Below are 122,002 nucleotides of genomic sequence, written 5' to 3' on the forward strand. Positions count from 1 at the left end.
TAAAAATTAATTGTTTTAAATTTCTTGTACTGAGTAAGGAGTTGACCCCTGAAGTGTTTCACAGTTCAAAACATCTAGATGGACGGTCACTCCAGAATCAACTCAATCAATAAATAAATAAAACATTCAAAGAAAACCAAACTGGAAAATTAAATAAAAAGTGGTCAAGAAACACAAAGCATTAAAACAAGTCACTGGTGCATGCTTCCAAATTCCAAACAGCACATATTAGCTGTACTGCACCGACTCGTTGGCTGCAGGAGGTTTGAGTCCATGAAATAAGGGGCAGATGTGAAAAGTAATACAGTGGTGCCTTAAAATACAAGTTTGATTATTTCCATGACCACTCGTATCTATAATTATCTCTCCCCATTGAAATGGATGGCCTCCCGAACCCCCGAAAATGTTTTCTCATCAGAAAAATAGCACTCTATAATATCATAAAACAAAAGAGCAGTAGCATAATTACAAGGAATATAAATAGGTAAACAGTTCAGCGCGTCATAACTTAATGCTTCAATTCAATACGCTCTACTGCTTTCGCTGAAGTGACCACCTTGGCCGCCAGGAGGCAGTACAATACAGACAAATGAAGAGTCAAAGCTAACGCTTGGTGTGATATATAATAAGCCGCTTTAATATTACTAGAATTTGCCAAAGAAGAAAAAAAATCACCCAAATTACAACTTGCCTCTTGAAATAAGTAAGATAACTTGTCTCAAGGCACCACTGTATAGCTATAATGCTGGAAAACCAGTTTGGCTATTTGTCTGTGGATTTCAATAACTTCTTTTATTGATAATATACTCTTATTTTATTGATTCTAGGATATCCAGTAACATAAGGCAAAGAGACTGCAGACAAAAACTAGCCTTTCAGCTAACGAGTGACTTCACATTTATTACAGTGTTAATTATTGTACACTGTCCCTTTTAAAAATTGAAGAATATGAATTAAATCAGATTAAAACCTGCACGATCATTTTGACACCGATTTTCACAGCCCCCTTCTTACCCTGTGGAGTCAGAACGTTCAAGAACACAAAGTCAAACGTGTTACGCATCAAGACAGAACAGGTTGCGGGAACCATGAGTGCACATTCACACCTCAGTGACAAAGAAACGAGTGCCACGAAATCACACTGTGCCAAAGTTTGGCCCTCCTGGCGCGTCTCTCGCCATACGTGAATGTGGCATGCTGCAACCTTCACCGAGCAGCTGTCGGGTGAGGAACCGTGCCCGTTGCTTGTTGCTTTTCTCCTGTGTTCGGCACATCGGTCATAGCCAACGCCTGCACTGGCTCATCTCCCGGAGGGACTGTGATTGATGGGAATGCTTTGGAACAGGAGAAAAACACAATCGTAAGCCAAAAGTTGCACACACACACAAAAAAAAACAGTCTAATGGAATGACGATCCAACCTGAAGATGGAAATCCGCAATGCGAGCAGGTGGGACGAGCTAACAGTTCTGCACAAAAAATAATTAAAGCACAATGAGAGCAAGACTCGACTGACAGCGGTGCCTTGAGATACAAGTGACTTTTTTCAATTTGTTTTTGCTGTGGCTTGCGAGCACAAACCTGAGATACGAGCGCTGTACGATGGCAGTGAACTCAACTCAACAAAAAAAAAAAAAGAGAAAATTACATGTTGCATATTTAAAACAAGCATACAGCTTTGTCTTTAAGTCCTCTAGCTTAATGCTGCCACACAATGGAAAACGTCATTGACTGGCCAAAATTTAGCATGGACAGTCAGCACGCAATACCCCTTAAGGCAATGGATATTTGAACATCAACAGTGTAACAACACATGTAGACAGAAAATATGTCAATACCCAAAAGCATAGATTATTTATCTTCTGAAAGGAATAACTACTACTGCAGCAGCTTACAAAGTCACATTAGTTGTGATACTATTCTTAAATGTTTGCATCTGAACGACATCTTATACTGCCCCTGGTGCCCGAGGCAGGCACATCAAATGAAGCAGTACATAAAAAAATGAATAAACGCATGTAATTATGATGCATAGATTGTTTCCATTCTTTTTTATTATGTTATTACTTTTTTTTTTTTTTAAATGAGGAAGAGTATAATGGAGTGTGACTTTCCTAATTAAAAATAACACTCCAAGTATTTTAGTCAACAGACTAATGTCATTTCCATTCATTTCAATAAGATAAGAGGATCTGAGATATGGTTGCTTTGAATTACAAATATAGCGACGAAACAGATTCAATTCATATCTCAAGGTACCACTGCGTACTGTGAACATTTTCATCATGACGTTGCATATGCAGCATTTCCGGGTGGCAAAAGCTCAAGATTCTTCCTTGTAAACAAATCTGTGACATGTCATTTCAACAAGGCAGTACCATTGATGAAACATACAAAATGGATTGGAAGATGATTTTGGTCTTTTTGTAGTTTGAATGCGCAAAGTGTCAATTGGAAAGACCATTTGACAAAAACTAAATTGTTTCCATGGGAGACGGAACGAAATTTACATTTCAACAACTTGAGTTGTTAAAGCAAAAAAAAAATCTGATAGAATTAACGTAATAAATTAGGGACGGATTAATTAACTGAGATTTCTGTTGGTGGAATTCAAATCGGGATTCCCCTCACATCTTTTGCCGGATTAATTTGAATATTGGCAAAGAATAAGACCGAGTAGACTCACCGATGACGACTGATGTTCGTGAGGTCGCTCGAGTTTGATGCGGATGTCTGTTCCTTTCCCCCGCTCACTTTTGGCAGGACCTGAGCAATTGATTAGCACACACATAGCATTATTTCTCCTCCTGCTCTCCCATACAGTACAGTGTGCCCGGAAAGTAATCACAGCACTAGATCTTTTGCACGTTTTGTGATGGTGCAAACCAATTGGGACAAACTATTGAGAAAACATTCTGAAAATTGATACGTTTTTATATACATTTGCAAAAAATTTTTTTTCAAATGACTGTCAAGATGAAGTGTTGCATGTAAAATGAATGAAAAAAAAAACCCAAACAAATTTGCCCTTGAAAATGCCAATAATAAAATGCCAATACATTTAATATTCACACCTGGCGAGCTGCCGCGACTGTTGGTGCTGGCGCTGCTCGCACTGTCGTCCAGCCACGTGCTGTATGTGAGAGAATCCCGCTTGTGTGGTGTCCCGGCAGATGACAAACTCTCCTAACCGATGGGTCACAGGTCACAAGCAACACGCACATCAGGTGAAATGCACTGAACAATTCTTCAAAAAGAGGCTTCAAGCTTTTAAATGCTGTTCCAAGTTGAAATTTACGATCAAACTAAACATTAAGACACCTTGTGTATTCAAAACAGCCACATGGCTTGGCCCTCAGAAAGGCTGAATGACCTAATTCTTACAAACAATCCAAAACACAAGAGACGGGGCTAGTAAATAGCATCTGGGTCGAGCTGTTGAAACCTTTCAAGCAATGGCTATTTGAGCACAAATGGTGCGTCAACACATGTCGACAGACAATATTACAATACTCGCAGGCACATTTTCTCTATCCTCTGCAATTAACATCACTGCCGCTCACCAAGTAATTTTGATTGTGTCAACGTTTATTCATACATCTGTATTATTCAGCCCCAGGTGGCCAAGACGCCAAATTACAATCAATGATGCAAAACCAATTTAGTTGTGTACATTGTATTATTTATTTTATGTTTACAGCATATAAAGGATATTATTATCATCGAGAGCTATTTTTCCTATTAGAAAGCACATACCAGCTAAAATGTTTTTTTTTTTAGGGAGGTAAGGTGAAACGGATTTATTATTGTTCATGGATGTCTAATTATGAGTATGAACCAAATGCTTGTTTGAATGGCGTACCTTTCTAAAATGTAGTTTCTTAAAACTTTTTTTTCCATCCTTTTGCTGCATAAGGAACCCAGAACTCACCATGCCAGTGTCATAATCCTCCACCGCCTCATTTTCCTCCACCACGCTGGCAAAGCTGCTAGCGTTTGACGAGGAGCGTGAAAGGTCATTGGCCTCGGGGATGGATGGGGCCCTGCCGCACAAAAAAAACAACATGTTCCGTTCAACCACAAGATTGCCTCATCATCATTTGCTTTTTCCATTTTATGGTGGAAATCCAAAATCGAAAAATCCAAATGATGCTTATGTGAGATTTCTTTGCGTTTTTGTTTTTTTAGTTGAACATAAAATCAAATGACTATGTTAAGACTTGACAAATGAATCAATTTTCATTAGCAATCCTATTTCCAAAGCAAGTCTTTTTCACTACATGGCCCAAAAAAAAACTACTTCGACTATAAGGAAATCGAGTAGAAAATCGAAATGTTTGAGTAACATGTAGTGTAACGGACAAGGCCATTGTACTGACACTGATTAAGGTAGCCTATAATAGGTAGCGATTTAATACCAATTTTAATTTTGGTGGCCCAAAAAAAAAAGATACCTGACTCCACCAAGATCAGAGGTCATACCTGTTTTTGGTGGTGGTGAGCGCCTCAGGTGAGCTCTGATTAGATGAGTTGTCCGATTTCTGATCCTGAGAGACGTGGCCGCTGTCGGGGGTCTTTTGGGTGTTAGGGGAATTCTCTCTGCTACTCCGTCAGACACAAGAAATATGAATACTTCTGTGATTCTGCTTGAGCCAAAATTATGTATTCAAATTGCACCTTTTCTCCTGCACTTCCTGAATATTTTCAATCCCGATGGCACTACTTCGCCTGGAGCTGAAGGGACCAGACTTTTTCCTGGTGGGGCTTTTCCCCGGAATAATCAAAGACTACCAGGGAAGACAGAAACAGAAATCACAAACTTAGAGTACTCATTATTTTACAATATGATTATAAATATCTGCTTCTTCATAAAACGACTCTCTCTCATGCAGCTAATTAAGACAACCAAAATATTAGACAGCATCAATCAACACTTAAAACTATTTTCTTTTTGGAACAGTTCATCTTGAATATTATTAAATGTTGTAGGTGTACCAAATGTGAGTGTTTTGTATTGTATTGCTGCAATTACATTTGCAATGTGAATAAAAAATAAAAAAAAGATGAAATAAGCTGTGTTTCCCAAAGGTGCCCATACAGCACCCTCAGCTTTTAAGCATCAAAATAAACTACTGTATTCATATTTAAAATTTGGGACTTAACTTATAAGTCAAGCACAGAACAAAAATAGAATCATTTATACAGAAGTGTACATAAAAATACCTAAACTGTAGAAATAAATCATTTTGCAGTGGTGTCTTAAAGTCATATTTATCCTTAACTTACATAAGATCTCTTTCAAGTTATTTAAAAAGATGGCATGAACAAGGACTTGGCCATGGTGCAGTAGTGCCGAGCAGACAGACAACAAAGAGAACAAGCGTTGCTTGGAAAAATAGTGAGAATTAAACATGAACCTCTTCTACTGATCCTATTCCTATGGCACTGCCTCGACGTCCATATTTACTGGGACTTTTGCCTGGGACAAGCAATGACTGAGCCAGGCAGGAGGAGAGAGATGGAGAGAGACAAAGGGGGGGGGGGGGGGGGGGGGGGGGATGGTGACAGTGGACAAGAAGGGTCAAAATGAGATCATATACAAATACATGAGATTCCATGCAAGTCGTGTCGTTCAAACAAAATATAAAGCGGGCATCATTTTTCTTCCGCGTGGTTTGACACAAGAGACTGGATGAGAGAAAGAAAAGGTGAGCCGGATAAGTGAGCCTGTGAGGACAAGAAGATACAAAAACAAAATAAAGCTGCAGATGACACAAAGTAGCAGTTATACATTGGGGCTCACACCAAAACAGTATTATTGTTAGTTTGGCAACCTGGAAGTGAAACACAGCGATGCACCCGTTTGGAAATACCAAATAAATTTTTGCCACCTTTTTAAAATAAATTACTTGTGGCCCAAAAAAAAAAAAAAAAAATTCAGCTAAAATCGGCTAAATCCTGAGTTACTAAACAGGATCACTCAATTCTAACCCTTAAATGAAATTGTGACAAAATATATTTGGTTCAGCTATGCATGAATTCCTAAAACAACTTATTCAAAATGCTCAGGTGCACCTTTAAGGAGGTGCACGACATCACCTCATGCTGATGCAAGTCTGCCGCTGCTGTGAGTTGAATGGCACGGACAAACGTGCAAGCCTTGTGAAGTGAGAACCGAGCCCCACGAGGCACATGGCTTCAATCAAGCGAGCGTGCCGCGCTTCTCTGTGAGACGTTAGTGCAGCAGGCAAGTGAGAAGAAGGGAAGGCACAAGCTCTCATAGTTCTACGGGACAAAGGGTGGGGGGGGTCCGAGGTGCAGCTCTCCAAAGACCAGGAGGAGCAGGGCTGTACTTACTATCCCTGGGAATTTGGGGCTCTCAGCGGGTGTGCAGTGGTTAAAGCTTCCGCTGAGGCTAGCGGGCACCGCGTGCGCCTTCTTGAAAGTAAAACCCATGGCGTCCATAGACTGGCTCCTGCTGCGTATCACCCGCTAGGGAGAGAGACGAGGAGGGGGGGGACATGCATTGAAATGGCGACAACCCCTCGGCATTGCTCCTAGATGAAAGCGTGACCCTCAACACTAGAAAGTCTGATGCACCATAAAGGCCCAAATAATATAATCACTGGTATTTTGACCAATTTTGTAATCACGAATATTCACCATTATGTTATGGGGAGAAAAAATTATTTTCAACAAATGGTATGTATACGTTTTTTAGTGCGACATGAAAATTACAAATATAATGAACAGATTTTCACTATTCACTGGCTGGTCCGTTCCCTATTATATAGGTGATTATCATAATTGATGCACATTAGAAATGCATTGAAAAAGTACTAAAAACGGACCCAATTCACTGCTATTGCGCTCAGGCCAAAGCCATGTCTAATAAAAAGCATTGCTGTTGCTCCATCTGGGTGCCAGGGAAGGACAAAGTATGTTGAAGTGACATCGTAGATGTCGTACGTATATCGTGACTTTAAGTTGAAATGAAAAACTTGCTTCTCAGCTCTTGAAATAAGGAGCAAATTGTGTTTTATTCATTCGTTCATCTTCCAAACCGCTTCTCCTCACGAGGGTCTCGGGCATGCTGGAGCCTATCTTAGCAGACCAGTAAGCGAGGGACACCCTGAACTGGTCGCCAGGGCACACAAACGTAGACAAACAACTGTTCACGCTTACAATCACACCTAGGGACAATTTGAAGTGGTCAATCCACCCCTATCATGCATATTTTTGGAATGTGGGGGAAAGAAACCCACGCAAGCACGGGGAGAACATGCAGACGCCACAAAGGGAGGCCGGAGCTTTTTCACTTAAAATCCTGTAATGCCAGCTGTCGGCAGTATTCATGACAACAGATTGATTTTAACAAGACATTTGTAAACTTCCACCTCTACTTCGGAAAACAATAACCGCACCAGTAACTGAATCAGTTTCCAAATTGTTGATATTGTTTCATCCTTGCCTGGTTGTTAATATACCCTGACAAAAAAAAAGAAGCAACTGTTACGTCTCGGTGCTCGCAGGTGGCTCACAAGATGTTTAGTGAGCTCGAAAAGGAAGCGAGGGGAAAGTGGCACTTTGCGGGAAAAAGCCAAGTGTGTTGATGTGCAGGCGTAGCATGGAGAAGCAGACACATCTGGAGGTGAAAAGCACGTAGAAAGCAAGGAAGCATGGGAAGGCGAGAGTGGCGTGACGCAGCGGAACAGAGCGTCTTCCTGCTAAAGTCGTCATAGTCATTAAAGAACAGTTTAACAGCCACAGAGAAGGCGAACAGAAGACAAATGCAAGTTTCCTATCAGTCAAACAAGTGGGATCCCTCTGATTACATTCAACAACAACATTTTGTGTCATGTTCAGTTGTCGTTTTAAACGTTTTTTTTTTTTCCATGCCAGTTTGTCAAAGTACAGTGGTGCCTTGAGATACAAGTGGGCTGTCATTCAGCTGAAGAAAGATGGGATTCAAAATAACCACATAGATTTAGATGATGCCATAATTAATTCTAACAAAGAGAAAATGCCATAAATAGGTTAACGAATGTCATGTATATGTCGGGCTGAGAAATGTGACTTCTTTTTCATGACTGTTTTATATTTCCCTCAAGTGATATACAGAAGGAACAGCACGATGTCAATGTTGTAATTTTCATTTAAAAAAAAATCATGATTTAATATTATCAATAACAATTGTTGATAATATCATCAATGATAAATTATCTAGTTATTATTGAAAACAAATTATTATTATTATTATTATAAGAACATTGTTTACTGTCTATACTTAATTGAAGCAAAAAATCTGGCAAAAATGATTTTCCATTGAATTATCTCATTACTGTATCATTGTATAAAGTACAATACTGTGTGGCGAAATTTTTTCTATGAAAAAACGAAATATTTTTTAAATTTTGAGGTTCGAGAGGATTAATTCCTATTTCCATTCATTTAGGTAACAATAGCTAAAGCTCACAGCTTAGTTGTCACATAATTGTTGCAATGGGAAAGCTCACGACATTAACTAATTCTGATTAATAAACAGAACATGGGTACAGAGAGAGCCAAAATACAGCAAACAAAATAATCAACTAAGCTTTTATATTTCACAGCTTCAACTCATATCTCAAGGCACAACTGCAGGAAAAGCAGTTTCCACATACTGAGAAAAGCATTTAGTCAATTTCAACACATTTCCAAGAATACCAAACTATTCCTGTCCTTGGTGTACATTTTTTTCAGAGGCAGCATCATTTGAAAAGGAAGCCAGATTATTTGTTGGAAACATCTGCTCCCGCCTCGACAGTTACCTTGAATGACTCAAAGAAGCCGCCTCCGCCGCCGCCGCCGCCATTCTCCAACTTGTCTTCATCTCCCCCGACACCCATCATGGCCTGGCTGTTCACGTGTAGCTCCTCGTAAAGCGTTTCCAACAAGGCTGACCTCGTTCGCTCCTAACTCAGGCGTGCGCACGCACGCGCAAAGCACACGCTTGTCATTTTTAGCACAAAAGAACATCAAACAATGAGAAAGTGAGACCCACCTCTAACTTTGCAAACTTTTCAGCTTTATAGCAGGCGTATTCAGCATTGATGAGTTTTGTGAAAAGGAATTCATGGAATTCAGGGCCCTGTAAGAAAATGCTAGATCTGACAAAACGTATATGCTAACATGACAGTCCTCATATACAAGTTGTTACTTTCTTACTTTTTTGAAGACGGCAGGGTTTGGGAGGGCAGGACCGAAGAAAGGTACGTCATCCCGTGCTGTCACGGACACCTAAGTTTTAACGTGAAAAATCACGCAAATTTTTTCATTGACGGCACTCATGCATTGTTGTGACAGAGACTCTCCATGCTTCGCTTTTAAAGCCATAAGTACCATCATTATCGTTGAGTATAAGGTAAAGAAGGTTATTTACCTTGTAAAGAACATTGTCTGAACACGGATTGACCACTTGGACCACAACGTAGCCATGAAGGAAGTTGGAGGCGATCATATCTGGCACAAAGGGAGTATTTTCTTCTTGGAATACAATTGCCACAATGTCGTTGCCTATATGCCGTTTTCGCTGTAACTGTAACAAGAGAGAGACAGCAAATGGATCGCCCATGTGCTTCTCTAGCTGACAACATCCAAAAAATGACTGCACCAAGAACTCACAGGGTGACCACACAAAGGTGTGTCAGTATCGTATTACAGTACCTGCTGCGTGTCCCCCTCGGTGTAAGGCAGCTTTGTAGACACGTGGAACATGACCTCTTTATTGCCATAGTTGCAGTAGATGGATTCAGTGCCAGTCTGGCCGTGAGTCACGTCCAAGCCTCCACGGAATCTAACACACACAGTTTGAACATGAATACTGCATTTAAATAGAGAAAAAAAAAGACTTCAATAATGATTCAATTCAAATGTATCGCATATAAGTGTTTTGTTTTTAATGCTAAAAGATATGATTCAAGCTCGAACCATTATTGCAGACAAATAATGGCCGACAAATCAATATATGTCATTAAATGCTTTCAAGTCATGATTACCCTTTAAAGTGGTGAAGCTCAATTTTCTCCCCAAGAAACTCCAGGAATTCCACAAAGGCAGGACTCTCTTGGTTATTGCCAAATAACTCCTCCTCTGAAGTCTGCGTCAAAAAAATGGGAACTTTAAGGGAATGTTCAGTGTAAACATGTATGAAACTAGAATGTAGTTTTCATCTTAGAAGTCTTCAAAACATTGAGTGCAATATGATACAATTTGTATTGAGAACTAAAAATGTGTGTCGGTTACCAATGCTTTTCATCCATTCCAATGGAATGTGTCCAATTGTAATTTGAGTTTTTGTCAAAGGTTAGTCCAATTTATTTGACTAATCGTAAACTTAAGAAGACACTATGAACCTTCAAAAATGATTTGTCATGTGAAGTTACGAGTAATCTTCCGCACCCAACAGAGTAGACGAAAGGGCGTAAAGGATTACTGAAAGCAGTTGTGCTGAACGCCATCATTAAGATGGAAGCACTGAGCGTTGCTTGAGGAAATGGAATTTGAATTTACAACACGAGCTTCATTATTCTTACTTTGCATGGGAAGTGGTTTGTTCGTGTTTTAATACAGAGTACCACCGAAAAAAAGGACACAGCTCTTTCATGTACCAACATTAAAATATTATGGAGTGGTTGGCCTAGGGGGTGATTTTCTTGACAAGGTTTTTTTTTTTTCCTAAAGAATATATTAAATATATTTGTAAAACTGCCGAACAGCAACGACAACTTCGATTTAAGATGAATCTCTTACCTGTCCAAACTTTTGATAAATGACCCCAAACTTGAAGTTGTTGCTTATGACGTGCTCATCAAATGTCACAATAAGTCGCGAGGCCTGTTAAAAGAGCACCAAGAGACTTGTGGGACCGAAAAAGAGAATAAACAGTTTTGTTTCTAAATTCTACATTACACATGCTTTCTGAAACTGTGCAAAGACGGACAACTCAAGGACTCAATTGTGGAGCTACCGTGAACTCTTTTTCATGATTTTTGTTTTACTGTTGTTTTTGAGCAGGTTTAAAGCAGCACCCAGTGAATCACTTGGGCATCTAGTAGTACCGACCCCAATCGGTCTGTACCGATAAAAGTACAGAATTCGGGATCCATTCCTAGCTGTGATTGAGCAAACGTCATGCAGAGGAAGATGGAAGAGCGAGGAGATGGTGATTTTTATTTTTCAAGTCTGACTTGACAGCGGTAGGTCTGTAAAGGCATCATAAAGATGCCTGATGAAGTTGTATCGTTTTTTTCAGGTCATAGAAATGATATTTGATAGATAGTTGGCAGCGGCCACACTGAGAGGTTTGCGGACTCATTTTACATCATAATTTATTTGATCTTTACAGGAATTTCACTTACTTTTGGATAAAGCACTGGGAAGAAGCGGTCCACGTTGACTTCCTCACAGACGAGCTGGGGAAAAATAACCAGAAAATGTCACATTTGCCGTACTGTTGCATTCTTAAATGAACGGTGCGTAGAATGTTTTGATTTTTCAATGTTCATTAAAAAAATATATACATCAACATACATTTAAAAAATATATATATAATCATATGTCTAGTGTTTGCTACATTTTGGTCGTTACACTTTATTATTTCACCACTAGATGGCAAAATACAAATTCCACACGCTGTCCCTTTAACTCAAAGACTCACCTTGGCCATTTGGACCACATTGGGAAACTCAGTCAGGCAAGATATGGGGATGACATCGTGGTATGTTTTTTGCTTGGTCCTGGTCAAGTCATAAAATAAACCTCACATAAATAACAAGTCATATAACATTTCTCAAATGTAATGGAGGATCCGGGACAGGCCATTATCAAACTTCCCCACCCTTCCCCTCTTGCTCATCCCCACCCACTCACTGGCCTAAATAGTCCATCTGTTGCCCTACTGTGGAAATGACACTTCTGTTGACACTCTCTCATGCTTTATGACTTTTGTGATAACATTGCTAGGGGGGGGGATGCGTTGATGGACTCAATACTGAACATTTTAAGGCTGATGATTGGACTTCTTCTGACCAATTGAACTCTGCAGTGCAGCGTGTATGTGTTACCTAAGCATTAGTCGGAGATGCTCCTGGTCACCGATCACGTCGTATTTTAAAGAGAACACCAGATGTCCTAGGGCGCTGTCCACTGAATAGTAATTAAAGTGTTCCTGAGGGCACAGTGCAAGGTTACGGTCATTAGTAAATATCATTCCCTGAAACACAAGCACACACCCACGCACAAGCACACACAAGCACACACAAGCACACACAAGCACACACAAGCACACACAAGCACACACAAGCACACACACACACACACACAAGCACACACAAGCACACACAAGCACACACACACACACACACACACACACACACACACACACACACACACACACACACACACACACACACACACACACACACACACACACACACACACACACACACACACACTTTGCACAGCATCCAAACCCTGATCAAATTTGTTCATATTGAAGAGCAGGTGGTGAGGCTTAATGTGAATCCACTTCTCCAAGTACAGAAAAATGCACATTGAGACTGTTTGATGCCAGACAGTTGCTTAGTCATTAGCCTATTGTAATGAGCACAAAGTGAAATTGATTGCGGAGTCCTCCATGAGGATGATTTTGCTCATTTGTGCAGGAAGTGCAATTGTAAGGTGTATATTGAGCAGTTTTTGAGTAGTGGTGACTGAAATCATCTTTCTCCATTGAAATGAATCGAAATACCATTAATCAGTCCCTCCTAAAAATATTTGTAATGTGTTTAATTAGTTGGAAAACAGTACATGAGGCATATATATTATACTGTATACAACATATGCTTATATTATAAATCTTATATAATCGAGTAAAATAATTGCATAAAATATTAAATATTGGATAATATTGTATGTTATGAAAACATATAGCAACTAAATAATTAAATAGTGTGTACATCATGATTAATTCATGATGGCTCTTTGTGGTGTGCTCAACTTGGCCACCAAGCAATAATACAATAGAAACAAAGAAAAGCTTGGCTCAACTACAGTAATTGGTGCAGTAATCCACAGTAATGTTAAATAATTTTTGCAGACAAGCTGTCTAGAGCTCAAGTGCGATTCTTTATGTCGCAACTCCTCACTCAGCTCATCAGTACGCAACAAAACCGTCATTCTAATCAGGGTGAAAATATACCTGAGTATTGTTAGATTGTCTGTTGACATGTGTTGCTGCACCGTTTCTTTTCAAATATCTCTCATTTAATAGCACCGCAACGTCGATGCTATTCCTTAGCCTCAGATTGAATTTCCAAACATTTGCAATACTATTGACAAACCTTTGCCAGAAAGTGTTTGCGGTAGAATGTGGCCGTTGTGTTACATTCCAGCTTTGTGCGGGTGTCCGGGGACAAAGTTTGCAGCGGCTCCGATGGGTCCGGATTATTATCCAGCTCGTGATTTGTTCCCTCAATCCAGTAACCACCAAACTGTGGCAAAAGGATGAGAGGAAAGGGACTCTTCCTTCCCAAAACCTGTCACAACATGTCAACAAAGTTAAAAAGCCAATAAAGGGGACAGAAATGAGACTTGCTAACAAGTCAGCTGTTTTTAATAAACAGTTAACTTTATCATGTGTTTGTCATGCAGGGATCCACAAACACGACCCAACACAAAATACAGTAACGTGCCCATGTACATATTTTATGACACGCCACGGTTATTGATTAGATGAAAAATAGTTTCATGCTTTTATCTAAACACTTTAAACCTTTGAAAAGTATTTAAAAAAACTAAATCACCAACATTATTTCTAATCCTACACTAGCACCAGGGATGGACGTGTTGCACCGTACCTCATGGACACTTGGATAGGGAATGTAGTCCTCCTCGGTCTGGTGTGTCATCAAAAATTCATCGTGAAGACAAACAAGAATAAATAGCAAATTAACAGTATTCATTGACACATTGCATTTTTTCCCCCTCATTTGTTTTGGACTGGGAAACTTGTAAACTTGTGGTTCTAATAATGTTTGCACCGGACCAGAGAATCATGAATTAGAACAACTGACTGAAAAATGACTTTAAAGGATGAACTATGTTCTCTGTTTATGATTTATAGAGTGCCGTCTGCATGAAAAATCATACCTTGAGTGTGGGTGGAAAGGTGCATCTCTGCTCATCCATCCTGTTCCCCTGCGAGATGAAGAAACAAAAACAGACGAGCGACAAGTCATTTATCAAAGTCAATTCAAACACAAAAGCGACACAGGGAACAAAATGACAAGGCGGTGTACTCGAAGGATGCACAGCGGGCGACTTAGCAAAAATAAAAATAAAAGTCAGGGAGAGACAGATGGAAGCATCCTGACAGCCAGGGAGCAGTTAAGGACGCAAAAGAGTCTGTTAGAGCGCCGTAGAGCAAAGTGCAAAGAGTGAGGCCGGGGAGAGGATTATAAAGATGCTGCGATAAGTGACGCCTCCACGCTGGAGCATCTGTTGGAAGTGACAAAGAGAAAAAAAAAAAGGGCAGGAATGCTGCAGACAAATAAGGAAGGTCACATAACCAACGGCAACATTGGGAATGACAACATTACAACAAGTGTAATGATCATAATCATCATAATTCTTGACGCAAACAGTGGCCTACAGAAACAGTTGACTACGATGCAGTTGTTATAGAAAAAAACAAAAAAGGCAGATGGAAGAGGTGCTTGTGTATTGGCAGCCTGTTACAAAAGCCTTGCTAATTTTCTCCTTAATTTGTACTTTTCCACTCTTTTTGTCATTTAATGTTTGTTGCGCATTGACCTATACTGGTTTAGACTGGTTTCAGCATTTTTGGACATCACATTCACTGGTAGCCTGTTTGCAACTTGCGCTCCTTTCTCCCTTATTAGGCACGTTCCAGCCTTTTTTGTTTTTTTGCATTGTGCTTGGCCATTTTGAAAAAAAATGGCAGCTCTTTTGCTGCAGAAGTTTAGTGACTGAAAAATACAGGGTCTGTTGAACTTGAGCTCTTTGTCTAATATGCTTCGTTATTGGAAATGGAGCGGGACGAGAGCTGGCGGTGAAACGAAGTAGAGTGAAGTGAGAGTGACAAATAACCGTGACGGGAGATTTGAATGTTTGTTTACCTTGAAACTTCAGTTTGTGACATAACGCATTTCAAACATCCCGGTGCCTTCATACTGGCCATTGGAGATTTCAATCTCTTCTAAATTTTAATTAGACAAGGATATTTTATTTCCTTCTCTGGAAATAAAGTTGTGTTGGGAAAGCTAATCAAAGTAGGAGAGAAGTGGGGTAGAAAACAAAATATTGCTTGGATAGACTTTTACTAAAGCGAAGCTGATTATCTTTCTTTATTTAGAATCTCATTACATTAAATGGTCTAAGTACCCTTTATAAAGAACCCCATTCTCTTATGCCAGACATCAAAGACCACCACACAAATATTTTGTTTAATTATTTGATGATTAAACTGATTGCCAACATATGAATTGATGACCGGCAGAGAAAAATGAGGTCTATTTTCAACTTGTTCGTTTGTCAAGAGCCAGATTGTCTGATTAAAACAAATGTCGCCTCGAAAGCCTTCGGAGACCAGTCTGAGGGATTTTGAGGTGAGATAAAAAGCTTACTGTGCAGGGACAAACAATGTTAATAAAGCAACGTCATATAGCTCAGACAATTAGCTAGACAATTAGCAAAATGCAGCGACGGCCGTGTCGCCTTACCTGCATCTTTTCAATCATTTCAAATAACTCAGCAGTCTGGAGAGAGGAGAGAAAATATTTTAGGTTGTCTGCTTCTTAATTTACTTCTCTCTCTTCCAACGTGTCAACTCTTTTAGTGTGAGCATCCATTGAGCACCATTCAGGAGACAAAGTGAAAAATGTTGTACGATTAACATGTTGTAGAACAATAAATTATTGGGTATTGAGATTGAATTTTTGATTGAGATTTAAAGTCTAAATGAACTCTTCCTTTCCACCAGGACAGCCTGTGTTAGACTAACTATGAAAATCTGCCTCGTGACTTAAATAGTACTGAAGTGCATTTCCTTTTTCTGTCACTATGGAAATGTTCATTCATGTACACCATCCCCTGTTGAACAAATACAACCACTAATCTAATCTGGTTTCCTACTGCCTGTCGTTTGACAAAGCCATCGGGCTGGAGCTGCACCATGTGCTCTACCATTTGGTCCATCTCAGATAGTTCAAGTGGTGAAATAAAAACAACAAAAAATGACAGCATTTCATAGCACCTCAATCTCAAATGATCTTTCCCCATTAAAAACCAATACAAATGCAATTAAAGGGACAGTGTGTACAATTGTTTTGATGTTTCAATGCCATCTAGTGGTGAACTACTAGAATGCAAAGACTGCATTTTGAAGCAGGCGCATTAAAGTGCTTCAGAGAGACCACACTTTGCAACCCTACCACCAATTTCTTCAGCAGAGGTGCAAGCAAAATGTCATCACAAAAGACTTCTAATCATCCCTCAAGTAACAAAGTAGTCATTGATGCACCGAATACACGGAATAATTAGTGATCAGTTGATTTGTCTCCTATGAGTATCCGTAGCAGAAAAATGGCAGCGAAACATGCCAGCCATCTAATACAATCAGCGATGGATGATGTTGTACTATGTTAACTCTTTGTGAGACAGACTTCTAACAAAAGCTCGGATTTAGATCTTAAAAACAAGTCAGAACCAGCAAGGCTGTCTGTCCCAATTGTCTACTCCATGTGGAGTGAAGGCAGGTGAATTCAGCCAATAAAAATCTTTGTGTACAGAGTGATTGTGTGCTAGCTTTCAGTGTGAGTACACCTAAAGTCCTCCACCATGTGCAAATAATAGTGTGCTACAAACCCTGAAGGTAAATAGAAGCTGACTTGAATCAGAGATTAAAGTTACAGCGGATGCACCTCATCTGTGGATTGAAGCATGAGCGCTAAAGTGTGTGTCATTACAATTTGCCTTGAAAAATAGACACCTGATTTCAACACTAACACAGCTTCAGCCTGAGATCAAATCAGCTTTCATCTAAATGAGTTTGCAGTTTGATTCTGTCTCTAAATTCCAACTTCCGCTATCTCTGTAGTCAAATAAAAAGACTTACGTGTCTGGGTTTCTTCCAATGAGCCCGAGTCACCATTGGGGAAGAGATACTGGGATTTTTTGCCATACTGTCTTCAAACAAGCTATGATGCTTCAACGATGCCGCAATGCAACCACACTTTTTTTAAGACTGCGACCATTTCCGGCTCCCTACTTGTTAGATTTGTAGCTCCACACTCGAATCAGTTAAAAGATGATATCAAGACGCCATCCAAAGTGCTTTTGGCACGGCCGGCCACTCCCCTGAACTGAAGTCAGCACTCACACCTACGTCTACTCCACAGGTGGAGCTTCTCTCCTTGTAAAACCTTGAAACGATCACCTGCTCAGTTCCAATTCCATCAGTTCCTGTTTAAACATCAGTGAAGTAAATACAACGGTTGGGACCTAAGTTTTGAATATTTACAGAACAAATAAGGCATTGCATCACACTTTTTTCTGTTTCTGTACCCCAAGCGAGCAAACGTCTTTCTCTTTGTACTGGTACTGCTACAACTGAAGGAATGAACGTATATTTCAAATCAATTAAAGGTTTTATAGACTGCGTTCTTGTTCCGGGTTGGCCGATTAGGGAAGCAGGAATGCAACAAGTGCAGCACAGTGTCCACCCAAATCCAGAGTTTCAGATCTTGACAGGAAATCACTTTTGTTTCTATGCTTACAGTATGACCATTTAAATACATCAATTTGCGATTATACTTTGGAGGCCCAATACTTAAAAAAAATATTTATTTATTTATTTTACAATGACTCAGTGCATTTATGTTGTGAACGATAAAATCATTTCTACAGCTTTATGGTCATTACTTTTTCTATGTAATGACTATTCATGCGTTCCCCCCCCCACCAATTGAGGGATTTGTGTTTAAGGTTTTGAGGAAACCACAAGATGGTTCACGAATTTAAAGTTCTACAAATTTCAATGAAATAAGCCCAATTGGTGTGTTGATGAAGTTGTTTGTGTGCTCTATTTTAAATTGCCGCAATATTTTGGGGTCTATGTTTTGTGTACCCGTTCATAAGAGGGGAAACTGCTTTTCACTTTTCCGATTTGTTTCTTTCAAGTGGAGCTAAAACAGTGCTGCATGACGTAGTTTGTAAAAAGACACTTCACGTCGTTCAGCTGTGCATTGAATGTGAGCCGCTATTTTAGGTTCAGCTGTTTGTGCCATGTGATTCCAGCAGGCTTATTTTTGATAACTCATTCCGAGCAGAACTGTAGCCAGGCTCATCTTTGTCATCACGCTAATTGCGTGTTTCTCATCTGCATGGAGATGATGGCAATCATCTTGTCTTGACATGCCACACACATTGCTTTCAATGAGTTTATTACTAGGAATTGTGCATAATGAAGACCTCGCTGTAGTTTCTCTTGAATGAAGCGGCAACCATAAGACCTACTGGGGGTTAATTGCAGATTGACCTTGTTTGCCAAAGGCTCTGATTAAAGTGGTTACAATCAATGTACTGATTATTACACTGTCCTTCTGTATCCTCATCAAATACGAATATGTGTACAATATGTATCCGTGTGGTCAAATCTTAAAATGTAACAATTCAATAGCAAATGGTTTATTTGTAGCCTCGATTGAATGAAACTTAACCTGGAAGGTTGCAAGAAGTATTATCCATTTTGAAGTGGCAAACTCCCAAGACATTTTGGACATAATAATTTTGTGATATGTTTGTGACGGAGGAACAGTCTTACACAATATGCAAATAAATACTTTTAAATGGGTTATGCAGGCCAGGCATGTTTTTCAGTGTTGTACCATGTCGTATGCTCTGTTTATGTTGCTGCTCTGTGTTAAGTATCAGCGATTGTTTAAAAACCTTGTAAAGCGAAGTCAGAGATTTGTTTCTAAAAACATACGCTAATTGCTAAAAACGTGTACAGTGGCGCTATCTCTGATCATCTGATACATTTCTAAGTTAGGCAAAGCATCAATTAAAGGGATCATCCAGCCATAAAGGTCCATTTTTCACTAAGAAACTCAGTTTAGGTATTTTTGATCAGGAAAATGAAAGCAGCTGTTGTTTTGTTTACAACTCTCAGTGCAGTCCTCTGACAGTTGCAGACCAACTTGAGGGGGCAATGACAGTTGAGGTGAAAACTTGTTTTCTACTTCCTATTAATGTAGTGAGGAGGAGGACAATGAGACTGTCATGGGCAAGGGCACGAATTCTGCTGTAACTAGCAAATACAACGACAGATTCAAAATTGGATATATGAGTAGAACATATAGTAAAAAAAAAAAGGGTTAATGGAGGCCTACCAACTGTATGTAATGTTTCATTTTATTTTATTTCCACATTCTCGAGCGGCACAATTTAGTACAATAGAAATGAATCTTAACTCTCACAAGTGACCGCTTTAGAAAATGTGAACCAAATGATAAATACAGAGAGATAAAAGTTGCCCAATTCTCTCACCCACAAATCAGATTAACTGTCCGATGAGCCTACAGTTGGTACCAAGTCCATCCACATCATAAGGAATGTGGAACAACTGGATCCAAAGTCTCTTTTAATCTGTCCCTCTCTCTCTCTCTCTCTTCCCGGCACTTTCCTTAGATCAAGTAAAGTCGCGTAAGCCCCTTTCCAAACTCGGAAGGACCTTCCAAAACCAATCCAACGTAAATGAGATCGTATCCTCTTTTAATCACCACGGAGCTCAGCTCTTTCATTCGCTGCGTTCCCAAAATATCCCTGGCACTTTTCCCACGCCAGTCTCTGGTTATTAATGATAAGACATATGATCTGGCAGCACAACGATGAGGAAATGGATCTGACATGAAGTGTGACGCTTGAAATAATAAACATACTGACGAGCCAAAATTATATTCATATTCATTAATAATAGCTTCAATATAATCTCATCCTAATTAAAAAATGTGACAAATGATTAACAACCTCATGCTGAGACAAAAATTAACAAGCTTACTGTTCACAACCGTATATAAATAATTTATAACACCATTATAGAGAGTTTTAAGTTTGGCGACATAGTGGTGCCTTGAGACACGAGTTATTTTTTTTACGTGGTTATACTCATAAAACACTTCTACCTCAAATAAACCTTTTTGAGAATGGAACCCATTTCAACACCCCGCAAAAAAATAAAAATAAAATTTAAATCTGAGTAATAATTGAATAGAGTGTGAGGAAATAAACAGTTTGGTTTAGTGATGCGTTGTCATGTGCCTCTTTGGCCACCAGGATGTCATATAATACAATCATGCCCTCTATGCAAATACAAATGAAGAAGAAGCAGTACTTATTCCGCTCAAGTGACTTTTTAAGATGCTGTAATGTTAGTCATTCTTTGTAGTGGATAAAGAATATATGCTTATGAGTATTATGATATCTATCTTGCACCTCCATAATTATAGGTGCTAACTGTTAGCATGTCAATGCTGTTTTGAATGGATTGTTAATTTTAAACTAGAGAGACTTTCCAAAATACTGCTATCGTGAAATGAGTTGAGTTTATTGCTTTACGGCATCCGTATCTTAAGCTCAAACTTACAAGTCAAAGCAAAAAAATATGCAAAATGATCGCAAGGTTCTCCCGAAACGTCTCGAAATGTCGACTATCTCAAGGCACCAGTGTACAAAGTTTGCTTGTCATGGTCACCTACCTTCTGGGTTGTCACGGTGCCGTGTGTGAGTTTTGGTTGGAACAACAGAGGCTCTAGTGCGCCACAAATTCTGGGCTCACCCCCATCATGTTTCCTGTAACGAGAATCAGACACAAAGGATCAGTCAGCAAAGGGGCCCTCACAATCGGGTCAATTTGGAGGAGATTGCTCTCGTTTAGCAACAGATTCCAGTCAACAACAAAGGTATTTGTTTTGATTGAAGAGATTGAAATGAATCTTGAAATAGTGATCATCTTGAAATGGTTAATAGAAAATAGCTGTTTATAAAATAGACTAAAATATTAAGAAGAGATAAAAAAGGGAAAACTAAATGCAAAATGTTCTTGTATAAAGGGGACAAAAACATAAGATTTCTTCCTCTCTGGGTCTTTTCATTCAAATTTTGTATTCTCTGATGAATTTTGGATCTTGTGGAATAAAAAAACGGTATTGTCCCTTTACGTATGCATACAATTTATGAAAATCAACCAACATCCACTGATTTATTCATCCAAAAATACAATCATAAAAAAAATTTATGATGACAAACACGAATGAGCAAAGAGGTGAGACAACCCATTCATGAATAAAATCCATAATGCATGTTTTCAGTTGAGCCTGATGTGTTGCAATCTCATCATGTATGTCTTATTCATTGCTTGCTCTAAAAAACACGAGTCGCAATAATACAATAGATACGGATACAGCGATGTTTTTAAACACCTCGTGAAAACATCTCTCATCTTGAAGCCGAGAGGTTCACATGCACATTTCCCCATCTGTCCCCACTGAACCCCCGATCGATAATTCAGTCCGTCTCAAACACGCAACACGTCCAATCAGCACGGACCCGGACTCATCCTGTTGAGGTCACGCAAAGTGAGAAGTCGAATTGTTTCTCTTCCCAGTAGTCACTAATAAACGCAAATGCTTGTAACCTCTACAGACAAACAAAAGTGGAGTGACGCTCCATGGATTAAAGAACACTCCTTTGCACGATCAACCAGTCAATGAGCCATACTTGATATCCTTTGCAACACACCATTGTCAGCAGGCTGAAAGAATTAGTCCCATTAGAGAGTCTCTGCGGGGCTCCGGAGAATGTCAATAGAAAAAGCTGCTCCTCTGAATTAAGGTGATGAAGGTGAATGAATGTTTAATTGCAGCAGGGTTTTACATGTGGAGGTTCTTCTTCATTCATATAAACTCTTTGAACTGATACGAGAAGGAGTCATCGGTTGTCATGAAGATAACACACCCAAGAACAATAACATTATGATTTGAGTTGATAATCCTGAAACTGTTTGTCAAAAATACATCTGCAAAGAATCACAACATTAATGGAAGTGAAAACGTAAAAACTTGGAGAAACACTAAATACACTGCAACCTCTGGTTTTGTATTTGATTCGGTTGCGGAAATTGTGTTTTCTGTTTCAGTGCTCTGCTAAATAAACACACATCAATGTTTGCTAATTGTCCCAAAATCTGAGCAAAAACATTGAGCACTTTGTAATTGGAACGAGCTGCCCTCTAGGCTTAGTTATTTAATTCCATTCATGAGTAATTTATATTTAGAATTGAATTTGATTTGGAACTATTTGCAAGCTGAACTCTTCACAGCATTGTTGAACTTCTCAGAATCCAAGAACCTAATGGCATATTGATTTGTCAATATTTTTAAACCAATTTGCATGGTCCATCCATCCATCCATCCATCCATCCATCCATCCATCCATCCATCCATTTTCTGAACCGCTTTGTCCCCACGGGGGTCGCTGGCATGTTGGAGCCTATCCCAGCCGTCCTTTTTTTAATATCTCTTTTATTCATCAAAAATGGTGTTCCTTTGGTGGAAGCTGGAACGGATTCCTGAAATTTCCATTCATTTGAATGGGGTACGATGATTTGAGTCACTGAACAAATCAGCCGTATCTCAAGGCACACTCCGAGGCATACCCCCACAATGCTGAATGTACTCTTCAATGAAGGATCTGTGCATATCATGCAAAGAAAACCAAACACATTTGATGATTAAAAAAAAAAAAAATACTCACAGGACACCAAGTCTGCTTCTGTCAGTCTGTAAAGACACCCATCACAAAAAGTCAGGGACGAAATGTCCACTGTTGCGCAGCACACACACTCACACACCTGCGTAGATAGCACGTACTGTCCAACGTCCTACAGCTCAGCAGCACTAAGCCACAGCTTCATCCCGACAGCACAACAAATTACATAACACAGCCCAGCTGGTAAGCAACCCCGCTAGGAAGTCCCAGCATGGCGTCTGGATACGTTCATGTCCTCTGCGCGTGTGTGTGCGAGTCAAGTGGGGCAGCCAAACTTACTGGCTAGCGTGGAAGTGTGCGCAGTGAGCAGATGACTCACAGTCTACGTCTCCCTCCCTGCGGTGAAGCTCTTGACAGGAGCTCTCGTCCCCTCACGTTGTGGCACTTGTCTCTCTTCCCTGAAGGTGTCGCATCCGTGCTCCATCCGCACCTTCAGCTCACTTCCGACGTCCACCTGCCGGCTTGTTTCACCCAGCTTGTCACACCGATGCTGGCTGCCAGTGGTGCGAGGCATCAACTGACTCTTCCCTGTTCCTCCCACTCTGTCTCTCACATGCACAATATGCACTCTATGCTTGTCACTTCCTCCCTCTTTGTCTGCTCCCTTAATCACGTGGTCCGCCTGAGCAACCAGCACATGTCTGATCCTCCTTGAAAAGCAAGAAAACCCTCCCCAACTAGGCTTTTAAGTGTTGACGGAACTCTGCCGCTCATAATGGGAAAAGCGAGAAGGGCTCGCCGCTGCCAGTCAGCTCGGGCAGTTACCGTGGCAACCGCATCAGCCAAATGATGATGAGTGAAAAACGCCCACGTGTCTAATGCTGTGACTTGTTCAATACGTTCATAAGGGAAAACATGTTTAAGCGGTTTCATCGCTCGAAAGAAAATGGTGTCAAAGACGAGGCCCGGGGGCCAGTTCCGGCCCATCACATCATTTTATGTGGCCTGTGAAAGCTAATGATGTGCAGTTAGGAAGCAATTGGAGTCAGAGTCTAGAGCATAGACCATGGGCCTCTTCGGAAAGTCCAATCTCATAATTTTGTGTCACCTTTCTAAACAGTTTTTTTGAATCAGTCATCAAGTCAAGTAGAAATGAAAAGGTCCATTATTTCCATCAAAGGAAAGGACAGCACTATCTATGATGACTTAGTCACTTATAAATGATGCAAAGGTGTTTAATAATCAGGTTTTTATTTTATTTTTTGTGTGTGAAGGTATTCCTTTTGCTTTGAACGTATATTCCTCCATTACATCAACAGGCCCAGGACACAAATGCCAAATGTACTTGCATATGTGTGAATATTTGAAGAGTCCTAACTGGGGATTACAACAACACTTGCTCCAGTGAAAACAACACAATAATCTGCTCACTCACCAAAGCTTTGAAGCAAATGGTATTATATCACTAGACAAAGTCCAACAGCCACATTAGCTGTAATGTGTTTTGGGGATTGTATTTTGGATTAAACCAGGGAAGTCTTTGGATGCTAATCCCTCATTCACAAACATTCACAGAGTGACTTTGGGCTCGTAATGCTCACGGCAAATGCTTACACTGCTTTTACACCTGTGTTTTATATGTGAAAAGCACGTCAAATGACAGATTTTGAGATGACCTGTTTGAATTCTGATTGGCATTCAAATATGGATCATTGCCACTGGCTCTATCAAATCAATGTCACTCACGTGCATTTAAAATGAGGGCTCTGTGGGCTCAGACATGATGGCAAGTAAGAATCAGAAAGAGCAACAGAAAGCTCTTGTTGAATTTCTTGTGGTCGGGGAGATACTAGGACAGGAATTAAGAGCATCCGCTCTCAATAAATCCCCTCCAGCTGGCCCCTCTGGCAAAAATTCCACACCACATTAGCCTACTCAAGTTGGGCTGTGGTCACTCCCCTGGCCTGACCAACACCCTTCATCCTTTGAAGCCAAGCTGCCTCACTTTCTCTTTCACTATTGTGTCACGCCATTAGGAAAAGCCTGTCAAATCAGATGCGAGGAAATCGATCACCCAGTGACAAAGTCACATGATACAACTGCAACCAGGAATCATGTGTGCTAAAATCCGGCACAGATTTTACCCAACAGCGATAAATTCACTAGACAAAGACAAACTGATTAACGCTGCTGCGACCTCCCTATTCTTTTTGCACTATTTGCCTTCCATTTCCCATTGTGGACAAAATGTTTTTTAATTGAATGTTGTTGTTTTTTTAACATTAGAAAAAGTACATAACGTAGAAGAGTGACTGATGAATTGCTTTCATACATATATTTATTTCCAGTGAGAAATGACATCAGCCTGTTCAGATTTTGGTCTTACATGGCAGACAAGCCAGCTAATTGAATTAATACAGCCCTGAAAGAGAGTTTCCTCCACACATGACATTCAGCTTTCAACAATCACTACTTTCTTTCACTTCAAGTGATTTGTAATTTGTCTCACAGTGGATTGTGTCCTGCTCAAGTCACAACACCTGCTGTCTCCCACAGATAGAATCAAACAGCACACAAATAGACAGCCAGAAATTGACCTTTTCTCAGACCGCCCCAATGCATCAACTCTAAGCCCTGAAGCATGCGAACAAAGGCAAACATAATTGCCTGTGGTGTGACAGTTACGCTCTATGATAAAGGCGCTGATAAGGTCTCATTTGACACAGCACAGATATTGTACCTATGAAGTCTCCTCGTAAGTGAAAAGAAAAAGGGTGAAAAGTGTTGTTAACAGATTTCAAGGATAAAAAAAAAAAAAAATCCATAGTGTCTCAAACACTGAATACAACATGAAAGTTCTCTTCAAACATATCTATTGTATTTTAAAACAAATCTGAATTCACGACTCCGGGTCTTTAACGATTAGCTCAACTGCAACTGTTTGTAATGCTTCTGTTAAGCAGATGGCGCAAGAAAAAAAAAAAAAGTCAGTGTGATTTTACAAAAGAATGAATAATTTAACATGGGGGGCCTCTGAAGTGCGAAGAGACAATCAAATCTATGCTCCATCGAAAGGACAGCAAAAACAGGGATTTATTTGTTATTCTTGTTCATTTGGATTTTTTTCAGATGACCTATAATATCAGTCGACTCATCTCGAACAATATACTATGTTTTCCTTGGAAACAAATCCTCCGCCACCCTCATCATCACTCTGGGGAAATCATAGCCACGCACATGCGCCTCAACGGACACAAGGACAAGAATAAAGTTGAATTGAATCCTCTCAATTTAGGTGTTTCCTGCCAACAATGAATATATCAGTATTCAAGGAAAAGGAAAAGAAAAGGCTTTCCTGTGAAATTCAGCTTTGTAAAGCACTAATAACTTGCCTGTAGATGGCAGCCTTGCATCACTGGAATGGAAATCAGCACAGCTTTTAAGGAGAAGATTAAAATTAGGCTCTGAATCTTTAATATTTTTAAAAAATCACAAGGCTATTTAAATTAATAAATGGCACTGTCAGCACAACCAATATTCGGTATGTCACTATCTTGATTCCCACTCCTTTCTGAAAAGGTAGAAAGATAAACAAATTTAACACGGAAGGATAACTTTTTTTTTCTAATTGTAGCATTATATTCTTTCTTAGCACTTGATTGTATCCTTCAATTGACAGTTGACGACCAATGACAGGGGGAAAAAAAAATAAAAAGTCCAACTGTCTGACAAAAATAACCTGAAAATGTTTCCTAGCTGCGTCATCCTCCCAACAAGCTGTTGTCGTGTGGGATTTCGGATTGTTTAAGACATCTTGCACTCTATAGCTGGATGGCAGGTGGATTGGGAGCACGCTTGTCATTTTGCTTCTATATTTGGTCAGTCGGCAGGAGACGCACACAGCAGACGTTTTGCTCCGAGCGACACTCGGCTCTCCCCCTTTGACACACATACACGCAAGGTGACACCTAGTATGCTGAGTGACATCTCACTGGATTTTAGTGAGCAGGAGAGTCTGCAGTGTTGCTTAAGTCGCCAGAGGGTGACTCGTTAACAACCACCCGCCCAACCGCAGCAATGTGGAGAAGCACCAGGTGACGTGCACGTTGTACTGGGTCAATCCAAGGAAAGTTGCAAGCTGGCTTGGGTCTTCACCAATGCCTTTAAATCAGTCACCGACTAAGGCCATTGTCACCTCCTACTTGAAGTTAACCATCATCCCACTCCCCAAGCAGAGCAATCACTGTCATCGGCCATATTTTTCCTTTGGAATAACAAGTCAAGTTTATTTGTATAGCCCTAAATCACAAGCAGTCTCAAAGGGCTTCACATAGACAATCAATTGACAATTATTCTCAAAGCATCCCCTGATCTTGGGCTCCCAAAACATACTCCATCTATATCTGGATCAATGTTTTCCAAATAAAATTCCTACAAAAGTTGTGAGTAGATTCCAATGTGTCCGAAGCTACTTACAGCTTATATTGTTAGGTGATGGCAGATAGTTTAGGACCAGAAGCAACAGACTAAGAAATTGACCTGCAAATTTTGTCACCTCACAAGAATTCACCTTTCATTATGTTGTACGTATAACAGTGATTTAAAAAAAAAAAAAAAAGACATTCCATTCATATTCCTCCTGATGGACAGAAAGTGGACAGAACACAAAGTAAAGTGAAGGATCCAAATAGCCCCCTATACATAGAACCATGTCACGCTTTTCAGAAAAATATAGCAACAGTCTTAAAATAGTCTGCTTTTGGAATGCCCTGGCCAAGCTACAACAAGCCGATGGAAATCTAAACATTTGCCCCGGTCAACTGTCAACATGGTGTGACAGGTTCTTGGAAGAGAACGACAGCTTGTGCTACCTTATGAGTTGCTAATGGGCATGATTTGGTAATATTTACATTGTTCAATAATTGATTGTTAAGGGAAAAAAAACTGATGATTTGATTCTCAAAAAGGTTGAGATCAAGAGAAAAATCAACATGACATCATCTGTTCCAGAGATACATTCATGCCATGAGACACTTCCAATGACACAGGCCTCAAAACAAGAGTTCAACACGTTTTTCTCTCTCAATATCCTTAAAAGTGAAATGAAATGAAACCCTAACCCTCTCGGTGATAGGGATAAATAGAGTTGTTGGGACTTTTGGCCTGGCCCATTAGGGTTTGCCACAGAAAATCAGGCACATGATTTGTTTTGACAGCATTTTTCCACCTGATGAAACCCAGCCATTTCTTTTTTTCATCTGGCCTAGGGACCAGCTGTTACTGAATATTTGGGCACTGACTAGAAATCGATCAGACTAGGAGGGAAACATCCATCTATTCTGTGGAAGATATTTTCTCGCAGGTATGTAGCAAATGCTTTGGGAAAGTTAATGATAGGCTGCTAGTAGACAACTAGTCATTCAGAAGCAAAGGAGCGCAACTATGCCATTAATCCGAGAAAAACAAAAGTTAAAATAATTTGCTCATCACTCTATGATCATGGTAGCAATTGCACCGCTATCAACACGGTAGAGTAGATTGATAAATCATTGTTCAATCACTTCAATCGTTCAAATAACATGTTATCATTTATTTACTATGAGAATGCTTCAACTTTTCCCACTCAGAAGTAAATGTGACATCATGGTCAAAAGGTCTGACTTCTTCCTTGCTAACAAAGCAACTCCCCCCCCCCCCCTGTGGATGCGTGTGCCTGCCCAACATGAAGGTCACTTGGAAATAATATGATGACACCATAGGCCATCTTGTTTGAAAAAATAAGTAGGGAGTTACACAATGGACAGCCGGCCACAATAATCCATCATGCTCCAGGGACAGCTAGGCAGAGTACTCTGTGTATGTGTGTTTGGGGTGGAGAGTGGGGGGGGTCTCTTATAAAACATGTCATCCACACAAACCATTTTCTACTCTATCCTCCCATCCGGGAAACATAACTAAACAGGATTACAACTAATTAGGAGCCTCCCACGGAGAACGGAGAATGGTGTTGGTCCGCAACGACCATTTAACATTTTAATCAAGTGCATATTGTTGAAAGCCGAGTCGCTTCTGACATTAAATACAGATTAGAGTCCCTGAGCTTATGAAAACGTATTAGCGCTGCACAATGACGGGAAACTAGACAAGGCAATGTATACTCAGAGGACACAACATTAATTACATCTAGAGTCTGATGAGAAATTGTCCCAAAGTGATGACTGACAGTAAAAAGGTGTGAACCATCCATCCATTTCATTTCGTGCTTCTCCTCACAAAGTTAAGGGCCTATATCACTGGAGACCAAAATATTGCTTGCACTCTCACAGTCTCACAAGGCGATGTATCATGGAAGCTCGGGGCAACGTGATTGGACTTCTTCAATGTATATATGGAGAACTAGTAAGGTCATTGTCAACAGCTTTTACCATGGACAACCACAATAAAGTTCTTGTCTTCTAAAATGTTGCCAGGAAGCTGCTGAAGCCTACCAAAAGGAATTTACTGTGACTCAGTGCAACCCAGCTAATCCCCAGGGGATCTCGCTGAGATTTGTGTCGCCATCAAGTTATCAGGAAAGTGAGACAGGCCCATTAAATTGGCGCCTTTCCCATTTGACTCTAGGCGAGAGCCGGCCAGGGTATACCCTGGAGTGGTCACCGGCCGAATTCAGGATAATTACAAACAACAGTTCTCATAAACTATTGTGACATTCATAGCTTTATGATGGGGTCAATCAGAAGTAAAGTCTTTGACTTGTAACCCTTCTATTGGATTCGATTGTGCAGGTATACAGTACTTTAAAGGTGTTGTTTTGCGTAGTTTTGAGTTGTTTTGCTTCCAATACTTGCACTATTGCCCACAGTGCTGGCAAGCGTTCAAAACAACACACAGGTCGATAAATTTTAGAATGTTGGCACAACATAGGCTTTTTGGATGCGGCGAGGCATGACATTACATTGTGGAACAACAACATCAATTCTGTAACCTTACTCAACAAATAGAAGGTCCTGATATTAGTTTGATAAATAAAACCTCAAAAAGCCCAAAATCTTGAACATTAACCTTGGCTACTTTGAAAGCCTAATGCTGATTTAAAACCCTGAATTCTTTCCAACTCATCAAGTTTATGATGGCAGGATCTGCTCCTCACTCTGCCAAGCTTTAAAAAAAAAGTCACACCAAGCTTGAAATGAACAATAGAAGCTATTTTGAGTCAATGCATGAAGAGCCACAAGTATGAGCAGTCTGTCGGCCTGATTTGTAAAAGTAAATTTAGCAAGGATTTAACTTACACTGACCTTCATTTTATTGGCACCCCTGGTGCCAATAAAATGGATTAAAAGCTTTAAAATAAATTTTATATTATCATATTGCTGGAGCAGACAGTAATCTTTTGGGATGTGGAGATAAGCCATTGAAGTGCTTTTGAATCATATAATGAAAGACAGAGCTGAGTGCAGAGGAGAGAACCCAGGTTGTGGGATGATAGAGAGATTCTGCATAGAGGAATGGTTGAAGTTCCCCCATCATGTGAAATTTGAAACCCTCACCCTTTGACACTGTGGCCTTTCTTCCCTTATGAGCATTTCTGTGACCTGATTTTGTTTTGCATGACCCAACCAGAAAACTAATTTAACTTGATTATTTTTTAGGAGCCACAAAAAACTTTTTTTTTCAATATTGACATATTATTGACATTTTTATATGGTGTTGAGCACTTTTCAATGAGATTTCCAAATGTAAAACATGCCTTGGGCTCAAGAAACATTTGGTAAACACTCACCCGCTCCTTGCCTTGCAGAAGGTCCTGTCCACCCTGGAAATGAAACAAGCATACAACAAGCATAACTGCCAGCTCATACTTGATGAAAAGTAAGCACAAGGACAGAAAATGTCATCGCCTCAAATTCATACATTTTCCTGCATTGCCTGCTGTACTGTAAGTGTGGAAGAAAATATTTCAGCTCTGTCCTTTGCACGTAACGTAACACTAGCCCTAACCCTAACCCTGAAATAAATGCGGCCATCTGTTAAAGTCGTGTTCCCGCCACCAAATACGACAAGACTGCTGCTTGTGTGAGTTTTGATCCACGCTGTTAATCACTGACACTGTCCACAATGCGTCCTGATTAAAACATTCACTCACAGAACTGACAGCAGAAATAGCTTCTCTCAGACAGTAGAGGGCGCTGTGCACACAGCTGAATTGGTAACTGAGCAATTTTGTTATCCTAGGATTCAAGGGCAACTTTGGCATTCTTTAAATTTAATTGATCCAACACAGTAAAATCAATCCAACAGTAAATATTAGTCATAAGGTTTAGAATGCCCCTTTTTATACCCATTAAAAAAAAATTCAAGTCAAGCTGTTCAAGCACAACAACCAATCAATCATTCCACAGACAGAAACTCTCAGTTGTCAGTGAATCTGTTGAACTAGGAACAAGAGGAAAATATGAATCCATAAGATATGAATAAAAAAAAGTACCAAAGCCCAAAGCAACTATTTAAAACTGGCTTTCATCAGTCTGATAACTAAAGGGATAGAGTTTAGGCGTTTTGTTTTTTCCCAGAAGTACACAATAGCTCCACCCTGTTGGACCTAATGATAATCCACCACATGACATGGTCTGCTTGTTTCATGTGGCTCTGGACAACACGTTTCTTCCAGATCATACACAAGTCTCCTGGCTGGAATCCATTCATCTTGGAACAGACCTTGACTGTCACGCTGTTCTTGTCCTTTACACACTGATCATTAAACCATTAAATCAAAGACAATGTGAAAAGACTCGCTAAAACAATGCAAAAAGAAACAAAAGATTTGTACTTTCTCCATCTCCTACGGCATTTGTCCAACTTAAAATGAGAAGATTTGATTTGAACACAGAATGTTTCGTATGTCTCATACGCAATTGTGCAAATATTCCGTATGTACAATTGAATTAACATTGTTTTGCTGCCCAACCTGCTGCTGAAAATGCATGACTGCTTTCCACCATGCCGGTCATCTGGAGTTCAAACTCGCTCATTCTACCTTTACCAATGATGTGGCCAGAAAAAAAATATAACAATGGATAATAGGTTGCTTTGGTTTTGAGTTCAATTGGCATTTAACTTTCACGGCTATGTCCAAAGATACAAAGCCACAGATACATAGAGGATTTTTTTTTTTTTTTATTGTCGAGGATTTTAAAATGAAATAAAATAACTCTGTAAGAAATATATATTGAAAAAAAATCGATATAAGTTAAAAAATAAAAATAAGTAACACACACACACACATATACAGACACAACTTGATGCTTCCTGGTTATTAAGAAATACCCAAGAGTGTGAAAACAAGTTCTGTCCGGCTTTTTGTACAGAATAACATCAAAATCTCATTTGCTGCTCAAGTTCTCTGCATTCCTGCCATTTGAGTCAGCCAGGAGGCGTCGACTTTACAACATGACCAAATCTAGGACATTTTCATTACAGCGAGCCCCATGGTCAAATACTCAAAGCACATAAGACCTCCTGTCCAAACAGTAAAATGTACTAGGCTCCAACGTGACACAAGGTCATAAAGAATCTGATTGTTTCTTCCTCTTACATCATGGAATGTGTGACATGTGCTTAATAAGCCGTTTCATCACATTTTGCTCTTTATGCACTCCAAGCAAAACTTTTATCAGTAACCTAAGTCTGATGGTGCCTGACTTGTGTGCGGGCAGCGTGGGATTGATGGCCGCTCGCTCAGTGGTGGTGTACATATGGGTGTGGTTGTTCGTCTCTATATGTGCCCTGCCTGTGACCAGTTCAGGGTGTAGTCTGCCTTTCGCCCGATGTCAGGTAGGATAGGCCTGAAAGCTGAATTGCAAAACATTGCTAAATGTGTCAAATATTTTCAATGAAAACGAGAAATTTTCAATTGAATTCCACTGCTATTAATGAAGAAGGCAAAGTATAGGAAACACAACGCCAAAAATGCAATGAAGCAAGGACAGTGCCATCGCACTACTCTGAACTATAAAGTACGATTTAATGAAATCTCGGAGCGACAACCTCTGTCACCACGGTCTGACTAGAGCTCATCAAGCGTTTGGCAAAAAACTAAAAAGTGTTTCCATCTGTATGTCTACACAGTATGACATAAATCTCATAAAAACTAAGCTAAATTGAAGCACTTTTGAAAAAATAAAAAGTAAGTAAACTTGCTCTAAAAACTAATTAAAACTGAATTATAAATAAATAAAAATACCTAAAAAAAAAAAAAGCGGTAATTTAAAAACCCCAAACTATGATATAACCTCGATTCAGAAAAAGCAATAATGGAATATTACAAAGTACTTTTAAATGTGGGGAACTTGAAATTCATTGTGGAAGTAAGTTGGCGGCATTATTCTTGTTTCCTTACTCTGTCTGTTGTACACAAACAAAGACGAGTCTGTCCCAGTCCGTTACGTTGGACAAAAGTAGGTTATAACAAATGTGCTTGTGGTTCATGTGTTATATTTGCACAGTGTAAACAGTGTGCATTGCTTGCAAAAAAAGTAGAGCAACTTGATCAACTGGTTCATTTGTGTCAAAGGTTGGAAGAAATATTGCTTCTCATTCTCTCTGACCTCTCGTCTAGTGATCAAACATAAGACAGTTACCATGGACACAGATTAGAAAACTCAGAAAAGTCCAGTGCTTCTCAAACTGGGGTATCAACGCAAATTGGGCTCTCTAATAGCATGAGCGTTGTGCAGTTTTAACAATGTCAAATAATGTAAAACTTGGTCAATTGACTTGATGATAAAAGTTGACTTTTGCATCATAATATTTTGACTATCTTGGGAAAATATGATTTTATTCTTGTAAGATTACAACTTCTTGACAAAATGTGTCTTTGTCTTGTAGTGATTGTTGCATTTATACGTCTTTATTCTCATAACTTCATCTTAAAAAAATAATAAATACAAATAATCTTTTTTTTAAATGGGCAACTTTTGAATTCTTGTAGTCATAGGTATACTGTATGTTTCACTGATATTGGGATTAAAAGGGGCCATTTCTTGACTTTTGGACCCTAGAAGTTGGACAAACCCAGTTTGCTTCAACATAAGAGCAACACTCAAGTCTTTCTTTGCAGCTGTACATCTTCAATGAGCTGTGTTATGTTATCAAGTCAGCAAGATGGATTCTTACAAGTAGGTCAGCAGGCTCTTGAATAAATCCATCTTAAAGCAAACAAGTTTGTTGTTCATCTCGCAATCAGTTGCACTGGAGCAACATTCTATAAGTGAAATTCAAGAAGTAGTCCAGTCAACACATCCTTTAGTAAATCATTTTCAAAAGCAACCCAATACACTGCTTCACATTTCTCACAACTGTGAGAACATCCAAAAATCTAAAACATCCAAGTCAACAAGGTAGACTTTTTTTTTCCGACTATTTTAATTGCCAAATCTTATCAGAACAAAATGACGATGCAAAACCTGTTCGCTGAGTTAATGTGGTTACCAAGCTGCCATGAACTGAGGTTGTGAAATTTAGATGACTCGCACTCCCAGAAGCAATTTTGAAATCTTTGCAACTAAAAATGCATGAGAATCCAACATACAGCAGATACCATCGGCACACAGACGAAAAACAAGCCCGGGCTGTACAAGAGACTGAATGAGCCTTTTGACAAACGTGTGGCAAATAGCTGAGTGTTCTCATCTAGCTCCACTAAATGTTCTACTACAGTATATGAATGTGCACACACACACACAAAGAGCCATCCATCAGAAAACTCCCAAGAAACAAACTCATTATGGGCAATGGCTCCACCATTCAGGCAGCAAGTATCAGATATGATGTTCAATATTGATACGGTGCGTTCATTCATTTTCCAATGCCTCAGAAAGCCTTTAAACAGCAGCTGTCATTATTAAAAAAATTTATAATAATAACATTAAAGAAATTAATACAATTCCTTTTATGGATATTTTACCCACGCAATTATATTTTAATAGTTAAACATGAAAGTAAGTCATGGTAAGTAACTCAGTACACTTGTTATTGTACTTTCTTTTATTTATTTGTTGTATCTGTACAGTATTTTTCAGATTTAGTTTAAACAGGCATCTCCATACATTGTCAAATAGCCTGATAATTTTTTTTTCAAACTTCTTGGATGATGACATGTCAAAAGGACATCATTTCAGAGTCTGTACTGTTTTCTTTACTGTGACTAAAGCAACTCAAGACGTTTTTGTCTCGTGCTATACTGGCATATTACACAAAGGATTACTATTGAATCAAACGCCACCTAATTAGCAGCATGAAAAAGATCAGCATCTGGCTCAGTGTCTGTTCATCGGTAGATGGTTTGAAAAGCATCGAAGAATGTATAATGCAAGGTGAACTCCCTGAGTGGGCAATGAAGAGCCCTCTGCTCGGCCTCCGTCTCCTGTTTGTTTTGCCTCTGCCCTTGGAAGGGCACGTGAATGGCCTCCTGTCCTCCAGTAGTCTAATCATCTTTTGTCATGCAAACCAAAAAATCCAGTTTCAGTACAATAAGTATCAGGCAGGAAAACAATAAATCGCTCTGAATGACAGAAGCCTGTCTTTGCTTTCATACAGAAGGCGCATAGAAACTTTGTGGCTCTTGAATGTGAATCGAGGTTTACTCCAGAGCAACTGCCTTTGAGTTGAATCGTAACACAGAGGAATCCAAAAGCAAACACACTGAAAGGGAACAAACCAGGCTTCATTTGCTACAATGGTTCTGATGTCACCTGCTCTCATAGACCACAACCATATTTGTTTGAAATCTACTGATTTTTCAGGAGATTAAATTCAGCGTCCTGCTATGCAGTTTAAATTTAGCTATAAAATCTTGGCTATCTAAGAATGAAAAAAAAAGTTGTTTATTATGAAGTGGAAACTTGTTTTTAGAATTTTCAGTGGGATATTTGAATACTAAAATATTTGATAGCTTCGGCAGTTGGTATTACTTTGGCTAAATGCTCTCTTGGTTTACAGTTACAATCGCTGTAAAGATTGTAATCTATCTCCATTATCACTGTTGTATTGTCGTCACTCACACTCATCGTTTGGAATGTTAGGAGGAATGGACGTTGCTCACAAAGAATAAATTAGAGGAAGACAACCAATTTGATTGCAAAAGAAATCTGTTCAGACCCATTTCTTTCGTCCGAAAACTAAGTGGCTTTGGCTTGCCTGGATATCACGTTCCATCGAACGGCAGCATTAGGAAATAGTAGGACTGCAAAGACACAGAAGCAGGAAATAGTTCAAGTTCAGGTATGACGAAAACATGGACGCCAGCTTGTGGTGAGATGTGGATGGGAATACAAATTTAACGAATCAAAGACATGATGAAAAGCCAACATCCAATCAGATATAAGGCCCTGTCGATTTTTGAACAAATTCATGCATTTTTAGTGCGTCATCCTTAAAAGTACCTGAAATGTTTAGGGTACATTTAAGGATATCTTTGACAGGTACAATCAAATTTGTCCAAAACACTGTAAGGGTAAAAAAAAAATGTTCATTTTGTTCGGGGCATCTCAATGAGACAGAATTCTTCCTGTGTGTCGTCATGACGCCAAGCATCACACTGTTGTCACCTGACATTGTTCCCCTCCCCGAGGCTACAGATTGAGCATTAAGCTCTACTGAAAGACAGCGCTAGAAAACACTCTACGCTATTATGTGACTGAACCGGCACGATTTTACATTGCATTAAAATTTGCCTGAAATTATCCCAAACAGGGACTTGAATCAAACATTGTTGTTGCAGGTGGCAATCTGTGAGCAACAGCATGAAGAAAATAGAATTTTGTTGAAAGAGAAGCGTACACATGGTTTCAGAATAAGTGTATTATTCGTGCTTTCCATAATAATAAAAAGTGGAGGACTAATACTATTTTGTTGTTTGTTTTATTTACCAATTTCACAAATGAAAACAACAGACTCATCATGTGCCAATTTTAGGCTTAGATCAAAAAAGCAACATGTAAAAACCAGCCATAACTGAATTGGATTTCAATACAGTGGTGCCGTGGACCACACTGGAGTTTTTCCAACATGATGTTAAATTATTCATAAAAGAGGTTTTAATGCAGCTCCCAGTTGAAGTTTAAACTAAACAAACGTGTATTTAATAACAACACACCTTTTAGTATGTTAACTTAATGCTAATGCTGAAAAGCATCTACGTTGTTGTGCTTTAAGCAAGCAATGAACACAACACATGTAGAAAGACAACAGTCCTTCGTGTCATATTCTTTATCCTCTGTGTAGAACAAATTAGTGCCGCACTGAAAAAAATGCATGCCTTTACAAATGCATTAGGGTTGTGTTCTTAGGAAGACTTTATATACAATCATACACTGGACATATTGACATTTTCATGTGCAGCAAATAAAAACACAAGTATTTGTGCATCTGTTCACTTTCTGTAGAAATTGAACCACGAGTGGCCAGTAGTAGTAGAAACCTGTTTGTTTCTGAGCTAACCCTAACACAATACAAGCAGATAAGCAGGAAAAATGGTCAAACCAAAACTTGCAAGACATGTCTCCAAATCAAATGTTGCCCATTAATTCATCTGGGCTGAAGCATCTTAAAAGTCAAATCACAAAGTTGCAGTGATAAAACACGATGGCAGTCCAAACACACGGCACACGAGAATGTGCAAAGTCATCAAAGCCAGGGTCAGTCCAAGCCACAAACCCAAACACGTTCTTTCTATCTATCTATCTACCACACGTACACATCAGCATCATCATCATCATGTGCTCCGGAGATTGAACAGCTCTTACCCTCCATAGGCTCCAAAAGTGAAACTCCTTTTTCTCTGCGGCATACCTGCTGACACACAGCACCGACTGAGTCCACTGAGAGCTGGACTCACTCTGCCTGACGGAGTGTTTGTTTGTGTGTATGTGTGTGTGTGTGTGTGTTTTTGTGTGTGTGTGTGTGTGTGTGTGTGTGTCTGTCTGTTTGTCCACTCCCCCAAATAGGCTTAACATGCACTGCCTCTTCCTTGCTTACACGCCTTCATCACAAACTGGGAGGGAGGATGAGGGGCATGGGATGGGAGGTGCTGACAACGCCAGTCTCCTGGGAAGCAAAAAGTGTAGAGGCTGGCTATTTCCCACATGGGAACTCAGTGGTGGGCGTTCCCTATGAAAAGGAATGCATTTTTTCACTGCAGTAAATCAGGTTTATTTCATCATTTTTTGGGGTTAAAAAAAATTGGCATTTTGTTTCTGAATGAAAGAAAAGCGCTCTACAAACTGGACCATATTTACATACACTAGACTGAGGTCACATTTAATATGTGATGTGAAGACACAAATCAAATTTCACACCAAAAATAAATGAGCATTGATCTGCTGACTAAACCGGACCTTAGTTGAGTTCTTATATCGCTCTGTACTACAACATGAGCATTCTTAAAAGAATTTGCAGATTTAGAATGACATGCAGGACAAACATGAATATCATTAGAAATTTCAGTCATTTTTGGGTAAATTTTGAGTTGATTTTTGTGGCACTTAATGCTGGTTTGATATTTGTGCCATCCTTTTAATGGTCAATCACAAAATGTGTGTGGAGGGGGGGGGGTCAAACCTTTTGTTGTTGAAGGCTAGAGCCTTTATATATGCTTGATTATAAATACTTGATCATGAAATATGTTAAGATTGTAGAAATGCCCATTTTGTCCGTACTCAACATGGCACATCTGGGTTCGGAAATGCCTGGAACGATGTGCTAATCTCTTCAATCATCTGCCTCACATTGTTTTCTTTTGTAAGACCAATGGAATGCATTCAAAAAAAACAATTTGTGACTGATTGAGTTACCTGTGTCACTGTCACACCTTAAAGTACAAGAAGTCCATAAGCTCTTCTGTTTTCCTGCTCCTGGGCGCCCCCTACAGTTCTAAAGTGTGATTTATTTTTAAGAACAGGCAATACAACAGAAGTTTGTTATGGCCATGCGCAGTGGCATTTCTAAAGTGAATTACTCCAGGCGCAAGACTACTTCCGAGCCCCCCCCCCCTATGAAAAACACATTTTATTTCATACAGACGTTTTTATGAGAACATCTACGTATGCTTCACAATAACTTAAAAGAGCCCTTGTAATTGCAATTGAGCTTGATATACCACAATATAACTCTTTTACAAAAGATCCCTCCATGAATTATGAATTTAAATAAATATACCTGAAGACTGTGACGTTAGGGAATGGATAAAATTAAATGGATTAAAAAAGAGACCCCCCAAACGGATTATAAAAGTATCTCTGCAGCTCCTGAAGGGATTAGATTAAATTTTTCTATAATCCTGGAGACTCCAAGTGCACAATAAAATGTATATATAAGCGAGAAAAAAAAGGGGGGGGGGATTTTGCATGCTACGTCTCCTTTAAGCGACTCCAAACAAAAGTTTTTTTTTGGTTTTTTTTTCAATTAATCCAACAGTGTATGTTAGCGTGTAAAATAGTACTCCCTACCTATTTTTGTGACAATTTTGTGCTTTTTCGGCACTGGCCATGAACCGTGGAGCTGAACTATAAAAACGTGAAAAGCACACAAAGAGCCAATTAAGAAAGGAGGGTCTTTTCTCCCTCAATATTTATCCTGTATGGCAATGAACACACTGCCTATTGCCGCTGTATACTTTCTAAATATTTTCCAGATACCTGCATGAACAAGAGCCCACATAGAAGCGGATATTGGGAGAGTTTGCAGAGGGAAAGCTGCTGTCCAAATATGCATGAATTCAAAGGGCAATTGTGCTTTGAAGTTGGTGGAAAAAAAAAAAAAAAAGCCTTATCTCACCTTTTGCTTTCATTCTGAGTCACTATTTTTTAAGAATGATACCGTAAGGCTTAGAATAATTGAATAATACTTGCTCAAATAGTGCTGTTTACAAATTTGAGTGTGGAAATGACCCCACTTTCACATCTTGTGGACCATCTCGATATTTTGACTCCTCTGGCCCAGCGCCGAAAATAAGGTTGTTGAAGAGATGGCTTGTTGCTGAAGGAAATGCACCCAGTGGCACACACACACACTACTTCCTTTCACGGAGTTTCATTCCAAGGTCTGCATACGATGGACCACTTCAGATTTTTCAGGTACACTCGAGGTCACTTCCAAAACATTGGAGGAGGCACAATATTAGGAAGAAAAAAATAAAAATAAACACAAAATCAAACACAGACAAGAATCCTAACATTCCGCCATACAAAAAAAAAATAATTATCTGCAACTTTACTTGAGAGTGATGCCTTTAGAAAAAATTTCAATTCATTCTGTGACTATGCTTGTGAAGCACATCACTTGTAATGCAAATCATTATTTTCTGATGAAATGATTGCATATGTCATTCATCTGTTCCAGCCTCTCAAAAGAATGAAAGATTTTTGCAGTCTGTCTGAATAAGGAAAAAAGCACTCGAAGATGTGTTATATAAAAACCTAGCGCATATACTGCATGATTAAATAGAACTAACTCCCTAATAGAATATAAAGCTTGATTTTTGCCATATTATTTGTTCATTTCAAAGGACATTGCACTGTTATATGGCACAGATTGATGCGGTGTAATAGCGCCCTCCTCTGGATACAGACAGTAGCTGAAGAGTGCGCAGATAAGAAGACATGCAATAAACTCTTGTTTGCATGATCGTCCATCATTTGAAAGGTACTGCATGACGCTGATACTCTAAACTTTACATAATCTAGATTATTTTTCTGTTATGAGGCCCTATCATATCAGTATCAGTCTTACAAACAGAATGTTAACAGTTTCCAGTTTTGGACATCACGATTTACTGCCTCAGTTCAAATCAATGTACTGCTCCTTCTGCTGTGCCCTCCAAAGGCCACTGGGGGCAGTATAATGCACTAGACCCAAATGTCATTCTTCACAGAGGATAAAGAACATTTTCCTGAGAGTTTTGTGCTATTTTTGCCTACATGTGTTGCTCCACTGTGTAAACATCTGTCGCTTAAAGGGTTAGAATACCAAGAGTGGTTGTTTTTATCTCCAACCTGTCAATGGTGTTTTGTAATATGCGTTGGAATTAAGACGGTAAAGTACGTATGTCTTTTAAATAGTCCTGTAAGCAAGTATTAATATTTACGTCCTTCATCAACTGTGTAATGATTGCATTGGGTTTGCCGTGTGACGACACAAGACACACTAACACGCATGTTAATAAGCGTCACATCAAACAAGTACGTACGGGCAATAAGCAGAACTACTCAATGGGTGGCAGTACAAAGGTGGTTAATGAGAAAGAATACATTTCGAAGCAGGGTGACTCATTCGAAAAGAATCAAAGAGAAGCTACACTTTGGCTCTAATAATCTGTTTGCAGCAGTCCGCCTGACGTCCTCCTTTTCGGAGGAAAATATGAATAATTCAACAGAGAGGGAGACTATGAATAACAGTTAAGCCTATACAAGAGGAGGAAAAGTTTCTCTGTGAGATATTATCACTGTAACAAGCCAAGAGAACAAACAGTAAAGACAATTTTGTTTGGTGTGGTTTAGCAAATCCGCCTCACAGTATAATTCTTGTTGAAGCCATGAAAGTACAGAATGAGTCGAAAAAACAAACATTGTAATCTTTACAAAATCAAATCTCTGTTGTCGGGATAGAAAGTTGATGTGAGAATAAAGTCATTTTTACAAGATTATGATGAGGGCTGTAACTGTTTTTTTTTTTATTTACATCGGTAGACTGTTATTGTTTTAATAATTAATTAATGTGCTGATTATTTTTTATATTAATTGGAAAAAAACCCATAATCCTCTTATTCAAAAATGGGACATTATATAGAAGAGCTTTATTTGACCCAAAGCAGGTTTAGTATTCTTGTTTCATGTATTTATGTTGATGCTGATCCTCAAATGACGGTATGCGCTATTTTAAACAACAAAATAATTGATTGTAAAATGTTGTGGACTCCAGGGGGCAGTTTTAAAACCACTGATCGTACTTTATTATTTATGAGTTCATAAGGTGTGTTCTCCGTGACCCCATGTTTAGTAAGGTCAAAATGGCCTTTATCATCGCGACAGACGTTAAAGTAGAGCATGAGGTCAAAAGAGTGCAGCAAATTACAGCGTCGCATCCTCGTGGCATCTAAGCCGAAGGGGTTGGCCGCATGTTTGGTAATGAAAGAGCGACGCGGCCCACTGGCCTCACATAAACCAGCCGATAAATAATCCATGACAAAGCTGCCATTGCATGAGTGCAACGCCGCTTGCCAACATCCTCAGGCTGCAAATGCTTGCTTTCATCCTTACATATTGCACACTTCTGAAATTTGATAGCAATCAATACGGTATCCCCCTAAATATTATTCTTCATATCATTTCCTCACAAAATGACTGACCTAATCGAAGTAGAACACGTTCACAGTGGACTTGGCTGTTTGACACAAAAGGTCTTTAAGACATCCTGTGACATCTGATTCATGAGTGCACAACTGCCCCGCACACTGGGAGAGCCAATTAGTAACTGACTGCAGGGCCCTTCACCATCTTATCTTGGATCTTGTCTCAAAATGGATAGATGGAAAAGCAAACATTATACACACACACACGGGTATCAACTTGATATATTTTCCCAGCTGATTGGAAAATTGAGTGCTACCTTACTCTTATATACTGATTTGATGTGGCCAGGCTTGTGCTGACGTCATTTGTTTCAAAAATACCTATAAAAACACAACTAAAATTCAGGTCATCTTTGTGTGACTGTTGTTTAATGTGGAACAGACACATTATGGAAAGAATATTTGAATTTCAATCGCTAATGCAGAGGTAGGTCAGTATTTGTAATGGAGATTAGACCCGACAGTGATTTTCACAGTCATCACAGCCCTCCGTGGGGAACCCGAACTACGGGGCCTGTTTGACACCACACAGGGCACTTTATGGCTTCCTTCCCTTGCACATCATCTTGCCGCAGGGAATACTTCCATCAGACCGAAACTGGAAAAGTAAAAGACCCCGTTACATTTAATAATACAGGAGACTGCTGGAAGGAGGGACTAACAATTCTCCGTGATGCCAGCGTAGCATCACAGGAGGCACTCAAGTGAGACCTGAGAGAAATAAAAAAGCAGGAGGCGGTTTATGGATTGAAGAGATTTGGTAGGGAGTGCACAATGGGACAGGAGGAGGACGAAAGCATCTTGAAAGGGAAAGAAAGAAGAATGAAGTTCTCCAGCAAGGGACAATCGGAATGGAGGCGCAGAAGGTCGGAATGGTTGCCAGTGTAAAAAGGCTGAAAATATTTGACCGTTGTCTTATACATGCACACGGAAATCAGAATGAAGCTACAAAGATTTTTTTCCAAGACATTGTGTGGTTGTTTTAAACATACTACAAGGTGTTATTTTGACACTAGGCAAAGTGGCAATAAACAGGTGTTTGAAGAGAACTAGCTAACTGCTGCTTATTGAACGACACAAAACAACAAGAACCATTCAAGGTAGGAACGCCCCTGCCGGGCACCTGGAACACAGCACATCGCCACCAATAAACACCTTTAGCAGACTGAGAAGTATGCAGCAATGATGTAAGCGCTTGGTGGCAGAAACAGGTCACGCAACTAATTAGTTACTTCATGCGAAGAGATTTACATTCATTATTAATATGCGCCTAAGTCATTTGTGAAAAATTGCTTGTCAAATAACAGCAAGATACCTCCACTGTATGACTACTTGCACAACCGCTAATATACTTTGTTACCAAAACCGAAAGCGAGCAGATTAACATGACATGAAGTAGAGCAGCATGCAGAGAACGTTACCTTTTTCTGCTGGCTGCTTGCAGGCGGGGTGATGAAGTGAATGAGTTTGTTGTGCAGAGTGGAGCGGCGATGGATGCTGCGTTGCTTAGCAACCGTGCAACCAATGAGATACAGAAACGAAAAGCGCCCCGTCGTACGCGTCAAACCCACACGCAAAACTCACAAGCAAAGTTAAGATCACCTCGATGCATCCAAGAAACTTGTGCAAGTCATGTAAAAGGTATGCAATGATTCACCTCCATCAAAATACTAAAAAAATTATGTTATCTAGAAATAGCTATTTTATTCAAATACTACCAAGGGATGCTTTTATGGTATTTTACATCTCATATATATATTAATTATATATATATATTATATAATATATATTCATTATATGTATATCTATATTATATTAATAATACAAAATATTTCAATTATATACACTGGTAATATTGAGAAAGAGCAACAAAGGATAACTTAAGGAGCAAGACAAACATTTCAAAAGAGTCACATCTACTTACGGTATGTAGCAAGAAGAAGAAAATCCATAAGATCATGGAACATACAAGTCACTGCTTAGCACGAGAGAACTGAGCTAGAAAAGGACAAGACACATGGAATCAAGCAATGCAAACATTCAGCTCCATCACATTGCTGAAACTACTCTGCAATAGCTGCTGATTGGGAATAGGTGACAGGTGTGTTGCCCATGCCCACAAATCCAAGAAGAAGGAACCCAGTACCTTTGTCCACTTCTAGCCTCTGTAAAACAATTTGGACTAGCACAGGTGTGCCCCTAGTGGAACCCAGGAGTAAAATCAGATGAAACCGATACCCACTTGGTAGCCAGGAAACACTTGTTGTGAAACACACTTTGAAAATGTGTATTTTAGTGTAAGATTCCCACCATTTTCCTTGATTTATAGCCGTGCTTCTCAATTATTTTATACCAACCCACACATCTCCAACTCTCCTTAAAATGATGCACACATTTTCATAAAATCTGCTGAGACATTTTATTGAATCGTACATTCATGAGATGCATTGCCACTGAATTCAGTCATATTCCCATAAGATAATACAATGTCAGTAAACGTGACCACAACAGCAAAGCGTTTGGTGGTATTTGAGACAGTTTTGACGTGGGGGAAACCCTTAAATGTAGGGGCATCCACAGGAATCTACTTGTTTTTCTCCATTTTGCTTTTCGGAGTTACATTACACTACAACACACAACTACTGAATGTCATGATTAAGAGACAGTAGGACTTTGCTCTGAACAAACCAAACTGGTTTGTCCACAAAAAACATACTGACATGATTGGCCATTGCCATTGATCTTCAATAAAATTCATTTATCACAAAGAACTATTAAGGCCACACTGAAAAGAAAAATATGTATTATGAGAAAAATCTGCATAACATAGTAGAGGGGGAAAATGTAAACAAGGACAACCTTTAGCAGTGTAATGATAAAATTAATATCCTTGGACTTTATTCTTTATTAAATTCATTGAGTGTTTGCTGGCGCCATCTATCAGGGGACAATTATTTAAATTTTTATTTTGCTAATACTATATCAAGACAAAAAAAAAAAAAATCGGCCAAGTGACAAGTAGAAAATCTCTCAGGTCAAGGCACTTGCACCAAAAAGCAACACCGCATTCCTTTTCTTTTTCTTTAAAGTGTGGTCATAATATAATTTGGAATACCCCCATGCAAAAATTACAAAAAAAGAAAACAGTAAAAACCAAGTTGAGGTGAAAAGGTGGACTGCAACGGCACTATTTATGCACACAGTGGATCATTGCCACAACTAAATAAAAAAAGCTAATTGTGCGTGTTTAGTATTTTATTTTGGATGAGTTGAAGCAACCCAAGGAGCTTACTTTCTGCAGACTGTTTTTAATCTACTTCTTTGGCTAAACTGGTCACTATATACAATTTTATGCCGCCTTTCTGCACCCAAACATACGAGTGTCGGAAAAAAGGTAACGGAGTGTCCTAAAAACGTATTCGCTCATCGAATTTGAGCCATTTCCTCCAGAAAAGGTGTTTTCATGCAGCCGGTGCACAGCTGGTCCATCCACAGCGGTGCCTCATGCTGCAGAGGAGTACGGCGTGGGTAAAAGGTTTGTGAGAGGTCGTAATTGAGAAGACAGCTGAGGGAGGCCATGTAGAGGTCGGAGAAGCGAGACAGGCGGCGGGAGAAATACGTGGGGTTGTGGCACGTTCGGAAGATGCTGCCGAACTGAGGGTTGAAAAAGTTCTTCGTCATCAGCCTGGTGTAAAAAAAAAAAAAAAAAAAAAAGCTCAAGGTTAAGCAAGCACCTGCCAAAAGGAGCAGCACAAGGATATATACCTATACTAGATGTATAGTAGACAGAAGCTATTTGGCGATTACATTCATTTCACTGGTGAAAGATGATTTGAGATACAAGTGATTTGAGTTACAAGCATACTCAATTAAACTGATAAATCAAGGCACACACTTAACTGGCTTCCCATAAAAGTTATTCAAGCTATTCAATATCCACATCCAACTAACACTTCAACACGGATTCAATTCAACTTGATTCTTTGTGTATATAAACCAAAGAATGTGAGAGTCAAAGAGTAAATTTTCCTAGTGACAGAAGTGAATGAGCTGCTTGAGGGCATACAAGTGATGTCACTCACCTGAGTTCTTCTCGCTCCTTCTGCCACTCGTTAAGCACTTGTTTGGAGCCTGGGTCACGGTGTGTCTGAGGAATCAGGAAAACATAAAAAAAAAGATAGCTGAGCACATCTTTTCGAGGACTCGTCTTTCGGGTGATTTGAAAGTCTCACCTGTAATCGTTCCATCAGGCCGGTGAGGGCTTGGAGCCAAGTGAGGCTGACAGCGTAGCGGTCTGTGCTCACAACTTTGGTTTCATGCTCCAGTTCCGGTACGATGGCGCCGGTGCGCCAGCCGTGTCGTAGCGTCAGGTCCTGTCGAGATGAAAAATGACTTACTCACGGTGGAATGGATCATCACACTACATCAGTCCAAGTTGGAACAAAACAAAACTTGGATGCGAAAAAATGACAGCCAAAACTTTGTCCACAGCTAACAAATTGTGCTACAAGCACTGACCACTAGGGAAGCTATTTTTCAAGTATATAGACATTGCTTTGGGACAGCTTTTGATGGATTATTTTTGTGACATTTTTCTTTGGTGATGGTTATTCTAATGTTCAAACTGTGCCTCGACAAATACTGACTGAACGTACACGGTAATTAAGATGCTAATCGCGAACACGGCAAGAAAACGCATGAACCCATGTCAAGATGCCCATCAAGTTTTGCCACTCACTGCCAAGTCGCTATAAAGATGGTCTCCAAAGTAAAGAACCTTCGATCCTCGCCAACCCGTCAACTTGAGAAAGTCAAACAGGTTTCCCTGGGAGACGAGAAAAACACGTCAGTGGGTCTGTGATGGATGCAGAAACGGCACGTCCATGCTCTCCGTCCAGCTAATGAAAATCACCCAGAATGAACTAACCTGTTTATAGATGTGGCCTTTGTCTAAACTGCTGATTTTTTCCCAACGGAGGTCCCCGTTTCCATCGAGACGCCGGAAGGGTCTGGAATGCACACTTTGAACATTAACACTGCCCTCCAATACATGAAAATAGAAATTATTCATTACAGTAATATGTTCTATGGGGCCTGTCTTGAACAATGTATTATTATGAAGAAATAAAAATTAAGCTCTTTAATACTTGATAAAGGTAATTTAAGTGCCATTATATCAAATAATTGAAAAGTATTTTGATTTTAATCATGTTTGAGTTGGCTGTTTAATGTCACTTTATTATTTACATCAATTAATTAATGTGTAGGTACATAAAGTATGGAATTCATGTCAATCTTAAAATGCTTGCATCTTGCATTTCTGTTCCACTTCTGGTCATTCAAATTTTTCAATCAAGTTTGCTTCCTGTTAGCCACTTTGATTTACGGGCCAATCTCAATTCAATTTTGTACAAGCTTGGTCATTAAACTGGAATTCAATCATCATTATGGAAATGACAAATTCATGTATGTAGTTTCAGTACAATGTGCATCTTGTGTGCTTTAGTGTTTTATTGGGAGTTGAAAGCACTTACTCTCTTTTTCGAATTATTTCCTGATTTTAAGGATTTGTTTTAAATATCATGTAAGACCGAAGCAAATGGTTTGACACGTATAGAGGCAGAGGCGAGCACACCGGATTTTCAAAATAAAATATCTTTCACACTCTGATGATCAATTCAATATTCTTTGTTCAATTTGTCTGCGCGACATACTTGACGCAGTCGGTGAAGAAGTGAGGTTTGTCCGCCTGTACGATGATGACGTCGAAGAAGTCTCTCCACTCTTTGCCCACCATGTGCGTCATGCCTTTGTCCCTACACACCAAAGTGAAAAGCGTCACTTAAACACTTACGAGTCCAAAACCTGGACCACGACAACACTTACACAAAACTGAAGGGACTGTTGGTCATGAGGAAAAGTTTTTTTCCATGACTGACGAGTCGGTGCAAAACGGCAGCCGTCTCTTCTCCTCTCATAATGAACTTATCTAGAAACAAACAAAAAAAAACAACTCAGACAAATGCTGCGTTGTGCCGACTTGTAAATCTTACCGAGGTCTTCCTCGATCCACTTGTACATGAAGCCTTTCAAGTGGACCATGCCAATGGCTTCCTGGAAGTGGCAAAAGGGAAAAGGTTCTTTACGTAAAACGAGTTTTGAAAAACCTGCTTACATTTGGACCTGCTAAACACCTTTCAAATCGGATAAGACAAAAGACAGTCAGTCGGGTGTTTGACGTCTTTGCTCGAGAAGGGCCAATCGATATCTGGATCAAAATTCCTTCCTGTGCATACCAGGCCTTAAATGTTTTCTCGGTGAAAGGAAAGTCTTGTCAGTCAAGGACAATTGTTATTGTTATTTTTTTTCGCTCAGCAGATTCCTGTACTTCCAGCTGAGGTGTGCCAAAGCACTGTTTGTCTAAACTTCTCAGTATGAGACAAAGGCCAACAAAAACGCCCTCAACCCATGTTAATAGGCAAAGAAAAAAACTGCTCGATGATTATTGAGTAGCAACAAGAACTAATCTTTGAAAACTGCAAGTGATGGCACACTGACAAAATAATCGATACGGCCTATCACTGCATCATCTCTCATGAGTACCTCGGGGCATATGTACACTTTCTGATCAATAAGGATTTTACGAAACATGTACTACCGATCAAGCAAAGAGTAAATGTACATTTTGTTTTATATTTGGTGTCAAATGGCAACAGATGTGATTACATATTTCACTATCGCAGACCAGAAGGTGTGGTGCTACATAATGTAGGGTGTTTTCCTTTCCATTAACCCAGACCATAAAAATGTGTGGATTTTGAAGACTTACCGAGACATCTCTGGAGAGGTGAACTGGATCGTAATCAATGTCGTTGCTGATGAAGAAATCGTTGGCCACAGCCAAGAGGGTCATTTCTGGGATGGAGAAGATGTCCATGAACTGTTTCACCTTTGGGCCCTGTTGCAAAGTACAACATTCAGGAAAAGCCAGCTTTAACTGCAGCTTTTTTTTTTTTTTTCTCAATCACTCATCATGCCAGGGCAAAACACAGGAAGGTTGGGCTGAGACCCATTTGAGCGAGGTGGTTTTGGAAGGGATTAGAAGATTAAACTCGAAAGCATAGCTGCATTCCAAAAATAGGTGTTAGCGTTCACAAACGAGCAATTGGGACATCTACGTTACCGTATATCATAATGTTGCATATTGTGTGTTCAATATTGCCCACTCTGCATCCATTGCAGCCTGGTCGTCCTAATTCTCCCATTTGCGGTCTCGTCTGAAGGTTTCTCATTTTTCCAAGGAGGGGTTTTGTTTTTCCTTGCCCTCCTGGGAGTTAAGATCAGGGGTCGTGAAGAATAATTGTCAACTGTGGCCATGTAAAGCCCTTTGAGACATTTTTGTGATTAAGGGCTGTATAAATAAATTTAACTTGATTTGACTTGATATCCAAATGACTGGACGCATGGGAAATTCATCTGATCAAAAAAGGAATTATTTCGTGGAAAAATCACATTCTTTCTGCTTGATTATAGTGTCGACAAAGCCTCAAATGAGATTTGAAAACACAATTATGATTGCTTGTGCAAGCATACGACATATAGTTGGATAGACCAGAGTCTAGGATAAATGCAGTTTTTTTTTTATTATTTTTTTTTATGTTTGTTGAGAGAAACTCGGAACACACTCTATAATGTATGCCTGGAGTATTGTTGTATTATCTGTCTACCTGTGTTTCCCCACCATTTGTGTTGAAATTGTTTCATGGGTTGTAACGCCATAACACGAATGCAAATTGTCCGTCAACGTTGTTTTGCATTGTTTGGCAGCATTACAGTAAACAGACTTTTGTAAAGCAAATAGAAGTTCGAATTACATAATGCTGTCATTTGTTTGACACTAAACTTTGCGAGTATCAATAAACTGTTTGAAGCCTGAATTGTTCACTCTCTGCCAAACTGCTGCTTGTTATGAAATGTTTTGGTAGCGTTTACAGCCACCATACAGCGCTTGTGTCTCTTTGCTCACTAGGGTCTCTTGCCTCGCATTAAAATCCGACGTCTACTCACTTTTCCGTAGAAGCCACTATCCAGCTGCAGAGGGACGTGGAAAGTTCCCCCGTAGAGCTCAAGGACCTCCTCGTCTGGCACTGGCCTCAGACCCCTAAAATCAAATATGAGTCACCGTGCAATTCTAGGGACAAACAGCATCAAGATCTGACAGCTTGGACTTTCTGTGCAGATCACTTTGTTCCACTTGGCTCGCCGATTGACACTGGATCAGTGTCGATAAAAGGTTTTGCTGTTCCTGCCAACAGTTCTCTGCCAGTTTGCCAAGTTTTCTGGCCTTCACAGTCACACATAAAACAGTTTATTTTTAACAAGAAGATTCTGGAAAATGACCCTGTCTTTTCAAATAATACCCCAAATTTTGAAGTGTATAGTGACTTTTGGTACATGTTAGCAAATAATTTTTCCACCTGTAAACTGTTCCCGGTTGAATGTAATGGAAGGCGTCGATCTTCATCAGTAGACCCTAAAATGGAAGAAGCAGTTTTACCTAAAGATGCTGCTTCAGGAAAATGTCAAGATCACTTACCTTTTGGATATCGTAGTGAAGACCTCGAACTGCAAAGTTGGGAATGTAATCATAGTTGAGGATTCCCTCAGGGTACTGTGGAGCAACAGGACAAAACAGGAAACTCGCGTGCGTCTGTGGGAGATTTCTAAATCTAAAATCGCATTTGCAAATTGGCACAAACCTTGAAGTGCTCAACGAGAAAGGTCCTGGCTGTGTTGTAAATCATCGAGTTGAGCGCATTGGAATAAAGAGCCAGTGTGTAGTCGTAGTCAAAGCCGTAGATGTCCACTTCGTCTAAGCTGACTTCATTATTGACGTAGATGGCAGACGAGTTGAGGGATTTGCACGCGCCGGGTGGAATTAGCTCTGACCATGAGAAGGAAATAAGTTGAGTTGGAACAATTTATTGATTTGGATATTTTGATCGATGAATTGTTTCACAGAGTTAACTTGTGAATTGTCCAAATGCTTGGAATTTAAGCCTCTCAGCAGTCAATATTTTTCCATTTTTGGAGTCCTCTATGAAAGCAGACTAATTATCTTTGGCCAACATTTGCTTTGACGTTGGAAAAATCAATAATTAGCTTTGATTTTGCAGATCAATTTGCACACATTGCAAGTTCAATTTGCACACATTGCAAGTGCAAGTATAAGCACACACACACGCACACACACGCACGCGCACACACACACACACACACACACACACACACACACACACACACACACACACTCACAATATCCGTGTTCCTCTGGATTATTTTATTGCTTTATGGGCCTAAAACATCAAATAAAATAAATTGGTATTGGTGATCGGGCCTGAGTTCCAATCACCTGATTGATATTAGGACACTCCTAATAATGTTTTAAAATTTAGTTTAAATATTGTAATGTTTCCACTCAGTTTCATCATCATTTCAAGACCAAGCCTGAAAAAAATAAAGTTTTAATCACCCTAAAATGATGAAACTTGCAAAGAAAACTGGAAACGAACATAGCTCAGTGGAAGACTTCAATTTGGAGAGCCGGACAAAATGTCAGGAAGTTGCAAAATGTGTACTTCTCCACTGATTTCATCAATGACGTAGAGTATCAGCAAAACAAAACACCATAGTCTTCTTGATTCTGTTTTGTTTATCACAGAAAATAGACGCAACATCCTATAGAAAGGCAATCAGCAAACTCAGCATTCGCAATCGTGTATTTGCATAGGAGCACAGATCGCATGTGGAGTTAAAGTGCCCCCGAGTGATATGATAGCATGGCTGGGGATTTGGGAAGGTGGGGGGAGCGAGGCAGTGGGGAATGCAGCTGGACATGCTCCCACCACATTTGGCTTCGATACTAGAGTCAATAAACCAAAATGCCATCAAGCATACTAAGACGTTGCATTCATCCAGGGGTGTCTAAACTCGATCTTCAAGAGCAGGGAGACATGGAAAATAGGCAGGACAGTGGCCCTTGGACCATAGTTGGACATGTCTGATTTTGCCGCTTTTGTCATTAAAATTGGAGTAATGACATTTTTATTCAGTAATCAAATCAAATGTATATTTTTAAATACACTTAACATTTTGTATGTATTAAAATAATTAGGCAATTACTATAAAAATCAATTATAATTTCAGAAAATTAAAAATGACATTATTATCAAAATAATCATTTTACGTGTATTACATAACTTCCATTCTGACCTGGCCCACCTGTCTGATTTAAAAGTGTGTTTTTAAAAAATAAATAAAAAAGCAAGACCAGAAGGGCAACAACAGCATATTGCTCATGCTGGGTGGTTGCGGCTCACTTCATAGAACAGGTTGCCCAGTGACCAAAAGGTTCAGCTGTTCCAATCCTGGCTGTTTTGTTTTGCTTTTGCTGCTGGTCTTGCTGGTTTTAAGAGCACAAAAACACAACAAACCATGCTGCTCTGTGCTGGGTTTCTTTTTTTTTTTTTTGGCATGATACTTTCAGGTCAACCTCATTGGAAACAACAACACGTTACTGCCACAATAAGTTGGCTATTTCTGCCATACACTGCAATGCATCACATTTCAATGTACAACTGCATTTTTCTAGTGAAGCAAAACTGCACTATAGTTAACTGCATGCTGCAAATACAACTAATGACATTCAAATTCTACTAGAGGTTAACATCTATTCACTAGTAGTACACAAATATCATTTGTTGCAGTTTTGCCTCACCTATGTGCAGTAATGTCAAGTGTTTTATTATACTACTTGCATTACTCACGTCCTAGTTATATAGTTTATTTTTGATATCCTTCTAAGAGGAGGGGAAAATGTATTTACTAGTATGCAGAGGTGGGTGGAGTAGTCAAAAGGACTGAAGTGAGAACAGCTGGAAGCGCTACTTGTATATACAGTAGTATTGTGTTATTAGGTTTTGAGTTACGAGTAGCACCAACGAGCACATACTGTACCAATAAAAAAATTTGCATCAACACAAAGTTGCGTTCTTGTGTAATGCATTGTTTATACTGGATATCAAGACTGTCAAACAAAAGAAATGCTTGTAACCTTCTACTTGCTCGAGTCTGTTTGGGAAACATGAATCTGAGAGTAGCTGTAGTTTGGGATTTATTTTTCCCATGAGGGCTGATTCAACAACACTAAATAAAACGCCACGTGAGAAGTTCAAGTGGCAAGACCGCAAGAGACGAGTTATTTCAAGAGATGATACACGATTATGAATTCGTTCCTCATATTCTACTGACCATGAACCAGCCGTCTCAGGTCAGCGTAACGAGCCCACATGTAGGATTTGTGGTCCAAGGGAGCGGTCGAGGAGGTGGACGTAGACGCCCGTCTTTTAGCGCCAGTTGCACCGGGCGCGCCCGCTGGCTCCTCGGCTCTCTGTCCGGACGCTGCCGCTGGAGCCCCAGGGTGCAGCTCGCTGCATGGCTGCGCGTCGCCACACGGCCCCCTGGAGCCACCAGAGGAGCAACCGCTTCTCTCTTTTGTCCCGTCGTGGCCGCGTAACGTGACGCAGCACGCGCGGTTTACTTTGGGTGAATGTTGTCGGCTTCCTCCGCTCCATAAGGCGCGGGTCAGCGAAGTGGTCGCGATTTTCAGCGACATTGCAGGCGTGTAATTTGTAGCTTAAGCCGATTGAGCGTTAATGTCAACAGCGAGCGAAGCCACCAGCCACCTTACTTCCAGTACGAGCACGCCTAACAAATCCAAAAGGGGGCGGGACGACTGTTCGAGCAGCCAATCATCAACACTTGTACTTCATTACTTTCCCAGAAAGTCTACTTCAGTATTCGTTACTTTGCATGGCAAGTCATAAAGTATATAAAGTTTACGTTGGTAAAGTCTACATCACTACGCTAACAAAGCACAAATACTAGGTTACTTGCAAAAAAAAAAAAAAAAAAAATCAGCTACTGTCCTAATTTGCTGTGAGATGATTAACAGGGTTTTTATTTTTCGGGAATTACTTTGTGCAGTTAACCATTTGTATTGTTTCACAGGTTGTTCAATGCTTTGCAACAAAACAAGATTGAAACATTGAAAAAATATCTACAGATTGGCAGATCAGGCTTTTTAATGAACGGGGATTGATATATATATATATATATATATATATATATATATATATATATATATATATATATATATATATATATATATATATATATATATTAGTATATTTCCTACTTTTTTTATTCCAGTATTTATATTTTTCATTGTTTAAAATTGCTGGTTTTCTTTTGTTGTAGAAAATAAAAAATATAGTTTTATGGTACTGTTATGTTTTTACTGTGTGCATATGACAAACTTGACAACCTTGACAAAGAATTCAGTTGGTTTACACTGTACAGTGTTGGTTTGCTTTATTCTGGGTTACAGGAGAATGAAGGGAATGGATGTACAAATCAAAACGTCTGCAGCTGTGTGCGCATGATGTATTTGAGCTATTTATACAGAAAGCAGAGCACATAAATACACTTTCAACAATTGAAATTAAATTACACTGATTGAATTAAATAGATCAACAAATCCATACATTACCTTCAAAAGTAAGAACATTCTTGTCAAATATTTTCACTTTTTAGCTACGAGTTGTACAGATTGATGCAACTGAGTCCTTTCTGGAAGCAATTATCTTTACATAGTTTACTGAATACGCATCCAATGCCTTTTGTTCTCAATTGTGTACAATCATGACCACACTGGATTCAAAATATACAAATCGAGACCGTTCATATTATCAGTCATTGCTTTGTGAGCAAAAACCCACCCAATTGGTGAAAAGTGAAAATTTTCAAATCCACAATATTCAGTGCTTCTCAGTTTCCACATCATGGGGGGGGTGGACTTCAAATTCCAGCGATTAAATGTTGTATTAACCGTCAAATCTTTAAGTGCAACAAAACAAGGGAGTGTTGGTTCACACGTGGGACAAGCTAAAAAATACTTTGCTGCGCTGGGCAAAATGAATCATTTACTGACAACAACTGTGGTCAACTGCAAGTTTGTGTTGGTGCTTCAGAAGCAATTTAACATATTCTTTAACACACTGGTCAATAGCTTCAGCTAAAAGCTCCCACAATTTCAATGTGATTACTCTCCCACATCATTTAGACTGAGTGCAATAGTGAATGTACAGTAGTTGGAGATAAAATAAATAAAATCCTATTTGTGAAAGTTCTGATATGAAGCACCCATTGCACCATTCGCATAGCGTGGTATTCATTTTACAGAAAGAAATGAGGAAAAACAAGTAATAAGCTCCAGTGACTCGCTGAAAAACAACAAAAACAAGAACAGTAGTCTAAAACAGCAGACGAGATGAAAACAAAAGGCACAAAAACAGATTTTGCAAAAAAAAACAAAAAAAAACAGGAGATGGCCTCAAGAGGCCTTGCACTCACTTTTAGCTCTTAAAGTCTATTCCAAGTGAATCATTGAGACGAGTTGTACTGCATGTTGCTGTCTTTTCTCTGCACTATGAGGCCCATGCTTGTTGTTTTATTCAATGTTTTTACTTTGAGTCAGAAATGCTGTGTTAATGTGAAGGACAAAACAATCCACAGTTCGCTGAGCATTTTCAAGAGAAAATGTTGCATGTCATACATGGTATGCCAAATTAAGCCTATTCCAAACTGTATTACGCCTACTTAGTTAGTTGTTGTCGTGGACGGACGGAACTGAAGTTCCGTTTCCTGACTGAGATGCTGACATCATCTACTCTGAATTCACAACAAGAGACATCTTAGCTGGGCAGAGGCAGGAGAAAAGGCAAATAGAAGCAGAGCAATGAGCAATATTTGCTTAATGAAGCTGTATGAATAGAGTCAGTGAAGAGGAACCTTGCACTTGGCAATTCTTCTTCAACTTTGGACAAGTTACTTGTGTGTGTGTGGGGGGGGGACTTCATGCCTGTTAGAAGGGGGATTTTACCAGCAATGGCACATTTTAGATTGCAGTCCGTCTGCAAAATACAACATGCATCTAAGAGTTTCCTTATCTGAAATATTATTGAGATGTTTTTTTTTTTTTTTTTTTGCCCTGAGGTTGGGGAACATATGGCTCACTATTCATGAAAAGAATGTGTTTGCTTCCAACTAAGTAAAAAGGTTTGTAGGTCAGGTCGCAGTCTTGTGACCAAACACAATTTTAAGATGTGACTGTAATTAACGTTTGTATGTTGAAGAACTTGTAGGAGAACAAGTGTCAGTAAGGCTGCATTCGCGTGTAAAACACATGATCGTGGGGGGGGGCGGGTCACATGAATGAGCTAAAGGCAAGAATGCAAAGACGTACGTGTCTCACAAGAGGAGCTTTTGGCTTGGATGGAAGGACAGTAAACAAAAATATATAAATGGAATAAATACTGCTGATGGTAACTCACACCGCCTGAATAAACAAGACCAGATGGAAGTTGGGAACCACATAGGACAAGCTACAGTCAATGACTTCTCATAACAATAAGAATAATAAGCAGCACATATTTCTCTTCATCCTCCTTCAGGCTGCATGCAAGCGAGTGGGATGAGAGCTGTATTTTTACTTTTTAAACTCCATCTTTGTGGGGAATGCAGCAGCGCATCTGGGATGAACAGGATGTCTTGAGGCAGGAAGGGAGGAGGGAACCGGGGAGTCAACATGAAGACGGGTCCTTGTGGTGAAGAGAGGGTTTGGAGTAATGAAGTGTTTCAGCGCTATAGAGACAGGATGAAACACACAAAAACAAAACAAAACAAACAAACAAACAAACAAACAAAAACATGGTTAGAATAAAACACTCGTGATTAACTCACATACACGAGTCGAAAGCATAAGGCTGTAATCCTACGCCAAAGTTTAAAGAGGAAGTCAACCAAAATATTTTCTTTACATTAACATGTCACTCGCTGTGAATGGAAAATGACATTGCAGTTGCCAGTTCACAACCAATCACGTCTCATCGGTTTTCTCAAGCTGAGCTGTGATTGGTTGTGACCTGAGACCTCGCAACTGTGATGTCATTTTCAGTCGACAGCAAAATGGCTGCCCTCAGAGATGGACAAAAACACGTGGCCTGTTGAATTCATATTAAGCGTCATCAGAAAAGTGTTTTGACAAGTTAATACAAAGAAATTTTGATGGTTCACTTCCCCTTTAAGATTGAATTCTTATCTATAGTTTCATCAGGTAGACGTGCGAGTGGGTCTCGCCCAGCTTGTCTAACTAACATGCCAACGTAAAAAAAAGAAAAACGACGACCTGACAAATTGCTCAGTCTGGTTAAGATGGCCGCTTCAAAATGAGTATGCACGCCACAACAAAAATTTTGAAAATTTGAGGATGGGTTCTGGATCGATTTTTTTGTGTGTGCAAAAACAAACATCCTTTTTGAGGAACGTTTAGACCTTACAAATGAAGAAAGAACAAATCGCTACTTGAGCACAGCTCCTGTACGTCATCGCCTGCGAGCCGATCTTGATTGCGAGCTGTGTGCTCTAGTGGAGGGCGGCGCCTCTGCCTTGCTACTGGAGCGCCTACCGGCATTCATGTGCAAGTCTGACGAACGCCTGGACTCTCTACAGACACCAGAAATCCTGCTCCTGCCTGCTGAATCGCTAGCATGGAGAGGTGCACCTGTCCGTGTTTCTGGATATTTAGCATTTAAATGAGCCAGGAGCAAGTCGGACTGAGACGCTGCCGATGGGTGTGCAGATTTAGACCTATGGGCCAACGGTTGCTTTTTACGCACAGAATTATCAAGGTTGGGCTTTTCTCTAGGTTCACTCCATGCTTCATGCGCGTTAGGGTAAGCATGCAAAGCTTTCGACGAGGTTAGTTTCCCGACGCCGAGCAGTGACGATTTAGGCCTGGCGGAGGACGCGGGTACGACGCGAGTTGTGATGAAGGTTTCCTGGCGTGGGACGGAACCTCTTCGGCCAGATGCGGCTTTTCTCGAGTTGCTTAGGACCACCGACCCGCTGCTCTCAGAGCTGACGGAGCTCTTACGCGTGCTGGAGGAAGCGGCACTTAACTCTGACTGCAAAACATCACTGACACTCCGACTACGAACGAACGTAGCTCCCCGGGGAGGAGGACCCTTGCTTGTCTGGTTGCAAGGACTGAACGGGGTTCTTACGGGACTTGTGTGGAGGCTTCGCGTGAGAGCTCGCAAGTGGTGCGTAGCCATGGCTGGAACGCTGCTCCCCAGAACGGGACTAGCACGTGGGCTGCTCCTCATGGGGGCACGCGCCGGACTGTTTCTCGGACTCCGTGACGCTCGTCCTGACTTGGCGGCCAGCTCTTTAGCTCTAGAGCGGCGAGGGCTGCTGTTCAAGCTGTGAGGAGACAGCGGGGCCTCCAGATCCTCCAAGCGCTGAGTGAGTGCCAGTTTCTGCTGGATGGCCATGCGCAGCAGGGAATTCAGTGTCTTCTTCTCATCCTCTGCAGCTGCCAGTTGCCTCTGCATTTCATCCAGCTGGGTGACGTACTGGTCGCACCTGAGAGATGCACACACCATGAAAAGACCCAACATGCACAAGCAATACAAAGCTGTTAAACAACCTCAACCACTGCACAGTCAATCACTGCATTTCAAAGCTTTTTAGAGTAGCAATAAATCTTGCAGTTATCAATAGTTAATGAAAAACTGCTTCAATGTTAATGGGTTAACAGAGAACTAAAAATTGTCAACATGTGTACCATTTGCTCCAAATTTGATCATGTGAAGTGACACCAATTTGACACACATGCGACACACGTACGCAGGCACGCTCGCACACACCTTCTGAAATAAGATCTGCTCAAATTATCTTTACTTGTTACTTTTAATAATTCATCATATTTATATGTGCGCGGACAGTGATCATCTTAATAATTTTTCAGAATGAGCATCAGCAGTGTCACACTTTTTTTCTTTCATGGTCCACAAGTGCTTAGATATCCAAATGGTCACTTTTACAACACTTCTGGGAATTTTCAATGGCTCATTACTGGTGAGCTATTTTTAGAACACAACCACTGACTACTCATGTGGCAGCATGTCAGTGAACCCTGATTTAAGGGAACAAAACATGTGATCAGCACCATTTTCCTGGTATTTTTTTTCCACAACATAAAGAAAGAAATAGTAACCCACTAAACTAACTAATCAGTTAAACATTAAACTCAAATCCGGTCCTAGATTTGAGCAAAAAAGTTTTTGTTTTTTTTAAAGAATGCATAAATAATCGCAAAAATAAAATAAATATAAAAATAAGCCTGGCATTTGTTTGTATTGAATTACAAAGAACAGTATAAACCATCTCTTCAAAATATATATTGTTTGATTGCCATTTGAAAATGGAAACAAATGACACGTGGTTTGTCAACACTCCACTTCCACCAACATTGGCAAAAGTATTCTCATTTAAATTGCATTAAGCAATAACACTACTCAACCACAAGAGGGCGCCGCAAAACCTTTAAGCCAGCAAAAGGCTTGTGTTAAAATGTGTGTCCAGAGACATTGATTCCTGCTTGAGTTCCAATCCCTCTCAGGTGTATTCAAAGACACAAACAATAATAACCGTCAATAAATGTTGCCCTTATTGTGGTAACGCTGTGTCTCTCACATGAGGCCGCTCCCTCGCTAAGGTGACCTGGCTTGGAAGAACAAATCTGCACAAGGCAGAGCATGTGGTTTGTAATCTTCACGTGAACCAGTGGATTGTACACACTCGGGCGTAATAGGCATTGTAATCTTATTAAGTGGTAGAAAATGCTGTACCGCAACGATCCGACCATTACTCAGCAAGAAAAACACTCGATGGCCCGTCACGGCAGCGGTACGGTTGGTATTATTATTAAAGCTTGAAGTAAAAAACAAAAGTGTCTTACCGACTAGCAAACATGACTCGGAGTGAAGAGAAGGTAGCTGCATCTTCTTTCAGTGCTTTGAGTTCATTGCGTAGTTTCATCATGGTTTCAGACACCATGCTCTTTTCCGTCTCATATTTGGTTTTTAAATTGGACAAAGCCAACTCAGCAGTCTAAAAAAAAAATAATAATAATACAATTGCAGGAGGCAAAGAACAAAGAATATACATTGATTGTTTTTGCTATACTTTTTTTTTTTACCTGTTTGTTGGCTTTGAGCACAGTCCTGAGAGTTGCAATCTGTTCTCTCTTGGTGCTAAGAAGGGACTTGAGTTTAAGGACTTCCTCCAGCAGGCTTTCAGCATCCCTCTCCATCTCCACACTGCTACTCAAGCCCGAGTAAGGCATAGCACCCCGCTGACGACAGAGGTCCACTGCCACCTGACGGAATAAGGTCAGGTTCACGTCACAAGTCATACAGGAGGATTCAGAGAGCATAAAAATGAATGTCGGACGATTGGATGAACAAATTCCAAACGTTATGTCAAAGTGAGAAGACTTCGAACCACTACTATAGGTATAATTGCGCTAAACAGCAGTGTACTTGTGTTTCGAATATTGTCCAATATCCTGGGTCAAAGCCGCATCAACGATTAACCTGGGTAATCCATTCCATTCAACCCCACACAGAGCCACGTGTCAACAAGGAATTGGATTTGTGCAGACATGAGCTACTCAGCGCCATTTAACAGTCTGAGCTGGGCATTAGCGGGAGGGTGCTTGTCAAGGCGCAAACACTTTCACTCAGAACAAAAGCCCTGCTTTTACCGAGAATACATTTCAACAGTCAAGTATCAGCCAACCCTAAGGAAACCATTGAAATTCTGCGTGTCAAAGGACTGCGTTTTCTTAAGGACCTCACCTATGGATTTGATTTCAATTCTTTATGTTGTGATTCAATTATTTTATTTTATTCAATTATTGATTGGAATGCTCTTTAAGTTAAGAAATAAATAAATCAAAGGTTTGTTTGTCTCTTTATAACAGTGTGTTATCACTTATTTTCTACATGGCATATTTATTTTTAACTAAACAATGCAAAAAAAAAAAAAAAGCTAAATATAATTTAGCTTGCGGGGCTGAACGGATTCATTGTATTCCCATTCGTTTTCAATGTAAAACATTACTTGATTTATGAACATTTTAGTTCAGCAATGGGCTCAAGAAAACAATTAGGTTTGTAACTAGGTTTCACAGTGGTTCATTGACACCCATTACTTCTACCCGCTCCGAGCATGTTGTGACAAGGTCCTTCTTACCCGGAGGTGTTTGATCTGGCATCGAATGACAGCAACCAAGTTGCGGACATTGGAGGGGTCCCTGAAGTCCAGATTGGGGGAGCCCGGGCAACTAGGAGAGTCTACAGAGGAGCCTGAACTGTCGACCTCCCCCATAAACTGCAAAGCGGCAGCTTTGGAGGTGAAGGTCTCATTGGGCCGTGGCTTCTTCTGGGAGTTTGGCGGGGTAGAGATATGAAATGGCCTTCTTGCACCAGCTCCGCCGTGTGCCCTGGCGCTTTCACGGTAATAGTCCAGGGTGACCCGTTTGGGGGTCAGGTTGTTACACACACAGATGTGATGATAGAGGTTGGACAGCTCCTCAGAAAAGGCCAGCAGCTCTTCCTGAGCCACACTCAAATGGCCTTCGGAATCGCTGGCCACTTTGCGTGTGGCTCCGATCTCAACCTCCAGTTCACTGATCCTCTCCTGGTCCTCTCTACTGGACTTGATGCATTGGCGAATTTTGTCCGCCAACTCCTGGGCCTCCGATCGCCACCGGTCCTTCTCTAGTTTGTATCGTTGCTCCAAAGCGTTATAACGAGTGCCCGCTTGAGACAGTTCATCCCGTAGCTTCAGAAGCTCTTCACTGGCTGAACGCATACGTGCCTCGAGCACTTCTTTGCTCTTTGTGTCCACCTCGTAATCAAAGACCACGTCAGCGGCGTCTGCATTCTTGGCCTCCTTCTTGCCTGCCTCGCGGTTGTGCTGCTGGCTGCTCTGCACAGCCTCTAGCTGTTGGGTGAGAGAGCCGACTTTGTCCTCATGCTGACTCAGTGCTTGCTTGGACATCACCAGCTGCATCTGCAATTCCTCCACTTTGCTGACGAGACTCGACTTCTCTCTTTCCGTCTGTGTGCACAAAACAAAACAGGGCAAGTATGAATATTAGTGAAAATTTATGCTATGCACATTTTAGGTCTGACTGGTGTGCTAATGCCTGCAATTCAAATCAGACTGTCCAAATTTATCAGAATAATGAAGTAGAAGTCCAAAAAAATTATACATAAATACAAAACACTATGTTTCGATAACAAATGGACCAAATTTGCAGTCTAGCAATTCATTCAAATAATCAGTTCTAAGCAGATCCCGGATAGGCCGGAATTTTTTTTTTATGGGACAAAAGATAAGGAGTCTGTGTGACACACATTACCCCCAACCACCTTTCCACTTGCATGCATTTTTAATGGGAAACAGTGGCTGACCCCATTCGGCTCTTCACTCTAAACATCTGCTCAGTTGCCGCTTTTTCACCCAACCCCCAATTTCAGAGCCCATTAATGAGAGGTTTCCTTCAAGCAGAGCCGGAAACAGGGCTAACTCTCCAGGATCCTCTTATTTAGTAAATAAATTGGAATTAGGTTGCAAACTACATTATTTCCATCCACTGTACTGTATGCGGTGCCATTTCCAAACTGTGTCTTTTGCTCTCTTTTACATTAACCCACAGCGGATGTGGTCTAAAGCAGGAAGTACGAGCTGGTTGCCACTTTAAAGCTAATAATTAGCAAGGCAAGCAATGTCTTTTATATGTTACTAAAACTAAACTGCACTTTTCCAGTTTTATTCTGCTGAAATAAATCTTTCACGCATCGGGAGGTTTAGTGTTTGCATGTGTTTAAGAGATTATGAGCACATGCTTGCACGTATGAGCTGATTAAACTGATTTGCCTCTCTGGCAGTGTCAATCAAAGTAAAAATGATCTTTGTGAAGGCAGACGATATCATTCATTACTGTTAGTGGATTCGGTTATTCTGTTGTGATCAATGTGTGCTAGCTACTATTACTGTAAAAGCTAATATACTGTAAATACAAATACATACAACTATTGACTATTAAGCCGAGATCTCGCTGAGCAATAAAGGTTAGCAAGAGTTTGCGAACGGCTTGAATGTTGATTTTTTGTTGTTGTCAGAATTTGTTCAAGGTTACAAAGGTCGCAAAGATGTCTGCATTACATTCGCCAACGGTTTTGATAGTAATCGCATACAAATGGGGAAAAAATGTTCCTCCTATTTTGGATGTAAATATTATGTCCGTACCTGAAGGAGTTGCTGTTTAAGTTTCTGGCTGTCTGAGAAGTGGAGCTCACTCAAGAGGTCAGACACAAGCCCAGAAGCTGGTGCACGCAGAAATATGTCACTGTTGCGTGGAGCAGAGTAACGTTGCATGACGCCGTTCGTTTTGGAGCCCCCCACGTGAGGGGTGTGAGCCGAATTGGGGGCGTTGTTAACGCCGCCGTCCTGGTCCGTTTCCCGAGCGTCATCCTCTCCCGTCCGGCCCTCTTCCTGGCTGTCATCTAGCTGGTCCAAGTGGAGCTCCAGGTTGCCCACGGAATCAAAGGGGTTCAGGGTCAAAGCAGAGAGTTCTCGGCGAAGACTGTTTTTCTGCTCTCTCTCTTCCTTCAAGGATTCCAGGACCTCGTCCAACTGACGCTCCGCAATTTCCCGCAGCCTCGCAGCCTCCTCCATCTGAGCTCGCAGCTCCTCTTGCTCCTCGTTCTTTTGGTTCAGCTCAAGTTTTAATGATTCAAACTCTACCTGAAATTAAAATAATGGGGTTGTAATTGACAATCATTTTAAGAAACAATTTATCTGAGGATTTTTTTTTCCCCCACCCATCCCTATATATACTGGACATTATTTGAGATTGGCAATGCAGAAAATGCACACACACAAATAAATATTTGAGAATTTTTCATTTCATTTACTCAATAGTGAATTTAGCTCTCATTTAATATAATATCTACTACAAATCGATAGTGACCTTAAAGCATCATAGGCTGTGTCGCAAGTTGTGGTTTCTAACATTGTTACACCCTTAGCACCAGTTATGTTGGATTTTCTGTTTGCGTCACATTGGATATAACAATTGCATTGTGGTTGTCAAAGTGCTAGCACTGAAGGCTAATTATTCAGTCCTTTTGTTTTCGCCTGCGAGTCAATAACTGGTCTACCCGGTGTCCTTAACGCAAGACGAGCTTTCAGCTGGTTGTGAGGTTGTGTCAACAAACAACGAGTAGTGACGATTGTAAAACACGATAGGAGCAAAGTTGCGATTGAGGACAAGTCAAAATCGCACTGTATAAAATGTACATTTAAGTGACCTGGTTTTCCTTGAGCACAGACACTTGCTTTTGAAGAGATGTGTTCTCTTCTTCCAGCTCGCCATTGTCCTGTAATTGACGCAGCTCACGCACTTTAAATTCCTTCATCTCATCCCTGAGGTGGCCTTTCTCTGCTTCCAAGCACTCACAGTCCTGTGGAACACAAAAGCCATGCTCAAATCACTTCAAAGTATGACAACGTAGGACAAGAGTATTATTCTTGTTTGGAAACGGCACCTTCTTAAGTTGAGTTGAGACAACGCCAAGTCTGTCAATCTCCGCGTGAGCATTGCTAAGAGTGAGTCGTGCTTGCTTGAGTTCTCCCTGGACTTCCTCCAAGCGGGTTGCCATGGCGGCCTCCTTCGATGCCGTCTCCTGCAGCAAGTTCTCTTCCCGGCATTCTCCATCAGCGGCTGCGCGTTTCTGGCTGCTCACAGAATCTGCAAACGCCTTTAGACAAACAAAAAGAGTTGCAAAGCTTAACATTCAATAAGGCAAGTCAAACATACTTCATCAGGCTCGAGTTGAAGGCCTAAAAAGCCATATTTCAGTCGAATACAAGACCTGTCATTCACTACGTGACAATTGAGAGTGGGACGATTGATTTCGGGCGGCAACAAGCCCATTAACCCATCGATTCATTTTTTTCCAATTAAACAATGAATTTTGGTGGAGCAGAGCAAGCTGATTGATTCACTTACATCTTTTCTGACTACAAAATAATATGAATTCAATTTTTTCCCCTTTATGTTCATAAGGATACAATGTTAGGCAAGGTGTACTTTGAAATTTTATAAACATACTGTCATAGTCATGGTGGAGAGTTTGGGGAACATGAAATGTAACAGAAATGACAGCGATTCACCTCAAATTAGAAAATGATCTATTCCATTCTTCAGATTGATGACAGTGTTTCCAACAGGAGAGGAGCTGGTGGAGCAATTTGTTGCTATTTTGACAGACTTATTTACAGAACAATGAAGAAAGCCTTGACAAATACGACAGTGGATTTATAAACAATGAAAGATACATCTTGGCTCCTCCTCCAGTCGGAAAAGCCTCGCTGTCAACTTCCTGCGAGGTTGTTAAAAAACTTCCAAATATGGGCATGCTGTTTTGCAGACCTTTAACACTGAGCATGTGTAGTGTGATAGGGGGCCGGTTTGAATGCGGCGATGAAACAGATTATTTGAAAAGCAGGGCACGAGGTACCTGCGTCTTAATCGCATGTGCTTTAATGCAAATGACTTAGAGAGAAAAACCATTGAGTAGGGCTGGCCTACTAAGTTTGCTCTCCAAATGACCAAAAAATAAAAATCTTCCAGAGCTTAGCTATGATAGATAATATCAAATACCATATCAATAACACAAAGCTATTTTGCCACAAGCAGTGAAACCTAAAACAATACCTACAGTATCAGTTACTGAGGCTGACAGAACTATGGCGCTGCATGAAATAGTTATTGTGCGCTGAACTGAATATTGAGATATGGTTATTGTATGAAGATGCTAATTGGCAACATATCAGCCCGCACTACTTTATTGAAGCCCCGCCGAATCCGACACGGATATCAGGTTCAGGCAGATTTAAAAATTGATGGAATGCTTCAGCATGGCACATTTTACAATATAACATAAAGACCTCTGCTTATATGCCATGTGGAATGTAAATTAGGTATTTTTATTTTATTTTGACAAGCCAGATGAAACTATTCACCATATATGTATAAGTTTCTGTTAAAATGGGCAGAAGAATTGTAGTAAATAATTTTCTCATCGTAATAGTCTTTTTAATTTCCTCATCATCTCATCTATAGAAAATGAATCTGAAAAATGTAGATCTGAAAAGACCACGATGCTGTTGCTCAAAATAAAGCTTATCATAATTTTGTTTTTGTTTTTTAACAACGCTTTCTGTTTGCTTTTCCCATTTAAAGCAGTAAATCAAATAACAATGTCTGAAAACAAATCAATTGTGTTTGTGGTATAAATATACCAATAGGCCTTGAGCGTTCTGACCTCTTTCAACTGCTGCAGTTCCACTTTGAGGGCTTCATGCTCCTCTTCCAGTTGTTGATTTTTGCTCTTGAGAGCTGAACTCTCCTCCAGCACCACCAAGCCGTAGCGAGCGGCCTGCAGCTTCTCCTCTGTGGCTTCCTGGAGCTCCAGAGTCAAACGCACCACCTCTGCTCTCAGGTCTTCATTATCCATGGAGGCAACGGCACCCCCCGCCAGTGCTGCACCAGCCGCGTCCGCATCTGCCTCTGCCTCCAGCATGATTGCCTGGCTTCCCACTTTTCTTCCAGCCTGCTCCTGTGAGCTTTACAGACTCAATCTCATTACTCCACCCTAAAAAACACACATTAAGGAAATGACTTGGAGATTGAATATTGAAAGAAACTCCCAAGGTTCCGGGCACAAAGGAAATATCTTGACATGAACTATATTTTCTTAGCGTGAAAGATTAATCATGTTGATAAGATATTAACGAACTACAATATGAAATAGTACTGATACCAGGTATCTGAACAGAATCTCCATTGTTCAATGTATCGAGTACTAGTGGAGGATGTCAATACTAAATGTAGAAAATAAGCACATTTAAAGAATCACAATTATTATTTTCATCAATTCACAACGGTTACGGTTGATCAACAGCTCCAATAAAAGGATTTTTTTTCCCCCGCAACATATCAGCCATTTTCTGAAGTTGGTTATGAATTGTACTCAGGTGAAAGTGCCCATTGAAACCACATTGAGTATTTTGACATTCATGGGAACGACCTCAAAATCTCAAAACCACAATTGACTTTTACTTTTCCACCTTTGGTCAATACTTCCAATACAGTAACGTATTTATACTTGGTCACTCCCATCGCTGGGAAGCGTGCACCTTGCAAATAATGTCCATTTAACACAGCCAGTCACCTAACCAGGACATCGACCACCAAAGCTTGTAAGCACAGTTATAAAACAAGTTTACATGCCATGACAAAATAATAAGACGCACATGAACGTGTGTTTGCATGGTGTTTGGGTGGGGCAGACGATCCCCCATTTGCTCACATCCTCTAGAATGGATTCAGCGAACATGGAAACGCCAGCTGCCAGCCCGTTGTCCCGCGGTCGATACCCGATCGTGTATCCGGTAGCATCTGTTTCCCCTCCACCACTACTCAGCTTCTCAAATAGCTTCTCTCGTGACAGAACATTTCGAGCGACAGACCTTTTTTTAAACACACTAAGCCATGTTGTATATCTGAACTATTCGGCCGGGTAAAAGCACGACAAGCGTGCGGGTTTGGACAGCTAGCAAATCGAAGTTAGCCATTACGCGACTACATTACTTGAGCCTTCCAGGAGAGAAAACGGCGTGGATGGAAATGCGAAGTGGATCTGCGGGCGCCATTGCTTTTCTGCTGTTTCTCAATGTAGAAAAAGGCGATTCAGTGAGGGAGTCATCTTTACGTCATGATGATCCGACAAGCTAATTCAGAAAAGGAGACAACATCGACTGAAATTGTACAAACCTTAAGACCACCCTTTCGTATTCCCAATATGTGACTCGGTTCGAGCCAGGAAGTGCGCAGAAGCTGTCAGTGGGATCGTATCCTCCCGCGGAGGCCCGGAGATGCAGTGGGTTCCCTTGCCTCCCTCGTATGGCCAGGTTGCGCTAGAATCTCCCGGCGAGGTCGAGCCGAGTGCGCTCAGTGTGCTGTAAAGTGTTCCACTGTCGCGTCAAATGCGCGCCGAAACGTCAAAGCGCAACTGCGCTCTCTATTGAACAATTGGGGAAGTGCTTCTTGCCTGTGACGTTCTCCATGCCAAGGCCTCGTTCTTCAACATCTTATTGCTAGCTGTGTTGCAGTCTTGGAGACATTTATCATCCGATCCACAATTATAATTCAGTATCTCGCTTGGGAAAAAAAGAATATAGTCTTGTCATTCATGTGTATGGAATTATTCATGACAGATTATGAGAATTATGGATAATTACATCATTTGCAACGCACCATTCTGCAAAATTTTGCCGTGAGAATTATGGATAATTACATCATCTCCAATTGGATTCTGACGAGTCATACCAGAAATCCAGTCTTTAAATTCACCCCCAGACGTCTTGTTCTTGTAGGTATCTGGAAACAATTGGAATAAAAATTGCTCCGATGTCAAACTGGAGATGCACAATCCTGATGTAGAATTCCGTAATTAACTTGCGAATCTCTGGGACTGAATTTCAGACACCTGTAATGTTTATCATTCATCCATCCATCCATCCATCCATCCATCCATCCATCCATCCATCCATCCATCCATCCATCCATCCAATATGTTTCAATAAAGTTTGGAAAGGGGGAATCAAACTGATTATTCATGTACATGTATGCATATTCCCAAATTAACATGCATATATTTTTTGTTGTATGAGATGTATATAGTTGGTCTTTTCTGATTCTAGTAGTCTCGCGGGTTTTAAGATTCGACCGCTACTGCCTCCAGGCAGAAAACTCACGTCACTTTACCACATGTAATATGGCGACGGCGTTTACGTATGAACATGGCCAAGGCGCAATCTAAATGTAGTCTGTCCGGTATAGGTCTGTAGTGAGGATATCTTTCTCGCTTTATACAGATGTACAGGGTCTATTTTATTCAGATAAAATTAAGGAATAATTAAACTTTTTTATTTAACAACACGTGACAGCGTCCAAATATCGACGAAGAAATACACTTCCGTTTGTACACCCGCGACTTTTTCTTTACTTCCGGGTCTGCACGAAAACGGTGAACTCTTACAACCATCACTTCCAGTACCTCTGAGTGTGGTGCTTATGTAATATTTTTTCCATAATGAAGTTAGTCACCTGGAATATTAATGGTATACGGACGTTCGGATGTGGAATCAAAAAGGCGCTTGATGCACTGGACGCGGATATCATATGCGTGCAGGAGACCAAAGTGACAAGTACTTGGAGAACACGCGGCTTCATTAAAATAATACAATAAACTTTGTGTAATTTTAACTCTCACTTAAATTGCTCACAGGAGACCTGCTCGATGCAAGGACTGCCATCGTTGATGGGTATAATTCCTATTTCAGTTTTAGTCGAGGACGCAGTGGCTACTCAGGTTTGTTATCCTTACGTTGTCACCGTTTTGTTTTGATTTTTGTGTCTTTCATTCCTGCCAGCAATTTGATAAGGCAGATATTCAGCCTTATATGATGGTCAACCCTTGCAATGTCACAGAGAAGGGCTACCAGACTCATAATGTCACATTGTACTCTGTGTATAGGTGTCGCCACTTATTGTAAGGACAGTGCCACACCATTTGCTGCTGAAGAAGGCCTCACTGGTCTGTTGACCAATCATGCGGGGGCTGTTGGTTGTTATGGTAACCAGTCCGAGTTTACAGATGAGGAGCTGCAGCTTTTGGACAACGAAGGTCGAGCCGTTATCACGCAACACAGAGTCCAGTAAGAACATGAACTCGATTGCACCGGCAAGATGTTTGAAATATGGCTGCACTATTTTCTGTTGTTGTTTGTCTATTCACTGTTTTTGTTTATCCCGACAGACATTCGGAGAAAATCCAAACTGTTACTGTGATAAATGTTTACTGTCCGCGAGCTGACCCAGAAAAGCCAGAGCGAAAACAATTCAAACTGCAGTTTTACAAGTTGCTTCAGGCTCGAGCTGAGGCTATACTGAAGAACGGGAGGTGGGAGAGCTTCTTGCATTCATTGGCTTAAATGGGCACTAACTCCACAGTTCTCATTTCAGTTCTTTTTCTTTCTTAGCTCTGTAATCGTTTTAGGAGATGTAAATACCTCCCATCGACCAATAGACCACTGTGACCCAAATGAAATTGTAAGTACTGTACCCTTGAGGATCAGGACCAGAGTTGTCAATCACTATAATCCGTGACTATGCTTGTTACTCAAAACACTTGCATCTCAAATGAATTTTCCCAATTGGAATGAATGTAAATGACATTAATCCGTTCCACCCTCTCCAAAAAGTTTTACTCCAAGGATGAAAATAGCACTCTGTAATACAGTGTTGTAAATTATAAACACTATAATGACATAAGAGACTGAAATATTCAGCCATTTGCGCATCATGATAACTTTATTGCAGCACATTTTGGCATGCACAAGTTGGCCATTGGGGGTCAGCATAATACTTAGACTCTAAGTATTATGCTCTAAGTCTTAGAGCAACTGACTAAGTCACTCGGCAAGCCGCAGTAGTATTGGTTGTATTTTGCAGAGGATAAAGAATATATGCCCGGGGTTTATTGTGATATATTTTGTCTTCAAATATCAGTTGCTTCGATTTGTGACACCATCACATTAATGTCCATTGTGTTTTCCATCGTTTGATAGCCTTAAAGTAATTTTTTTGATTGCTAAGGCTAAGCCGCTTGTTCGTTTTAAATACATGTCATTGTGTTTTGTTTAATTTAATGGTAAACCTAAACCAGGAGAAGCAATAAACAGGTTGCAGCCTCCTATTTAAAATGTATTGTTTGACTAGTATCTTCCAAACTGAGTTGCGTTGAATTCACTGTTCCTTTCATTCCTCAGGATGACTTTGAGGACAATCCTGGCAGGAAATGGCTGAATGGCTTTTTGAGGGACAACAAAGCGTCACCATCAGCAGATTTCTCCCATGATGGCAAGTTTGTCGACACGTTTCGCCATTTCCACCCTACTCGCGCTGGCGCCTTCACGTGCTGGTCCACTCTCACGGGGGCTCGCCGCACCAACTACGGCACGCGCATCGACTACATCTTTGCTGACGATCAGCTCGCCAAGGAGCAGTTTGTGGCAGCGGACATCATGCCGGAGGTCGAGGGCTCGGATCATTGTCCCGTGTGGGGGGGTCTCCGGTGCTCTCTGCTGTCCAATTCCAAGCCGCCACCTCTCGCTACCTGCTACCTCCCAGAGTTTGTCGGCAAGCAGCAGAAACTCTCACGCTTTCTGGTTAAGGTGGACCAAAATCCATCTCAGACCGAGTCGAAGGAAGCGCTGCCCGGATCACAGGAAGAAGCCGAAAGAAGGGAGAATATAAACGTCACGGGCACCAAGAGAATCCTGAGGACAGAGTCTACCTGTCAAACAAGCAAAAAGTCCAAAACAGCTAAGACGTCTTCAAAACCACAGGGCAGCCTTCTTGCTTTTTTCAAACCTCAAAATGGAAAAGCACTTGGTTCTTCAAACAATTCCCTCAAAGCGTGCCCAGTTGAACATACACCACAGCTTCACAGCGCCACACAAGACAAGATGACACAAGGTGAACATTTGAGCACACACACAAACAACCCACGCGATAACAAAGAAGCATCTTTAGGGTTTTGGAAGTCCGTCCTTCACGGCCCACCACCGGCGCCCACCTGCAAGGTTCACGGTGAGCCGTGCGTTTTGCGCACTGTCAGGAAGGAGGGGCCCAACGTAGGCCGCCAGTTCTTTGTATGCGCCCGCCCTCAAGGCCATGTTTCCAACCCAGAGGCACGCTGCAACTTCTTTGCATGGGTTGACAGGGGCAAGTGACCCTCCAAAAAAAGACAACATTTTTGTCATGTTTCACCATTTGTCTACTGTGAAATTTATTTTAATAGTTTGAATAAAATTCTGTTTTATAACAATTCAGGTTCAATTTTATTGTATTTATTTCATTTCCATGAACTAATAACCTTGATCAACACTTTGATTTGCTGACGCCAATATCATACAGCTTTAAAATGTACATATAAAAATATTCTTGCTACCTTGTGTATTTTCATATTTTACAGTAACAACAAACTATACATGTATTTCAGTTTGCCCAGAAGCCAAATCGAGAAAAAGGCCTCTGGGCCTTAACTCAATATTTGGACAAAAGTCAAATATGTGCTGTCATCAAGTCAACCGCAAATATTCTTTAAATAAAATATTCTGTGCAGTCCAACTAGTCAAAACACAATGTTCAGATGAAAATTTCATTTGTGGAATATGAATTAAACAAACCCGTTTGTAGCCATCTTAGTGGGCGGCCATATTGCCACTTGCAGTCGACTGAAAATAATGGCATCCCAGTTGTCATTTTAACAACTGTCTCGTCGAGAAAAATACTAGTCATCTGACTCTCTATTAAGTTATTTAGTTAGTAGCTGATGTCCAATGTGCCGTCACACAAGATGAGACTTTTATATGCTGCAGCAGATTTGAGATTGTTACCAATTATTTTGACAAAACAAGGCAAAACTTGAAAATATGGTAAGAGAGGGATTCATGGAGGCAATTGAAGCGTAATTATATGAATGATTTGCATATTGTGGAAGAGCAAGTTCCACTGAAGGATTAGTGGCATGCTAAGATAAAGGAAATGGGCGGATCCTGGGTGTGCAAACAGAACTCCCATGCAAAACCTTATCAGTCAACTGAAATCTCACCGCCAAAATGTCAAATGATTAGTAGTCATGGTTCTCATGTCTGGAGGATTTTGAACACTTATGTGTTTCCTGATGTACTAGAGGCCTTGGAAAAATGCCTACTAAGCATAAATGTCACAGAGTACATACATCTGTACTAAAAACATGAATAACTTGTTTCAATTTCCTTGGAAATGTGTGCATGCCATGACTTGCTCTGTAAGTTGAATGTTGACAGTTGGAGGCCCGGTTTTTAAGTACCCATCTATAGTCAATTATAAACAGTGGAAAATTTGGCACACCACGTAGAATTCGGATAATAATAATAAAAATATTTCAAATGGGCTTCAAAATGGTGAAAGACAGCCCTTTGAGACTGCTTGTGATTTAGGGCTATACAAATAAACTTGACTTGATTTAAAAAACCAAGCTGTTTCTTTACTGAATGCTCCGAAACCACTCCCAGCTCAACTGTCAATCAAATTCCATATGAGCTAAAAGAATTGGTTGAAATTGAGAATTTGTTGTAGACCTTTTCTACACTGTATCAATGAGGCGCTCTTTTAAAAAAAAGACATTTGCCCTTCTCGCGCTTCCACCTTCTCTCTGTTATGTGCATTGACTGAGGTGCTGTGAAGTGGGCAAAGCCTCAGACTGCATAGTGGCTGTCAAGTTAGACTTAGAAAAAAAAAAAAACTCCTCCTGCCTTTCTCTGCCTGATATATGCAGACAACGAGACGCTCTAACCCAGACACACTTAATGCAATGCCCTGGTCAAATCTCTAAATTCACCTTTCAGAGCATTTTATTATTCTGCTTGTCACTATACGTTGCTGGCATAGATAGACGGACAAAAATACATTATTTGTATTAAATGAACAATTCAGGGGACCAATGACATGAAATTGAATAGCTTCACCCGATGATCTTCCCCCAAACAATGCTTTACAATCACTTGGTCTATAAATTCTACCATCCCTCCTTCCGTGTCTTGCCAGGGACTTACATGATAACTCGCACACTGTTTCCACTCGTAAGCGCAATCACATGCCGGTAGCCTTAAGAAAGCACTTATCTACCTTATCTACTTAACCAATATAGCATCACTGCGACTTCCAGCCTCGGTGAGGATCCACTCCATGCTGCGACAAAGCCCACCGACCTCAGGTGACACCCGTTTTTCCACTCCTCTCGGCTTGCATAAACACTAATGGCATAGGAATGTGTCTCCACCAGCTCTTGACTGACTTGCTGCGACCGACCGTCTGCAAACTTCAGCCAATTCCTTTTTGTTTTTTTGCATTGCAGACTGTTGTGACAGCTTCCCAGTGAAAGCACCGGCTTGGATCTCACACTACCTGTAGTTGAGTAAAGGGTTAACTCCGGATGTTCCCCTTCCCCCTCGTTTCCTCCCCAGCTCGATAATCTCTCTACTTTCTCCTCCCACCACTACTGAGGAGCTCTGGAGGGAGTAAAGCAGTTGTAATTATACCCAGCAAAACTGTGAGAACAGAGAGAAGGAGCATAGTGATTCTTTTCAGCGTACTACCAGGACATTATTTTTGTGTGGAAAGAAAGCCAGCCGTGCTGTTTGACACCTGGGTGAGTGGCTTCCTGCGAGAGAAGTGTGTGTTGTTCATTTTAAAGAAGGGAGTGGAGGCTTTAACTGTCAATAGTGAGCCGCTCTTGCATCAGACAGCACCATGTGGTACTGTAAGCGATGCTGGACACAGAAAAGTTGATTCCACTCTTCCAATTGTTCATATGTAAATGATTTGATGAATCATTGAATTGGATTTTTTTTTTAAATCATGTAAATTCATTATACATTAACTTATTAAGCCTTTTGGAAAACAGATTTTCCACTTTTTAACCTGAGGTAAATTTGACCCTATTCAGTGATGTAACGTCTTTAAATTAATAAATTTTTTGGGGGGTGTTATGTTACACAACTTTTCTTAATTTAATGACAGCTGGGTAAAATTGCCATTTTTTTTTTAATGTTCTTGTTCACATGAGTGTTGTTTGGGGTCACAATGTCAATACCTTTCCCAACTTTTGGTCTGTGTTTTTGAGGCCCAAATTGAGGTCAGTATAAAAATCTCATCTTATTCACCAATTCAATCATAACTGTAGTGAGAAATACTGATCATCCGCACGTCATCTGACCAATTCTCAATCTTGCCGCTTGCTCTCTTTCTGCTGAAAATTACTTCTGAGAAAGGAGCTGCTGTCACGTTTATTTGACCATGGAAGGAACACATGCATCTGTTGATAAGGCGTCCTCCTCAGATGACAATGATACCCTTCATTGTTGAACCCCTCCACACACACACACACACACACACACACACACACACACACACACACACACACACACACACACACACACACACACACACTCACACACTCGCACACTCACACATTCACACTCTGGTTTGTCTCTTGACCAAGAGTTAGCCTTTTCAAAAATTGTGATTATATGTCATCCCACTTGAACTGCGGGATAGATTGATGCCATCAAAACGGTTCCAGATATGCATTCAGCCTTGTCCAAGACTTAAACTCAACATTTGAGCTCTTCATAACACCACCAATTGACAAAACATTGACTGGAGAAGACATATGAAAAGTAACTTGGGATCAAAGAAATCAGCAAATTAGTTTTACGTGTAAGCCCAATACAATATGCACGTGAGCTGCATGTATCATTTTTATCTTCTCGGGTTCGACATGCTCACATCGTACAGTAGTGTATCTGTAACTGTGATTGAATGCGTGTAACTTTAAAAGGCGGGACCCGACTTGTGTGAAGTCACATTCAATAAACGAATGCTAGTTTTAAGGCTGCATTCGTGGGTCACTCTAAAAATGACGTCATGTAGCCTAAAAAAAAACAGCCGGGGGGAAAAAAAAAAAACCCCGGTTCAAATTGACCTGAAGGATAAAAGATGTTTGTAAATTAAAATGTACCAGAAGCTTAGAAACCTAACCCGGGAAAAGAAGTTTCAAATTAACCAGACTTTCCAAGATTCCTCTTAGTCTGGATACATTTCACTCATCAGTGCTGTCTCAAAAATTGTGTAATAACACTTGTCAAACAAAAAAGCAGTAACACAACTAAACAGCTAAAATACCAGCATTCACACAAGAAGCCTTTCAGTTCACTGGCCCGCTTCAAGGCTCCTTCTACGTCAGCAGTCCTCCTGTATGACCAGTGTGGGACTGGAGAAGAAAAAAAAAAAAGTCTGTGGAATGTCACACAGTGTTGTATCAGTGCCTCTTTTGGGGTCACGTGTGAGAATCCCAAGGGTGTGTGGGTGACCTGTGGGAAAGGGGTAGTATCTCATGACCCCGGTGGCATGAGTGCAAAGCAGGGCCTACTCTCTTCAGTCCTCGCACCACATTTTTCATTTTGACCCCGTGTCACTTTGTTGGCAACATTTTTGTCTCGAGACTGCTCAATTCAAGTCACATTGTTTTTGGATGTTTCTCGTGTGCATTAGATGGCATTTGTCCAACTCAAAACGTCGGCACGTGGCAAGTTTGCGTGAGATAAAAAGTTAGACCGAGCTAAATAATTTCTAAACATTTCACTGCACACCTCGATTCAAATGTCAGGTTCTCTTTCTATAAAAAGTGAGATCAAGCTAAATTATTTCGATACTTTTTAACTTGGATAACTTAAGAGAGAGTAAAAATAACTGAAGTAATGTGGTTTCACGAGTGTGCACACCTCATAAGTGGACATGTGGCTGTGTTCACATTTAACCAATCACATTCAAACTCATTTGGGAGTCAATGAGAGTCAGCACACAAAATAAGCCCAAATGAATTTTTTCTTGACCTACAGGACGCAGCATTGTGCAGTTTGGGCTGTATTTCCTTAGCTGGTAATTAATTAAACAGGGCAGAAGGAGTTATGAACAGTTTGAAATAGTGTAAGCACAAAACCTTAAGGCTTCTACTAGAAAACAAACAACTGAATGCGGGGGAAAAGCCTACTGTATCTCCTGAATGTGCTTTGGGAAAAACAGAACTGTTGTACTGAGAACAAAACAAAATCACCTATGGAACTCCCTATTTTTCTTAGGCTATTCACATTTTACAGCTCTGAGCAAAACTGTGCTGGATTTTCTGCAGATGAGTTTGCAACTTCATGTGTTCAAATAAAATATATCTCCAGGCTATTTAGAAAAGGCAGCATTTTAAGCTTAACGTAATGTTTTTCTCACTAATTATACAAATCATGAGGTATGTTGAAGTGAAATTTGTGCTTCGTCACAGCTTTGAAGAGTATAATGGCTACAATCTATACATGTTGACAGGAAGCGTTTGAAATGAAATGTCTTCCAATTACAGCTTGAAGAGGATTGAATCAGTCAACTTTACACCGTATCAGAATGGAGCTTCAGAAAATGAACGGACACGGTCGAGAAGACAGGTGAGATTTAGAAATGAATGATACTACAATTTTTATTGTCAAAAAACCCTGAGCTTTTACAGCATGGAATAAGATCAAACCATAATATTTACTTGCTACTAAGGCGAAGAAAAACATTTGCGGACACGGGTGGGCAAGGCCTCGACCAAATGTGACCACACCAGACTGGATAATGAAGTCTTTCTGGCATTTCTGGTCACATGCATGCTGGACGGTCCTATTTCTAAAAGACTATATTCATACTCTAAAAAGACGATCTGGTTTGTTGTCTGAATAATCATACAGACATTTTATATACTGTACACAAATACATACAATTATATAGACTAGACACAAATGCATAAAGTACAGAAAGTCATAGTGAAGTCAACCAAAACTTTTCATTTTGTTTGTACCCCGGTGTTTCCCAACCGTACCTTAGGCAAGGCACATTTTATTGTCATGGCAAAATTTGTAGACAATAACTGAAAAGAAGTGAAACAAGCCAACAAGCGAAGTTATCCAGCTAAATAAGCCATTAAAATGATCGAGTTCAGTTCGTCTTGCAGCATAGGTGTTCCAACTCTGCAAAAAAAAAGCAATATTAGCTAGGTAATTAGCTATTTCCGCTCAGCACCTTTGCTAATATTTGTCAAGAGAACTTGCCAGTCAAGTTGACTTTCAAATCTGAACAACCCACCTCATTCTTCTTTTTCTAAAATTGCACAACCGAAGGTTCAACAATCTGATCCATTCGGATAATTAAATTTTTACAGTATATTGTGGTGCGAATGTGTCGCACAAGGACAACGGAGATTCTTTTGACCTATGTTGAATTACAACATAGATGTAATCTAGCCGTTAAGTAAGACACACATACAATAAATTTTGACTTCCAAAAACATATGCGAATCATAACATTTTTGTTATTGCAGCAGCACGTCCATATTTTATCACTCCTTAACAGAACAGAAATGAATCCGCCAAATTGAAACAATTATATTAAAATGTAGCAAATCCCCTCCATTTTCGATAAATGTCTTTAATAATCCAATAATACAGTGCGACACCACAAGGGTGAAAAATCAAGTTGTAATTTTTATAATAATTTTAATACGCTTAATAACATTTTTAAAAGTAGTTGAATCAAGGCACCCAGATGCCACTGCTTTGTACGCATTAGATTAACACGACCCGGATGACTGACAGTTTACTCAAGACATAGAGGGGAAGTTGCAAACAAAGCAAAAGGTCAAACAAGTCCGGTGATAATGATCGTAAAAGCTTTTTCATGGGTCTGCTTACAACGTGTAGTTTTCAACATGTGCTTTATTTGCATTGTAGTTTTGATGGGCTGGATGCCATGGCTGAACATGAAGAATTTCTCCCACATAAAGCCAGTGTTAAAAAAGAAACACACTTCACAGATGTGAGTTTTTGATTTGTTTGTTTTTTACTCCCACTTGTTTATCCTGTTTACCGAACAAGTTGCCTATTCACTCATCTTTTTTTTTTCTGGTGCAGTTTGAAGGTAAGACTTCTTTCGGAATGTCCATTTTCAACCTCAGTAACGCCATAATGGGCAGCGGAATTCTGGGATTGGCCTTTGCCATGTCCAACACTGGAATCCTCCTTTTTATGTGAGTAAATGAGCAATTTGGTCTCTCCAGATTATTTGTTACTCTGCACGTTGGCCATTAGTGGGCAATGATTTGAAATGTAATCGTAATTTGTATGTGATGGTTCCATGTTCACATTAGCAATACCACGAAGCTTTGAGCGTGTTCACACGAGCAATTTGACTGAACAATGAGCTATAATTGACACACACGCACATACGCACACCGCTTTCCTAAACCAGATTTAAGAAGTTATATATAGCCTGCACTGATCAAATCCAAGACAGGCTTGCGTGGAGCAGTCATGTTCTATCCCTGTGTCGAGGAGGGAGGGAGGGAGGGAGGGAAGCCGAGTTATTTAGTGGGGATGCACAGGTCAGTTGATGTTAAGTACCATTTTTTTCTTTTCTTTTTTACCCATTTAAGTGTCAAGATTTGAACTACCATAACACATTTTCACATTGAACGTAAGAACTTAAGGCATCATATCATGCTTTGGGGCTGTTTTCCTGCAGCTGGTTCTGGAGCCTTAGTCAAGGTGAAGGGGCGTGCTTGCACAAAATGTTTCTGCTTAAAAAAATAAAAATAATAATTTAAAAAACACCAGCAAAAGCTTAGGAGAACATCTGAACTTTATTTGAGCTTTGATTGGTTAACTCTGAAAACAGTCACTTCCCCAGTTCCAAGAGGATGTTCACATTAGGTAACCACTCAAATTTAGTTAACCCTCTCTGATTTTCTTTCAATTGAGTGGTACAATTTATATAGGTCACATTAACGACGGGAATAATTTTTAAATCATTTATCTGAGTCCAGGTTATGAATTGGATTGGTCTGACCTGAATATTGCACGAAGTGTTCATAAAAAAATTAACTATTTGCTTTTTTTTATTTTTCAGAATTCTGTTGGTGTTCATTGCTATTCTGTCTGCGTATTCAATCCACTTACTGCTGAGAAGTGCTGGAGTTGTTGGTAAGAAGCGTTATGATCATATCAATATGCTTGACTGTAGGGGGCAGAATTGAAGAATTTTCAATTTCCATTTCCATTTACAAATTATTTATTTTCTACACTGAGTGACAAGGCAGGGAAAGAGAAGAAATTCCCTCTCATTTCTCACTTCCTCCAATATTTACGCATCACAAAAAAAAAAATCTTTGTGTCTGAATTATACTACCCTCTAGTGGTCAAAGCGCGCACAGCAGAAGGAGCACAATATTAATGGGCATTAAAGCATCAATCGTGTTGCAGAGACTGTTTACATTTTGTTTAATTATATGGTGACTGCGTGTTTTTATTATTATTATTATTATTATTATTATTAATGCACAATACTGTTGATTTTGGGGGGGATTTTTTAAAAATATGTTGCAAATGTTTTGGAGGTTGGTGTCTCTCTTTATGTCACCCTTGAAAGAAAAGTATTGTGGCTACATTTGGATCTTTTTAGGCATCCGAGCATATGAGCAGCTTGGGAACAGAGCTTTTGGCCCACCGGGAAAAATCCTGGCAGGGAGCGTCATCACAATACACAACATCGGAGGTAAAATGTGATCATTTGTAGTCATTTGCTATGAAAAGTGACGCTTGTACTGAGAATATATATTTTATTTTTTTCCAAGCAATGTCTAGCTACCTCTTCATTGTCAAGTCAGAGCTCCCGCTGGTGATTCAGGCTTTTCTCGGCAAACATGAAAACACTGGGTGAGTGTCAAATAACTCCATTTGACTTGAATAACAGCTTTATAGTTTAGTGCACTGATTTTTGTTTGTGTGGTCTCAGAGAATGGTTCTTGAATGGAAACTACTTGATCATCATTGTTAGCGCTGCCATCATCCTTCCTCTTGCACTCATGAAACAACTCGGTATGATTTCACATCCTGTCGTCTCATTTCCACCCCCTGCCTTGTTAACTTTCTCACCTCTACAATTGTAGTCACAACTTGCAGTAGTATGAAACGTTATGTAGATTTTATCTTCATCATCTTGTTCCATTTTAGGTTATCTGGGATATACTAGCGGCTTCTCTCTTTCTTGCATGGTGTTTTTCCTTATTTCGGTAAGTCTATTGAAAAACAAAAAGGACTTTTCAACCCAAATGTGACACATTTGACCCATATTTGATTCCCCTCCAGGTGATCTATAAGAAATTCAACATCCCTTGTCCGCTGGAGGACAATCTGCACAATACAAGCCTCATTGCTGACAATTTCACAATGACAGAAGATGCGGAAGACTTTTGTGATGCCAAGCCGTTCACCATCAACTCACAGGTGAGACCACCTTTGTGTTTCTCATTCCTCTCCTTCAATTGTCACGGCAAGTTTTTGATTTTCCGGTCAGATGACCAGACTAGGTCACTAATCTTTGGCATGATTGGCTTTTAGACAGCATACACCATCCCAATTTTGGCTTTTGCATTTGTCTGCCATCCCGAAGTGCTGCCCATCTACACAGAGCTACGAGAGTAAGTAATGCTTTATATCGTGGAACCCTAGTTTTCGTTTGCCCCACTTTTGTTGTATTGCACTTTTTGTTCCTCCATTCAATTTTCGACCCCCCCTTCAATTTACAAGCATTATTAAAGCATCCAGTGGGAAATTGTCAAGTCGCCGACTCAGCATCTAACATTTTGTTGTGATTTTTTTCGACCGCTAACTAATCCTCCATGTGGCCAAAGATACTCACAAGCATACACAGCGTTTACTGAGATTAATTACAGAACAAAAGATGTATCCAAAACCAATAGCATTGATGAACATGGCGTATTATGTGATGTCAATCACTAAGTCTTATAAATTTACCGAAATTAATGGGGGAAAATACAATCGACTGTTGTCGTCTTGTCTCTAGTGCCACCAAGAAACGTATGCAGAATGTTGCCAACATTTCCATCTTGGCCATGTTCACCATGTATCTCCTGACGGCACTTTTTGGGTACCTCACTTTCTACGGTAAGACGCAAAAAGAATTGTTGTTCTCCTTCAAACTGCGTACACATTTTGCAGTGGCAAAAATCGAGCAGGGTGTTAAAAGTCGTTTCTCTCTTTAGGTGCTGTGGAGTCTGAACTGTTACACACTTACATCCGTGTGGACCCCCTGGACGTTCTGATGCTTTGTGTTCGCCTGGCCGTGCTCGTGGCTGTCACATTGACTGTGCCTGTGGTTCTCTTCCCAGTGAGAGTTGCATCATATTTTTTTTCATTCAAACTATTAATCAGTCAAATATCTTTGAAAAGCCGACCGACAATGTAGGACAAAATAATCATTGCGCTTTGTGGGGCACCAGGACTTTGTCCAACATAGCCATTTACCAATTCGAGCCCAAAAAAAAGCGGACGTTGAGATTTTAGGAATAGTTTGAACAAAAGCCCGGCCACCTGAATGTTTGCAGTGATGGCCGTCGCTAGGTTGAATGCAAAGTAACTCGTTCTTCGCAGTCTCATGATTGTCTTTCCTTTCTTCCCACTGTAGATCCGCAGGGCCATACTTCAGATCTTGTGCCCAGACAAGCCTTTCCACTGGGGCAGACACATTGCCATTGCGGTGTTCCTCCTCATTTTAGTCATCCTGCTGGTCATCTTCGTGCCCTCCATCCGTGACATTTTCGGACTCATCGGTACGTGTTTGAGCGTCATTATCGCCTGGGCTTCTGGCGGTCTCACCGAACACCCTCTCCTAATTTCTTCACAGGAGCCACGTCGGCCCCCAGCCTCATCTTCATCCTGCCTGGAATCTTCTACATACGAATTGTTCCTGCAGAGCAAGAACCTTTTCTTTCCAGACCCAAAATTCAGGTAGCAGTCATCGCCGTTGTATTGCCCTTCCGCTCATTTCATCCAATACGGTTTTCTCCTACAGGCTGCATGCTTTGCCGCATTGGGATTCATCTTCATGATTGTGAGTTTGTCGTTTATCTGCATCGACTGGGCGAGCGGTGAGAATCGAAGCGGCGGCGGACACTAGCTGCTCGCCGAGGGCCCAACAATAACAATGTGAACTGAAGCCCCCCTCCCTGTCACTAAATATATTGTTCTCCAGCAGCCACTCAGTACATGCTGGCCTTGAAAGCAGAAACTGATAAAAAGAATGTGACAACCAAAAGGCTCTCCAAGAGAGAAACCAGAGAGAGAACATGGACACGTGTTGTGAATGAATTTGCTACAACCCGGGATATACTTCTTTTTTAATCTTGAGTTAAGAAAAAAATAGCAAAAGCGTGACTCACATGCGAATCCCGTCGAGGGTATGGATTCAAAAGTTCTGGGAAAAATCAACAAGTCACTGCCAAAGTTCTCTAACTATTTCCCATCTTATGTTTGCAGTACACAGTGGTGCCTTGAGATACGAATGACCTGACTTACGTGTCACGGCAGTTTTATGCCACTCACGCTTCAAGTTTACTGTCAAACAACTGCTAGCATAATGCTAACATACAATGTAAAACACCATTGACATGCTGACTAATAGCACCCATTGAGCTACGCTCGCTATGTTTATAAACAAGATAGCAATAGTTCAAGGCATACATTCTTTATCCTCTACAAAAAGTGATTAACATTACAGCATCAAATTGAGTCACTGAGATGACGTGAACTTCTTTGTTTGTGTCTTATGTCTATTTCCTCCCGGTGGCCAAGGTAGGTATACGCAAAGTGGTCACAGAAGGAATTAAAATCAAATAAATCTCAAGGCACCACTGTAAAATCAGCAACACGGCAAAATGAATTCGACATTTCATTCGGCACACGCATGTCGTTTCATTTTCGTTTGGTTCCTCAATGAAGTTTTGTGCAGTTTTCCTTTCGCATGAAAAAAGTAATAATGGAGGGTAGTGTCACGCAGAATTTTTTTTTTACACAGGCACACGATTTGTTGAGTTCAACGGTAAGTTATTTGAAATTTTAGTGCCCTACTATGACAGTTTGTGGAGATGAGGATGTAGTGTAGAAAAGAAAAAAAAAGATGCAATTTGTGGGCTTTTGCTGCTAGAAACGAAGCTCAATTTTATCCGTTGTTACAAACCAAAGAATATATGCAGTTACTGTATCATGTTAAACCACAGAGCAGGGGTGTCAAACTATTTGGAGTATGGGACATTTTTTCATGTGCCTACCCCATTGTTTTGATGAAAACTATTTCAAGTATATTCTGAATATTCAAATGATTGATTATTACCTTGAGATTTCCAGCAAGATAATATAATATGATAAGATATATTTATAAGATAAGATATAAGACAATAATAATATGGAATAATATGAAAAATGAGTGCAGTTTCTGGTCGGCAGGCCATAAGTTTGACACCACAGCCACAGAGTATAACAACCTATTTGTGTTTTACTAGAAATCATTCATCATGTCAATTAATGGTATGTGAATATTAAAGTAAACCTTTTCATGTCTGTAAATGTTAACTAAAAGCAATGTTGAATTTGGGTTTTTTTGTACAGTTTTAACTTAATTTGAACTGTCTGTCAATAAAGTATATCTCATTTGTAACCCCTTCTAAGCTCTGAGAATAGAAAGAGTGAAGTCACGCAAATGGAAGAAGCATATTATCAGTGCTGCTTGTTTTCAAGACAACAAGTAGGGGTTGGAGAAGTGCCTCTGTGCATTTCCGGCTATGAGTTGAAGTAACAGAGAAGAGACTCAACTTCCTCCATTGCGGTAACGTGTCAAGCCTGTGCTGAGAAAACGACATTGCAAACCAGCGAGCGTTTGTTAGTTCGCTCGCTCGCTCGCTCGCTCCAACCGCGCCATGAGCCGAGCGTCCAAAACCAAGACGGAAAATGCGAGGAGCCCCCTGCTCAGCCCCCAAGAGAGTCAGGCCCTGGACAATCTGCTTGGTAGAAGGTGTGCTGTAAGTTACCACTTCAATCTATGTGAACGTATATCTGTGTTGAAATGATAGCTCATTTTTCAAGTTGAGATTTGAAAAAAAATTCTATATTTTCATCCATCTGACGAAAAAGAAATTCATTATTTTGCCAGGTGTGCACTTGTAATATTTTGGGGAAAATACATATTGCATTTCTAAGCACAACTTAAAACCCATATACAGTAACCCTTCTTTGAACCCCTAACCTTGGTACGAGAACATATAGTTTGAAAATGTAATACTGCCTTGAAACCTCTCCTTGACTTCAGACTTAAATACCTACAATGAAAATGCTTGAAGACCTAACCCTTGAATCTGCATTCAAACTCGACTTTGAAACTTTAACCTGGGCTTCCAAAGCCAAACCCTTGGTTTAAACCATAAGATGAAATCCCCAGCCTGGCTTGAAAACCGCTCATCTGAAACTCTATCCTAATGCCATACCCAGGTTTAACACAAACTAAAAACTGTAACAATTGTTAAGGATTCTAGTTACAGTTTTAAGTGTTCAAAACTTACTTTGAAATATTAGTCCCTGCTTGAACCCTAAATCTTTATTAAAACCCCAACTTTTAAATCCTAATTTGAAACCCTATTCCTCATTCAAAACCAAATTTGGTCAAACCTTACTTCTGACTTGAAAAGCTAACCCCGAAGTCGGAATTTGAAACCCTAAAGTGAAGCTCTAACCCTGCCTTGAAGCCTTTGTTTGAAGGCCTTGGCTTAAAACCCGTAATTGTAACCACATCCTTGCAAACACCTCAATTAAAACCCTACCATTTGATTTTAAAACCTAACCCTGGATCAAACTTGTCTTTTAAACTAATCCTGGCTTGAAAAGCCTTAATTTAACATCTCTACCGCTATTCCAAACCCTAACCCTCTCTTGAAACCCTAGCTCTTGTCTGAAATCCTCATCACTTCTTTCCAAACCAAAAATAAAGATCCAATGCATATCGCAAACAAACTGCTTGCATGAAGTCATCAGAAAAGAGGAACTGGCGCCTGAAGCATTTCTTCCTCTGGTGTCAGAATTTGACGCGACCTCTTTTGTTGATATATGTGTGTGTGTGTGTGTGTGTGTGTGTGTGTGTGTGTGTGTGTGTGTGTGTGTGTGTGTGTGTGTGTGTGTGTGTGTGTATACAGTCCATGGCCACTGCAGTGGCACAGTTGTTCATGGCCCTACCTCACCAGCCATCCACATGGAGCCTGCAGCACACTGGAGTTGTCTGCCTCATTAAGGATAACCCCCAGCGCTCGTACTTCTTTCGCATGTACGATTTGAAGGTAACGGCGGCAATGAAGAAGCCGCACAAGCCACTACATAACCAGAAAATTTGTTTCTAGTAATCCTTCATTTCACATTGCATGTTGCGTGAAAGTCAACAAATGAGAGCTGGAAAGTTGCATACCAGGGGGTCGGGAACCTTTTTGACTAAGAGAGCCATAAAAGTCAAATTTAATACAATTAAAAAAAAAATTACATTTTCAAATATTTTTGTAAATTTGTTTCAGTGAAAGACATATCATTTAAAAAGTAAATTCAACAAAATGTCAGTATAATAAGTCTCTGAACTTAGTTTTGGGAAATAATGTTGTTATAATACTCACCATTAATGCGACTTCTGGTGCTGCATGGATTTGTTGATGTCTTTGTTGGTACTTGGTGAGGTTAAGCTTCATGCAAGCGTTGAGACTTTCAAACTTGAAACGTGATCATAGATCATTCTTGATGTTTTTTTTTAAATGTGACAATGCTCACATGCATACGTAAATCCAAACATGATCAATCCACCAATATGGTATGTGACAGGAAGCGCGTTTCAAATTTGGAGAATCAGCTGCTTGCAGTTTTTTTTCATGCGCGTTGCGACCATTTCATCGATGCAATTTTGTCATTGCAAAATTAGACACACCGCAGAACCTGCTCTCTCCACAAAGGCGAATTCTTAGGTCCATTCATTCTAAAATGTACGGTACTCGTCATCTTTTTTTCTTTTCATCTTCCTTGTCGAAAGGTTAGTTTTGAGCAGACTGATTCAAAAGGGGGCGTTTACCTGTAAACTATTATCCAATTAAAACAATGGACACTTTCTCCTGCAGCCAACTGCAGCCCTGATTTAGCCGCGGAAAATCGATGGCTGGATTAAAACATGTGATAATGGGTTTTATCCCAGTGGTCCCCAACCTCCGGGCCGCGGACCGCTACCGGTCCGTGGATCATTTGGTACCGGGCCGCACAAGAAAGAATAAATAACATTACATGACTCGTGTTATGTTGGAGGATGCTGCAAGTAAAGTTGCAGTCATTTATTCATGCTATTTTTGATTGATGCCTTTCATTCGAATTTTCTAGAATTGTTTTTAGAAGTTTTCTTCACAAAAATCGTAACGTCACCAAACACCGGTCCGTGGTGCTACAAACGTTGGGGACCAGTGTTTAATCCGAAGAGCCGAAATCTGAGAGCCAGATGCAATAATTATCAAAAGATCCACACTTGACTCGCGAGCCATAGTTTCCCGACCCCTGGGCTAAACCATTAGCCACACTGCATGTTGAGTGACAGTGTCATTTGAGGTCAATCGTTTTGAAATGTATCCATTATGCGTTCTATCCTACTGGCCTCTACATATTGTCTTACACCCCACAGGCTGGGAAGAAGTTATGGGAGCAAGAACTCTACAATCAAATTGTTTACTCTGCTTCTCCACAGTTGTACTTTCACACCTTTACTGCTGATGTAAGCAACTATTTCATTTGATATTTCACCAGTCTCTATATAGTGCCTTCAAAAGGTTTGCATCCTGTCTATTTGTCTAATGCCCTTCCACCTGACATGCAGGACTGTCAAATTGGACTGAATTTTGCTGATCAGCAAGAAGCAGAAGCCTTCAGGGAAGCTGTAGTGGGAAAAATCAACCAAAGAAATAATCGGCAAGGTACCGCAGTACTCTGATGACCTGAAAAGGTCAAAGTGATTTTTGAAAGTATACCCAAACGCTGAATATCTCAAACTTTTACACAACGTATACTATTAACCTTGTTTTTTTTTGACAAAGTGTGGCTTCACTCATTTTAATGTTTCCATTTCTAGAAAGAGGTTCCCTTCCTCCTGTCCCACCAGAAAAATGTAACTTCCTTACTTCTCTGTACGGATTTTCCCTGATGGCACAAAATACGTGACAAGCCTTTCTGTACTGTCCCATAAAAGCAGCTTCGACGAGCCGTGGCTCCTTTCACAAAGCCTCCGTGGACATCCCGAGCCCTGATATCTCCCAACGTTACCACTTGATGCCTTCGGCTTCTTCATTGCGGAGTGGCAATTGGAAAAAGAAAACCAAGAAAAAAGGCCTTTCTAAAGCAGACATCGGTGCACCCAGTGGATTTAAGTACGTCATCTTTAGAATCCATTTTGTCAAATGTTTTTACATTGTAGTCAATGTACACCTCGTGCATCACAACTTAATTTGTTATTATGTACAGAAAATGGATGGATGGCTAATTCTTTCTTTCTTTCAGGCATGTTAGCCATGTTGGGTTTGACCCCAACAATCTGGACCCCGACCTGTGGAACCTCCTTTCCCAGGCAGGCATTGGAAAGGATGATTTGAGGGATGAGCAGATGTCCCAGCAGGTCTACAACATCATCGAGCGCTCGGGCGGCATGGAGGCAGTCAAAAGGGAGGCCAAAAGAGGTTAGAACACAAGACTTACACCATTTCTTTTAAACGGGTCCTCATGATGTTTGTGTGTTGCAGCCTCTGGGCCTCCAGCACCTCCTCCGGGCAGGCTGGGGCCCCTTCCTCCTGTTCCCGTCTCGACCAATTCGGCCCCGACGCCGCCGCCTCCACGCGGGCGTTCCGGCCCCCTGCCTCCCATCCCGGCGCAGCCGCAGCGAGCGTCCAGCCGAGGCTGCCCACCGCCTCTGCCGCCGACGCACGGCCCTCCGCCACCATCCTCCAAGTCCTCGCACACAGGCTTCTCTCATAACGCGCTGCCCCCGGTGCCAACCGTGCAACATCAGCGCACTGCGGCTTTCACACCTCCAGCCGCCCCATCTCCGCCTAGCAGGGGAATCTGCGGAGATCCGGCGCCACCTCCGCCACCTCCGCCTCTTTTGCCTCTCCAGCTTTCCTCGGATACTCACGCATCACCCCCTCCTCCTCCTCCCCCGTCTGGCAGCCTGCCATCACCCGCCGCTCCATCTGTGGGGAAACCAGACAGCAGAGGAGCTCTGCTGGATCAGATACGACTGGGGAAGAAGCTCCGAAATGTAACCACATTTTAGAAACCATAGTGTGAAAGCCTAATTTGAAATCCTAACCCTACTTAGAAACTCTGATTTGAAACCCTGACCCTAGTTTGAAACTCTGCTCTTGCATAAACGTGCCACAGGTGAGCGAGTGTCCAGACGTGAGCGCGAGCCTGCCGGCCGAGTCGGGCGAGGGTATCGTCGGAGCGCTCAAGATGGTCATGCAGAAGCGGAGTAAAGTCATCCACTCATCAGGTAAAAACATCTCTCGTCTCGGGTCGAGAGGAAAACAAAACCGACCGACGTGCGTTTGCAATGTCTTGCAGATGAAAGCGAAGACGAGGGCGGAGATGATGAGGATGACGACGACGAATGGGATGACTGAAGCCAAGTCAAGTTCACTTATGCATTTGTTGTTTACAGGCAGTTGAGAATTGGATACTTCTCAACTCTTTTGTGAGGTCAAGAGTTTCTCTACAATAAACTCCTTTGTCTCTTTGAGCAAGTCAAGTCAATTTGTCCCCTTTCTACTCATAGTATTCTTAAAAGAAGAGAACCACATATGAACCTTAAGAAATAGTTGACATCATTCTACTTTTTATAACAAGACACTGTACATTTAAAAAAAAAAAAAAGATTGAACTTATTGATAACATCTGTGCAAACATCCCAAATTTCCCACCACCACCACTGACAAAGTGCATGACTGGAAGACCACCGTGAAGTGCGTCTTCACCACTCACATACTGGGAGGGTCACGACAGCACAGGACAGGGGGGGGTGACATCCACATGGCTTAGCTTAACACAATTTTCATATTTGACACATATTTGACATTGTTACACGCCAAGGCCCAAGAAGAGCAACAAACAACATACAGAAGCATGCAAACACGAATGAAGTGTCTTTGTTTTCGCAAACAATAATCCAATGGCCGTATATATTATATATAGATATATATATATTCACAATCAATATATTACATTTATTCTCAATATACTCAAAAGTAGCACACTTGTGGTTCTGCCAGTTGACACCTTCTTGTGGCACTCTGGTTATGTGACAGTAAAACATGTTTCAAAACTTTGGATTTTGCTTGCACCACCAGCTTTCAGTGTCATGCAGTGGGAATATGAAACAATGGTGCACTTGGTTACTCTCCACTACTCCTAAAAAGTATTCAGCTTTTAGGTTTCATTTCAGGATGAATCTAAAATGTTGTAGATAGATACCCTTTATCATGTTAACGTGTGACGCTAACTTTTTTTCGACACTTCTTTGAGTCTGTATCTAACTGAGCCCTGTTTCCGCAAAGATGATATTTTGTCAAGGTTCCTAAAAGGTTGCAAACTGTTGTGAACTGTTTTTTGTCGCATTGTCTCAAAATTTCTTTTCAAGAAGAAAACCAGTTGATGACAAAAACGTCTGGCGAACATTTTTGCCACTGCTTCCGACCTTGAATGAACCCTGACAAAAAAATAAAATCAACATTCAAGCCAGGTGCAAACCTTTGTTGCTCAGTAAGCATGATGTGAGACCACTAAACAAAGATGTGATGCACTGAAACTGCAAAACGTGAACTACAATATAGTGAGGAGTGACTGTAGTGCAATTTATGATCACCCTGAAACTTCATCCAAAAATCTAACTTTTGGCAAATTGTGTATGTCATAGTAGTCATGTGGTTGTGTGACAAAAAGCTTTTTCACATAAGGAATATACTGTGGTTGGTCTGGAAGGTAACTTAATTACAAAAAAAAACCCCAAAAAAAACACTCCGTTGTGACTATGTCCTGAAAATGAGAGCCGGACAAACAGGAGCGTTCAAAAGCTACACTGAAACCATTGGAATGCGCTCATAGGTGAGGTGTGCTATCCACAAAATGCCCGATTGGCACAAGACAAAAAAACACCAATATGGTATTGGACGGCGTCGGCCGTCAAACCAACGAAGGAGATGCACAAACAACATGCACGAACAACACCAATAAAAGTCCGACCGGGCCACCTCAGACGGCCGGCGTGCCCTAACCAAGTCCTTGCTCCTGGCCCTCCGTGTGCCGCCGGCTGGTGCGCTTGCGCTGTTGCTGTTTCAGACTGGACTGCTCCCAGTAGGACTGGCAATACTGGTTGATCAGTCTGATTTCAGGCGGGAAAGGCGTGGAGGCGGGGGACGATCGAGGGTAAGGTCGCGGGTCGCGAGTCTCGGGGTCGTCCTCGTCGTCATCTCGGGCGCTGAGAGCCAAAACGATGTCCCGATCGAGGATACGCAGCGCCACGCGGGCCACCGTGTGTTTGAAGTTGTTCTCGGTGGCCAGGCAGTGATAAAGCCCCGCGTCCGATCCGTTGAGGGACTTGAGAAGGATGCCGTGGTTGGTCTTCAGGACATTGCCAACGCGGTTCAGCTGAAGAATACCAAGAAAGATAGAAACAGTGTCCACATTTGTTTTCCCAATACAGGCAAATACATAAATAGAAATATTAGAAAGCTGTGTTTTCTTGGATTTTCTGATTGTTTGACTAATAATGCACAATATTCCACCGGCCTGGAAAATCCAGGCAATGTCTTCATATACTGTAGGTAATTATAAAAAAAAAAAAAAATCAGGGGGATGGAATCAATGACTAAAAAATTCCCCTACTTGGAGCAGGGCTCTATCTCGACCCCTTGCAAGTTGCGAGCAACTACTTTAAGTGATGTTCCTTACCAATTTCCTTTTGCCATCTCTCTGGAAAAGCCACTTGACGCTTGCCTGAGGAGAGCGAGGTTGACACTCCAAAAAGGTGCTGCTCCCTTTCACACCAAACTGGACTGTTTCCCGCAGACGTTTCTCCACTGGAGGCACACACAAACAACATTGCACTTTCCCACCTGACCTGGATGCAAGCCGATGGTCGGACGTATTAAAAATTCTTTTCAACACGACTGAAATTTCAACTCAATCAACAAGAAAACGAAAAGCAGCCGACCTTTGGCGTTAAAGCCTCGGCACTGCCTCAGAGGATCGCCGTGTTTGACGTCCTGTCTTCTGCTCCTCCTGCAACAGATGACAAAAGTTGTGCCATGGCAATTTCATCAGCATTGTACTCTGCACCTCTTGGTGGAAGGAGTAAAAGCCGAGCAGCTCTCCCCGTCCCAGGCGCAGTAAGGGTCTCGGGCCAGACAGCAGTCGGAGCAGGCCCGGCCGTAGACGTCGCAGCGGTGCAGCGACACCTGCGTCAAGCCCGCGTCCGACGACACGTACAGTTGTTGCTGCAAAACAAAACATGTCAGAGGTGAGTTGCGGTGTCCTAACGCAGATGTGAAACGCCACGACGCTTGCTTACCCGCTTAGAAGAGATCTTCATCGTTTTGATAGGAGCTCTGCTCTGTGAAGAAATTACAAAAAAAATGAAAATTGAACAAGATGTAAATGCGCTCACGATAAAATGATGAAGAGGAGACATACCCGGAAAACCTCCACTTCCTCTAGTGTTAGCTCCTCCATGCTGGTGGGATCTTTGGGCAAAACGATGACCTTCTGGATGGTACCACGATCTGAAGGAAGTGAAGGTACATAACATAAAACAAACAAAGAGATCAATCATAGAACTTTTGAATGACTAATATTCACGCTGTATGTTGTTTTGTTAAAAAGTGCTATTTCCTTCACAGGTACATATGAAATAAATGTAGTTTCAAAGTTAAAAATGATCCATTTTCCTCACCCGTGCCTAGAAAGAGCACCTCGTAGCGTCCGTCCACTGCATCCACCTGATCCACCACCAGTGCTGTGAAGCGGTAGTCCACACCGGTCCTCACCACTAGGGGGCGGCGGTGGATGGGATAGACGGGCTGGTACATGAGAGGGTGAGCTCGGATGAAATTGACAGCCTCATCAGAGAAGCTCTTGGAGGAGCGAATCCCAGGGGTGAAGGTTCCGCCTGGGCACTGGGTGACAAAGAAGACGTGCGCGTGAGTCTTCGGCCTTTGCGTCCTCGAGCGGAGCCAAGAGTGCCGCGACTCACCGTTCCCGGTCGTGGGTACGGAATCTTGCCGTTGTATTCCGTCCATTGGTAATTGTGGCCGTGCTTGTGGGCAAAAGGCCCGTTGAAGACGTTGCGGATGTCGGCCATGGAGTAGACGCAGACAGCAGAGCCCTTAAACACAGAGCTGGAACAAATTGGGAATGGAAAGACAAATGAACATATGGATCATATGCTTGAATCACAAATAAAAATAAAAAACAATGTCATTGTCGGGATGTGAAAAATCGAAGGTTGTGGCTACTCACCCCGCGGTAGTGAAGAGCGCGAACACCATCGGGTTCCTTTCATCCTGCGTCGGCTGAATGAATACATCACCTGCAAGGCCGAGCGTGCGCAAATCAATAAGAGAGAAGCCGCTGTCGAAATGCAATTTGTCACGGCCGCCTCACGTAGTTCATCAAACCGCGTCTCCACTCCATCATCGCCGATCACCGAGCAGATAAGACGAGCTTTGAGGAACGTTGTCCAGCGGTTCACTAAGGATTTCTGGCCACCTTCGTCATTCTGGACACAGACGAAATGAGGTTGTGGTTCATTGTGTCCACTTCAACACTTCATTTGACAAGATTAATGGCGTAAAGTGGTGCTTTCACTTAAGAGCTTCGTCACGGAATGAATCAACTGAAGGAAGAAATTGAGAAGCGGAAATTTTCTGCCACCATCTCGAGCTGTTAAGTGGAATTTCTGCTCACAAGTCAAGACAAGTCACAGCTCGTGTCTCATCTAAGCGCAATTGTAATTTTATTTATTACTCACCAGACACACTCTGCCCACCCTGGCCAAGACGTTGGGACTCGCCCCTCCGCTCGAGTCTAAGCTCTTCTCGCGGAAAAAGAAGTAGAGCTTGTCGTCGTTGCTCTCTGCGCTGTCAGGGATCTGCTGGATCTGAACAAACACGGGCTCTGGAGGACAAAAAATAAAATCAATCAATCCATCAAATAAGCAGGAAGACGATTGCGGCATGAACGAGACAGGAAGCCTAACCCGTAATCCACTACACCCTTCATTACTCACCGTTGAGCCACCTGGAATCGTACTGTTCCGTCCGGATGACACTTCTCCCTCCCATGGTCCTAAAAAGAGCCGCATCTGTGCTCATGAAGTCAATATGGACACCCGCATACAGGTTACCATCTAAAGTGGAAGGAGAAAACAATCAATCAAACAAATTGGATCTGTTTTAGCCCGTTGATCGTGAAAGGATCTTACGAATAAGAACCGCAACGTTCTCCTCTTTGGGATCGTAGGAACATTTTCCTTTCCCGGAGTCCACGTACCCGGGGACCAATCGAAATAGGTAGTCCTGCGAAGACGGCATAAAAATAGATGGCACAAGGGAGCACAGGAAAATCATAAACAAATCAGTGTCCCAGTTTGTACTCCTGAAATATTTATCAGGACAAAAGTTTCCAGGTCTGCCGCACGGAGATTTTATCGACGAATGCCGCTCGGGGGTACGTGCGAATATGTTCACCTCTGCCCTCCAGCCTCTGTTGATGAACGTGCAAATGGGTTGGTAAGCCCCCGTTCCACAGGTGTAGAGGTGGGTGCGGTTCCACGGCTCGATCAAGCGTACAAAGTTGGCGCATTCGCCCTGTACAAGCAGGAATTTCAACATGCTTTTTACTTGTTCTTGATTTTGAAAGCAAGGAATGTAAATAACATGATCGCACCTGTCTTCCCTTTCCTGTCATCTGGCATTCGCCTTTTCTCTTTGCAGATGCTGGCCAGTGAATCTGGATTGAACACACAATGACTTATTAGGGAATTAGCATGTATGATAATCCAATATTGTCATTCATTGTATATATGGTGATGTGAAAAATAAACAATAGCCAAAATAAAATTGCATGTACGTTCTGCATGTCAAATAACAGTCACAATATGGGGAGTGCAAAAAATTAAGTGAGGGATGGGAAATCATTTTTCAAGCTAGCAGGATTGTTTTCAGTTTGAGCAACACCACATCAATGTCAGTGTTATTGAGTCATGGGAACAAAAGAGAATTTAAAAAAAAAAGAGAAAGAAAATGTGCTTTTGATTGCAACATCTGGTTTTAGTTTTTTCGCATTGCTGACTGAATTGTTCATTCATTTTATGTACCTATATTTGACTTTTTTTTTTTAGGGGGGGGGGCTTATGTTGTGTAACTGCTATGATCTCATTCTGTAGTAATTGTGACCGCACATATTTCAACACTTAAATATAAATTAGTTACATCAGTTTGGGTCACTCGCAGACAATGCTTAAAAAAAAAAAGGGAGTAAATGAAAAGTGTGCCATTGGAGCAAAAACACTTTTGTGAAGAAAGAAATCCAGTTTGCGCTTGAATAATAATGAGGAGCAATTTAGGACTTTAATGCTGACATGAACCCATGACTACAGGCAGCAATTACTTTTAATCTTGAACAGTACATTGTAGGATCTTTCCACATTATCCAATTAAGATCTGGAATCTGAAGTGCCTAAAGCTATCACACACTTCACCGACTTCTGTCAAAAAAAAGGAATGGAGTTTACCTGTTTCATATTAGTCAGTTGAAAGCAGATTTTACAGCTCATTAGCCTCTTAATAGGACAATTGTGATGTCATTTTTCCATCTGTGGAGATTTTCAATCACCTAGGTGATGGTAGTCTGTATAGCTTGAACGGAAGTAAGTGGACTCTTCTAATTTGTTGTATTTTAAACGTTTTCCCAAAAACATTTATTCTAAAAGTAAAGCTAGACATAGTAAAAAAACAATCGATTGAATGTGTGTGCAAGCGTGCGTACTATGAGCGGCTCTTTGTTGACATTGTGCATATCCAGAGCCACCAGGTACTCCCTGCTGCCCAGGTACAGGCGGCCCTGGTCTTGGTCCATCAAGAGGATTCGGTAGTCGCTGGTGTTGAAGGAGAAACTGAAGGGCCGCGCTGCCCGAGTGTCCATCAGTTCTGTGAAAGAAGTGTTGTGGTTATTTGCTCAATAATTAATCCAGACCTCAGCAGAACTTAATTACATTAAAAATCAAGTTGTTTTTTTTAAAAGGTGCAAGACAAACTCAGACGACTACCTTTTGAGGCAATCGCACGTGGCAACACTTACTGTGAATAATGAAAAGTAACACAAGAGTTATTGTTTGAGTTATTGCATGACTTTCAAAGATTTATTTTAATAACTGAGCAAAGGTTGCTCAGTGTAGTCCTAATGCCTCCAACATGTTCTATGACAGGCTTGAATGAACACAAAGTCGCTGCAACAACACTTGTTCTTCTCACTGCATGCAGCAGGTGATTAAATATAACTCCACTCGGTGCGTTTTAAGAAACATATTTGCTTTTAGCATGTGAATATTTCATGTGTCCTGACTGTGTGATTGAGCCGAAGGCACCACATGCCCATTGGAGTTATGCGAAAAAGGCAAGTCCCTTAAGGAACGCCGGTCAGCGTGGCAAATTCTTAAGATCAGGATTGTGCTCAGCCGAGCAGAACCTGTTAAGACACGCTGCTGGAAAATGGATTTTTTCTTTCTTCTCCTGAATGCTCTCATTGAACAATTTTCATTTGCTGCGTGAGAAATACACAATTTAAAAAGGACCACAGAAAATGTACGGGAGTTTATGTCTCACACTGATAATCACTAATTCCACTTTAAATGCTAGCAGGTACGAGCTGAGTTTGAATGTGACTGAATCATTCTAAACATAGCCACATCCCCAGTTTTAATAGGGTGTGCACACTTGTGCAACCCCATTATTGCAGTTGTTTATTTTTTCTTATATGTATATGTATATCACATTAACACCGAAAAAGGTTTTGAAATGATTTACCTTGGTTTATATTTTTTATATAACAAAAATCCGGCATATGAACAGGGGTGTGTAGACTTTTGTAGTCTTGTGTAATCACTGTCTGGTGACTGAGGTTTTGTTTGGGGGTGAAATAGAAAAAAATAGTAAAAGACAGTTTGGGAGGGGGGGCTGACATTGCTATTTTGTTTGTTGTTTGTTTTTATTGTTGTTTTAGATGACCAGTGAGTGATCCATTAAGTTTGTCACCTTTGGGTCTCCGTAGCAGGCAGATAATGACAATTCTAAACCTGAATTGGATTTATATCACGCTTATCTATAAAAGCCTCTACACAAAGCGCTCACAGTGGGTGAATCGTGAATTATTCATACGCTCACCCGTTCATACTGTGGTGGTGCTAAACTATGTAAGTAGGTCTATTTTCCTGCTGAATGCAGTACAGGCAAAGTTGCAAGGGTTACTTTTATCGACCACTTGGGTATACTATGTTACGGTATTTCAATGTTGTCCATTACTTAAGAAGGGAAACAACACTGTCCTAAATAAACCCTTTTAACGCTAACAATCGTTCCGCACATCTGTGGTCCGAGTTTAATTTCGGCGCCATATACGCGCAGCATATCGGCCCCCGTTCAAGACAGCCGGCTTATGTCACGACAAATGGTCACAAACGAGCCTCCGAAACTGGCTTACGGGGATTGAGGACGGCGCGCATATCTTTATTTACATCAAAGTATCCGCCGCCTTCCTTTGCGGGGGGGTCAAAATTAAACAGGATGTAGGCAAGGTGCGACTAAAATAGCCCATGCAATCGGATCTCCGGGATGCCGTCTTTGAGGTAGGACGAGGTAAACACAGGATGAACGACGTGGATTCATTCAAGGGCTTGAATGTGGGAACGCCACACCCCTATACACGTCTCTGAAAATAGCCAACAATGTCCTGCCATCATCGGGTAAACATCCAGAGAAGCCCTGACAGCATTCTGACACTGATAGGGAAACACTGGGAAGGACACACGATTCAAGTATGACGCTACAACCGGGTCATGCCGAGCTCTCGGGTTACAAAAGAGAGCCGCTAATGATGCGTTCGGACACAGCTCTCCTCCGACTTCCATTACACGGCACGTTTTGCTCTCGAGCAACGCAGACTAATTCCGCCCCGCATGTCAATTGTTCAACAGACACAATAGAGGGAACAAGACGTAGATCTCGGGCCTTTAGAGTCACATGGGCCCTGGCAGGCACCGCAACCTCCTCCGCGGGCGCCCGCGGGAACAAAAAGGCTTGCTGTGGCAAACAATGAACAATACATTCTCGGAGTGGCAGAAAATATTTGGTCTAAATCCAACTTTTCGCCTTTCTTGTTTGGTATTAGGGGGAAGGGTCAATGCGGTTTGGGAGTGTGGCTAGCGAAGCTAATAAGTGAACACCTCTCAGCTGTTGTGGACATGCCCCTCGTGTATGCTAGGTGGAGGCGATCTTAGCATTAAAACGCAAGCTAGCTACTGCCTGCAAGCCTCCTAAGAACTGATGACTGAAGTTTTCTTCCATTTAAGGCAACTACAGTTGTTAGAGTGTCAATTTACGAGCTTGAAAACATCAAAATGCTTCAAGACTGTAAAGTGAATTAAGAGACTTGTTTCGAAATACATTCGAGCGGACCCCTGTATACTCACGATTTGGCACCTGCAGATTCACCTATTCGCTGATTTTTATTTAATTTTTTTATTCCACCCCTGATGTTATGTGAAACCCACTTAAGACTACACTTGAGGAATACCAAAGTTCGATTGAACAAACACAGAAGCACTCACATATAAGCTGTTTACCGAGAAGGAATTAGCCTTGGAGGTCAAAACAAAAGACTTAAGCATGCAGATTTCTTATCAAAGAAGTTGAACTCAAAACAAGCCTCCAGCTGTTTGTCAAATCTGCTAATAAATTCTGCATTTGAGCATGACTCACTGTTAAAGCACCAGACTTAAGAATGTCATAAATCTCATTCCTGTAATTCTTATTTACCTTTACGAGGTGATGTGACGCGTGTGATTGAGTCAGATGAAGTGAAAACATGTTAGTTAAAGAACAAAAAAGCTCCTACACTGCTTTGATGCCTGGAGTGTTCATATTGGAACAGTCAGAAATCCTGTGGATGGCACACTGGTTTGCAGTTCTCCTTGTTGCCATGGCGACACCATATCATCCTCTTTTTTGATTAATAATGTTAGTTGACCAGCCAAGACATTTTGTGTCAAATGTCAAGTTAATACTAGTGATGGGAATCACAGAGTAACTCACAAGACCACCTAACACTAAACACCAAGACCGGGCGTGAAAGCCTAACATGGCTTGAAACCTTAATTTAAGACCTTGATTATGCAAAGAATTGAAGCCAAATTTCAAAACACTAACCATGGCTTGAAACACTACACCTGATTTGAAACCTTGATCTGAAACCTTAATTTGGCATTGACAACCTGATTTGAAGCCATAACATTTGGTTGAAACCCTCATTTGAAACCCTAGATTTCTACGAAACCCTGACTTCTGTAAAACCCTAACTCGGTCTTGTGGGTATAACCCAAATTTGATATCCTAACCTTTACATGAAACCCTCATTTGAAACTCAAATTCTGTCTTGGAACCCTAATTTGAAAGCAAAACTTTCACTTTAACTATAATTTTAAATGATAACCTTGACACCCTAACTCAGGCTTGAGACACCAATTTCTAACGCTAATCCTAGTCTACTGAAACTACGACCCAAGTAATTTATATCCAACATAAGCGGAGTAAACTAACCAAAAGCTTGTAAAATTATCCTACCCGATGAATCCTATGGCCTGAGGTCCTTTAGAGTGGATTTGTTCCAATAATAGGGTCCGAAACAGGTCATGGCGGCAATTTTGAATACTAAACGTGTGCAATATTTCCAAACAAAAATCTTAAGTGCACTGATTGAGAAAAGGGAAAATGACCATAAACAAAAACAAACATACCCTTCCCAATGACGTTTTTGTTTGAAAGTGGGTTTCCCAGGTGGCAAAAGGTTTCTTGGATACACGGGTCATTTCCATGTCTGTTCTTTATTTTTTTTTTTATCTTTATTTCTACCTCGGAGAACTTGTTTTGAGATCGGTGGTGCGACAGAATCTTAAGGTGTTGTTAGAAAAGACCACACAGAATACAATCAAAACGGTTAAATGCCAGATATTTTTTTGATCTTCATGAGTGTGGTCTGTCACAGATGAAGAAAATCTGATTTGAAAAATCCTCATGTGCTCATATTGCTGAATGGTTGTTATCACGCCGGATGACAAAGCGCGAAAAAAAAAAGACAAATGTGACTTTCTGTGCGTGTGAGTTTCAGGGTGTGGACTGGCTGCCAGTAGAAAAACACACGTAATATCCACCTTTTGTTTCCACTTGTGCACCGTTTTGACATGTGGCAGGAAACACGCTCTTTATATACTGTACGCATAAAAAGGAAGCCGAGCCTGACTCGCACAGGTCTATGCAAGTGCAAAAAAAAAGATGGCCAAGCGTTCCGGCTCACCTTTGAAGGAGAGGCGAACCCGCGGCGCCGACTGCTGCAGGCTCAGGCCTTTGTAAACACACAAGGCCACCAGGAGGAGTTGGGCTCCAGATGTTGTCATGGTAACAGGCATACAGGTAGCCCACACAGATCTAAATCTGGACAAAAAAAAAAAAAAGGACTGATTATTATAGAGTGCCCCATGAGGAATAGGAGACAGAAAAAGACGCACAGGCTCACTTTGAAGTCTCTGATCAGAAGTTTGGCCCGCAGCTCTCCAATAAGGCGAGATGCAGAGCGCAGTCCAAATCTTCACACCTGCGCTGGAAAATATGACAGCTCCATTATTTATTTAAAGAGTCAATGTAGTGAGGTGCGTGTCAAGACTGCATAATTGTGGCTACAAGCAAGGATGGATCGGTGGGAAATGCAAGTTCTGCAGCATACACTCGAGATACGGAATGAATTTGCCTCGACACCACGCTCGTATCTCTGACCATCTTTTCCCATTGAATGGAAATGCAATTCATCTATTCCAAACTCTTCATGCAAAGATAAATTATTTGTAATGTGTTCTTTAATAATAAAAAAATTGCACTGAATAATACTGCAATGTTATAAAAACGGAGTAATATCTAGAGCTGCAACTAATTGTTTGAATGATCTGTCAATTATTTTAGTTTAATAAAATTAATTAAATTTGATTTCCATTCCATTATTTAAAAAAAAAAAACACAATTACAAATTGACAATGCAACAAATATATTAAGACTAATTGTCCTGCTTTTACCCAAAGAAATAAATACTTCAGTGTTCATTGACATTGTCCTGCTCCCTCCGGTGTGCCCTACTTAACCACCAGGGGCAGTATAATAGAGATGTATAAAATAAACTCTACAAGCTTCAGTAATATACGTTATTTTTCACCGAGAATAAATAATATCCGCTATTGTTTGATCGTCTGCTCCAAGGTTTATGTTCAAGGATCTATTTCTTCATAACACTGCTACTATTGATGCAAGTTGTAGTCCGCCAATGTCATTTGTATTTGCATGAAGCTAGCAATTTAAAGGTAAAGTTGTTCTCAATACACATGTAATTTTCTTTCTTTAATATCCAGTTTGCTAACCATTGAACTCCAACTGAAACTAAGTCGGCCATGTGCTCTTCCCTTTGACTCATCGCGGTTCCGACTCATCAGCGCAGACGGCTACGAGCTGACGTGGCACAGAGGTGACAGTTCAAAAACAGCGGGAGCCCCCGTACCGACTATTTCTGACATTTTCGGGGTGTTGAAACCAAGACCTTAACTCAGGCATTCATTATGCAGCTGCACTTTGCAGGAGAGTATCCCATCTAAATTATGAATACTAAAAGCTAAGTCCATTAAATTGTCTCCCTGTTTGCTGGGCCGATAAGCCATCCCGCGGGCATCTCTTGCTCTCGTGAAATCCGTGGGGCCGAGACAAAGCCGGAGCAGCTTTTGGCAAACGTTTAACGCCAATTCTAATCATACAAATACAATTTAAACCACCCACACAAGCATGACAATGGTTAGGCACTGTGCCCCGATGCAAATAGTGTAGAGTAATTGACAATATTGATAGTTTAAACAGGAAATGATACCTTATGATGCCCGAACACAGGCGATTTGACGATGGAAAAACGATGCACCAGAAGTTTTCGGATTTTGTTGTATGCTACCGCTTATCAAAATGTAAAAATACCATTTACTTTCCAATTAGAGATATGATGACATTTTTTGTTCCATGAAAAACAACACTGGACCATTTTGTAAAGCTATGATCTAAAATATTTCTTCACATTGGTCAGTTCTTCTAAAAATGGATAACATCACACATATGGCTCGAAGCATGTGTCTAAACAGTTGTGGATTGATTTGATGATTGCTTTCAATTGAAATCAATTAACTGTGACACATCCACAGTAGTTCGCTCGAATGACTTAGGGGCGGTACAACTTTGGTTAGGGTTCGGCTATTTACTCGATTAATTGATCCGCTATAGGTAAAACTCATGACTGAATGAACTCCTGCTACCATGCCTATGTCTCATGAAGCTAATAATAATATTCCAGGCAATGATGTGACGTCAAAAACACCATTTCAAAAGGACCTTCAGGAAACAAACTAAAAATAAAAATGTCTCACGACTCATCCATCTGTATTTCCACGGAAACAGCTTTTGCTTTTGAAACACCTCATGAAGAAAAAATATCAAACTAGTCGCTTATGGGGGGCCTCCATTGGGGGGGGGGCGTGTGGATGCTGTGGTTTTGACAGCTGGGTGTTAACTACAGGACAGATTGGGGCGATCTCTTGTAATAATATACCATAGTGAGGTTTGGAGATCCATCTAATCATTAGAGGACGAGCTCTGGCCACACATGGGCGCAGTCTACCTGTCAAGTCTAGAAATAGGAAACCCATCTCGCAAAAATGTTAAGTCGCTCACCACACAAACGCGCGCGCACGCACGCAGTAACCAAACGCTGGTTAAAAGTTGAACCCAAAAAACTCCTACCTTTGATCTCCACGATCCAAAAGTTTTGTCACAGCCACATTCCCCCAGGCGTCATTCCAGGGAACAAAAATTAAAAAAAAAAAATCACAGCACTTGAGGAAATAATCCTTTTGTTATATTCTTGGTAAAAAAAAAAAAACTCAACAAAAACAAACAATTAAGTAGAAAAGCGAGCAACCAATAGCCGACTTGGTCCACATTGAAGGAATAAAATCCTTTTGGCAAACTTTAGAAAGCCTTCCGCGTGATGATGTGACTCCACGTCACGCTTGTGGACGAGAAAGACTTGTGTGAGTGGAAATAGGGCGAACAAGTGCAGGTGTTGGGATTCAAAGTGTGTGTGAGTGTGTGAGTGAGTGTATGGTGAGTCCCGCTGTCTTCTCCCTTCTGTTGTGCCTGCCTGCCTGCCAGCCAGCCAGCCTCAGCCTTCCCTTTCGTGGTGGACCCAACCTCCCTCCCGGTGCAGCATATGGGTCGGATTAACCCCGTACGTCCCTGCTCCTGCTGCAGCTGCACTTGAACGCACCAGTGGTTGTGCCTCCTGCAAAAAAAAAATAAAAAAAATGTCGCTTCAATGTCTATTGGAAAAGTTAATAATTTATAACGGGGCTGCTGTTTTATATTCATGCATGGCTTTTCTTTGACTGACGCACTTCATGGTCACCATTACGTGTGTTAGCTTGGTCGGGGGAAACAAAACAAAAAAAAAGAAAGAAAGAAAAAAGACAAAAAGAATTCCCAGGATTCCACAGTGGCTGGCCCCCGCGTGCATGACAACAGTGACAAAAGAAGGCTGGATAAGGGTGAAGGCTGGATGTCCATCCTTGTTAAAAGAGCTTGATTGAAAAGCAGGACTTATACATTCTGAAATGTCTAAACTAAAAAAAAAAAAAAATACTGAGGGGATGACCAAGTCAAAAACAGAAAGGTTTCATCCTTTTGTCATAGCCACTGCAACATTATGCACACTTGTCATTATTATCATTAATAATCATCATCATAATAGTGCACATATACAATATATATTGTATATGTGCACTATTATTATTATGGTGGTTTGCATTTGTTGTTAGCATGAAGTGAAAAAGATCTTTTTAAGGCAAAGGGCTGTGGTTGGTTGAAATATAAAACATGTAATTGTCTAGTTTAATGTGTTTTTGTTTTGGATGAATTGACCAATGTTTGCCAAACTGCCACTTATTTTAAATTGAGTTGAATTGGGTTCATTGCCACCATATGATGCTCGCTTCTTTACAAAGATAAATATTCAATGATTTAAGAACAATAAAATGTCATTTTATATATTTTATCCACTATTAACCAGAAAGTAGACATAAGTACCAGAAAATATACATAAATCCTCGGAACTGCTGTGCAATTAATTTAAAAGGCACAATTATTGGTCAATTAAAAAAATTACACAAATAAAATCTATTATTTAAAGGCTATAGAGATGAGAACGTTTTTTTAAGGTTATGGTTATGCATTTTCTGTAATACCAGATACAGTCTGGCATTGTTATTTATTTTATAGAATGCACAAATGGGGAAATATATATTATGTGTTGAATTGAGTAACACAGGGTTAGGATCTATAAGTTAAAAAAAATGGGGGCATTTTCTGAAGAGCAGTGGGTTTTGTCAGTAAGAGCATATGGAAAGTTAAAAGCAAAATTTAACGAAATAAATCTTTGAAAACTATGATTAAATGCAATTGTGTTGTCTGACTGCTATTCCGCCGTTCGAAGTATGGTTTTTCTGCAGGGGGCTGTGGCATAGTGTGGCACACAGAGAAAATAGAATAAACACATGAGGTAATGAGGTGTGTCAGGTTGGAAAAGGTCAATAAGGCAAGGGGCAGTTCTTGCAGGCAAACCATAAAAAAAGAGGGGAAAAAAAAGCTTTAACTTTTGAAACCCACACCTCCTAATGATTTTGACTGATCCGCACACAGACTATGCAAGCAATGGCCTTGTCTCCTGTTGGCTTCCAGCCACTCGTGACGTTGACACGCAGTTAAGATGGGTCCAGGCCAGGATCTTTGCTTCAGTCCTTTTCCAGCTGAGGAAATGAGTCACGGATGTGTGCTGACTTCAGGTTTCCTCTCAACTTTGGCTCCCAATACATCTTGTGTGATTGTGCCAGCCTTTGACTGTTCAAGATCCTGTAAAGTGAATTCAGAGATGTATTTGAAGTTACTTAAAATGTGAAAATACTCATACAGTATAGTATTTTTTTTTCACCCGATCAGTTTTCTTTATTTTCTTTAGGCATGGCTAAAACAGAGCATGAGTATACATGGCATAAGTACTCACACCCCAACTAAGTAAGAATTTGAGATCCTTTATCGGGATCAGTGGTTATCTGACGCAGATGCGACCTGCAATTAGCCTACACCCTCAAGTGGTCTGGCCTGGTCTCTTTAGAGTGCCTCTTTGTAAGCCACAAGTGCTCGCGCATCATGGAGAAATGGCGTAAAAGTGAAAAGGGATGGGGTTTGGAATTTAAAAAAAAAAAATCCCAACCTGCCAGTGTGACCTTGTGCTAGCGTAGCCGCTTAGGGTCAGACTGGACAGCCAGACTTTTCGGCTGGCACGCTACAGTGAAAAAGGATTTCGGCATTGCCGCATGAGAGAGCCTCACGTCAAATTTTTCTTTCACTTTTGGGGGACTCAAAATGTTTGCGCTGGTAAGGAGTAAAAAAATTGCCCTAAAATGTTGTCCCATATGATGAATGGACTTTGCTTTCTTGTTATTTATCCCTGTAGGCCGACCGCAAGCTGCAGCTGGATCCCGCACCACCAGACCCATCAATCACCAGAAGCACATTTTTCTCCCCTTAAGCGAAAACAACAAAAACATATTTGACCTGCTGACACTCAATTTTAAATTGACAAATTGCCAAGTGTCTGCATATGCCCAACGCAGTAGAGAGGCAACAAGTACACAAATGCATGTTGGGAAAGCGCAGTGACCCTGAGAGAAAATCACTGTGTTGAAAAAAATGTGCTGGCCTGTTTTCTATCACAACAAACATGACAGAGCTAACCCCTTGCCTCTAATTATTATCCAACGTGTAACAAAACATCATCATGAAAAATACAAGAGCAGGTGTTTGCCCATGTCCCCGGACTTAGCACACTAGCAATTACAAAAGTAGGGCAAGGTTTTTAACATGTGGATGAGGGGCTCACACGCGACACACATTCTCGGCCGCTCTCCTTCTTGTCGCATGCTGAAGCCGAGCTGATTCGTTTTGCAGAAAAAAGTATGCATATCCCTCAAACCTCCCCACCCTCCCAAGATGGAGCTGTGTTCAAGGCTCCATATGTCCACGGGGCCCGCTGCCATCTGCCTTCGACACTACACTGTAAAATGTAAAATGCTTCCAGGAGAAGCGACAGCTGTTGAAGAGGTGCACCGTACGAATAATGACAGGTTCGAAAAAGCTGCTTACAGTAACATGAAGATGATTGGGAGAATGCTCGCTGGCCCAAAACCAAGTAAATCTCTCAGCATGCTTGCAAAATTGAGCCACGCCAATGTACGTTCACACCAAAGGTGCAATTGGAATTGACTTGACTTAAGCAAAGAAAAAGGTACATGGAAAAGCCCAAATGCCCCTCCCCCTCCAAAAAAAAACCCCAGATAAAATATTAAAATGCACCTGTGTATATTTGGACAATGTCGAGGTAGAATTCATTGTCAGATGCATGGGGGAAGGGCAAAAGGTAACACAAATGCTGCAATCTGCTCCATTCTGTGTGTACTCACGTGTGACTGGTGAAGGGGTTGGGCAGGGGTGTGTGTGTGTGTGTGTGTGTGCTAGCATTCATCTGTCTGGTGTGATCGTCGGTAACTGGGCCCAGGCGCGAGCATGCACTCGGCGATCTCCCAGATAAGAGTCATCCATCTGCTGTATGTGAGCGATGGGGTCCAGACGGCTCCTCTTATCATTGCACTCATCCATTTCCCTCTCCTATCCCCCCCCCCACCTCTTTCATCACCTAGCCTGCAATGCTTCTTTTTACCTTGATTAGATGACAAGCACACAATCGAGAAAAACCTACAATCCGTGCTGCAAATCTGTAAATACATCAAGAAAAAAAAAAAATACCAGCACGCTGAAGGGGACCCCGAGAAACTCCTGACTTTGGCTTGTACGGTATCAATGACAAAACAGCGACACTATTGCCATTTATCGTGAAAGCCCCGTGTAGGGGCCCCTTATCGCTGCTACAGGCGAGAAGGGGCCTCCAGAGACGGCTCATACACTCTAGATCGATATCAATGACACAATCTGAATGAGAGTAAGATGGTAACTTGTGTTAGCAAACCTATCTTCAACGTTAGACGAGACATAAAAACGATGTCGGCGATCTCGAGCTCTGGAATGTGGTACCTCACCTCGGGCCTTATCTACTGCATCGATGAGGAGTTAGTGTGCGTGTGTAAATGAGTCGGTGGGTAAAATATTGCATACCAGGTGAGAAGTGCGTCACAAGTCAGACGAGACAGAAAAGCAAAAGAACTGAAAAGACTAATTCATCCAACACTCTGCTATAAACTGAAACTGACGTCAGAGCTTTGTCGGCTCGCATTGCGAACTTCACGAGATCAATCTTTGAGAAAACAGGGGAGCTGTGATGTCGCCAATTTAACCTCGAAGGGGGGGACAAGAGGATTCGTGTGCAGGAGTAGCACTAACAGGAATGGAGATTGGACTCAGGAATCCATTTAGGGCAAAGGTCCATTTTTTTTTTTTTTACATCATAGTCTCAGCAAAGTTACTGAAGCCCAATTAACAGGTCAGGCCAAGGCCACAAGGTTGTGCCTGCTATAGGTGCACCCACGAGTGATTGACAGTCCATCAATTGCGTCTTCTGTCTCAGGTATTCTACTCAACACTGATGCAGCAAGCAAAACGTTGGGTCGCAAATGGCCCTCTGGCCGTACTTTGGACACCCCTGATTTAGCCTGTTGTCATCGCTCCAAACAGATGTGGACAAATTTTGTCCAAATTGATCTTGTGAAAAGAACTAAGCCTGTTATTAAGTTATAATCATGAAACGTGGCTGCTTTGTGGTGGGGAGTTGATCAAAGTGGAAGCAAAATACATTATTCCACATGGGATCATTTGGCATAGCGTAATGCGTTTGCAACATTAGTATTAATAGTATGTGCCCATCGTAGGCCGCATACCCTGAGTGCTGCCGGGCCTCCGGCAGGACAGGTTTTTGCGAGTGGAATATTTATAGCTGTGCATTAAAAGTGGAATCAAGGGTTTAAGTGTACCATTGCAACACTGCTGCCGTTCCTTTGTCTGGGCCTGTCCAAAAATGCCTCGCTGGGAGCTATTTACAGTGGCAGCTCGAAAATGGGAGTGATATCACATGCGTGCCTCTGCACCGGCAGTGAAATCCATTAAAGTGTCACTCTGTTGCTCTTGTTTGATCTCTCTTCCAAGAGTTGCAAAGGGTGACTTAAATGTCAAAGTCAGGTAGGAAGTCATTTATTTCAAGTACTACAAAAATCACAACTATATAATGGGTTACTAGATTATCATGAAGAATTTAAACCTGAAATACTTTTATCAAAGTCAGACACGTGCATTTATTCCAATAAATTCAACAGACAGGTGACACACAATAGCACACTGCCATCTTGTGGTGATAACAAGTAAAAACAGTCAATTGGCAAGTGCAAGTAAATACAGATCAAGGACACAGCCAATTGCAAAAGTGAAACAACTTCCTACTTTATTAGGTTAAACGGTGGACATCTCATCCCAAACGAAATGAAAAATAACCAAAGCAACAAAAGAATACAATGTTCTACAAAAGCACACAAGGTACACAGCAAAGGGGGGGGGGGGGGGGGAGCGATATTAAAATAGTGATGTGAATTTAACACAAACTGATGGATGCAATGTTAGGGAATCAAGATGCTCATGATTAAATGCCTTTTGGCAAATTACTGCTGTCAGTGTTGCACAACATTGCCGCCATTCTGAAGTGCCAGTTATTTATATTGAGACAAGATCATTATTTCAGTGGTGCCTTCAGGTACAAGTGACCTAATTTTGGAGTCTTTCTCCTCTGCAAAGAACTACTACTATTACTGAGTGTTTTTTTTTTTTATGTAATAGTATTATACTGGCCTCGGTTGAAGAGTCATACACATAAGTAGCTGCAGTGGATTAGGGGAGGCTAAAATAGTCCAATGGCTTTTGTATTCATTTCAATGGGGAAATGAGCATTTCCAGTTACAAGCATGGTAACGGCATGAATTAAGCTCGTACCGCAAGGCACCACTGGCGTCGAGCAGAATCCTCATACGGCCTAAACCATCACTGTTCAGGAAACCTCCTGAAAATTCACATTTGTTGAGCCATTAACATTGCATTGGCAAACTATTTTTTTGTAAATCATTTGTGAAAGGAACCCATGCACATGATTACAGAGCATTAGAATAGATTAGCAAAAAACAAACAAACAAACAAAAAAACCTAAATAAACGTGTGGGATTTTTCTAATGTCAAATCGGTGATTTGGCACAATTAAGGTCAAGAAACACCATGCTGTTATTGTTCACTTGCCAGACTGTGCTTCTTTTTCCGGTTTATATACAGTTGACAGTTCCTGGCTGTAAAATTTTGGGTGTGTTACCTTGGTCTTTGTCTTTTCAAATATACCAATTCGCCATGAAATAACACAATCTTCCGGGTAATCTGAGTCTTTTAAAATATACTAATTCACCATGAAATCACACAATCTTCCGGGTAATCTCAAGCATTCTCTAGCGGCCAGAAGTGGTCAAACACTCCCATGGAATTTGACCAAGGCAGAGCCATTGGGAAAACAAGGTAAAAGGCTTGAATGATGATTTTTGGCCACCTTCTCTACTGCCATCATGTGGTGCCAATCGAAAAAAGAAGAAGAAAAAAAAAAAAAAAAGATTTTACATGAGGCAAACCGCTGTTGGGATAACTGAAGCCAGCTGTAATTTACATTTCAACAAGTTAATCAATTCAATAAGAGATGCGGTGGAAATACAGATGATGATTGAGGGACTGGCTAATTAATTTAGGAGAGGGAAATAAAAGGAAATTTAAAAAAACGCTGATCTCTCCAAGTCAGCTGTATCACTCAATTCCTGTCACCTGGAAGCATCTCGCCATTTTTTGTTAACATTGACAAACATTGAGAATTGCTCTATGAATAAGCATTTCAAATCAATAAAACAAATGCAGCACAACTTGAGTGACAAAGGGCTGCACAATGACAGGGGAAGAACATAAAGAAACATACATAATTGTGCCATCCAAATATCTGAATGCTGATGCTATCATCCTCATAGGTATGCCACAATATCTCAAAAATGTCAAATTCCACAACAAAAAAAACAAAAAAATTACACGATATGTTAAAGCTGATGTCAATCTACTAAAGACAGAATTCCACATACACTGACCAAACTACACAACAACTGGGGCGAGTATGTGTCGTGTTTGCTGCATTGTCATGTAGAGGAGCGGTTGGGGTCATTAAGCTTACGAAAACAATATATGCTTCTTTTGACTACAGAAGAGTTGACATTTTTGTCCTCACAGCCCCAAATTGAGTAATCGAGTGTGGGGCCCATCCCTGAGAACACATTTTGGTTGACTTCTAAGCGCTCCTGAAATGTGGTCAATAGAGTCAAAAGCATCACAAGAGGAAGAACAACCAAAGGTAAAACACGACTTCCCGTGACTGCGAGATTTGTTTGCTTTGCTAAAAGTCGGCAGCCGAAAATGTTTTCCAAAAGCAATCTTTTTGTACAGTGTACTTTTCTAGAAAATTATAAGTAACCTTGCCTTGGCTTTATTAAGTTAACCCTGATTTAAAAAGCATCTATAGATCATATTTTTGTACATTTACAAAAATATGACATTTTGTGCATAACATAACTAACATCCAAAAGATGCTGGGGCATACCCGCTATCCTTCCTAACTTCCTTTTTCAGGCCGCCTCATCCTCCTGCTCGCTGTCGTCCGAGCCTGTGGCGTGTAAAAGACATACTGTCAGTGTTTTACTGCACTTTTGCGGATGAAAGCCTCAAATATTCAGATGACAGATCACCTGACTTACCGTCAATCACAATTTCTCCACTTTCACCTTCTTCCTGGCTCTCATCTGAGGAGAAGACGTTTCTTAGTGTTGATGATCAAAAACAGAGAGCATTCATTCAGGGTTCCTACAGCTTAAGGCAAGTTCGAATGAAGACTTTTCTTTTTTTTCTTTTTTAATTCCATTTCAGATTAAATTTAACTTCCTGGTGTTCTCAGTGTTGTCCAAGGTTGCTCAAGTCTATAAATGACATGCATCTACAACAATTTGACAAATAATCAATTACCGAATTAATGGATACTCATTTTGATCATCGATTCATTACTTTGAGACCTTGGTCCAAATCCTCAGAATTACAGCCTCTCACCAGTAAAATATTCTCTGCGTTCTGTCATCCTCATTCAAAGCAGACCAATGAACTTTGCGTTTAAAAATCTGGTTCATTGATATAATAATAATTAACAGGTAAATAGATCATTAAAATAATGGCTAGTTAAAGCCCTTGCACTGACCTCACGTCACTATTTTGTTAGTTCCGCTATCGTGATTCCATGTATTATCTGTCTACCGGTCTTGATCCACTGTTTGTATTTAAATACCCAGTGCTTAAAGGGTTATATTATAACAAGTCAACATGAATAAGTTTCCCGTTCTGGTTTAGCATTAACATTCAGCTAGTGGGATTTAAAGGCTGAGCTATGTGGTTGTTTTGAATCCACAACATTGTTGCATTTTCTTTATGTTTAGCTTGACAGTCAAATTCAAGTGGGAGTGGCATTTAACAACTCAAATCCTCTTTTTTGATTGTTATAGTTAAAACATAAGAAGATATTTTTTTTATTTTTATTTTTTATTTTTTTTATTTTTTTTAAATAGCATTTTTGAACCTCATCTATAAATGACCTAGCCCATCGGTCCAATGTAAAAATCAAACGAGGCCCTTGAGCTCTTAAGTTTGCTGCTCTAGCGTGAGTACATCATAAATCAATAAGTAACCAACCTGCACTCAGCAGTCCTTCCTCCTCCTCTTCCTCTTCCTCCTCCTCTCCTCCTCCTCCTCCTCCTTCTTGATCTTGTTCTTCTTGTTTTTCCTCCTCCCCTTCCTCCCCAGCACTGCGGACAGGTTCCGCTTCAGCAGTTTCTTCGTCTGAGTCGGAGATTACCACACAGTCGTAGCCATTGTCATTGCCACTGCGATCTGCTGTGTTGCCGTCACCATCACTAGAGTACGGACAAAGTGGTCAGGTTGATGCACAAGCCCACCAAAAAAAAAAAAAAAAACACTAAATGGCACAAATAGATGAGCCAGGATTTCGAAACCCCGTGCATATCCACAATACCAAGAATTCCAAACCAGCGTGCCTTGAAAGATTGGTTGGCCGTAGTTTCACTTATTTTATTTACTACAATGAATATGTATCTTTGTTCTAGTGCTAGATTGAAATAGCGGATCCTCCGGTTACTGCTCTACTTATTGATCCACGACTACCCAAAGTATTGTGAACGCATACTGTGTCCTTTAAAAAGACTCCAGGACGTTTACAATAATCACTGTGAATGCGACCTACCTGCCGTTCTCTCTGGGCTGCCAGAGTGGCGTGAGGTAGTACCTCAAAGGGTCCCTGTAAAGGTCGTCCTTCAGGATCTGGACAACAAACCCATCAGTTAGACAAGTTAAGACAAGTGAAACTACTGAATTAGATACAATTTCAATGCCACGTTATCTTTTCACATTGATATCTAGATAAAATCTTACATGAGATTATTGGAACAATGTTTGGGTACAATGTTTTTGCTCTCTCTCTGATATCGTGCCAATCAATACTTTTAAAACTTAAAATACCGCCACACAGAAGCGATTTGTTTACCCGTCCATCTATGGCATTTCCAATTACGTTATGCGTGAGCATTAGCATTACGCTAGCAAACTTATTTTTGTGTTTTCTTTAGTTGGACAGTGGTAGAGTTTGCACGCCCAACCCTACAAATGTTACGAGGTCCCTTGTCATCAGCTGTATGTACCTGCGCAACATCATCTTGCGCGGGGTTGCTGTGGTCATCAAACCAGCTGAAAAAAGTCTGGTAGACACCGTGTGACATCTTCCTGGGTTCGCTATGAGCTGTCAATTTGTGACCGTGATTCCACAGGATGGTGTTGGACATGGACGTGGCAGTTGCTGCAAAGAGGACATTTTCTTTGTTAGAGGACATAAAACTAACAACAAAAGTGTCAAGGAGAAAGGATGCGACCCGATACATGTTATTTCAATAAAAATATTTCTTCATCTCATAATTGGATCAGTGATCGGTTAGTGTTTTGTTTTATTAACTGATTGGGCCCAAAACTCAAGATTGCGTTGTCAGCGTCAAGCTTAATCAATACCTCTCTCACATTGTCAATCAACACTGAACATCCTCCATTTTCTATTGCATCATGTTCCAGCATGCTGGCGTACCAAATTTTGTGGCTTCTTCATGATGCGACCAGTGAAAGCAAAAACAGCCCTGTGTTTATTTGTACCTCCCAGTCCGATGTGCAGCTCCTTCATGATGATGGTGTTCTGGAAGTACGGGTTCCGTCTGAAGTGGAACCGAATCTGGAAACCCACTTTGTGGTTCTTCAACGTGTCAATCTGATGGGAGGTGGCGTGTTTGAAAGTCGTTAGAACAGTACGACAGTTATTCCCAACCACTTTGCCATTTGGCAAATGACCTAATTAGATTTAATTAGGCTGAAAACTGCAGTTTATTTACTACATAATAAGAATTGAATGCAAATGTACTGTACGTCAATTAAACGTTAAAAACGTGTCAACTGTCAAAAAAAAAATAATCAAAAAGATGACAACCTGACAATTTTGGGGCTAGTTGGAATAGCCAATGCAAGATGAGTACAACGTAGCAAGAATGTTGATATTCTCGTGATGGGTTCTGGGGAAATGTCTTTCTTTGTGTCAGAAAAAAGTGTGACGGAGTAAAACAGAATGACTTGACTCTTTCTCAACAAATATCCTGGGCCCATTACTTCTGCTACACGGGGAAGCCATTCTCAGACAAGGTGACAAGTTTCAGGTCAAATCCTCCTCCCGTAAGCTTGAAGTTCCGGCCGAAATTGCAAAAAATTAAAAATTACTGTGAGGTTTCAAAGGCCCAAAATTTCGAATCAAACAAACGGGAAAATTATTGCTGAGAAAATCAGTATATGCAGTGAAATTTAAGTCATCTTTGGGTGGCATTTTCGTGCTTATTCTATGTTTTATTATTCCACAATTTTGGAAGAGCACTGTTCATGCTGCCATTGAAAAGTAATAAAAAGTGCAAAATTGTACATTAAAAAAGGACTGTTGTGGATTTAAAAAAAAAAAAAAAAAGAACGGTTGTATGCAAAACTACAATCTTCATTGTTGTTTGTCACATTGTGTTAAGTGACGTGCCCTAAAATTTTCTGCCATAAATTACAGCATAGCGAAACGGTCGCAAGTGTATCGCTTACTTCAAGATCAGTCATGTAGCTGAGAGCATCCTCATCTGTCTCATCAATATGAGCCGAGAGGTGCGGGTGGTTCAGTAGCTGGCGCCTCAGAGTCAAGGTAAAGCATAAACATGTTTACTTGGATTAAGCATTCACTTAAAGTTGAGCATGCAAGGAGATGGGGGAAGAAGATCTCAAACGGAAGGATACAGCCGTCACCCAGAAGCCGGGGATAGTTTTTGTGATGGCGCGACGTTGATCGAGGTGAGGCCGGCGCATGCGGCCAATCTTCAGCTCCAGGCGCTGGTGAAACCAGGTGCTTTTCTTCTCGATAGCTTCCAGTTTCATCTGTACCTGCGCCAGGAGAGCCACTGACTGTCTCATCTTGGGAGCCATCTTAACAGACACAATGGCGCACTCACCATCCTCATTGTCCTCGTTCTCAGACGGGAAAGAGGAACTTGGTGCGGAAGAAGATCCAGACATGGATTCGTCACCTTCACCTGCGTTTGCGGTATCATCCGCATCTTCTTTGTCTGTGCTGCGCAGGCACGTGGAGCTGTCTGCAGCAGCTGCCCGTGTTTTAGAATGAGCTCTGAGGATCTGATGGTCCCCACGGTGATTGACTTTGCTCCCCTGCTTGGCATGTTTGGCTCTTTTAGACGAGCACGGAGTCTCTCGGCTGTTTTCGCCGTCTCCACCTGTGAGGCTGGCGAGTGCTTCGGCAGCTGCTATGGCCGCCGGGTCAGAATCGGATTGGTCCATAAAATTGCAAGGATCGACTCCTGTGCATGCATCTGCATCATTCTTCACCTCAGCATATCTGTGCGCCTTGGATGACTGGGTTTCCTTGGATTGATGCTCATCAGAATTGGAGTTGTTGACAGGTGCAGAAGCGGGACTGTGTGCAGTTTGCGAAGTTTCTGCTTCCTCTTCATTCTTAGAATGTCTCTCTTGCCCAGCGGCTTCGGTGCTCTCCCCGTTTTTGCATCTCTCTGAGGCATCCCGCACATCATTAGACGCGTCATCCACTTTTGAGGACTTTTGGGGAATAGAGCCTCCCTCATCCTGGTCCGGTGACGGACACCTTTTCCTCGATTCGGAGTTGGCGCTCTGCTTGCTATCCGTCAATTCACTCATGCTGGCGAGCTAGCCAAAAGAGCTACCCAGGCTAGGTAGCCCGCGAACACAATGACGAGAAATTTCAACGTACCCACTCACACTCGATTCAACACGCTGGATAAGCGTCGTTGGCAGTGCGATTGTAAGAGACAACTCTTGACGTAATTCACATCCTTTATGACGACTTGAGCAGGATGCAGCTTGGCCGTGGCCTCCACAAAACGACAGGAAGTAGCTGTTAAATGCTAAAGCTAGTTAGCGCGACGTTACCCATGTCGTGTATCCTTGCAGTCGGGGCGACTCATTTCCCAAAAAAGGCAAGTCGAGCAAGACAAAGTACGATCAAACGAACTGCATCGTGTCGGTAACCTATAGTTGCAACATGAAAAGAGCCTTCTTTGTGTTAGTTTGTGTTAGCTAAATCCTTTATCTTACGATCCGCGTTATCCAAAGGAATAACAATGTTCCGATTGGCTGGAGAACGTCGCGGTTAAAGCTCTCGACCAATAGGATTCAACGGTGCGTTTACTGGGTAATAACTGCGCTCAAGTTGTGTACGATGCACGCTTCATTAATGCCGAATACATTTTCATCAGTTTGGTGTTTTCTTTTGAATTTTTTATTTTACAAATTTTAAATACTGGTTTATGTATGTAATCGTATTTCAGAGCTGTCTGTCTTTGGTGGTGAGACATTTTTTCACTTCGGTGTAAAATAATTATTTTGTTTCTTTTTTTTTTTCAAATATTTTATTATTTTAATTATCAATAAACTATCTCTCCCTCCCTTCATCCCTTCATCCCTTCGTCCATCCATCCATCCATCCATCCATCCATCCATCCATCCATCCATCCATCCATCCATCCATCCATCCATCCATCCATCCATCCATTCATTCATTCATTCATTCATCCACTAATTCATTCATCCACTAATTCATTCATCCAACCATCCATCTATTCATCCATCATCTGTTGCCATTCTCTGCTACTATAGTTCATGGACATGGTCCTCTAGTGCTGCTGTTCCTTTTTCTCCTCCTCGTAAAACCTAAAAATCCTAAACAACTAGAATCTTAACTCTATTTTACTTTGCCTCTGTTTATTTAGGCTATTTGAGCACTGTCAATTTACTGGCCTTGAAAATGAGTAACAAGCCTATATTTTAGGCAAATAGGGAGGAAAAATCAAATGTTGTCAGAAACATAAATTACCAGATAAAATACACATACATGAGAATTATACTCAAGTGCAATTGTGTCATCAATATTGGTCTCGTACCAAATTTAAATGGCCCGCTTCCCATAGCTGTGCAGACAGGCTGCAGGAAAAAAAAAAAAACAATCAGGTAAAACATATTAACACATTCTCATAAAACATTGCCGTTTTTAATTAGCTGTAATGGTATTTGGAATTGACTTTATTCCTCCTGGGAATTCAGGCCGTAATATCACATTTCCATTTGCCGGTGTCGAGCCAGCCCAAACCAAACGCTACTCGGCAAAGGGGCGAGGAAGGGGGGATCATACCAACTCGAAGACACATCGAGACACATGGACATCCCGGTAGGTCAAGACTAAAATTAGACCTCGACAGCGGCCAAAGTGTGATGTTTTAGTGGGGGATACACGATCACAAGGCCTGGCAGAACAAGTTTCCCATGCGTGACATTTAACAGCAGCACGTTAACCTAGGAGACGAGCTGTGCATAATGCGCCGTCAGTGCTGTGGCTGCAAGTCGATTTATTCTTCTCGGGGTTCCGCATATGAGCAAAAATGTCTTTTTTAACCATACCAGGTCAAGAGAGTCTTTTCGTTCCCATCAAAACTGGCAGGTCACCTGACCAGGCAGAGGGACACTTGGCGGATGATGACGACGACGAAGACGACGATGAGGGAAGCGAGAACGTGCGCCTGATCCCAAGATGCTCCCCGGTGCCCAGGAGACGAGGCGCGTCCATCCACGACGAGACTGCCGAGTACATGCGCATCCAAGCGTCGCTGTCCCCCGGAAAGCGAGTGTTGTTCGCAGACACGACAGGCGGAGACCTCGTGGACGTCCGCGAGTTCGTCACCTTCGAGTCGGAGGACGAAGAGGACGCTGCAAAGTGGGACGAAGAGCGAGCAAAGTATGGTCCACCTAGGCGAGAGCCGGTGTACCATGTGCACCCGGACTTTGAGCTCCCCGATGGAGGCGCGTTGCTGGAGGCCGTGCGCGATCATAAAGTGTGCGTCGAACACGTCGGTCCCGTAGAAGATGAGCCCCTCGCTTTTAATGGCCTTGTGCGGGTGCTCAACTTGTCCTTCCACAAGGCAGTCTACATCAGGTCCACCATGGACAACTGGGAGACATACTTTGATCACCCCGCAGAGTATCTCCACGGATCCCATGAAGGGGAGACAGATACGTTCTCCTTCAAGCTGTCTTTTGCGCCCCCTTACGTCACCCACGGCTCACGCATTGAGTTCGTTGTCCGCTATGAAACCACCGAGGGGGATCACTGGGACAATAACTCCCATATGAACTACACGGTGTCTTTGCTTCTGTCCTATGAACAAGAGGAATCACTGGAGACTGACGGTGGACAGCAACAAGTGAAGGGGATCATAAAAGCCCCCAAAGACTACAGGTAAGCCACTATGCAAACCCGAGAAACAACTGTGGGCAACCATGCTCACTACTTAAGTGTTCAATTTTGAATGTTTTTGTTATTTATTTAGGAAAATAGCACTTTATAAAATTGTACTTTATCGAAACATGACATTGTGAGAAATAATCTGAAGAAATATGTCCGGCGTCGTGATATATTAGTTCAATTCAATAGTCTGTACTGCTCCTTTTGGTTTGTTTCTCAATCTTGAATTCTTGTCTTACGTTCTAGTGATTTTGTGTATACCATTACAGTTGCCAGTTCTCATGTCACAACCAATCATGGCTCAGCTTCATAAAACTGGTAAGCTGTGTTTGGTTGTGAGCTGGGACCTGGACCTGATGCCATTTTCAGTCAGCATCAAGTTGCAAAATGGCCATCCTCTGCGATGGATCAAAATGGGTGAATTTCTATGCTTCACAGATATTCGACAAATGCAATAGTTATCATAATGCTGTGTATACCAGTGAGTGAACAAACAACATGTTATTTCAAAGAAATTTTCGGGGTTGATTTTCTCTTTAAAATGTGCCGTGTTTTACAATTTAGGGCAAAGGGTTCAACATTGCAAAGAAAAAAAAAAAGCAGAAAAACAATCAGACATTTGAGGATAGGGATGTTTTTCATAAACAAAAATACAATTGAAAAGTATCAACCTTCTTCCCGCAAACCACTGAATGTGTAACAACAGGAACATCTATTAGTTGACTGTTTATGTAAAATAAGCAGTCTTAGCATGTCGACCGTTGCTGCTTTTACAATCGTAAGAACAGCAAGGCTTCAGGTCACAGGACGCTAGTCGACTAATAAAGGTTACGTAATGAGGAGAGTGCTCGACCTCACATCCTCCAGAGGGGACTGGCCATCGTGTGTGTGTTGACAAAACCATCGACTACAAAATGTGCACAAACACATGAAATAACAGTTCTGATTCCAAAATACTTAGGAATCTTCCCTGAAAAGAAATTGAAGACGAAGCTCGTTTTAACTAAGAGTTTATGCTGATTTGAAGAGTACTTAAATGGGTACTTAAATTACGAGTGACACACCTACAATGTCGGGAACAAATCTCATTTTTGCAAGACTTTTTCTTTGAAAGACTTTTTCATGTAACTGACAAACTGACATTACCAGCTCACAGATTCATTTTGAACGTTGTTCTGTATAAAAGTATAGCAAAAAATGCATGTTGATGGCATAGGACCTTTCAAAATTAAATATAGTTATGACTACAGATTGAATTGAATTCATTTGTTCACCATGCCTATGACTTTACAAAAACTCATCTCTCAAATCATCTTTCTGCATTGAAATGAATGGAAGTGCTATTAATCTGTTTTAAAAAAAAACCTCTATAATACTATACACTTTATAAAAACATACAGTCAAGGAATAACTGAACAGAATGACAAAGCATGAAACTATTTGGGTTAAGCAATTTGTGAAAAAGGTTAAGCAATTTATGGAGCCAGAGGGCCCGCCCCTGAAAATGCTAGTCATCCAGTGGTGTGACAGGACAGTCAAAACAGGCAAAGGGCAGGTGTCATTTTCAGCCTTTGGGTTCGCCTTGGCAACAATTCACCTCTGAACTTTTCCATCTGCCAGCTGTCCTTTCAAAGGATATAAATGCAAGCAGATGGTGAGGAGTGCCGAGCACAAACGCGACTCTCAAAACTTTGAGATAATCGATAAAATGATGTTATTGCTTAAAAGTGGAATCATTCAATGTGGTTTAACGCAGTGGAATTCCGATCCAATTTGGGAGATTTTGATGCAATTTGTATTGTAATTGGTTAGATTCAATACCCTCTCATCTTTTTATCCAAAGTATGAGTTTTTGGAGTTATTAACGTGGTCACAAAGGAAATTAAACTCCGATCTTAAAGCACCACCAGAGTACATAAGTTCGGTTTCAGTTCTACTGTACAGCTTTATAAAACGATACAATGGTCCTGGCCTGTTTTATTTGACACAAATCCTGAAAATATTCAACATAAGCAAGCCTTGTGTATCCCACTGAAAATTATAAAGCACTTTTATGCTGGATGCTATTTATTCAATTCCTCTTTTCTTTCAGTACGTGCATCGATTTACACTCATCCACCGATGAAGGTAAAAGTCTGACTGTTTTTGTTTAATAAGACTGATGGATTTGTGGGAGACCATGTTGCATTGTGTTTTTTTTTTTTTTTTTTGTCAAGCAGATGAAACAGAGACCTCAGGGTTAGCAAGTGGGAGTTGTGAAGGATCGTGTCCACTTGTCATATTGCCGGAGAGTGACAAGGAGGGAAGCTCAATCTCGGAAGAACTGGAGAGGAAGCAGCAGATTCTGTAGTTAATAAAATAAATCCTTAACTAGCAAAACTGCCATTCTTCTTTCGGGTCAAATAGTCCATCGCAATCAGTGTTTGAATTATGTTGAAATGATTTCAAATTTCATCTACGTGTCGAAAAAGGCATTCAAGTGTACAGCAAAAGCAGTTTGTGTTTTAATTAGCATCTGGCTCATTATTTTTTGTGTACTTTTGAGGTACATTTTTTCAAAAATTTTATCAACTAATTTTGCACCCAATTTAAATTAAACTAATTCAAGACAAGCATATTATTTCTCAACAAACCTGTGGCTATAAGTGAACACAACTTGTTGAGTTATGCATTAAATATATGTGATTTGATTTCCCGTTTGGCAAGCCAGAGACAACCATTGAATCGACGACTAGGAACAAAAGGTTGCCCTCTTGTGGTCATTAGTGACAACTTTGAGTTGAGCTTCGCATTAATACAGACACATAACTGATAATCATTTATATCAGCAGGAGATTATAATCCCAAACAAACATTGAGTAAATGCATTGAACAGATTAATGACTGGATGTGCCAGAACTTTCTTCAATTAAACAAAGATAAAACTGAAGTATTTGGTTTTGGAGTTAAAGGGGAGCCATTAAAAGTCAGTGCTCAGCTTCAATCAGTGATGTTAAAGCCCTCAAACCATGCTAGAAATCTTGGTGTTGTTATGGACTCAGACCTGAATTTCAACAGTTACCTTAAAACCATTACAATGTCAGCCTACTACCACCTGAAGAACATGTCTTATGACTCAGCAAGATTTGGAAAAGCTTGTCAATGCTTTTATTTTCAGTAGATTTGACTACTGTAACGGGGTTTTGACAGGCCTTTCTAAAAAGTCAGAAAGCTGCAGCTGATTCAAAATGCTGCAGCTTGAGTTCTCACAAAACCCCCAAAAATAGATCATATCACTCCACTTTTGAGGTCCTTACACTGGCATCCTGTCAGCCAAAGAATTAACTTTAAAATACTTTTACTGGTTTATAAAGATCTGAATGGTCTAGGTATATTTCTGACTTGCTGATCCCTTATGAACCTCTCAGATCATCTGGCACAGGTCTGCTCTCTGTTCCCAAAGTCAGAACTAAACAGGGAGAAGCATCATTCAGCTTCTATGCTCTAAATATCTGGAACAAACTCCCAGAATCATGCAGGTCTGCTGCAACTCTTAATGTTTTCAAGTCAGAGCTGCTGCTTATTGCTGATTTTATTTTACATTGCA

General features: G+C 40.9%; 9 protein-coding genes across 22 annotated transcripts; 4 read left to right on the forward strand and 5 right to left on the reverse strand.

Annotated features, from left to right (window-relative positions):
- Positions 1 to 867: 867 nt before the first annotated feature.
- LOC147062454 (rap1 GTPase-activating protein 1-like) lies at positions 868 to 44,358 on the reverse strand. 13 transcript variants are annotated; one of them, XR_015066505.1, is made up of 28 exons: positions 44,156 to 44,358; positions 43,653 to 43,728; positions 30,610 to 30,642; positions 20,816 to 20,909; positions 15,782 to 15,817; positions 14,190 to 14,237; positions 13,898 to 13,936; positions 13,382 to 13,576; positions 12,104 to 12,207; positions 11,698 to 11,776; positions 11,399 to 11,452; positions 10,791 to 10,874; positions 10,037 to 10,137; positions 9,705 to 9,834; positions 9,421 to 9,576; positions 9,207 to 9,278; positions 9,043 to 9,129; positions 8,810 to 8,953; positions 6,357 to 6,491; positions 5,417 to 5,494; positions 4,677 to 4,786; positions 4,482 to 4,601; positions 3,931 to 4,042; positions 3,074 to 3,185; positions 2,686 to 2,765; positions 1,581 to 1,622; positions 1,421 to 1,468; positions 868 to 1,334 (listed from the first exon to the last, which is right to left on the reverse strand). XR_015066505.1 is itself a non-coding variant. In XM_085915125.1 (27 exons), the coding sequence occupies exons 1-26, from the start codon at positions 44,196 to 44,198 to the stop codon at positions 1,460 to 1,462; spliced, it is 2,331 nt and encodes a 776-aa protein (XP_085771251.1). In that variant the 5' UTR covers positions 44,199 to 44,358; the 3' UTR covers positions 868 to 1,334; positions 1,421 to 1,459. The 13 variants fall into 13 exon arrangements, 2 of the variants coding, with proteins under 2 accessions (XP_085771251.1, XP_085771238.1); XR_015066504.1 differs by having other exon boundaries at positions 3,059 to 3,185; XR_015066512.1 differs by lacking the exon at positions 43,653 to 43,728 and having other exon boundaries at positions 3,059 to 3,185.
- A 285-nt stretch (positions 44,359 to 44,643) lies between these two features.
- nt5dc2 (5'-nucleotidase domain containing 2) lies at positions 44,644 to 54,013 on the reverse strand. Its single transcript, XM_085906700.1, has 14 exons — positions 53,542 to 54,013; positions 50,991 to 51,175; positions 50,828 to 50,902; positions 50,709 to 50,764; positions 50,299 to 50,392; positions 49,061 to 49,189; positions 48,285 to 48,345; positions 48,118 to 48,220; positions 47,946 to 48,047; positions 47,159 to 47,240; positions 46,970 to 47,056; positions 46,464 to 46,604; positions 46,314 to 46,378; positions 44,644 to 45,916 (listed from the first exon to the last, which is right to left on the reverse strand). Exons 1-14 carry the CDS (start codon positions 53,903 to 53,905, stop codon positions 45,655 to 45,657), a joined length of 1,806 nt encoding a protein of 601 aa, XP_085762826.1. The 5' UTR covers positions 53,906 to 54,013; the 3' UTR covers positions 44,644 to 45,654.
- A 615-nt stretch (positions 54,014 to 54,628) lies between these two features.
- LOC147062456 (protein bicaudal D homolog 2) lies at positions 54,629 to 68,403 on the reverse strand. Its single transcript, XM_085906690.1, has 10 exons — positions 68,111 to 68,403; positions 66,600 to 66,929; positions 64,818 to 65,030; positions 64,581 to 64,733; positions 63,517 to 64,014; positions 61,453 to 62,322; positions 60,395 to 60,574; positions 60,155 to 60,306; positions 58,416 to 58,776; positions 54,629 to 56,994 (listed from the first exon to the last, which is right to left on the reverse strand). Exons 2-10 carry the CDS (start codon positions 66,855 to 66,857, stop codon positions 56,989 to 56,991), a joined length of 2,691 nt encoding a protein of 896 aa, XP_085762816.1. The 5' UTR covers positions 66,858 to 66,929; positions 68,111 to 68,403; the 3' UTR covers positions 54,629 to 56,988.
- A 729-nt stretch (positions 68,404 to 69,132) lies between these two features.
- On the forward strand, positions 69,133 to 72,206 carry apex2 (APEX nuclease (apurinic/apyrimidinic endonuclease) 2). Its single transcript, XM_085929167.1, has 6 exons — positions 69,133 to 69,546; positions 69,627 to 69,710; positions 69,876 to 70,056; positions 70,158 to 70,301; positions 70,381 to 70,450; positions 71,170 to 72,206. The coding sequence occupies exons 1-6, from the start codon at positions 69,432 to 69,434 to the stop codon at positions 72,133 to 72,135; spliced, it is 1,560 nt and encodes a 519-aa protein (XP_085785293.1). The 5' UTR covers positions 69,133 to 69,431; the 3' UTR covers positions 72,136 to 72,206.
- A 2,124-nt stretch (positions 72,207 to 74,330) lies between these two features.
- On the forward strand, positions 74,331 to 84,541 carry LOC147062458 (sodium-coupled neutral amino acid transporter 3-like). The gene is made up of 16 exons (XM_085929169.1): positions 74,331 to 74,597; positions 77,358 to 77,439; positions 78,763 to 78,847; positions 78,943 to 79,058; positions 79,937 to 80,010; positions 80,489 to 80,581; positions 80,661 to 80,742; positions 80,822 to 80,904; positions 81,040 to 81,098; positions 81,175 to 81,312; positions 81,427 to 81,506; positions 81,893 to 81,993; positions 82,092 to 82,216; positions 82,514 to 82,658; positions 82,733 to 82,836; positions 82,901 to 84,541. Exons 2-16 carry the CDS (start codon positions 77,399 to 77,401, stop codon positions 83,003 to 83,005), a joined length of 1,431 nt encoding a protein of 476 aa, XP_085785295.1. The 5' UTR covers positions 74,331 to 74,597; positions 77,358 to 77,398; the 3' UTR covers positions 83,006 to 84,541.
- A 122-nt stretch (positions 84,542 to 84,663) lies between these two features.
- On the forward strand, positions 84,664 to 89,880 carry wasb (WASP actin nucleation promoting factor b). Its single transcript, XM_085929168.1, has 10 exons — positions 84,664 to 84,902; positions 86,067 to 86,207; positions 87,572 to 87,661; positions 87,764 to 87,860; positions 88,016 to 88,051; positions 88,133 to 88,310; positions 88,441 to 88,616; positions 88,680 to 89,194; positions 89,317 to 89,428; positions 89,500 to 89,880. Exons 1-10 carry the CDS (start codon positions 84,801 to 84,803, stop codon positions 89,556 to 89,558), a joined length of 1,506 nt encoding a protein of 501 aa, XP_085785294.1. The 5' UTR covers positions 84,664 to 84,800; the 3' UTR covers positions 89,559 to 89,880.
- LOC147062460 (semaphorin-3F-like) lies at positions 89,493 to 100,842 on the reverse strand. The gene is made up of 18 exons (XM_085929166.1): positions 100,766 to 100,842; positions 100,555 to 100,691; positions 95,977 to 96,137; positions 94,876 to 94,938; positions 94,677 to 94,796; positions 94,412 to 94,505; positions 94,217 to 94,336; positions 93,959 to 94,104; positions 93,592 to 93,706; positions 93,448 to 93,517; positions 93,182 to 93,326; positions 92,882 to 93,104; positions 92,623 to 92,711; positions 92,501 to 92,542; positions 92,269 to 92,426; positions 92,144 to 92,211; positions 91,882 to 92,009; positions 89,493 to 91,578 (listed from the first exon to the last, which is right to left on the reverse strand). Exons 2-18 carry the CDS (start codon positions 100,664 to 100,666, stop codon positions 91,201 to 91,203), a joined length of 2,232 nt encoding a protein of 743 aa, XP_085785292.1. The 5' UTR covers positions 100,667 to 100,691; positions 100,766 to 100,842; the 3' UTR covers positions 89,493 to 91,200.
- Positions 100,843 to 108,817: 7,975 nt separating this feature from the next.
- Positions 108,818 to 116,264, reverse strand: tspy (testis specific protein Y-linked). The gene is made up of 8 exons (XM_085919618.1): positions 114,870 to 116,264; positions 114,681 to 114,758; positions 113,709 to 113,820; positions 113,210 to 113,364; positions 112,756 to 112,832; positions 112,188 to 112,408; positions 111,209 to 111,253; positions 108,818 to 111,117 (listed from the first exon to the last, which is right to left on the reverse strand). Exons 1-8 carry the CDS (start codon positions 115,797 to 115,799, stop codon positions 111,080 to 111,082), a joined length of 1,656 nt encoding a protein of 551 aa, XP_085775744.1. The 5' UTR covers positions 115,800 to 116,264; the 3' UTR covers positions 108,818 to 111,079.
- A 1,292-nt stretch (positions 116,265 to 117,556) lies between these two features.
- Positions 117,557 to 120,766, forward strand: LOC147062462 (protein phosphatase 1 regulatory subunit 3A). Of its 2 annotated transcripts, none has more exons than XM_085919619.1 (3): positions 117,557 to 118,410; positions 120,509 to 120,543; positions 120,633 to 120,766. In XM_085919619.1, exons 1-3 carry the CDS (start codon positions 117,557 to 117,559, stop codon positions 120,764 to 120,766), a joined length of 1,023 nt encoding a protein of 340 aa, XP_085775745.1. The 2 variants fall into 2 exon arrangements, with proteins under 2 accessions (XP_085775745.1, XP_085775746.1); XM_085919620.1 differs by having other exon boundaries at positions 120,636 to 120,766.
- Positions 120,767 to 122,002: the final 1,236 nt, after the last annotated feature.

Source organism: Syngnathus leptorhynchus, chromosome 1 (assembly GCF_054491065.1).
Source record: "Syngnathus leptorhynchus isolate UIUO chromosome 1, UIUO_Slep, whole genome shotgun sequence".
Taxonomy (NCBI): domain Eukaryota; kingdom Metazoa; phylum Chordata; class Actinopteri; order Syngnathiformes; family Syngnathidae; genus Syngnathus; species Syngnathus leptorhynchus.

Coding starts and splice junctions, on each gene's coding strand:
- LOC147062454 (XM_085915112.1), bottom strand. CDS start 44,198: ATGTTCCATGATCTTATGGATTTTCTTCTTCTTGCTACATACC. Junction 12,208..13,381: donor GCAAACACTTTCTGGCAAAG/GTTTGTCAATAG, acceptor CTGTGCCCTCAG/GAACACTTTAATTACTATTC. Junction 3,186..3,930: donor AGGATTATGACACTGGCATG/GTGAGTTCTGGG, acceptor CCCATCGGTTAG/GAGAGTTTGTCATCTGCCGG.
- nt5dc2 (XM_085906700.1), bottom strand. CDS start 53,905: ATGTCGCTGAAAATCGCGACCACTTCGCTGACCCGCGCCTTATGGAGC. Junction 48,221..48,284: donor GTGGATCGAGGAAGACCTCG/GTAAGATTTACA, acceptor GTTTGTTTCTAG/ATAAGTTCATTATGAGAGGA. Junction 47,057..47,158: donor AAGGCCACATCTATAAACAG/GTTAGTTCATTC, acceptor CTCGTCTCCCAG/GGAAACCTGTTTGACTTTCT.
- LOC147062456 (XM_085906690.1), bottom strand. CDS start 66,857: ATGCTGGAGGCAGAGGCAGATGCGGACGCGGCTGGTGCAGCACTGGCG. Junction 64,734..64,817: donor TCTCAACTCAACTTAAGAAG/GTGCCGTTTCCA, acceptor TGTGTTCCACAG/GACTGTGAGTGCTTGGAAGC. Junction 64,015..64,580: donor CTGTGCTCAAGGAAAACCAG/GTCACTTAAATG, acceptor TTTTAATTTCAG/GTAGAGTTTGAATCATTAAA.
- apex2 (XM_085929167.1), top strand. CDS start 69,432: ATGAAGTTAGTCACCTGGAATATTAATGGTATACGGACGTTCGGATGT. Junction 70,302..70,380: donor GCTATACTGAAGAACGGGAG/GTGGGAGAGCTT, acceptor TTTCTTTCTTAG/CTCTGTAATCGTTTTAGGAG. Junction 70,451..71,169: donor ACTGTGACCCAAATGAAATT/GTAAGTACTGTA, acceptor TTCATTCCTCAG/GATGACTTTGAGGACAATCC.
- LOC147062458 (XM_085929169.1), top strand. CDS start 77,399: ATGGAGCTTCAGAAAATGAACGGACACGGTCGAGAAGACAG. Junction 80,743..80,821: donor GGCAAACATGAAAACACTGG/GTGAGTGTCAAA, acceptor GTGTGGTCTCAG/AGAATGGTTCTTGAATGGAA. Junction 81,099..81,174: donor TGGTGTTTTTCCTTATTTCG/GTAAGTCTATTG, acceptor ATTCCCCTCCAG/GTGATCTATAAGAAATTCAA.
- wasb (XM_085929168.1), top strand. CDS start 84,801: ATGAGCCGAGCGTCCAAAACCAAGACGGAAAATGCGAGGAGCCCCCTG. Junction 87,861..88,015: donor CCAAAGAAATAATCGGCAAG/GTACCGCAGTAC, acceptor TTCCATTTCTAG/AAAGAGGTTCCCTTCCTCCT. Junction 89,429..89,499: donor TAAAGTCATCCACTCATCAG/GTAAAAACATCT, acceptor AATGTCTTGCAG/ATGAAAGCGAAGACGAGGGC.
- LOC147062460 (XM_085929166.1), bottom strand. CDS start 100,666: ATGCCTGTTACCATGACAACATCTGGAGCCCAACTCCTCCTGGTGGCC. Junction 93,327..93,447: donor GCGCTCTTCACTACCGCGGG/GTGAGTAGCCAC, acceptor AATTTGTTCCAG/CTCTGTGTTTAAGGGCTCTG. Junction 93,105..93,181: donor CGTACCCACGACCGGGAACG/GTGAGTCGCGGC, acceptor TTTGTCACCCAG/TGCCCAGGCGGAACCTTCAC.
- tspy (XM_085919618.1), bottom strand. CDS start 115,799: ATGAGTGAATTGACGGATAGCAAGCAGAGCGCCAACTCCGAATCGAGG. Junction 113,821..114,680: donor GCTACATGACTGATCTTGAA/GTAAGCGATACA, acceptor ACCTCCCATCAG/ATTGACACGTTGAAGAACCA. Junction 112,409..112,755: donor CAGCCCAGAGAGAACGGCAG/GTAGGTCGCATT, acceptor TCCGTACTCTAG/TGATGGTGACGGCAACACAG.
- LOC147062462 (XM_085919619.1), top strand. CDS start 117,557: ATGTCTTTTTTAACCATACCAGGTCAAGAGAGTCTTTTCGTTCCCATC. Junction 118,411..120,508: donor AAAGCCCCCAAAGACTACAG/GTAAGCCACTAT, acceptor CTTTTCTTTCAG/TACGTGCATCGATTTACACT. Junction 120,544..120,632: donor ACACTCATCCACCGATGAAG/GTAAAAGTCTGA, acceptor TTTTTTGTCAAG/CAGATGAAACAGAGACCTCA.